The following is a 139,997-nucleotide window of genomic DNA, read 5'->3' on the forward strand; positions in this document are numbered from 1 at the left end:
TTTCAGGAAGAACATCACATCTTCAACTAGAAATCTTCCTCCTTTGCTCTTCAGGTGATGGTTTCCTCACTGGGAAAATAACAGACCTGCTGCAGCTGATTCTCCAGACCTGCTGTGTTTTTCTCCCCCAGCAATTTTCTTTAGACCAGTAACTGATGTTACTGTGGATCGTTTCTGGTTTATGATGCTTAGTGACTGTCAGCTGTCAATCAAGCATGACTTATTGCACAGTAACATAGGAACATAAACAGAACTCACTTAAAATATTATTTTTGTATTACTACTAACAATCAGGACAAGAAGAAGAAGAAGAAAGCTATCTTCATAGATTCATGACAACAAAAATACAAAATCTTAGCAAATATTTTTGTTTTGTTTCTGATGAACATATTTTGGTACACTGAAATAGCAAAATGTAAGAGCTTGTTTAAGTAAATTCTTTCATATTTATGAAACATTACAAGTTCCACTGGCAAATTGATTTTCTTGTTATGAGTGGAAAGAAATCTGCCAGTGCAACCAGCACTTCTTATCAATATTTAATAATTATTGACTTAAACAAGCTCTAATATCTTGATGAAAAGTTACTTATTGGTTAACTTCATCTTATTTGAAGTGTGGAAAAACTCCACTTGCTAAGATGAATGTTTGAACTTAAATTTGACTAAAAATACAGTTTATTTACCAGAAATGTCCGAACTAACAAGAAGAAACGAAGATGGAAGCCATGGTTGGAGAAAGTTCTTGCTGTGGATCTGTGCAGAGGAGAACTGATGTAAAAGGTTTGAGCTTTTTAAAAGCTCGGAAGATTTATGAGGCATGCTCAGACTGAGAAGGAGAGAAAAAAAGTCTTCTACTTTTAAGTTACAAATTACAGATCCTCAACTTTTCAGACTTTCTAAATTTACATCGCTTAATTTTTTGCTCTTTCTAAAAGTTTCTGCACAACTACCTTGACTATAAGCCAAGCTCTGCCTCTCGGGATCCCAGCCAGCGTGTAGGAAGCGGTGCAGAGAGCATGCAATGAAAATGAAGTTGTTTCTGCAGCAGCTTCAGCCCAGAATCGCTGCAGTTTCTCGGTTTCTGGTCCCGGCAGAGCAAGAGGTGCCACTGTTTCCCCTGCCAAGAGCCCCGGAGACCCCAGCTACACGGTAACCGTGTTAACAGATAATCACATAACAGAACACTCCTTCACCACACACACACACACACACACACACACACACACACACACACACACACACACACACACACACACACACACACACACACGCTTTAGCCTTGTCCTATATGAGATAAATGAGCACCATCAGCCCCCTACCTCCCTGCTAACAGATGAATGTCTGAGTACATCCCTGGTTTTTCCCTCCTACACATCATTCTCACTTTTTAACACTCACACGCCCGCGTGCGCGTTCACACGAAGAGCCTTATGTCAGCCCAACAGTGAATTTCCCTCCTCTCTTAGCACAACAGATGATGCAGGCAATCAACACAATGCTCGCTTACGCACATTAGCAATCCACATATGCACAAGCAAAACCACTCACGCTTTCACGCACGGCGTCAGAGGCAGCAGACGAGATATTACAGGAAAGGAGAGCCAATCATCAGGGGACGCATGTCCAAACAGCAGATGCACACCGTGATGAAGGTGCCAGTTACACTCAGAGGATTTGGGCTCCTATAGGAGACGGATCCTGGAGCCAGCTGTGCTCCTCTTTCACAACTAATGACAGCTTATCACCAGTCAGAGTGTTTTAGTTCATTTAGCCAACATAATGTCTAGGGAAACAGATTTTACTCAGTTTCGTTTTTAAAAGTTAAATAAATCTGATCATTTAAATCATGTGAAGTGCAAAATCATAAGTCGGTAATTTGGGGCCTTATTTTAACTCCAAAGGGTTTCCACGTAAAAAAATACAAGCTACTATGTTCTGGATGTAGAGAGATTTGAGCTAAATGAGGATTTTGACGAGGTTTGTGTAAAAAATCGAGCAAATACAATCAAACATGAGAAAACAAAACCACTTCAAGTTTAAATTCAAACTCATGTTAACTTGAAAGAAAACTTTCTCAAATCTTTATCAACAGCTATTTTTTTTATTTCAAACACAACAATCATCATCCTTCTGCAATTTGATGAAGACGTTGTGCATTAATATAATCTAATACAACTACAGCAGAAAATCCAAGAGTGCTTATTTTTTAAAGTTGCACTAAAATCCAAAGGTTTGTGGAAAAGTTGTGTTAGTGAATCCTGAGTGGTGTCAGCGCACACACTCTGGACCTCTGCACACTCTCCACAAGTGCCTGGAAGTATTTTATCTCTGCGAATAAGACGAGGCGGATGCTGTCAAAGCGACAAGCTCCTTATCTTCCCGCTGAGCGTCTTTCAAACAGGCGAGAACGTCGAGCCGCTAAGAGGATTTCTCTTTTGGCTGAAATTAATTTCTAAGTGAACAGATGGATTGTAATTTGCTGTTTTCTGTGTTTGTTTCTGTAATCAAGTTTTGTTTTGGTGGAGAATAATTAGAAACTTGAGTTGTGTTTGGATGTGTGTGTACCTGTGATGCAGAAACCGGTGTTTGTTTATGCCTGCAGGCTGCTGGAGTTCAGCTCCTCTGTGTGCTGATAAGCTCTCATCTTATGCATTGCAGGCCTGACAGACTCATACATCAAACTGTGCAGTTTGGTGGTAATAAAAATATCTGTTCTGAGGTCACATTATCAGAAAACAGTTCAGAAAATCTGCTTCAGCACTCACTCCATCTGAGGTTTTACACCTGGACTTTTTCTGCTTATCCTGTGTGTATATGAGGAGGGACACTGCTGATAAAGCTGAGGGTCGTGTACCTGTAGTGGCGCGTGTCTCTCAGTGCTCGGTCGCTGGGGATGCGTTCGCTCTCTCTCTGGTTGAAGGCGTACAACGTGTACGGATCGTCGCCGGGCTTCCAGCGCCGAGCGTTCAGGTAACTCCGCTCATCAAAGCCCTCCAACATGTCCTCCCACTCCGCATCGGAAATCTGGAAAACAGTCAGCAGGTCAGAGGAAGAACGGATATCAGCATCAGTCCTGGTGGATCTCTTCTCAGGACATTGGTTTAATGATCTGCAGCAGAAAGAAAACACAGTTTGTTTTATATAATTGCATCTAGTCATTCACAAAGTAGATTCTTTAGTTTTCCATCCTCTCTGTGTTTTAAGACTAACTGCTGCACTTTGTCTCTCTGCAGTGTTTGAGTTCAGCCAAAGATTAGAGACACTTTTCCTCAAAGTGGCAGGATTATGTTTGCATGTCTCCACCTATTATTTGTAACAGAGGTACAGTGGTCGCCATTAGAGATCGTAAATCAATTAAATGGTTTTATTGTGCAACATCAGTTTTTTATTTTTTGATCGTATTTGCACGTATCGTTAGGTTAAACTATGCTGCATATGGATGCAGCTTTATTGATTTCAGATTTTGTAAATCACTTTGGTCATCAAAAGTTGTCCAAAAAGAAAGAGTTAAACTTCGACTTGGGTTTATATTAGATTACAAATCTCTTATTTATAATTCAGAGAGGAAAGCAAACGGCCGTAACAGATTTATGGAAAACAGTTTAAACAAAATAATCAAATCCAGATGAAAGCCACGTTGTTGCAGTACATATTTGCAGACTATGTTATCTTTACCACCCATAGATTCAATTAATTAACACTGCACTCGCCCTGAGTAACACTGAATAATTAAACTAGAAAATAAAACAATATTTGTGCAATTTAAAAGGAAGGAAAAGTGTTATTTGGCTGAAATAAGAAGTATTAAGTCTAGAGTGACATTTTCTTTGTATCACTCATCATCACAGTGGATGGAAAATGTGAGATTTAGTCATAAATGTCAGATTCTGAGAGTCAGATAGTGAGTACAGTATTGGTCCATCTGCTGTTGTTCACATTTAAAAGCATGTGAAGCTTTTAGAGGTCATTTCACTAGAGGAAGATTCAGGACGCTCTTTACTGTTTAACAAGATGAATGCAGGACTTTAGGTTTCCATCCTCTCTGTGTTTTAAGACTAACTGCTGCACTTTGTCTCTCTGCAGTGTTTGGGTTCTGCCTAAACAGAAGCTGTGCACAGAATATTCAGTCATCGTTTTCCAATCACATCAAGGTACAAATATGAATTTGGCACATTAACGATTAGGTAGAAATCAGAGTCAAAACGTGATTAAATGTTTGTTTAAATGAGGCCACAAGTTTCAGATATGCTGAGAGACTTTAAAAACATTCATCTGAATAAGGAGTTTGGGTTCAAATTTCTAGCAAGGAAACTTTAAAATATCAAAAATTGAACAAAATAATCATTTTGTTGCAAGTAAGCTAATGATAAATCAGTAAAACTTCCTTTCAGCCTCATTTATCAACAAAGTCTGACATCAGTCCCTTAAATAAGATGAGAGTTTAAAATATTGTAATGTTTTCTTTTAGCCTTCACTCAAAAACCAGGACGGTTTTTACTAGAATTTGCTTTAGAATCAAATGTATTGATTAACCAAAATGGAGAACCACACAATAATCAAACATGAAGCGTTTAAATACTAATACAGCAGCTCTAAAACTCTCATTAAAACCAGTGATCTAAGTTAATTTTCCTGATGTAAAAACCTTTCCAAACAGTGCGAAGCGTCTTCAGACAGCAGCCAATCCATCAAGTTTACTGAAATGTCATCTTTCAAATTCCTGCTGAGATTAACTCTTAACTGCTCTGCAATCACAACATCAGAAAGTAAAGCCTGTGAGCTTCAATTACTTACAGAACAGTTATTTATTGCATTGTAATAACTTTTCCCCCCTCAGGTGACAGAATATCTTTGAACACAATGATATTATTTTCAGCAGTGCCACAAAACAAAACAGTAATTTTTCAAGGCGAAGTGTGTGATGATTCTCAGAGTTCAGATGAGACTGAGTTAGAGCCTGCAAGGCTTGAAATCATCCTGAAAACCTGCACACTGCTACACTTTGGAAAACAGACCTTGGTAATGAAAAACATATGCAGGGTGTAGTTAATAGGCTGGAGCCTGCTTTTAAAATGCTAATCAGGGAAGCTACACTCCAGTTTTAGCAACAGTAGAGTCACTGATTCTGCAGAAGTGCCAGGGAGTTTTTCTTCCTCTTAGAAGAAAATGCAGAAATGAAATGAATCCAGTTCGTCTCCGAACAGCCGGCTCTGAAAACACAAGGTGGCATTAATTAGAAAGCAGAGCTTCAGCTGGACTTTCTCTGCTCTGACTGGAGTGTGTGTGGTTTCAAATATAATCTACAGGATGCTATAGAAATGTGTTTGCATGCAGGACAGGGTGTGTGTTGCTCAGCTGTGTCTTTGCCTGCCTTGATGAGGAGGAAGTGTGTGTTTCGGTGTGTTTTTGTGTAATGCATAAGAGAGAAAAGATGTTTCTTTGAGGGTGAGACATATAAAAAATGTGTTCTCTCCTGCACTTTCCGGATCATAAACATAACACAGGAGCTCCAGCTAAATCCCCTGGAGGCCGTATTTCTCCCCAACGATTACACACTCTGGCATATAAAGGAGATGAATGGGCACACACACACACACACACACACACACACACACACACACACACACACACACACACACACACACACACACACACACACACTCACGCATACACAGAGAGACACAGGGTCAGAGCCGCGATGGTGTGTGTAACAGAACAACATTTACGGTGAAACAGCTGTCTGGATGGAGGGATGCAGCAAACGACTTCTTTATTTTACTATAGTCCTGCTCCTGCTTTCCCTCCATCTTCTCATTATTCAGCCGTACGACTTGCTGATGCGACACATTGTCTAAATGGGGCCATTAGAGGCTGCAAGTCGGAGGCCGTGTGTGTGAAAGTGAAAGTGTTATTCCGTGTTGGCGCTTCTTCCCCTGGTGGCTGTAACAACAAAGCATGAAGAACGAGACGAAGAGGGAGGACAGGAAGAGGAAGACATGGGACGAGACAGCTAATGAGGAAGAGGAGCGGTGACAGAGGGTGACGAAGGAGCCACATGGTGGGGGGTGCAGCGCCTTCCAATCCTGGGCTTCTTCTGCTGATGTGTTTCGGGTTATAGTTTCCTCCTTTCCACTTTTCTCCGTCTGCGATGGAGAAACTCAAAGTCCCTCCATGATTTGTGCAGAATGACGAGAAAAAACCAGACTTTGAGGTCTAATGCAAGTGCAATGTGAGAACAAAACATTCTTCATACCTCTGCTCATCTGAAGTTATTAGTTTGATCTGGCAATTTGATTTGTCAGATAAAAAAAGGCTAAGATTGTATAGATTATGTATACACTGGAGTGTTTGGATCAATGCATATCAATGTAAAAAACTGACCTCCATAGTATAGAAATGTCTAGTTAAAGTTCTCATATTTACGAGACAAACATCTCTGGTGTCAAAGCCGCAAATCTGTCAGAAAAACAGCAAACATGAATATTAAAACTAGGATATTAACTCATATTTACAGTCAGAAATTTGCAACAAAAACTGCCAGAAGTTCCTGAGGTTTAAGTGGTAAATGTAGAAGATATTTTCAGAGTGTGGATCTGAGTTCCTGGATCAGAACATGTTGCAGGTTTTGATCCTTTTGATCCAAACATGCTGGTCACAGAGACGTTTTTATGATCATGTTAGACTTTAGTAATGTCAGAGAATATTTCAGCTCTCATATCATAAACGTCACACTTTAATCATGGAAATTATTCATTTTCTTTTTGCAATTTAACAGCTTTTCCACATCAGAAATATAAAAAACACATTTTTCCTCGTGAAATTAATCGACTTTTTTAGTAGGAATTTTCTCCAGAACAAAAACAATGTTTAGAAAACAGATGAAAAATACTAAAATAAAGAATTAAATAAAAATTAATAAAACTCTATGACAGAATAAAAGCAGCATGCACAGTGAAGACAAAAAAGATAAGTTTAATGTTGAAAGGAAAGTTGAAGTCTTCATGGGAGAAACCACCTAACAGACTGACAGAGACAGATTGGAAGATGAAGAGGATTAATGGGAAGCAGAAAGGATTAAATAAACGGGAGAAACAAACAGAAAAGATAAAGAAACTGCAAAGAGAAAAACTGGATCACAGAAAACCTGTAAAGGAAGAAGAAAGATGAGAGGTAAAAAGAAACCAATAACGGCTATGATGGAGAATTAATTAAACTGAATCCACAAGAGGATTAGGTAACAGGAACAAACAAAATGAAAGAGAAGAGCAAAAACAACTGAAAGAGACTGAAAACGTGGACAAAGAAAGAAACAGAGAAAGAGTTAAAACCAAGGAAGAGGAGGAAGGAAAAGACGGAAAAACAAGAAGAAAGAACGATTAAGCTTCTCTCTGTTTAACACACACCTGCGGCCGCCTCACCACTGCATGATTTGTTTGTGTCTTGTCTCGCTAGGAGCTCAGGAGGAGCTGCGTTCAAGGTCCAATCCTATTTACAAGACACAGACACACACACAGCTTGTCTCCTTAATGCGCCGTGGCATCCTCTCAATGCCTCTCACGGCCGCTAACATGAACACAGACATTCAATTAACAGACCTGAGGCACCGACCGCCGGACAAACGTTCTGGGCCTGTGCAAGCAAGTGTGTGTGTGTGTGTGTGTGTGTGTGTGTGTGTGTGTGTGTGTGTGTGTGTGTGTGTGTGTGTGTGTGTGTGTGTGTGTGTGTGTGTGTGTGTGTGTGTGTGTTTTACCACCAAGGGAGCCCATTAATTCATCCAGACGAGACGGACTGATACATTTAAAATTATAATGAGAAAGTTGAATCCTGCACACCCACACACACAGCCAGGTGTCACGGTCAATGCATACGCTCTGACAGCTCACAGTGGAGAGAGACAGCGGGGAGGAAGACACAGAGAGGATGCAGAACATAGAGAAACCGGCACACTAACACGGGAAGTCAGTGGATTCCTATCTGCTACTCCCAAACATTTCAGTAAGGAGGAATCTGTAAGGTTGCATCTCTGGGTGGCTCACATTCAAGAGCAGGTTTCTGACACGGAAAACGCTCCAGAATATTCCAGTTTCAGCAAATGCTGTATTCACTATTCCTACAACTTGTTACTGAAGCAGTTATTTGTGAGTCGAAGGTGGATTTTTGAAAAGTGAAAGGTACATTACAGGTTCTCTGATCTACTGATTCATTAAAAACGGATTTCTTACAAATTGCTGCAGAAGTTGGGAGAAAATTCCACCTGATTTCATCAGATGAGGATTTATGGTGTTAAGACGGATTATTTATTTGAGTTAGTGCATTAGCAATGGGGGGAGGAAACCTAAATACGGGATCAGTAAACATGATGGATTTCAAAAATCCACAAACTGTTCTGCAGATGTAGAATAAGGTAGTAAATCAGTACAAAGATGAAAAACCTTTGTAAGTCAAACTGGATTATTCAGTGGAAAACATCTGCTTGACATGCAAATGTTGCTTTCAAATGTTGAAAATAGACTTTTTATTGAGTCCTGATGAGAACAGCTGTCAGTCTGAGTCCCACATTAAAATTTCAGCCCATTTCAACAACCTTACACTACTAATAATGACACAAAATATCTTAAAATGTGGTGGCATGTAGAAATCTGAGCAGAGCAGGAAATGCAGCATAAAAGCAGCAACAGCTCGAAAATGATTGTCAGAAAAGTGAGCGTTGTTAAATCTGCCACGCTCCGAAGGTTTCATGGTTCCAATTTGAACGTTGTGTTTCAGTTTACTGGTTTTTAACATCATACCCTATGATATGTGTGTGTTAATCTTACCTTGTTTCAGTTTTTATTTTATCAGTAAGTACAAGGCTTTCTGGATTAAGTGAAGCATTCTTGATTTTTGTGCAGCATTTACTGACTGTAGCGAGGATGGAGAAGGAGCCGGAGAACAGGAAGACATGCAGCAAAGACCTTCAGCTATGGAGCTGAACCTTCTCTACCAAGTGACATCCATCTGGTTTCACTTTCAAACAGAAAATGAGATTCACGTCTGAGACGTGGATCAAGGTCACGGCGATCCCAATCCTCACACCTCCACCCTGATGGCCTTCATAACGTTGTTCCTGCTGAGGGGTTTCACCGCTTGTGATGTTTCGAATTAAAAGCTGGAAATATGGCAGAGCTCACCATGCAAGCTGCGTCTGACGTAAAAGAAAATCAGTTTTCAAATGTTAGGCATTAAAATAATGCCTAACATTAAAACATTTTGGTCTGTATTCAGCAAGTCAGAACAAACCAAATTTAAACAGCTAAATTTCTTTGGAGGAAGAAACACCAATAATGTAGATTTAAAATATATCACTTGTTGTAAATGTGCTGTCATCTTTAGCAAAACAGCAACCAGTGTCATCATTTTGGATGTTGCAGTTACAAGACAGAGGCGCTGGTCGGTAATGTAACTCACACCGTCAATTCTAAGATTTTTGCAAGCTGCTCTTCCCTCTCACCTTACAGAACCGTCAAAAGTGAGTTAAAACTGTTATTCCAGCCTCTGGGAGCTGAAATGTAATTAACACGGCCAGGGGAAACGGGATAAAATAGAAACTTCTTGTGGACACGGTCAGCAGGGTTTCGACTGCCATTATGAGTCTCTTGTTGCTAGAATTGAATAAAAAGGGGACAGAAGATACACCAAGTTACATTTCATAGACATTTCTGTTCTTAATGGTATGTGGTTATAGATTTAGCGAGTCTCCTTTAGAATGACGAGCTGCTTTCCGTTGTCCTCCTGTCGGCATCAGCCGTCTTGTATTTTCAGTGAGACTCTGCGTCACAGCTTGTCACAGCGATTCAAGTGCAAAAGGCAAAGAGCTGAGGAATTAAAGAGGAAGGGCGACCGCTACTAATGAGAAAATTTTCCTTTGAAGACGTGTTTGTGCTTGCTTGTGTGTGGAAGGAGAAGAATTATAGCTCATTGTGCACAATGTGGAACAACCAAATGAAACAGAGCCAGGCACTTTTAATGGAATAAAAATCAGAAAAAAAATCTATTTCTGTAGAATTTCTTCATCACGTTAAAATCGGCGCCAGATGATGGATTACCTATTGCATCCCAGGCACAAGTCCTGTGTGTCTGTGTCTTTATTATCTCCTGTTTGGCTGCACAACATGAACACACAAACACACATGTGTCATCCCCTCTATTATATTGTGATGAATCACCTTTGTAATGACTGTAATAAAGCATCAAAACAAGTCTTATTTCCATTAGTTTGCTTCTGTTCCTCAAAGACAAATTAAAGTCAGAGAGATGGTGGTTATCAGGAGGAGGAGAAATTTCCTCTTAGTCATGCGCTCTGAAATAATCAGACCCTTTTTTTAAGGGCTTTTTAGGGAAAAACCCTTAAAAGAAGCAAATATATCATCATAGATGATTTGAACAAATCAATTTTTTTGCAAAGAAAAAGAAAAACTAAGATATAGCCATTTTAAAATCAAAATGTAGCTTTAGCTCTGTTTTAAAAAAATAATATCATGACACATGGGATCGCTTTAGCAAAGGTTTTCATCCACATGAATCCGCACAAATACTGAGCCTCACTTTAAACATTTAAAAACGTAACAATCTGCCCTCAAACAAGCCACGTTTACAGTAAATCAACAGCTTTTCCATTTCCTGTGGTATATTGTTCAAAAACCAAAAATATTCCAACCTACAATTAGTTTTTGGTTGTTAGAAAGATGCATCATAAACATTTAAAGCAGGATTTTTTTTCTTCCAGTGAATAAATGTTTTCAAATAAAATGTAGATTTTTTGTGTGTGTGAAATCAAGCCACTGCCATCGGGGATTCATTCATTTTCATTTGTTTGGTTTGGCAGTAAATGTACGAGCAAGAAGCTATTAAGGGTTTTATTTCTGTATAGTTTCATGGATTTACTTTTCTGTAACAATATTTTAAAGCCATTTTGACCACAAGAAAGAAAATATTTAAAGGATATTTTGTATAAAAATGGCAAACAAACAAAATCATGCTGAGATGCTAAATATATTTTGAGGCTTTAGTTGTGCGAAATACAAGAGCAACAAGAAAAATGCTCTGCAGAAATGAGGCAAACACATGAATATGGATTTCTAGCAGCGGATTAAGCACTATGTGGCAAAGCTGGAAGTGAAATCCTTAATTCAAAGACCGCACAGAGATAAGCATCCAGAAGACAGATTATACAGGCTGAAGAAACAAACAAAAGAAAACAGAGATGGGTGGGATTAGTCACACTGGGGTCAGATGCTGTACAAAACATCAGAGTTAGACGAACTCACAGCACGACGCGACGAATTCACCCTGATTTCCTTCCTAAACCTGCTCTCTGGAGCTTGCCAATTAATTTCCTTGTTGTTTTATGACAATCTTGTTATCCCAGAAAACAGCAAACTGCTGTGTAAGATAACGTTAGATCTTCAGATCAGTGTCAGAGCGGCGCCATCGCGCTTTGTAGTTCACTGAAGAGACGCAGCAAAGATCCACCGGTGATGCGTTTAATCAGGCAGGGAGAAGCAGAACCAACAAAAGTTTATTTTACAGGGAAACTGTGACTGAAAAACTCTGTTGCTGTTGTTGTGATTAATATGACTACAAAAAAACACCACCGGATAAATTTATTGATAAGAATCCAAGACGACCTGAATGGATTAAAATCAAAAACTCATCTCTTTTACAGCTATTTAATAAAGATTAACACAACATCAAAACAAATTCATGTGATGCTAAAACCAAAGTTAAGCTGAAACAGAAGTCATGATAAACTGGCTCAGATTCAATTTTACCAAATTCTGTCGTTGCATTTTATGCTGACATGCGATTTATGATAAACTTGTCATTTATGAGACAGTTTCTAGCTTCCATTTCAGACATTTTGTGGCTTTTTGCTGTTGTGGTTTTTACATTTTACTGACCCTTCGTGGCCACCATGGACTTGGCATGTAAAAATAATTACATTCCTCAGTCTTATGAGTTCCAAGTGAAAAATATGCTTGTTTTATATTTTAATTTTTTTTAATATTTTTTCGACCCTAAGCCATTGTGATCCAAGCCTCTGAAAGAAGCAATTTGTTCTTCATCAAGTTTCATCTGGATTATAGAAAAAGCCTGAAGAATTTTCCTACAATCTTATTCTAAATTTTACTCTTTTTTTTCAGTGAAAATAATTGTTGCCAACATTCAGACTTTATGGAAGGTAGAGATATGGATCTAGTCATCAACCATTTGCTCTTTTACATTCCTGCAAACCAGGCATGCAAACAGTCTCAGCTCTTTGGAACCACTAAGTCACATAAAACTGGGCCTGTTTGCAGTATTTAAGGGAAATGCCACACTTTTTGGTGAGATGCATACATGCAAACCAATTCCATATAAACAGATTTAATGCATGGTAAAATATTTCACTCAAGTCCTTCAAGTGAACGTGTAGTTTATCTAAATTTTGTGCAGGAAACTGAGGTTTACCTCTACAGCTTAGTGTAGGAGTATTTGGGTGGTTTTGTTTGTTTTTGGCTCGTTTCCATTTTCCCTCAGCTCTGGGTTGAGTTAAGGGAAAAAAATACAGTTTCCTCCTAAATTGCAGCCTGTTTCTCGCCATGCTGGGTTTTTTTCCTTTCACAAACAGAGATTGCAGATATCTGTTGTTTGCTGGAACACTAGTAATTATTTACAGCTCAGTCTAGAAGAGAGGCGTTTCACTCATTCCTTTATATTATTCTAGGAAAATGCTTTAACACAAATTTACAGGTAAAATTATTCCTGGTTAGAGATTAAAAAAAAAATCACTTGTTTGGCTTTGAAAGCTTTTTTTATTTATATTTTAAAACCTCATCTGCAATATAAACCCTGCACTCCAATAAAAAACAATTAAACTGACTCTCCACTTTGTCTCCTCATTACCGAATCATTGCATCATTATTAGCATTTTAGCTCTTGTTCTAACATTTGTGCAGCTGCAGGTAAATAAGAGGAGGATCGGGTTGCTGTTTGGGAACAAGGGGCAGATGATGGATGTAAATATCTATTTTCATCCATCATTGTCATTGTTTTTAAGCCACTGATGCATTTATTTCAGCTCTGCTGTCAGTTAGAATGTGTGCTATTATTTTCTCCTATATTGTTGTGTGCAGGGACATGATGCTCAAGTTGCTCAGGGAAACTTAAAGCGGAAAGTCACACTAATTTGACGGGAAGACGATGTTTCTGATCTAAAAACAGAAATCAAAGCCTTGGTTGCATCAGCAACATGAAATGCAGCATTTTGTTCCCCTTTTATGTTTCTCATCCTGCCATTTGTATCTATTCTTCCATTTAAACTCTTTTCTTCCACCCACATTCATGTTTCTGCTCTTGATCTCTCCCCATCTCTTCTTCTTCTGCTCTGTTATTTTATGCAGCCAGACATCCTTGCTTATTTTCTTGCCCTCTCTCCTTTGTCTTCATTTATTTTTCACCTCTTGGTTCTTTCTGCTCTCCTCCCAGGGTGAAGTGGCTGCTGTTTGTTTGAAGTCAGGGCTTATTGAGCTCAGGTCTGGGGAGAGTACCCCAACATCAATACTACTACACAAAGACAAACACCACCTCATCCATTTTCTCTCTCATCTTCTTTCTTCAACGCCGTTTCACCCAGCAGAAACCAGGAGAACACGCTCCGACGTTCTCAAGCGTCTCTGTCATCAATTTAAGGCTGAGTATAGATCGCTCCCTGAAGCAGCAGCTTGTTTGGTTTCTACATTATTTTCTGGTTCACCACACACACACACACACACACACACACACACACACACACACACACACACCCACACACACACACACACACACACACACACACACACACACACACACACACACACACACACACATGCACACGCATTCATCCAAATATCTGAGCACAGACCTTCAGCCTGAGAGTAACAGCATTTTGATTACGGAGGAACTTCTTTCTCATATCAGGTTCTGATCTGTAAAATGTTCACACTGCCCTTTCCAAACAGAATCAATCATTCTGATCATTAAAAACCTCATTATTATCGCCTTTAGTTTTAAGTGAAATCTGTCTGTTCTCTTTTTCAGCCTTTAGTTTAGAGTTTTAATCACCGATCAGGAGAGGAGGGACAGCAAGGGAAAGATATAAATCATTCTGATTAATTATTGCTCTGATTAAACCAACCATTATGATTATTAAAAAGTCGCCAGGACTGTAATACCTGACTTTATCTTCTAGAAAAGAGCAAACACACCCTTTACAATAACTTCATCTCTAAAAGCAGAACCAAATTCACAGCAGTGAAATAAATCACCAGACAAAATGTTGATGAAAATGTGAAGATCAAGATTAAGATCTTTACATCTAAATGTAAAAGAGTTTTTTTCTGTTAGAAGCTGATAAACTGCATGAATGGAAAACATATATCCAATGCTGAAGTTTTCTATTAACTCTGCAGCTTTTTAGTAGCATCTACAAAATAAATTCAAAGACTTCATTAGATTTTGCTCTCTATTGGATGAGAAAATGAGTAAATATATCATATTTTTAGCTTCTTATCAATTTTACAAACAAACCAAAACAACCAGAAGCAGCCTATTGCTACAAAAGATCAGGTTCAGTCACAAGATAAAGAATAGAAATGAGATTTCAGGAAGTAGATTCTTGCTTCAGGTTTTGTGCACTCTGCAGTCGACCTTTGACCTGGTTGTGTAGGCAGCAGAGCCGAGATGAGGTGGAGAGTCCCAACAGGGATAAACACAGGATCAAATTGCATATTCATGGTCCAGGAAAGTGCCAGACAGTAAAGCATCCAGCACAGCTCATATGAGAAGCAGAGCAGACGACATTCACAGATATCTGCGTTTAGAGGTTTTTTGTCTTTTATTTACAGAATATTTTCTGCATCCATGCAAGATTTTAAATCTCTTTTCAGTTCTGAAAAGACTAATTTTCTCTGCGTGGGTGTGTGTGTGTGCAGGTGTGTGTCTGCATGCATATTTATGAGATAACAGATGGGATGTGATTTAAAAGTTACCTTGTACAGACGCACGCTTTATCCTTCACACATGTATATAAAAAGCCTATGGAGAAAAAACTGCTAAAAATTAATAAACTACATGGAGATGTATTATTTAACCCTATATAGAGTGATGGTTGATTTATCAACATGTTTTCTGATAGATGTTGCATATTTTCGGACCAATCACAGCATTTTCTGCATGCTGCACATTTCTTCTTCAACTCCATTCAGTGAATGCAGAGAGGAGTGAGCAGCAGCTCCTATTAATCAGCACTTTGCACATGTGCAGAGTTGATCTTCTGGGTTTTTTGTCCCAGTGGAGTGTATGCACTATGTGAGCAAAAACATAGCACAAAACATCCTGTCGTTTTCTTTTCTCTGTGTGATTATTTCTCTTGTAAACACAGCCAAACATCACTGCACATCCATTGTCTTTATTTTCTGAGTGTGAGGATTTGAGTCAGGAGACGCTGTGGGTATAAAATAAGCCTCTTAAAAATGTTCATTTTAAACTAAACATGTGTTGCTCCCAAAACTTTCAATGTTTATCTGCTTATGTTCAAAGATGCTGACACGCCGTGCAATAAACATAAAGCACATGATTAAATATTGGCCTACAAGAATCATAAAAGATATACAGAGCTGGCAACATTTACTGCCACCCTGTGTAAGGATTATTAAAGCGCCTGAGAGTAAATTGATATTTTATTGCAGAGGCAGCATAGTCTGAATGTTTGAATTGTTTTTAATAAAGCCACTATTATTAGGAAACCTTTTTTAGAAAACCTGACAGCACTAAGGCTTCTCCTATAATATGGAACAACATCACGAAAAGCTCCAGCAGGATTTTGTTTTTGTTGAACCATTTGTGCAGATTTGGCCTCAAGGCCTCAAGGCGACTGATTGTCTTGGTCACCATATTTTTACGTTTAATGTCTAAAACTTTAAAGGCTGTAAAATGCCACAGGCCTTGGGAGAGAAAACCAACATATTTGCTGGCATCATTTTAAAAAATTAGGGTTTTCTATTGTTTGAGTCATAAACATCCACATCAAACATCTCGGCTAATGCTTCATCCAATGTGGTCTCAAAGGAGGTTTGGGGATAATGTTCAGCCAATCAGCTTCATTTCTTCCTCAATTTCCTCCATCTTCACTTAAAGCTTTGATCTGTAAGTTGTAAATCTTTTCTTTTGGAGAACGCTGACAGAAATCCAAAACTGCTGTTAAATACGAGCACAAACACTCGTTCCACGTCTTCCCTGTTAGTCCTGTGTCACTAAATCTTATCGGTTTCAAGGATTTGATTTCCGCGTTTCAGCCGAGGTTGCATTTACCAAACCAAAACCGATGAACACTTCTATAAATGTAGGAAGCTTTCTTTCTGTTCTGCCTGATAAAACTTCCTCCATCTATAACTCAGGAGACATTCCAGCCCCGCCACGTCTCTCTAATCCACAAACATCCAGGCTGCAGTCTTCAGAAACGCTTATCGAATCATAGCTGTTCGAAATTCCTCACCTGACTCTGAAAAACCTCCCTTCGCTGTGTGTGTATAGAAATGCTCAGAGTGGGTTTGTGTGAGATGAAGAGGGAGGTCAGCAAACACTGCAGAGCAGCTTGCAAGCAGGGCAATAATTAACCCTCAGCGAAAGGCATTAATAAAAAACTTCACAGAAGAGACAAAATACATTGTGTTTTTTTCCTCTCACCCCTTTTTCTTTCACACAGAAACACAAATCCACTCCCTCTCTGCCTCACCTTTAATCTTCATCAAGGCTTTTGCAAAGAGATATGATGATAAATGGCACCCAAATAAAAAAAGAAAACTAATAACAGTCTTTGAGTTGAAGAGACAAGAATGAAACTCATTAAAGGTTTTGACAGCAGGTGTGTGGAGGTTTCTGTCGGTGTGTGGAGCCGTGTTTATCTCTGTGTGGACAAATGGAGACAGAAATGATTCCAGAGGAGAGCTGAGGAATTGTTGGACATATCAGTCCTCCCTGAACCCTTCTGGTTATATTGCTTTCTTCACACTCTTGGCGAAGAGATTAACGGCTAATGGAGCGGATATATCTGCTATTAACTCCAGCAAGCACAACAATAACAACTATGACAACACTGACAGCTTGGAACGTGCTCTGCTTCAGATGACGGCTACAACAACGGCGCTACAAACATCAGAAATGTATCTGCTTCTTTTTCTTCTCTGCCTCGTGTCGGACTGGAAATAAAACCCTGAAAAGGGATTACTATCAGTCACAAAGCAAAAAAAACTAACTTTGGAGACTCTAACAACTCAAATCCTTCAGCTAGACTGTAATGCTAAATGGAATATTGTTTCTGCAATTTGGATTATTAATATGAGACTTTATACATCACAGGAGCCTCATTAGGATTTGAAATGCAAGCATAAATATTCAAATTACTGTATTTACTCCTACATATCTGCATTGGGGCATAATTAAGTTAATTGTTGCATTAACAGAATGATCTTGCAGCCTGGAGCTTTCAGTTCATCTTCACCAAAACAGTCTAAGAGGAAGTCAGGCGATTTTAATGGTCAGCTGATGAATCGGATCCTTTGCCAATTTGGTCTTGATGGAACAGAGTTTGTTTATTTATGTTATAGGCAAATATTCAGAGCAGTGTAAAAATGTAAAGGAGGTTGTGAAGGATAACTTGCACATTCCCATAAACCACTGCTGTGGGTCAACCAGCAGAGACCCAGGACTAGCCAGCAACCCAGCAACCATTTCTAAAGAGAATCGTAGTTTTCATTTTCTTTGCTGTTTGTGTCAGGTAAATTTAGAGAAATAAACATGTAATTGATGCCTTCATTTAGCCACCTGCAGAAAAAATAGGAACAATTTCTGACTGACATCAGACAAATTCAACCTTTGGTGCTTCTATCAGGAGAGACAGAAAGTGCTGGGTTTAAAAGTTGAGAGAGTTTGAGCTGAATTTCTGTGTATAAGTAGAGGTGGGTGACAGGCCTGTCACGATAAACAATAAATCAATTAATCTCACGATAAATTAAAACTATCAATCTTAGAGCCGTCGGCCGATTGTTGGTCCATTTTCAAAACCTGAAAGACACATTAGCTGACAGAAATCCTAGGTAAAATGGTTTGATCGAACCGTGTTGTGTCCAATATTGGGCACAAAATAATAACTCCAGTTAACTCATTTAAAACCAGGCATTAATCAAAGCTTTACTATAATCTACCTGCAATGCATGTGGCTAGTGTCAGTCCTGACTGAAGGAAATCATTGTAACCTATTTAGGTCACTTTAACAGAGAACAGCTGAAAAGTTACTGGGTTTATCAACTGCGGTAGAAATTTCACTCCAACTCCTCCCCTTGTTTATACTATATTTATATTTTCTTTGCACAAAATGTTGAAAAAACATTGATGTTGTTTCCAATGATCATCTCCGATGTCTTCAAACAATATTATCGTTTATCGCAATAATTTTTGAGACAATTAGTCACTCAGCAAAATCTGTTACTGTGACATCTCTAGTGGGTGATCATTATTTTAATTCTTCAGCCCTTCATGTACAGCGTAAGGGACAGAAAGTCAACGCTCTGTCTAGTGTCATGCACACAGAGAGTGGAGCAGCAGCAGAGCAGAAAACTCCTCACACACACTGCTGGTGTTTTACAGGAGCTCTCGTGTCTTTTTCTCTGCACACATTATCTGTTAAGTTAATGCTAAAAAAATGCAATTACACTGGAATGGAGCCGTTTTTGATTGTGGGCGTCAGAGTAGTTTGAATAAGTGGGAAGGATATGATTTGACATTTTAAAACAGCATTTGTATTTCCATACTTGTCAGATGTGTGTGGATCCCAATGGATGTCATTTCCTCTCACTGTCTACATACGACTGCTGTAACATCACAATATTTGAAATATTTCCTTCTGGACATATGGTCAAATTTTTATATTCATATATCCTCTTCCTGAAAGAGAAAAATAGTAATTCAGCTTTTTTTTTCTACTGTGACATGATGACTGAAATGTGTCCTTCACCAGAAAAAGGAATGAAGAAAGAAAATCGAGCTAACGCTTCAATAAACTAATGTCAACTCCACTCAGCACAATACAAGCCAAAAAATGATGAGTTTAAAATATTTATACTGCCAACCTCCACTGAAATGCACCAACATCTCACCTAAACACAACATCTGATGCAACAACACAGAGATTTGGCCCAGGATAAACCTGAGTCAAGACTTTTCAGATGGTTCAAGGTTTTGGATCAAAGGACGTGACATCTAAAACTGGAAAGAAGATTTAAAATCCAAAGCATCAGTCCCCTCCTTAATGCCCAATCCTAAAGTTGTGAATCCAGACTTTAATCCTATAATATTAATCAGAATGCTGCAGGGGCAAATTCATTAACGTCCTTCACATGTTTTCCTTGTTCTTTAAAAGGTGGGAGGATATTAGAAAGCAGGTCCTCCTAAAGATTAGGAGATGATGTGATTATGACAGAATCATTTTGTTGATCCTGTAAATGTTCTTTATATTGAACTGAATCAACATCTCAGTGGAAGAAGAAGAGCAGGATATTTATAAAAATGGAAAAACACTAAATAAATCATTGGAAGAAAACACTTTGTGACGTGAAAACCTTATTTCTCTGCAAACACACTTTGTAAACGGATGTTGACGTTTTAAGATAAGAATGTTCTGGAAAAAGAGAATATAGCCAGGATTACTCACCAAATACAACAACATCAGTCCTTCAAGGTCCAGCAACACAATCAGAATTTGATTCTTTAAACCGAGGAAGTCGGAAATTTTAGTAACGGCAAACTAATCCATATAAAAATTAAGACGGTACAAATATACTTTTCATTTTGAGTTGGTTAAGCTGCGCATGAACTACCAGCTGACCTTTGACTGACATTAATCAAAGCTTTGCAGTCGTAAACAACATCCTGCAGTGATGAGACAAAAAGCGATCGCTCTGTGGAAGATCATCTTAATTTGTGCAAACTGCACACAAAGACAGGCCTGCATGGTCACCCCACTGCTTAGTGATTTCTGACATGTTTTAAACAATAACCTGCCAAAAAATGCTGTGATTGCATTGATGAAAGCTTGGCTTGAAGCAGAAGAAGCTGGCTGTGACCGGCGCTGAATGGAGAAATGACACGTGGAGCACAAATGACTGGCGACAGAGAAAACAGCTTGTTCTCTGTCTGCTCGGAACCAGTTCATTTGCTCCCTGTCGACTCGCTGTTGTTCCTCGAGTTGGAGGTGATTCTGCTTCTTAGCTCTTTATCTCTTCTTAGCTCTTCTCCTCCCGCTCATATATTTCTAAACGATATCATTTTCCCTTCATACTTTTCAGGAATTAAACATTAAAAATGTGGTTTTATCCCTTTGTGTCACTTCTCTCGTTCTCTCTTACAATCCTATCCTGTCCAATTTCCTTTTTACTGAACTCCCTCTCTCTCTCCGACTTTCTGCACAAGTTGTCTTCACATTTTTGCTCCAAATGTCTCTGTTATCCTTCGTTCCAACTCTCTTTACCCTCCTTTTCCACTCCACTCTCTATAGAGTAGATTGATAGCTCAATCCTTCATACATCAAGGTGAGAATTACAATTTTCACACCAGCACACACAAATGTCAGCAGACAATTACCAAGCTATTCATGCAGCCTTTGCACGCACGCACACACACACACACACGCACGCACACCCATCCACACACAGACACACACACTCTACACTTTCCTCTATCAGACCATTTTGACATTTTACAAAGCCGCCCAGATTCAGCTGAAAATGATGTTTAAAGTGGGACATCAGAGGAGACAGGAACATAAAGCTGACCAGTTATCAGGAACCTTTCTTCAAACCACCAAGATTTCAACAAAGCAGACACATTTTAAATGCCACGCTGTTATTTAAACCAGACACGTACATCATACAATACTTTTTTTTACTAATGATTAAATCATAACAACTTCTGCAAGATTTGAGGCCTGCTTGGTTTAATGTAGGGCTCAAATGATTATTTGGATAAATTAGGATGAATTAATATTGAGGGTATTGTGAACCAATTTAGTAATCAATTGTTACAGCAGTAAACACATTAGAGGGGTAACTAAGCCAAAACTGTTCCAAAATATATGCAATATATTCTGCATTTAAGAAAAACCAAAAAAAACCTTCATCTGTAAATATGTTCAAGGCAGAAAGTCACCTGGTTCCAATTCTGTTTAAGAAATTTATTAGACATTTCTTTCTATGCAATTAATAATTAGTAAAGACTAGATGAGCTCTACACTGTACTGATGTTAAGTCAAGCATAAAGGGCTTTTTGATGTTAAAATTATTTTTAGCTGCAGATGCATCCTCTGCTACAAACGATCAAGCATAGATAAAGAAATTCTGTTGATGCATTTTAAGCTGTAAAAAGCTTATTTTTTTATTTGGACTTAGGATTTTATAATCAAGAAACAACTAAACCATTCCATCTCCCAAACAATGACAGACAAAATACTATAAATTTTTGGTTGCACTTATGCTACTTACACTTTTGCATAAAGCACTTTGAATCCCCATGTGTGTTAGCAGGGCTATGCTAGTAAATCTGCTTTACTACTTTTACTGCTCCACAGTTAGTTTGTTGGCAAAAAGTTGAAAAATTTGGGAACGACCAGCTAAAGTCAAGTTTTAAGACCAACATTTTCTAAAAATCACTTTGTTGTTAAAAATAAGTCGGATCAAATTGAGTTTCTGAAGCAGCGTTTAGAAAATCCTCCCTGAAAATAAAGTTTAAAGTTGATTCTTTCCAAGGTTGTATGTTACGGGTCGACAGATTCCTTGTTTATCCCTTCAGTTCTGGAGCTTTTAGTAGATTAGAATCAAATAGCACAAGATTTAAAAAATATAACCTTTAAAAAGTTCTGGTGGATGGTGAATCATTCTTTTAAAAGCAGCCACTATTCAGAAATACCAAAACAAATATTATACAAATAATATTTAATATTGAAATTAATTTGTACATGTTGATTTAGAGATACAGCACAGCTATAACCGAAACCAGGATTATTACTTTTTTCAGTCTGTATTTATCTGAGGATGTTGGAAACAAAGGCAAACACTGTGGACTCGGATAACTCTGCAGTCAAACATGTTTGATTGTGCCGCATCCTCAAAGTTAAAAAAATCCCAATTATAGCGATTCTTACAGTTGTTTCTTTTCTTTTTTTCTTTTTTTTTAAAGAATTGTTTGAATCCTTTATAAAGAATGAAGGAATGAGTCAGGCTAAAAATGCAAAACATCTTTTTCTTGGGTGTTTGTAGGAAGCACGCTCGCTGCTGCAGGAATGGCACAGTGATTGCAAATTGGCTGTCTGTGTAATATACAGACAGCCTGCTCATTTAGCTGAAACCTGCAGGAGCAAAACAAGAAATCAATGCAGTTCTGAAACACCTCACTTACTTATCTGTAATTTTCTCAATGTGCTCCTTTATAGCAGCCCAACGTTTAAGTGTCCATAGTGAGGAAGCATGGAGCCTTTGGGTTTAGCTGGAATATCAGACAACATAAACCTGAGACCATAAAATTACGATGGACTTTGATGAGGGAAATGATGCAATATTTCACATGCTACCAGACTTCCTGCACATTTTTATGTCATACTTTTCCAAACATAATTTTTTTTTCTGGCCCTTTTTTGAAGTAGAAGTACAAAGGTTATTATTTGAACAGTGACCAGCCTTTTGATGTGTATTGCAATATTAACATGAACAGAATCACAAACCAAATGAAGTGCTTTAATCCAATATTTACTAAGGCTTTATATTTCACCTGCCATCAATCAAAAATCACACATATGTATTTGGTCTCTTAATCAGACTTCAATAATTCTCAACGCTGACTTTATGTACAGTTTTATTTGCAGAGATGCTGAATCTCATTCTGGATGATGGGGAGATTATATGAAGGAAAGGGGAAAAAAGTCTGTAAAATATTCAGCAGCATCAAGGTCACAAGTCTTCCTGATATGTTTAGCTGATATATAGACATGCAGGTTAAACAGTGGGAAAGAAAAATTTTCTTCAAATATAGTCAATTTTTCTATTTAATGAAATCAGAATCAACCTTTTTCCTGTTCATCATATTGAACTATGTGGAAAAAACAAATTTGTTAAAAGTGAGAAAAAATACAAAATAATCTCAAGATGAAAGTGAAGAAGAAACATCCAGGAAAACTGAGTGACTCTCTCATATTTGCAATGGACAAACTATTATTTTTTTCTCCAAACTGTAATGTTTGGGTTCAGTAGAGGAGCCAAACTGATTCATCCTGAGAAGCTTTCAAACAACAGCAGGTTGTGATGAGACTTTCCCACAGATAAGGTCCTCAGTGGCAGAGGCCAGTTTAGTTAGCCGACCTGTGAGCCCCCTGCACTACGAGCTTCATATAAAACATTATTACCATTATTCCCACCCTGGGAGCCGGTTATGGCTCCTCTGAAAACTCATTTCCCTCTCTTCTTGTCCATGTGAATACCTCCTGATAGGGAGAGGGAAGGAGAAAGGAACAATAACCGCATTTCATATGGGGAAATGAATAATTTCAACTGCGAATGCGCCTCCAGTTTGTGTATGTGTGTAATTGTGTCATTTACTGTAGTGTAAGGGGGCATTGTGTTTGCGTCTTGTCCTATTGTGGAGCGGCTGGGCGTTGTGATACACAAGGCGAGCACAATGATTGGAGCATCGATCATGTTTTTTTTTTGAGGAACGACAGACAGAAACCTGTCAGAGGCGGACAACATCCTGTTTGCAGAGAGAATTTCAATGAGATCCAACATCTCAAAGTTCAACAGCTGTGATGGTTTCTGACTTAAAAGTGAAGAAACAAACGCAGAAAATGGGATGGAAAGTGTTTTACAGAAGATAATATATAAGGAATAAAACAGCTAAGGAGCTAAACTAGGCTAAGCCTGGAAAAGATGTGCAGGATTAAACGAGCGTATTAAAAATAAAACATGAACGAAAATGTGACTGAACTTCCTGGATTTGGACATTTTTTACTTTCTCAATTTACACTGTCAATAAATCTGATTTAAAATAGTAAAACCCTGTTTTGCAGTGATTCTTCACACACACAGTGTGACGTCACCTCTGCACCAATAATTAGTGACTTATAGTAGAAAAGCTAGATATAAATGTCTGTATCATTCACAGATGTATGTAAATACATCAGACAGTGTCTTTACATACATATGTAAATACTAAAAAAGTACTTTTCCTTTTTGATGATGGTTTTTTGTAAGTAGTAAAATTACAGGACAAAAGTAAACAAATCAGAGACTAAGTTTAACAGAAGTTAAATAAGTGTAGGCAGAAGATTTAACTTATTATGTCTAAACTCTAACAATCATATTAACATAAACAGCAGCAGACTTTTTCAATCAATACAAAAATAATGAAATAACTGTGCAGATCAAATCTCACAGAAACAGAAAACTTCAGTTTGTTTCCTAATTCTTCTTTGCACTTTTTGTATTTTTTATTATAAAGCTTTAATTTTTCATCACAGTTATTCAGCACAATTCCTCTTAGTATTGGTTTTCTATGCATTACCATTTTTGGCTCTATTAGGCAGAAGGATAGAAATGTATGCTGTTGAATATCTTTGGTTTTATATGAATTGCAAATTGTTTTGAACATTTTACTTCTGTTTGCTTGGGACAATTTTTGCTGAGTCAGGAAAAACTGAGTAAACAGCAACATCCTTGCTAACAAGCAAGGCCTGTGGATCGCCGGAGAAGAAGTCACGATGGGTGAGAATCATATAAATAACACACACACTCCTCCTGTGGGATTTATTTAAGGCCCACACACAAACACAGGGTCTAATGTTTATTCAGAGCCACAAACAAGGAGCAGACCGGCTGATTGTTTCTGACCTGCTGTGTGTTTATGCTCCTCTGCACCTTTCCAGCTGATAGTTACCCAACACTAACACTGCCTGCATTTACATATACGCTAATAATGTGATTAACATGTGATTAAGCCAATAAGAGCCTGTGTAAACAACTTCTAATTACATGCAAAACATGGAAATGAATTTAGCAGGAACAGAATTAGGAATTTTAATCCCGAAAGAAAAAACATTTCCACAAAGTTACATTTAAAAGTCTATTGATTCTGAAATTTTATGCTTTATTTCAACTTTATTTCAAGTAAAACTGAATTTATATATGTTCAAATGTCCAAAACATTTCTAGATGAGCTCAAAGGTCCAGAACTTCTAATGATGAGAAAATTCAGGTCAATAATTTTACGATTTTATGTCGATATAATTATTTGTTTGTGACTCTAAGCTGATCTCAATTCTGACAGTAAAGTATAACAAACTCTAATTATTTGAGAAAAAAAATTTATCTGATCAACAATTAAATTTTATGTAATTGTTGATCAGTCTGTTTTTATACAAAAAATTAACTTAACCTGCAACCAGATGAGAAATATCACAACAGCTGTTGGTAAAAGTTACACCCAAAAACAGCTGGTCAAAAATCAGCGATAGAACAGCTGCACCAGATGAAAATCAATGTTCTGGAATGGCCTAGCCAAAGTCCAGAACTTCATCTGACAGGAAGTCATTGAGCTTACTTTATTGAAGATATGCTCATTCTAGATGCTTCACTTTCATTTCCCTGAAAACAACTGAGTTGCATTAAAACTATTGACCACCAACGAAACAGTCAGTCCCAGAAACTTTCGGTTTTGGTCCGAAGTATCTCCAGCTTCAGTTTCTACATGTATTCAGATAAGCCATCACACACTGGATGAATCCCAATTAGCTCCTCTGATTCCTGTAACGGAAGCAGACTGTGTGCACAGTAATGATCGCAGGAAGCCACCTTTACCTGCTGACAAATCCGACAGCCTCACACTGGCTGTGAAATTCTCTGGGATTAAGTTGGCAAGTCTGAATCTGGCAAAGTAGCAGAGATGAGTTAAAGCACATGTGTCATCCATTCTCTTACACACACACACACACACACACACACACACACACACACACACACACACACACACACACACACACACACACACACACACACTCCTGCAGAAAGAGCAGAGATTCACTCATTAGCTCAGAGTTTGCAGAACGAGTCCACACAAGTTTTTTCCTCCCTTTTTTCTGTTCTTGTTGGGCCACTTGGTTTGCATTTGTTTCTATCAGTTTCATTTCACTTTAAGTTTATCCTGAGACTTTTGGAGGAATGTATTCAGGTCAACTTACAGCAACAGAAAATTCAGCTTCAACAGCTGAAAAACAAACCATCTGAAAACACGCTCTGTTCACACAAACCTTAAAATCAACACAAAACTGAGGTTTTCATTCTGAATATTAGCAAAACGTCATGATATTGGTGCAAGTTGTGATGACAAAATTACTTTGTAATACACTGCACACATTACATAAAGTTGATTCTTATTTATGAAGAGGAAGTTGAATGATTCAAACAGATAATGATCTCTTTTATGCTTCAGGCGTTCAGAATCAAAGTTCAGAGCTGTTCTCTTGTCAAGTAGAGACATAAAGCACATCAGGCAGAGCCACACAAATCACACAGTCAGGTTGTGGAGCTGTTTAAAAAGGGATGAAAATAACTTTAAACACTAAAACATGTTTATTTAAGCAGTAAATTATACATTTAAATCCACAGTCACCCAGTAAAGATCCTGATTCGTCACTTAGGAGGAAGAATTTCTCAACGTTGCATTTCATTCAATTCTAAAATATCAAGAAAATATTAAAGCATTGAAACGTGAAAGCATATTACAATTGCATTGTACAAATATTGATATATTTAGAGTAAAATGACACATTTTAATCTGAATGTTACTCTTAAAAATCTGTCAAATTTGTCGAATTGACCTTATAGAATTTCTGAAACAAGAAAAAGTCTCACACATCCAAATATCTAAATAAAGACGTTAGGAGATAATTCAGTGGCCATTAGATGAACCAGCTGGACTTTTATCTCCTTATATTTGTATACTGAACTAACAATCAGCACCATAACGGAGCCAAGCTCAGATGGATTTAATAATCCCTTTCCACTGCAGAACTGTGTGGAAAAAAAATTGGCTTCACAGTTTAAAGCTGCAGCTCAGCTCTTTACAACACAAGATATCAAAACAGATTTCCACCTCAAACAGTTCTCGCTTCATAGCTTCCTCTTCTCTGCATCCGATCATCACAGAAACATAAACAGAGCAGGTGTTCGCACACAAAATATGCCCAGACCTTTATGAAAGTTAGAAAAGCTGAGCTCAGGTGCAGCGACAAACACCTGAGGAACATAATATTTAAATGTTCGCAGAATGATGAAGAGAAAATGCTATAAAAAAAACACGCAGCTGTGCCGCGTTCCTCTTTAAAAGTTCACACTTTACCACAGACAAAGATGGCTGAAACCCAGCAAATGAAGGAGCTCGATACGCAGCATCCCTTCCACAAAAACATCAATGAAAACCTTCATCTCAGAGTGGCAGACAGTCATTAAATTCAAGCCAAACAGAACCGCCGGCCGTCTGGTTCTGATGGACACCTGATACTTTACGTCTCCAGACAAACAGAAACAAATCTTTAAAGCTTCAGTTTCAAGGAAACTAATCTTTAAATTTATACTTTTGTCTAACAGAGTCAGAAATTCAGACATAATGACGCTGCATTTATATCCTGTGCTCCAAATCTTCCTCCAGATTCCTAGAATCACTCCTGATAACTAAAATGTAGGATTTCTACACAAGTTGAGTTCTACACATTGCAGAATAAAGCAGATCCTACAGACACAAAGCCAGGTTGGAAATCAGTCCAGTTATCCTGAAAAGGTTTATAATAAACTTTAACAACAGAAATAACTCCCATGTTAGACAGTGAAACAAGTCAGTGAGCTGAAGAGTCTGAAAATGGAAATAAAGTGGTTTGCAAATCAGCAAAGACAAAAACTGTTTGTGTATTTCTGCTGGAAATTGAATTTTCTGAATTTCCATTTATGTACAAAATGTACATCTTAGGATGTAAAGCTGCTTAAAAAGTAAGAAAACGTTTAAACAGCCTGACTGGGAGCCATCTGAGAGAAAGTGGCACTTTGAAGGATGTTTGGTTACATCAAGCCCTTCAGTTTTATGTCACCAATTAATTTAAGCAGCACACATTAGAGTATTCATTTACTTTACTGAATGTGCAAAGCAATTTGCAGTTAAATCAAGTCCCTAGAAAAATAAAGCATAAAGTAACCAGGAAGTTTAACTTCTTTCAGACTCAACATATGAAGTCTATCATCTTATATTTCAAGTTTTCTTCTTCTAATAATCAAAGTAAATGTCTGATAAATCAGCCCTTTAATCTCTTTTCTTACTTTAAAATCTCAACACTAACAGAGTTGCGTTGTTATGATGTGTAAACGTCATGAAGCGAATAAAAACAAACTTATCAGTGCCGTCATTACCTTTCAGTATCAGTTTCAATCTGCTTAACCACAAAGTGACGTGTGTGTGTGTGTTTCCTTCACCTGGTTAGTGTCTGCGCCTCCGGCTGCTGCTCCAGCTCCGGCGCCGAGCTCCGGTAACTTCCTCCGACTCAGCACCAGCAGGTAAACCAGCGCTCCCAGCCACACCAGCACCGCCACGGTCACCGCCAGCCTCCGACAGAGACGCTTCATTTTCCGGTCAGGAGGAGCCGACGGCGCCCGCAGCTCGGGTTTTGTCAGAATCCCATTTTAGGAACCGGAATTTAAATACACAACAAATAAAAGAAGCGGATAAAAGCAGAGGAAGCTCCTCCAGCTGAGGCGACGCGAGCCCGTCCGGTCCGGTCCCGCTGGCTGTTCGGCACCGTGCGCGCGCGCGCGCTCCTTCACGCGCTCTCAACTCTCACCGGAGCTCGAGCGCTTCTGGAAGCGCCGTGGGTCCACGTGCGGGTGAGGTGGGTGCGCGGGGACGGAGCGCGTTTCTCTGAGGCAGAGCTGGACCTGGACCCTCCTGCAGGTCTGGACGGGATGGCGGAGCTCCACCTGCCGACACCCACCCAGCTGCTCCAGCGCTGGGCGACATGTGAATGTCTGCGGCTGCAGGAGAACCAGGTGTGCCGCTTGCTGTGGGACCGCAGAGCGCAACATTTCCTCACGTTGTATCACAATTTAATTGTATTTTATAAAAATTATGAGCGATAAATCAACAGAAAGCATAAATGTGAAAGATGTACCTGTGTTGGACATTGTTTTGCTATCCAGCACCCTGCAGCAGGGCCGGCCCAAGGTTCTGTGGGGCCTGGAGCAGAATTTGATTTGAACCCCCCCTGTTAGCATATAGGCAGTATGTGACTAGCATATATCCAAAAACTGTCACTATGCTGTGACAGTGAGACAGATGATCTGTGAAAAATATAAAGTTCCTCTGACTCCTCCCAGTGATTCCAGTGGAACCCAGTAAAAGCAATAAGAGCCAGGAGGAGGGTCTTAGCACTGTTTTTTAATGCTTGTGTACGTGCTGCTCACACACTCCTCATTGTTCTCTGCTGTGCTACAACTGGTTCACCGTAATAGAGGCTGTCATGAACGCTTTGGCTCGTTTCATTACCACTGATGATGGCGGATAAACCGTTTTTCTTGGTAAGTTGTTTCTCTATAGCACATTTAGCAGTGCACGCACAAGCTTGATTGACAACGCTAAGCCCCTCCTCCTGGCGCTGATTGGTCGGTTTTTCCAGAAGTTGTGTATTTTTTCAGAGGCTCAGGGAGGAAGCAGAGGAGCAAATAACTTCCGCAAAAAGATAAAAACAGAAGCAGAAACCCAAACTCTAGGACTTATTTATATGCATGAATCTATATTTTATGGAAGCATCATCAGTTTATCTTTCTCAGATGAGACACACATGCAGCACATCTGTGTAGTGACCAGTCAGCAGCGACTGTGATGCATTTCTGAAGTTTAAAATAGATTCCAGTGCTGAGTCTCAGGTCAGAATGTAACAGCAGAACATGGCTGACATGAGGTCAAAGAGTCTGAACTCTGATCACAGAAATGTACCCAGCTCCTACTGAGAAATAAAAAACATGTTTCCATCTCCAACAAAACAGCTGGAAGGATGGGAAAAGAAAGAGAAAGTAGAGAACAAAAATACAAATGGAAAACATGATATAAACACAGTCAAAAGTGGTAAAAAGAGGCAGGAAAGAGCACCAAAGCTTTCTGTTTTGGTAGCTGCAGTCCCATTAATATAGATTTGGAAAAAAGAGAGTCAGTGATCCCACGTTTTATTTCAATAAATTATCAGACATCCCACTGAGGATAAAGCTCTGTCTTAGAGCTCATGAATAAAACATGTGGAGCAAAACATAAAAAATGATCCTATTTATGTCAGGAAAGAGCTCCGAAAGAAAAACGCTTCAACTGCGCCATCTAGTGGTGAGGTAACACAATTGCAGAGTGAAACTAAGTTTTCCAGTGAAGCTTGGAAAAAATGCAGATTTGTCTTCAAAAATTGACATTGTGCAAACATAAATGTTTCAGCAGCTTCATGTTCCCTTTATAATGATAATTAAAATCAATAATTCTGATATTTCCACACCAAATGTAGCATTTTAGGCACAAGTAGACAGCTAAAGTTGCATTTGCAGGTACTGTTGTATTTATGAAGACCTTGAAGAACAACGAAGCAGCTTTCTCACACATTTGTACTTTCCAGGGAATTAACCTTTGGATATCCCAGTGTGTGTCACACCGCGTCCTACAGGTGATGAGTGGGCATTAATCTCACAGGACAGCTCAAATTCATCACTCCTCTCCTTTTTTGAATTGTTCCTGCCCTTTTTAAGACCTTATTTTATTTTTATAAAAAGTTAGCAGTGCCCACTCCTTTAGGAAAGTTATCCAAGAAATGTATTGCATAGCTAAATGCAGATTTAGAACTTTTTGCATTCCATGACTGAGCAGTTTTAATACAATTCAGGTAAGAATCTGCATCAAACTGTCTCATTTTTTTATCTGCTTTTTAGAAAATTTGCTGAACAAACATAATATGTTCTTGTTTTAGTTAAAACTTTTCAAAATGTAAAGATTTTTAGCTTCAAATAACTTGAATTTAATACATTTAGTACATCTAGCTTCAGACATAAAGCTAATGCTGCAGTGAAGCTTCACTACTTGTCACTAAATGCTGCCTGCTAAACATAGCAACACAAGACAAGCACCACATTTAAGTAAATGTTCATTTAGTTAAAGAAGGATGAGAAGAAACTACAAAACATTTTACTGACAGTCATTGTGTTATTTAGCACCAGTCAGACTCAGCCTTTGGTCTGAATGTTATTCCAAATTACAAGTCACAAAAAGAAATGCGTATTTTAAAAAACAATCAATAAATCAGTTTGGAAATCAGTGAAAAACTTCTCAGCAGCTTCCTGTTCTCTTTCGATCTGGGAATAATTTAAGAACCGGAGCGGGGTTTATGCTAATCACTGGGTGTCGTTTTTTTAAAATATTGTCATTGTTTTATGCTGTAGAGTTTAGGGAAACATTTCATCTTTCTGCAGTCCTGCTACATTTCCATGTTTGACCCTGAACCACATTGGCAGTGGTGCAGCAGGAGTCACCTTCCTGCTGGTGATGACCTCATTCCTGCAGTGGTTTGGGTCATGCTTTATCTTTACATCCCAACTGGTGTATGCGCTGCTACATTTAAAATATCTGATAAATAAATGCTTACATGCACAGTGAGTCAGTGTGTGGAAAGCTGGGTTTAGTAGAAACTTTCCTACTTTGTTATAATGCATAGCTGAGGCAACAAAGTGACTTTACAACCAGGAGCAGCAGGTTAGCATCTCAAAAGCTCAAATGGTACCAAACTTTGACCCCAAAGGAGTTGAACAAGAGGCTTTATGGATGCAGAGCAGAACCAGAGAATGGAGAGAAGCAGGAAGTTCAAGCCGTCTCTGAGCTTTCTAACCGGTCGGCCAAACGGACTGCGAGAGAAACGGCAAAAGCAAAAGAGGCAGATTAGCAGCTAGCTAACAACTGATGATGTCATCCAGATCATGTCATTGTGAAATATCTCTGCTGTCTGGAAATGGGGCTATTAGCATGTCATAACAGTCATACAGCAACAGCCTTCAGTCAGAGGCCTCTTCAGATTCACTGCAAGACTGACTGCTACTGGAGGTCCTTTCAACCCACTGGATTACCATCGACACTAAAGATACTAGCATGATGAGTTACATTTCATTTCCCTTTGGGATTAAAAAAAAAAAGTCTGTCTTCAAAACACCAAGTGTTTTTTTAGTTTATTTTTTTGTCACAGAATTACTGAAAGATTCTAGTTTTGGTTCTCACTTTTCAATATACCAGTACAGGTTCGGTTTGTATTGACAAACATATGGAAATAAATTGACACCAACACAAAAGCAACATCCTCTAATCCAGTTTAATTTCCTCAGCAGAAAAACAAAAGTGGAACATGATCAAATTAAAAAAGGGAAACAAAATAGGACAGAATTATGTTCTTGCTTTATACATTTAACTAAATATGCCACTCTATGCTAGGGTGTAAGTAACTCAAACTGATATAAGGTTAAATAATTTTCTTCTTTGAAAAGGTACAGAAAGATAATCTTTTTTTTTTTTCCATTTCTTATCAACACTCAAAGAAAAGCGTGGAAATGAGAACCAGTCAGAACTTCTCCAGAACCCTCTGGGAGACGCAGAGGCGAAGGAGGGAAGAAATAATCCGGTTGTGCTGAGGGTTAGCATAGTAAAGAGGTGATGGACAGGTTTTCAACCCGCCACGCTGCAGAAGCTCCAGTTCTGCTTCTCAGTTAATCCTACAACAAAACGTACAGTCCAGCATTACCCATGATGCATTGTGGGTAGCGCGCGATTATTCCGAGCCTGTTTTCAACAGATTGCAATTTCAAACCTTTGGACGCACTCTGGTGCTGAATGCCCAAATTAAGAACGAAGGAGGAAGAAACCGTCTGAAGTGCCACAAACGGATACATGTTAGACGAGTCTCAGAAGAACAGAAGGAAAAAAACTGAACAATATGCACAGCACAAAGTCCGAACAGGCAGGCTGCAGAGGCCCAGTCAGAACCAACCACCAAACTCAACAATTCACCTCGTTTCTGCAGCCAACACCACCTGAAGCATCATTGAAACACAGAATCAGTTTAAATCTGAAACAGCCAATCACAGCTGGTTGCCATGACAACTGAGGCAGACATCCCAGGTTTAAACTGAATTTTTTGATCCTGGTTTTCTCTGATGAAAAGAAAGCTCAGAAGCAGAAAAGGTGACTTATGCTAAAAAAACAAAACAATAATAATATAAACATGAAATAAGATGCTAATTGTTACATTCCAAACAGCTTCCTGCAGACCCAACACAGAACGAATGAACTGCAGAATGATTTCAGCTCAATTAAGCACTAATGAACTTCAGATGCCGTTTTGGTGTCGAACACTTTCAGTGAAAACCAAATGAAGTCGCGTCGCCGTCTGTGTACCACTCAGCGGGAGAAGAGGATCTGCTACAGGGTTGATCTGTCGGACTCCGTCCTTTAGTGTTTTTTTTCCTCGTTAATATTAATATTTATGATTTAGTCCATGTGAGCCGAGGCAGGGACTGGCTGGGAAAAACAGAACGGATCACCGTCACGGCACCCAACGCCGTGCGGTGGCGCTGTGACGCTGCGCGTGGACCGAAACGTCATGGAAGGAACAGAAGAAGAAGAAATGAGGACGAGGAAGGTGGGTTACAGGTTTTACACTCCAACCCCCTGATGGCGACCTGAGGAGCGGCCGCGGGGCGGAGCCTAACCCCCCGCTGCGGCCGAGTCATGGAGGACAGGAAGAAGAGATGAAAGCGGGCCGAGCGGCGGAACCGTTCGACCGGACTTCCTGTGATGGAGAGAGAAACGGAGAGAAGAGGAGGAAATGGTGACGAGTCTGACGGATCCATCCTCTCCAGGAGGGGAGGGTGGGGTTAAGGCTGTGTGTGTGTGTGTGTGTGTGTGTGTGTGTGTGTGTGTGTGTGTGTGTGTGTGTGTGTGTGTGTGTGTGAGAACATGCTGAGCGGGGCCTGGAACAGAGTAAACGCTCCAGCATCGAGCTTAGATCCACGTTTATTGGGTCAGATGCAGGACGCCCCAAACCACCCGCTCCCTCCCCTCCCCACCCGGTCTTCCTCCTCCTCTTCCTCCTCTGTAAGTGCCTGGTCTGTGGAGCGGGTCGGCCGATCAGGAGCACTCCTCCCCGATGCGTTGGCATGAGCGGCCCACCTTGCGGTCCAGCTTCACCATCTTGAGCACGGCCTCCTCGCGCCCTCGGCCCAGATGGTCGAACAGGCAGTCGTGCTGCTCAGGTAGACGGTGCAGCATGCAGAACACGTAGCCTGGAGGGAAAACAGAACGTAGGAAACGCTCAGAACGTTCCAAGACTCACAGTTCTGCATGTTTAGTTTTTAAAGATGAAAACTGTATGATGGTTACATCCTCGACTGCATCATTGTGACAATTCAGCAAATTTTACACAATATTAGGAACATATGAGAAAATGCAAATATATAAATTTTATTCTATTTTTAAATGACAATAAAAATTGTCTGACCTCAATAACATAATTGGTAGCAAAGGATGAATCTGCAGCTAAAACATTAACATGCGAAAAGCTCAACCTTTAATCAAAAATGTTTAGGCTGATCTGCTGACTGGTCAATTAAACGACTAATCATTTATGACTAATAATTTTATACCAAAATGAGCTTAGCAGGACATTTTTCCCCACAGACTTTAAACCAGGTGAAGTTAAAACTGAGGCCATTTTTTTACTGCATTTTGGGCAATAAAACGTTTTTCTTATTTTAGAAAAAGAAGTAAATTATTTTTCCTTTGCATCTTCTAATTTATTTCTAGTCCTGCTTAAAAAAGGCTTCACTGGGTAAATAAAAAATCAGCAGGTTGTGCTGTTTTAGTCGGATTACTCGATGCATCTTAAGAATAATGAAATGAATGAATTTCTTGCTGCGGTCCTGTGTAACGTTCAGGGCTTCGTTTGCGTTGGGGTTCTGCAGCACTCACCACAGCGACATGAGCCCAGCTCCTGCTGCACCAGCTCTAGTTTGGTTTGGCAGCGGTAGCAGCGCCGGCGGTTCTTCTGTTTGGGCGTCCCGCGGCTCTCCTCGCCGTTCCCCTCCTTCTCTTCTGTGCGCGGCCGTTTCTCCGGCGTGGCCTCGCTCTCTGAGCCGGAGGCTGCGAACACAACCGGCGGGGTTACGTGTGTGGAGCTGGAAGTGGGGCAGCTCATGCAGGGCGGCGGGTGGGGAGGGGGCGGACGCCTACCTGATTCACGCGGGCGTTTTGTGGGTGTGCAGAGTGTGCCTTGGGCCGTTTCTGTGGATGTCACGCCTGCAGATGGACAGTCACAGGATGAGAGATGCATACAGAGAAATGACCTGCTTCCACTGCCAACAGCCTGCTGGAGGGAAAACCTTGGAAACAACAACATAATGATGAAAACACGAGATTTAACTGTTATGAAGGCAGAAGATGCTACCTTCAGAGGTTTGGACACACACCGAGTGTTTTCTGAATGATTTTCTGAAGTGATGATCTGACTGTTCTCTCAACAGGCAAATGCAACTAAAATTCATTTCTTTTGTCCATATGTGACTTTTTTATGGCCATCTGAACAGCTCAATTTTGATCTTTTCATCCCTGAGAAATCTGATTTGAGCCACTTCTATATGTGGTATTAAACCAGATATGCAGCTGATTATCTGCAAAAAATATTACATTTCAGCAAAAAATCTGCGTAGCGACTTCTTCCTGTGATTTCTACGGACAGTTTTACATTCTAGAGCAGCGAGGCTCTGTATCTCTGCACTGTTCCACTGGACACAGACATCATCAGGTCCATCTTCCTTCATCATCAAAGACTCTCACTAAGCCGTCAGCTTCATATTAGACACACATTTCGTTCACCTCTGCAGTACACGCTTTGCAGTTTTAGGACTTGCAGGTGAACAGGGTAACCGTGACGTCGTTTACCTTCTGTCCGGCTGGAGAACATGGCCGCCGACTCTGCGGCTGACGGCGGCTCTGAGACGGGCGGCAGCGACAACGATAGGGACTGGCTACTGCTACTGCTGCTGTCGCTGCTGAACACGGATGATTGGCTACTCCCGGGACTTTGGATTGGCTTGGAGGCGAGGTCGTCCTCCGGCTGCTTCTTCTGGACATCTGGACGCAGAGACGGAGGAGAAAAGCGTCAGCACACCGCAATCTCAACTCTTAATGAGCTGCAGTTATCCTGCCATAAAAAATTATTTCTGCAGTAATAAAAAAAAAAAAACAAAAATTGTAAGAAGAAATTTGCACGACCGTTCATGCAGGTCGCATGCCTTTACTTCTTTCTGCTGGAGAGAAAGGATTAAATCTTCAGATCATTTGCTCTCAAGTCAAAGGTGACTTTCCTCATGCTGACCTTTGACCCAGAAGACTTACTGAATCAGCAGCATCTGAAGATCTTGTACTAGATTCTTAAAATCAGAACCTTAAAAAAGATTAAATCAAAGCTAATTACCTAAACTAAACAAACATTCCTGATACTTTAATGATTCATTAACTGACTGATATGCAGCAGAAAAAAACAGTCATGTTTTAATATTTCTAGATAATTTTACAAGTTTTAGGTTGTTGACAAATTTGTTAAAAACAACTTTTAACGTTAGTCAACACACAATTTTCAGTTCACACATTTGCCACTAAATATTTATTTTGTTCACTTTTTAATTTACCAGCTTCTTGTCTTTTAGGACCCTTAGTGTAAACATTAACCTCTTGGTAAAGACCAGTAAAAACCAGTTAACTACAGGTAAACAGAGACAGTCATCAGATTTAGATGTTCTTCAGTTTCATTGGAAAGTTGAAAACTCAAAAACCTGATATTTTACCGGTCAGTGAATGCCTCGTATTCATTTCGGTGACAGGAACAGTGCAGATGCTAAAAGTTTGAGGTGTTCAGTACAAGGTTTAAAGTTTTGTTCTGAAAAATCTTCCATCTGAGAAAGTTGGGAATGAGTTAAGACCAGGAATATCCATAAAGACTGTTTTAATAATGCTACCCAAGCTAACAGTGATGGTGCTGCTGGTTTAACAAGCTAATGAATGTTTAAAATGTCATAACTCTGTTTTCATCATATGTCATCAATTCAAACATGACATAACTCACTGAAACTGATCAGTGCATCTCTACACTTCAGTTTAGATTTTCAAGTGGAAAACAATCGTTTCTTATTTCCAAGAAACTCCCAGGCTGGTAGAAAACCCTGTGGTCAGGTTGGACACCAGAGCTTGGGCTCTGCAGGTATTGTTCCCAGCCTGGTTACTGAAGCTCACAGTGGATGCTGCTCTGCAACAACCCACTTCTGCTCGGCTCCACTCTGCTGTGTGTTGGGTCTATTCTGAGCAGCGGCGCTGTCTCTGGTGGGAGCCTCAGAGTCGGGCCCTTCGGTCCTCCGTCTGCAGTACCCGCTGGTTGCCATGGACACAGACAGGGCTGCAGTGCATCCTCCATCCATCCACCACAACCTGACTACAGAAAACTTCATGCATTTCTTAGCATGTTTAAACTTTAACTGGGGCTTTTCTCTGTCCGGGAAATGAAAGGAAATCTAAAAACAACTTTATTACCGGAGAAACCCAGAAACCACAGGAGTCTGGTACTTTTCAAACTACTTATAAATAATCTACATGAGTCACATTTCATCATCAAGGAAATATTTTCAGCTTTTCTTCAATCATCTGATCTATGACTCAACATCTTCCTTCAGCTGGAATGTTTGGAGTTAGGATGACAGAGAAACATTTTGAAAACAGGAATCTGTCGTTTGATCAGCTCTGCTGAGGCCGTCACAGGGGACCTGAACGCACCGCCGCAAAGCAACGATGCAACTTACCCAACATGCTCTCACCCACCACATTCAGGGATTTGAATCTCTGCAGTATATTGTGACAACTGTAGTTAAGCAACAACTGTTCTTGCAAACCACTGGAGAGAAACTAAACTCCAAACAGAAACATGTCCAAGGAGGAACTAACTAGTTCTGTTTTAGATATTAAATTATTCTGCATATTTAAGTTAACTCTTACACTTGAGAAAGTTTTAAAGCAAATATTAGTACTCAGCAGAAATATCTTAATGTAATCAACATGCAAAAAGCAGGAGAAAGCTTGACAGGATCATTTACATGCCGGTTATTTTTATCTCAACGGTTTTTACTCATTTCAGTTTGAACAGAAAGATCAAATATAACGAAGGTTTGAGGAAGAGAAACCAAAATTTTCTGTGTAGCTTGATGGCTGTAACATCGACTGATTCATTCAAGAACTGCTTCATATCAGTAAAACATCATTAAAGCCCCACCCAGATGGAATTGCATGCTTTTACTAATAATAAAACAGGCTTTAGGCCAGTCTTCATTTGGAAGCACTTGCTGTTTTTAGATAAGTACCAGATACTGAAATTAAAAGCGGAACTTTTAATTTCCAGTGAAAAGTGGAAATGAAGACACAGAGCTTAGAGAACATGCTCTGTGCCAAGTATAGCTAACTTTGTGTTAGCTAACATTTTTATAAGTAGATTCTAAAAGTAATAGTTTTGTTCTAATTTATTTAAACATTCTTGAATTGTGATTGACAGGTCAGACAAGATCAGTGAAGGGCCTACAAATGGCCCCCGAGCCTCACTTTGAACACCCTTGGGTAACTAAACTTTGTTGTCTAAATATATTAAAAGTTCTCATGTGGTGAAACCTGTAGAACAAGACAACCTTACTAAAAGGAAGGAGAAAATATAAGATACTCATTATTTTTTGATGAGAATTTGTTTTTTCCAGTCTGCAAACTGTACTTCTTAGATCTGCTTTACAGTTTCCTGCCACCTGCTGTTCTCATTACTGTACTGAAACAGTGAACAGTAATAAAATGCAAGAACAATCTGGAACAAATAAAGCTGTTAGAAAAACTCACCAGCAAAACATTTGGAGCATAAGTTCATGGTTTTACTGGACCTGTAAGAGCAGATAAAACGGTAACAGTTATTCAACAGCTCAGACATCCAGAGTCTGTTTCAGAATGTGGAGAAGCTAAATTATACGCTAGATAAAACACAAAGTTATGGTCTTTTTTAATATGTTCATTCACAACAGGATAATAAATGGGACTAAAAAACTCCCTTCCTCTCATAAAGTCAGTAATTTGAAGCCCATTTTCAACATCTCAGATGACAGTTATCTCACATCCTGAGTGAACAATAACAGCTTTCATAACCTCTATAGGAAGCTTCATTGACATTAACATTATTTTGAAAACTGCTCCTTTACGTCCCAGACGAGCAAAGACAAACAGAAACAGAAAGCTGCTGTTGTACCAGATATCCATATGGCTGGATTCAACCAATCATGTTGCTTCATTTCAATCCACTGGCTTTAATGAACAGTGTGTGAAAACAGATGTAAGTGTCCACCTTTTAAATCTGCGATCTACGTGTTTTCAGTTATCCTGATGTCCCAACTGAACTATGAATCAAAAGCTCTGATGTTAAGATGATGGCTATTCTTAGCAGAACATCTGCTCTGTTCTGGTTTTCCTCCAATGTTGAACCTTCATCTGCGTCCGTCCCGATCTGGACCCCTCGTTAGTCTCCATGACAAAACTGAGGCGTTTCTGTCGCTCTCGTCAAACTAAACTAAAACTTCATGGGATTTTCCCATCATTGTTCTTCCTACAGGAGTTATGGCTCTAATGCTGCAGGACGAGTAGGAATACATTTCTGCTCTTTAACATGGTGATAATCGTTTTATTTCAATATTTGTTTAATCAAGATTAAAATCTCATCCAAACTTGGCCTGAGAGGCTTCGCCAGTAAAGTTCAGGCTGGAATGAAACTATTTAAAACACTCAGACTCGTTGTTGTCACACCTTGGAGTTCCCATTTAGAGACAACATAATTAAAGTTCTTACACATAAATTTATTTGATTTATTTGTTGAAATTAAACCAAAGTTCACACAAAAACATTTTGTTTCAACAGAAATACTGGAATCAGAAGCTCACTTGAAATGAAAGGTGAAATTTAATTCAGGATTTGTGAATTCTTATACTTTACTGAAATAAGATTTTTTTTTCCAATTTTATTTAGACCTAGTTATGAGAAAAAAAATGCAAAAAGAATTTTAAAAAATCCCAGCTACACTTTCAATAAAATTAGGCAGATTTAAGTTACCAAAATGGATCAATAGGACTGACATAACATTGGTCACAGTGATCACACAGATCATCTTTACTTGGATTCAACAATAGTAAAATATTCTACTTATCTGGTACATGCTCAAACTGTCCAAAAGATGATAGGGACAATATTCAAAAACACTTTTTTAAAATCAAGATAAAAGATTGTAAATTGATAAGGAAACCTACACTTGCGTTTATGGTAAATAAAGCAATGACTGAGAATGACAGTTTAAAAAATTATCTCAAAATGTAATTTTCATGAGCTACATGAGGAAGAAGGGCCTATTACAGGGAGAAATTGGTCCATTTAGAAGCTGAAAGCTGCTCAACAGGATCTAAAATTAAACAGGGACAACGTTAAAGGTTAACATCCATTCCTGTAAGGAAGGTCCTGTTCGGAGCCGAGTGCAGCCAGAAGGTTAGGTGGGTCAGGCCGGCCTGCGGCTCCAGGCAGGTGTTATTCTGAGTGGAGGCAGCCAGAGTCATTAACACTCAACGGTACCATTTGGGTCACCTGACATTGACAGGTGGGCTCTGGTTTGCCAACTACACCCAGAATACTGGAGCAAATGGGTGAGGGGTGGCTGCTTCCCAAATGACAAGTCATGTGACAGAACATGGGAGTATCTTCCTGTCTGGAGGTGGCCTCCATTAATCAGGGATAAAACGGTGTGTGTCTAGTAATGAAACAGAGATAAGCTGAGAACACTCTGTTTCTATCTAGTGTTACAGTGAGTTGCATAATGGTGGAGAGAAACAAACTGACAGTCGTTTGTGTCGCTGTTGAATAGATTAGAGATCATGTGAAGTCATTTCTCCTATGGGGCAACACAGCAGACATGAGTGAATCACATCCGGTATTCAACACTCATCCACTAGTTTGACAAAAACCGACTGTAAAAACGGCTGAATAAGCTTCAAAGCTTGTTTGAATGACGGAGTTCTTTACAATATATGCAAAATCACCTGTTTGTAGTTATTATTTGTGTTTCTTTTCAAGGATTAAGGACAAAATGGCACGTTTAGAAGAAACCTGCTGGCAATAAATCATTTTCTCTCTCGGGTACGTCATCTCCTGGCTTCACGAACGGATTTAAAACACCATCTTTTTCCAGCGAAAACCGAAACCCACCACCGGAATTACATTCATCCATCATGTATTCATACATGTGATTAAATTGAGTTGTTTTAGAAGCGATAAGGTGTATTTATTAGCCCACTTCCCAACCCCCCACCCTCGGCCTGCTCGGCAGAACAACAACAATGGGTTTGAACATTTCATCCGGATTTACTTTTCGGTTACAGATAGAGGGTTTAATCTAGTTTATACCGGCTCAAACACTTACCCCCAAAACCCGCAGGGACACCGGGGAGGTAGAGAGGAAGCTTTGCTCCGTTCACTTGTGTCTCCCATGACTTCCAACAACCCCCCAAAAAGCCCCAGTATGGAAACGCAAGGCCGAGGATGAGTCCGGGGCCTGGTCCTTGAACGAGGAAAACGGTCCAACAACCAACAGAAACAAAACAAAACAAAGGAAGAGAGTTAGCTTCCGTTAAAGTCCACAGTCCGAGGAGGAAGGGCGGTGGAGGTGGTCCGTTTCGGCCGTTGGGAAGAACAAACGGCTCGGTTTGAAGTGGAATAATTGAACGGTACTCAAAGCAATCAGCTGGACATTCGGACGTTTCGATCGGCGAGCGGGAGGAGAAACGGGGGGGTTCCGGTGCCTCACGACACACCGAGAAACGGGAAATGACCACCAGCCGTCCGGGGAAACAGATAAAACACAATTATGGCGACGTTAAATAGGTGGGAGGGTGAGATAAAAGGAAGAAAAAATAAATAGACCAAGGCCTTCCCCTCACGGCGGCGCAGGACCACCCCCATCCACACGGCGCTGGTGCGTCGCGTCAGGCCGGAAACGCGTCCATCAAACCAGAAATGTCAATATTGACCGACGAGACAAGCGCAGAATGAAGCAAGAAACTAACAATTACACGATTAAACCGAACTGAGCTGGAAATAATTGAAAATATTTGACTTTTTTATGCAGCTGACATTAAAATGAGGCGAGACTGTGAACATGTCGGCCTAGTGGCGATTATTGGCTTTGCTGTAATCTGTTTACCTGAGTAAAGCTCACACACAGTTTAAACTACTAAATCAAACAAATTGAACGTTTTAAAAATAAGAGTTTGATGTATTTTGTGTGGTTAAATAGGTTCAACTATATGTTTAAAAAAGTTTTTAAAAAGTTTGAAAAAACATTTTAAAATTTCTTCTGCAAAAACTAAGAAAGATCCAAAATATAGTGGAATATCAAACTATCAATCAATATGAAACTACTCCAATGAATTAGGTGGAAATATAGAAGATGTTAAACCTTCATGTTGCCAAAGATAGTAAGAAATGGTAGATAATACATTTACTTACTGCTATTTGTAAATGTGTTATTAACTCCACTTTGCATAAGTAATATTTCAGGATTGTTGCTACATCCAAAACTTTCACCCATTTTATCAGTTACCTTCATCCAACACTTACAACACAGGACCCATGGAAGAAGGGGATGGGCACACATCTGGAGATTTCACTATGGTCCACGTTAGTTACTGTAGAGTGGGACCCATGCGGGTTGCACAATTTAAAAAAAGAAATAAAAAACTGTTCCATTTTAAAGAAAATGCCACAGGGAGCCATTCAAGTTTCAAAATCAAAGATTATTAAAAGTTTAATGACAACAACAACCTCTCATTAGGTAGCATCAATGTTGTCTAATGAGCTAACAGAGCATTAGTGCCTAAAGCAAGATGAACACAGTTACTAATCAATCAGCACAGCTTGTTCTGTAACAGAAGCTTTGAGGACTCAGGAGATCGAGGTCACTGCATCGCCTGTATGAAAGACGTCACCTACAGCAGCTAACGGCTAACAGCAGCTTTCCACACGGGCACATCAGTGGGAGCCCTTCACAGAAATCACAACCAGCATTGTTAGTTGATCTCCAAAACTTAAAAATTACATTACTGAGAAGCAGTTTGTAGAACAATGAGTGCAGAAACACAACCAGCATCACTGATCAAAAGTAATGTATGCAAAAAGCTAAACTAGGAAAATTTATAAATCTATGGGATATCATCTCTACCATAACATAAACAGCCCTATTTCATTTAGGAACTTTAACTTTCATTTAGGAAGACTTTAACCAGCTAATCAATCTCATACACTGCAAAGAGGAGGTGGAAAGAGAGAAAACAATTGAGCTAATTATCTTATTTCTCACAATACAACACTGAACAAATCTAATAACATTTCTTTCAACTCAAAAGTGCAAAACTTCAATGCACACAAGAAAAAAATGAACACAGAACAGCTTATTTAAATAAAAAGAACAAAAACTCAAACAGAACATCTTACTACATCCCCCAGAAACCACTAGGAGTTTAAATGAATTGTTCTTGCAAATAGAAAGACTCCCAATCAGAACTCATGAGCTGTGATTCAGTCAGAAAATCCAATCTGCAAACTTTATTTATGTGTCCTAAAATAAAGTGCAAACAGCAGCTGCTTGTATTTCCAACTCTTCACATCAGACAGTCCTAGTGCATGTTAATTTGGTCCGAGCTTCTGAGCCCTGATTTATGTCTTTATGCAAACTTAACCCCCAATTATTTATATTAAGCAACTTAAACGCTTAGAACATTCATCTATGGTGTGAATTCTTATCAAAAGTGGCACCAGATATCAGCATCTGCTTCGTTTAGCGTACGAAAGCCTGATATTCAAATTCTCAGTTATTACTCAATATGTAAATGCATAACATGATTAACTTTTATTTGCACCTAAAAAGTAACAAGATGCTTTTACTTCCCTGCTGGGTTTATTTAAGAATGAGCTTTTAAACTTTAAAAAATATATGATTGCAACTCTGCTATGTTTATGGTAAGAAAAGTCAGTTGGATCTGTTTTTTTTAAGACAAATTCCTAAAAAATAGCTTGATAAGGATCAAATCCCTTTTGTTCTTCAGTTATTAGTATGAATTTATCAAATTCACATAGCTGTTCCCTTCTCTACCTGGTCTGACTGCTTTTTTTAGTAGTACGGCATAATCATGTCAGTGTCTGCCTCGTCGTTAAAGAAAAATAATAATAAATCGGACTTCAAGATTCTGAAATGATAAAAAGTACCTTCATAAAATGTACATGTCAGTACATTTAAACCATATTTCAGTCAGAAAACCAGGAAGACAGGAGATATAAATAAAGTATGCTGCCACAGATACACAGATTTCTACTGCTGCACACATGACAGAGGGACGGTGGGCTGGAACAACGAGACAATGGACCTTAGCAGCATCAGAGCAGTGCAGTCTGGATGGTGAAAGCTGTGCAAAATGGCATTTGGAGGTCTGAGAGCTTTTAATGGTGGAACTGTGAGGAAGAGGGTGGAGGTGGGGAGGAAGGCTGGTTGGGCATCAGGCTATGTGTGCGTGAAGGTCGTTGGAGTCGCTGCTGCTGGTTGGCGACACCAGAATCAAACAAATCCGAAAGCGGACTGCCCTCGGCGACCTTCATGTCCAGCTGGGCGGGACACTCGAAGTGGACGCAGTGGAACACCTGCAGAGATGTTCAGACAGAGGTCAAAACACAACAAACATCCTGAGATTGAGTTCAGATTTAAAAGATCAGCAGTGGCAGCAGGGACACCAGACACAGGAAGAACAGAATAATTCTCTAGAATGAAAAAGAAAGCAGATTTTCAGCTGCTCTGTACCTCATTAGCAGTGTTATTGGTCCCAACGATACGGACAAAGGAAGCAGGCTGATTCTCAAACTTCAAAGTCTGCCATGATCTGTAACAAATATTAAAATAAGTTTTAAACTGTCCAACTTCAGGATTGAGTCAACAGATCACAATTATCATTACTTCCATTTATATTTGCAGAAAATCATCCAGTTAAAAAAAAATCCAGAAAAAACTTTGATTGCTGCTCTGTATAACCAAGTCTCACAGCATATTTGACTTCAAAAAGGTGATGGCAGATGATAGTTGAGATGTTTCTAATTTTCTGTTTTAGCGACTTCAAAACAGACGATCATCCAGCTATGGAAATATTCAGAACATTTATTATTTTCTGCTGTGTTTAAAACTTTTAGCCTGTCGTGCCTGACCACAGGAGTGATGTGTGTGACCAGAAAACCTCTAATGGTTGCAGATTGGGAGGAAATGACATCACTACAACCTTCTACTGAGGAACCCTGTTTGCTAGGTTCAGTATGATTCTAGTTTGTCATTTAGGAAAAAAAAAGAATTTAACGGGGTTGGCCACCAAGCATGGCACAATCCTGTGGAGACGCCCTCTACTGGCGGTACTATAGAGGTGCTGTGTTGCTGTGAATCTTAGGTCTAGATTGCCCGAGGTCTCTGGCCCAATTTCAATTCATTAAATTACAAAGTCATTTTTTAGGTCATATTTGATGTGTTTGCAACAACTGAAGGTAACATAGTTACATGCTTGTTCTATAAAACTGCACTGAGTGCCTGAAAAATACATAATGCCACCCCTTTAAATAACTTCAACGAGAAAAAAAAAATTCTAGCAAATAACTTTAGACAGTATTTATCTGCATTCTAGAATAAAACTCTGAGCCATTTTGACAAACTAAATTTTTATGCAGCAATTAAATCTATATTCTTACGTTTACTCACTCTTTGTTAAATTATTAGGATTTAACTTTACATTAAAAACTTAAATTCATCACAGCTTCAGATAAAACTGATCCCTGCTGCTGCTCAGCAGGAGTTGGAGCATCAGGAATGAGAGGTTCCTCACTGGCAGTCCACTCTGGTGCAATCCACCACTTTCGTCCACTGCTGCTGATTGGTGGAAATTTCAATGTAGTAACTATAGGAACGCTCGTCACAGTCCCAGAGGAGCAGCCTGGATTAACACAGGGAAACATAATCTGTAAAGTTAGATTTACTTTGCCGTACAGAATGAAACTCAGCTCAAAGCCTGGAAGGCAGATTTTACTCTACATTAACGTCACTCACTTTTCAATTTACACCACTGACATTAAAATGAGGCACTGAAACAAGAGGAATGAGTGAAAAAAGCCCAGTTTCAGGAATCACTTGCATTTCCTCAAAATCTTAAAAAGAACAAACTTGACCTGATTACTTCAGTTAAAAAGCAATGTTCACTCCTAAAGTAGGAACAGTAGAATAAAGTGTCTCTGACTATAAAACTGTTTAACACGGTGGTGGAACTGGACACGGTACCCGACCCATTACAGACCTTAAGGATCCGATGGAGTAGGGCTGGGCCAGCTGGATGACGATGGCTCCGGAGCCCAGCTGATGACACGTGTAGCCCGAGTCCCAGTCGTAGTTCTGAGTGTCGCCGTTCAGCAGAGCGTTTCTGCTGCGGCTCACTCCCTCGATCACACTGGCGCAGGCTGCGATGGTGGCAACGTTCTCTCTGGGAACTGGGAACAGTGGCAGCAGATCAGAGGCAGGATGTGACATTTGAGTCCAGTGATTTCACAGATTAACATTAAGGTCATAATGCATGAAAGGTATAAATATAAAGCAAGTTTTCAGCCATAAACTTACCCACAAGGCCGTTCTCCAGCGTAAATGGACGGTTGGTGAACATGCATTCAAAAGCTACGAGGTGAAACACCTTGTTGACCGTGTTGTGTGTTCCAACGATGCGAACATATCTGTAGTTTTAGAACACAGAATGAGCAACATTTGTTAATTTTCTAAGCTTGTTGAGAGGATGTAAACCACTTTAAGTTTCTAAAGATTTTAGTTTGAGTGGAATAAACAGCTGTCAACAAAAAATTAGACAACCGAAATTCCAAATTATGAAAATGTTCTTGTTTTGTTTTTTTATTTCTCTAAATATTTAACATTTTTACACATTTAATCTAAACTGTGAATCTGGATACATCTCATAATAAAATGAGCATCTTTTTCAATGTAGAAATATGAACACAATGAACAAAATCATGTTGAACAGAGATCTTTAACTCTGCATCACTTTGTAAAGTTTTCAAACAGAAAGAGAAAAGTCAAATGAAACGGATCTGAATGGTATTTTAACCTAAAGGTTTGAGTTGAGGTCTAACCACAGAGAGCAGGAACTGGACCAGGAGAAAATAAAAGTTTAATTTACCTGCAAACTCGTGGAGTGAAGTACAGATTCTGCCACGATCTGCAGAGGTACTTGGAGTGGTCGATGACCCGCACCCAGTCCAGCTCATCCATGGAAACCTCGATGTAGTACGAATACGACCTGAAACAATATCATATCCTACTGGTTAGATTTACTGGAGACTGGTTTAAATGCCTTTAGAACAAGGATATAATCAGCTAGATCAGTCATTGCCTTCAACTCAACAATGTTCTAGATAAACTACATCATGTGACATTTATAAAGCAACAGTTATCAGCCAGAGTTTAATTTCTGTTGGTGATGCAGGCCGTCTCACCGGCTGTCTCTGTCCCACAGCAGCAGTCGGATGTGGTTGATGATGGACGGCTGGCCCAGTTTGACCTGGATGCCGGAGCGACCGTCCTCCTCGATGGGGTGTCTGGAGAACCCGTGGTCCAGGTCGTAGTTCTGGGTGTCTCCGTCCAGCAAAGCAGACTTCAGCTCTCCTTTGACCACCTGCGCTCCGTGCTTCATGGTGGCGAGGTTCTCCTCTGGGACTGGGATCAGACACAGAGACCGTGATGTAGAAACGCTGAACCCGCTCTGCAGATCCGGACAGAGCAGAACTCACTGAGCATTCCCCGGTAGTTCAGGTCCATGTTGCGGCTTTCTGAGCGGCTCTTTATGGCGTCCAGCAGGTCGTCGGGGCTCACCAGGCCGGATGGCCGCACAACGTTCAGCATCTCAGTCAGAGTCATGAGCGGCAGCCGCACCGCTGACATCACTTCCTGTGTGTCCACCCCGTCCTCGTGCTGCTGGCACCACCGACACAGAGCCTGGAAGATCTCCTTCTCACTGGCAGCAAAAGAGTCCCGACGAACCACAGTCAGCAGCGCCATCTGGAGGAAGATGTTCACATAAAACAAGGGTAGGATTTAAAAAGCCAAAACTGAAAAGCTGAAAGAATTAATAGGATGGATCAATGATTGAAATAATCAACAATAAATTTAGGAATTGATTAAGGCCTTTTAATCAATTCAGTCAGAGTCCGAGCAGCAGAAAACCAAAGCTATACAAAAAATATACTAATTTGTATTTATCATCAATCAGTTTCTATGTGTCCTACCCAGAATTCCTCAGGTGGCAGTCTAAGCTTCACCTGGTTCAAATTCACTGAAAAAAAAATCTCTTATTAAAAACCTTTTTCATCTAGTTATTAATTGATTATTCTAGAAATATAAATAATCATTTTAACCCTAAACTGTACTGATGCAAAGTCAAAAAGCACTTTTTACATTAGTAATTTTTTAGTTATGTCCTTTGCCTCAAGTGATTTATGATTTATTTACATTTTTAAATGTATTTCAAATATTGCATGAAATGCTTGTAAGTGGTTAAATGAAGAATCTGCAGAATATGCCATTTTTTGACCTATTAATCAATTAATGATTTTTGGAATAATAAATTACTTAATCACCAGCTGCAACCCCATAACATTGCACTTAATATTACCTCAAACTGTACTTTTGTGTTTTTATAGGGCATGAATATAACTTAAAAATACAAGCAAATCATAGAGATAACCTGTCAAGTTAGAGCTTTTCCAATCAATACATAAAGAGCAATCAGAGCAGTTCATTAGAGATAAAATACAAACAAAAATGTTAAATATGTCTTGACAGCTTGTATGGATGTTTTCTCCAGAGTGCAGCAGGATGTAATGAGCTCCATCATGTTACCTTGGAGAGTGACAGAAAGCTGTCAGAGTTGAGAACCTCTGGAGCGTGTCTGTCCATGTACGCGCAGCAGGCCTCACTGAGCACGCTCAGACAGTACAGGCAGGCCACGTCGAACACCAGGCACACGTTGTTGATATGCAGGATGGTGCGCAGGAACTCGGAGGTGGAATCCTCCAGAGGCTGCAGGCCGTAGCGGTGAGCCAAACCCAGGAAGTCCAGCAGCACCTCTTCCCGGGCAGAACTGAGGCTGGCCCGGCCCGTGTACAGGTAGTTCAGCAGCATGGAGAACGCTTCAGCCCGGGTCTCCTCCAAACGAACCTCAGCCTGGGGCTGGGACTCCTTCATCCCACCATACAGCAAGGCCCTGAAGCAGGCACAGAGATCAGAGTGATTTGGACTTCAGATGGTTACAGAGTCAGAGGGAAATTAATTCTTAAAATCAGACGGAAGAACACTTAGAAGAGCAGCATGGTGTCATGTGATCGTCTATTCCTCAGTTTACTCTTCAGGAATAGACAATTACATTTGATAAACTGCAGCTATATTTACAACATTTACGTATGAAATCAAAACTGGAGCCACACTAGTTTTCTAAATGATCTAGCTGCGCACCAACTGCTGTGAAAAGTAAGTATTCATAATAGGAAAGTATCTCTCATGGTGGCAGCATGTTGGGACTTCATAAGGTACATTAATAAATTAGGTTGATTTCAATATTTTTTGACAATTATTCCCTAAAATTTTTCATGCTGTGTAGCTGGAAGGATTTTAGCTTTTGCTGTTTCTTTTACTTAAAACCTGTTGTGAAGCACAACCATCACAACAAAGTGTTATTTTAATAACTTCCATCTATCATGATGGATAATGGGGTCATATCCCTGACCCCAACGTCTCTCTGCCCGCCTTTCTAATCAAACAGCCAGACAGAGATTTAGAATTAAATTTTAAACAATTTAACTTAAACTGGTGGATAATGACAATACAGCAACAATGTGGTAAGAAGGGACAATAAACAACACTGATTATTTCAAAACAAATATATTTAGTTTTTATAAAACACTACTAGTTCATATATGGCTAAATATTTTAGAAGTTTAAATAAAGCCTATCGATTGCATTGATCCTTAGACCACAAAAAAACAGCAGGACCGATGAACCCGAACTTGCAGCGGTACCTGAAGTAGTGGCATCGAGCCGCCAAGATGACCCGGTGCGCCGGGAACCGCTTCCCCTCCACGACGAAGGTGACGTCGCTGTACTCCTCTCCCAGCACCAGCACTCCGAGCTGCTCCGACAGCAGGTGGATGTGGTCGATCTCCGACACGGAGGCCAGAGGCCGCAGAGGATGACTGTTGCTCATGGTCTAAGGTTTCCCCAGACACATCTAACGCACAGAGCAGACAAACCCAGTGACTGAAACCTGAAGCAGGCTGGACGCTTTCTGGAACCTCCCACCGTTAGCATGCTACATGCTAACACTGAACTCGGCGGCTCAGCAAGAAATATGTGACTAAACAACATATTTTTACCTGACACTGCATACATGTTAACAAACGTAAAGAATAAAAATAATAACGAGCAAGTTCATAGACTACACCGTTTGTAACTGCTAACAAACGGCTAACTGATCACCAGGATCGTTTATTAACGTCATTCTGCGTTTAAAACTTACCGAACTACTAACAACTACTTCCGGTTGAATTTTCAGCTGTTTTGATAAATAAAGACGGAGTTAATTGTTCGCGATTTGAAAGAAAAATAAAACCCAGCAACAAATTCAAGGTTCGGCCGACATCACAACACTGGAAATTGATACTGTTACCAGGGAGGATAACTTCCGGTTCCTGCCTCAGTTTGAACATAAACCGCAGCGCCACCTCCAGGTTTGGAGTCGGGTTTACACATTAAATGTGAAAAGGACAGGAGGTCTGATTGATTCATCTTTTCTAATCCCTTTTTAGTTGAATTAAAAATAAATTTTAAAATTAAACTGTTCTTTAGCGTCTATGAGAGCAGATTATATGTTGTATTAAAACTTTTCTTCATTGCATTTTATGGTTTATATATCTTTTATACATTCTCCAGTCATACATATTAGTCAACAAAATTTTGTTGCATTCTTTATTCTTATACAAATAAAATAAACATGAATAGCTTAATTTTACCTTGAATTTTATGGACAATAACAATATGTAATGTAAATCGCAAGGCATTAACACAAAGCCCTTCACATACAGTATAAACTTTATTCACATTTCACCAGCAGGTGGCATCACACAAACACGATGTGAGAAATGAGCTTTATTATCTGGAAACTTGTAATCATTCCATCAAAAAATGAAAGGACTTTTCAAAAACTTATAACAATCATCAGGATTGTTACAAGCATTATCAATACATGATTAAATAATTCCACATGAGGTCCTGTGCAAACTGTGGCTCTCAAAACGTCTCTTTCCAGTTGTCACACATCCACTTCTCTAAATTGGTGGTTTCTTTCAAGAAGTAAGACCACAAGAAAACAAAACTTGAGGGTTGGAGAGCTGTTCTCCTTTTTCGTCCAGTTTCAAAGTCTCCTGCTGAAGACTTTTACAGTTTCACATCTCAGTCACTCTGCTGGACGGAGTCATTTATGATACTAAAATACTAAAAATAGCACATCCATTTCTTCAGTCTCAGATAAATACTCAGATAAAAATGAGAAACTTAAATATCAAACGCTGAAATAAAATTTCTGATTTTCAGTTGGAAATTGGAATTTAAAATAAAAAAAACATACATTGCAAAGCTCGGTTAATAAGTTATAGTAATTAACCATAGCAAAGCTAAACAAGTGCAATATACATTACTTTCCTTCTTTTATGCAGTTATCTATAATGAGGCATTTCACTTTTTTTCAACTAATCACACCTGTAACAGTAAATCTAGCATTTGGCTCCTTCCTGGGACTCAAACTGCTTGTCTGGTTATTTGATGGAAGCGTAGAGGCTGCTGGGATCTACGGCGGGAGATTTCACCGTGCTGTATGTCACAGTTTCACCTTCATCATCATCTTTAGCCTGCAGAAACAGAAAACAAGCAGCAGCTCTGGTCAGACGTTTGCACACAATCATTTAAATATATCCAGATTTTGTGTTTACGTTTAGTTTAAGTTGCATCTTGCTGAGTATTTGATCACTTTTCTTGGCAGAAATGAAAGATTTTCTTAAAAAGTTGGTTGTTTTTCTGCTTCAGACTTAACTTTTAAGCTCAGTTCTTTACTTTCAGAAGAGTTTAACTTGGGAAGGCCTTTCCAGGAGTATTAAATTGGTCTGATTTAACTATCCCAATACCAATTCAGTGAATATTTTTGTTTGCAATGGAGATCTCAGAACCTGTAGATCACAATAGTCCAACAGACTTTCTCAAATTGTGTAAATCCACTTTTTCCTTCTCATATTTTCACTGGTTTACCAGGATTTTTCCTCATTCTGGGTAAAAGTCAATTTGACAAATGAAGCTTTTTACACTGTTTGAGGAACTACTAGTTTTGCTCAACCTGACAAGTTAAAAACAAGAATAGAGACAGGTTACCCTGCTGCTGCTGGACTTCTTGGTGTAGCTGATGGAGGCGTAGGAGACGCCATTTTCTGGGTCAACCTGCAGAGTGAGAACCGTTCAGACACAAGTGATGCATGCAGACACACAACTTCTTCAAACAGTGTGACTCATGTCTCAACCTAGCTCTCTTTTCACTTCTCGTTTCACATTTTCCTTTTTCTGTTGCACAGCAGCTCACGGAAACTTCAGCTTTATTTTTAAATACTTTTCTAAAATGAGCAGCATTTACATTTCAGGGATACTAGAGAGGCTGTTATTTACCTGCTGCTGAGTTTCAGATGCAGACTGAGTCAAAGTTACACCCTGTAGAAACAGTCAGATTAATCTGGGTCAGTTATTGCACATGTTGTTTGAGATATTTGGCTGCTGCTTTAATTCAGTCACACATTTGGATAAACAAAATAATAATCAGCTTCATATTTGTTTATCTGCTACAAACTTCCTATAATTGCCTCTTTCTTTACATTTTGTAAAGTAAAACACATTTACAACAAGAACATCCTTTAAACTCACGTCATTGGAAATTTGTTTAGCTTTGTGGCCTAAAAAATGAAAAAGATTTCAGATTAGCCCCTTAAGTTTCTCCAGAAGTTAAATTCTGGTTAACTGAATGTCTTGGACTTAAAAATATTCACCTCTTGCTCTCTTTAACACAATGAACAGAGTTGTTATCAAGGCCACCAGAAGCAGAGGTAGAGTGATATACAACCAGAGAAAACCTTGACAAGAAAAGTGAAATGTCAGTAAAGAAGCATTTAAAGAATCATTATGATGTTAACTTGTGATTAAAAGCAACACTGAATGTGAAAAAGAAAAACTTACTTTGTTCCACAGCTGGAGCAGATGTTGAAGTGTTTGTACTTGTCATTCTGTTGCCTGATGTTTCATCTGGTTTAGTTGTAGCTGGCGATGTGGTCGCTGTTTCGTCTTTCTCTGAAAATGGAGCATAAGTCAACAATTATTCTTAGAAAAACAGTTTTATGTGATTTAATATATATTAACAAGAGACTTTTAACTGTCATAATTTCTCACCTGATGGACGAGAGCTGAAGGTAAAAAACTGAACTTTATTTCCTGTCTTTACTTCACACTTTAACGTGTCAAACCTTGACTGGTAAAGGAAATGAGACGTCTGGAAGGTGACAGCAGCAGAGCAGGAAGACCATGATTCTGTTATTTCCTTGTTGTCTTTCTCTATATATTTACCCTGAATCAACCACTTCACTGAGTGTTTACATGTTTCATTTGTCTCCACAGAGCAGTTTAATGTCACCATGTTCTGGTTCTCATGTTTTGACACTAAAGAGGATTTGAAAGATAAAGCAGAGTAACTATGGTTACTTCAGTTTATGAAATCATTATGATTCTGCTGTCAGAAGATGAAAATATTGTATAATACTCACAGTGAATGAGAGAAAGACGAGCCACAGCATCTGGACCTGACTGACCTCCTCCTTGTTTAAGATACTGTCTGCAGATGTACTGACCAACATCATCAGCCGTGACTTTCTTCACAACCAGAGAACAGTTTGGAGAAACACTCAGTCTGTCTGATCTGCTATCCATAACCTGCCCATGACCAACTAACTGTACAGATGTTTCTCCTGGTTTACTGTAGATCCAGACTGTTGTGTCACAGTTACTGTGACCATCGATCACATTTTCACAGGACAAAGTGACGTCATCTCCAGCTCTGACGGTGTAGAAGAGAGACAGATCTCTGCTCTGAGCTCCTGATGACACAAAACCAGAAATATTCACATAAGAATCATAAATAAATAATAACTGCAGAGACTTTTTATATCTTCTACAACCAGATTATCAACATGAAGCTGAACTCAGGTTCTGCTTTATGAAACTACCAACATGATGCATCGATGAAACATTGATGTTAACGTTGAAATGAAGAGAATTTAATGAACAGAAGCTGTTCAGAGTCTCACCTGTAAACTGCAGGATGAAAAACAGAAACATTTTCCTCCACATCGGCTCCTCCATGGCTCCTCTCTGCTGCATCGTCTCTCTGCTTCCTGAACCTCTGAGAGCTTGAACTCTTAAGTCTCTATGTTTCTACTTCCTCTAATTATTTGGGTTTTAAGTTTGTCATGCAACCACCATGCTTCACACCACAGCTGCTGGTTTTCAGCAGAAATGTTTGGTCAGTTTCTGTCGTCTGCATTTTGAAACCATTATGAGCTGCTGTGTTTCAAACACTGACATGCTGCAAACTTACAACAAAATTAGATTATGAGACTCATGTAATGTAACAGGATCTTATAGTAGATTAATGACAAAAATAATTGATTTAGAAAACTTTGATCAAAATGTCTAAATTAAGATATTAATAATTATAGAAAGGTTTAAGAAAGGAGTCATGAAAAAGTGTTTTAATACTAAAATATACGTCACAGAATCATGCTGACAACCAAAGCAGCTGGCGCCCCCTTGTGTTCAATATGAGAAAGTGCTATATAATAAGGAGCATTTACATTTTAAACTTTCATGAAAAATATTTGGCAGATTGTAAAAAGTGTAATGCAAATAAATAAAACTGTTACATAAAGAGAGAAAACATCAATAAGTAAATACTGATAAAATATTAGTCTTCAAATTATTAATATAAAACCCATTGATTCTCATTTTGTAACATATTGTATTGAAGATTGAAGCTGATTCAGTTATTGATGGACAAGCAATCACTCCAGGGTGTCGGGTTAGGACAGTTAATGTATATGTTCAGGTGAGTTTGTGATTGATGTAAGAAGAGGATGTCCAACTCCAGGATTTATCTTCAAACGACTTTAATGAATTCTTGCTGTTCTCCATACATATAGTCACATGCAGTTGGGACTATGGATGGGTGCGTATGTGTATGTGTGGTTTCTACAAAGATAAACAAATACAAATTATAAGAACTTGCAGGTAAATGCACAATAAACCAAATGTCTGCAAAGTGTATAAACTTATTTATGTTTAAATATTACTATAAACTTCTTAATAGTTATGAGAATGTAAATAATAATCAAATCTGTTAATTATAGCATCACACAATAACATATACAAGAGAAATAAGGCATTTTGGCAGCAAATAGTGACAAGAGTAACAGCTGCATCTAATCAACCGAGCTTAATAGCGTAGTGCTAACGGCTAACTTTTAGCTCTCAACAAATTAAACAAACCGCAGCAAACGACAATAATATTAAACGTGACAGGATACGATACAGCTCTTAGACATTTATAACCTGAACTAAACCGACAACAGTATTACTTACATTCAATGGACGCACACGATAGAAAGGGACAACAGCGAAGCCTGCTTTTAGCCACACCACTTAATACACTCAGCTCTATAAACATGCAGCAAACACGAACGTGAAACCACCTAGTGGCTGAAACAAATACTACATTTAACATCCTGATAAAGAACAAAACCAGAGGGCTGAAAATAAATAATTAACTGTCTTTTGTACACATATGATGAAGTAGTGGAGCCATTTTTTGAAAACAGGAAGAGGAACACAAATGTGTGTAACAACTTATTGCATTTTATCTGAGTTTGTTGAGTGTCAAAATTAAAATAACATTTATGTTCATTTTCTCAATTTGCTGCTCTGCTACATTTTGAGTTGATGCAGAAAGTTGATAGGAAATATTCTGTTGTGAAAACTCAGGGTGGATTAATGCAGATAGGAAGAAGTTTTCTGCCCTCCTTCGGTTTATGATCATTAAAACAGGAAGTGTTTTCATGTGAACGTGGTTATAGAAGCAGCAAAGGTCTGAATGTGGAACAATGACTTCACTCTCTGTGGGTAACAGCAGCAGCATGCATTCATTTAGTGCATCTAAAGCACCAAACATTTTAACAAATTATCTGTAAATTAATGATGAGGAGTTCTGTTTAACTCCCAACAGGCTAAGATTTGATCTGATGTCACAACTAATGAAGAATCAATACTACAAATTAAAGACTCGTCCATCTTGAATCAGCTCATTTTATTAACAAAATGTAATTGCAGCTGCTTCACACATCAAGAAAAAATAATCCAAAAATAATCAAAGTTTGTTTTGAACCTCAGGAAAAGTTGCATTTGTCTTCATTTTTCAGCAGAAATATGCAAACAAAACACCAAGCAGATAAAAACAGAACATATCTGGTTAAGTGTGCATGGTAGTGGCAGCATCATGCGTCATTTTGAGAAATAAAAGCAAAGCAAATGTATCTAAAACAACCTTCACATAACATATTACATAATGCACCAAATGCTGACAATTCAAGAAAATTAAAAGGACAAATGTTTATAGTCAACATTCTGTGGGAATCTATAACGGATCTATAACGATCCCTCATGGAGCTGAAGGAAACGGTTCTGATCACTGGATAATAAATAAACTAACAGATAAACCTGCTGATGCTGAGCAAAACTCATAAGCCTGATGCAGAGCAATGATGTAAATCTGACACTAGGTGGCAGTAAATATGTTGTTGAACATAAATAATTCAGTGTTTTTCTTCTATCTCTTTCAGATAGCTGCAAAGCTAAAGCTAAAGGATCCTTGGAAACGCCCTCTTTAGGGCGTAGCTAAGATAAAAGCTAACAAAGAGAATGAAAAACTTTTATTTGATGGCATTTTGTTCTGATAAACCTTAAGGATGGCTTGAGAAGCAGACCAGCTGTATTTTGTCATTAATAAATGGATTTCATGAATTCAACTCACTGACTTTTATTCATCCTCAAAGATGAAGAAGTCAGGATGGAGACGGATATTTCTCCACACTATTCAGTTCCTGCTTTACTCATCAGGACGACAATCAATTCATGAAGCCCTGCAGCACAAACCAGGAAATAATTCATTTCTGAACAACCTATTAACAAAATTGATATTCTATCTGAAAAGTAACAATCTGCTCATTAAACTCTCCTTATTTTAAGATGTTATTTTAACATTTTATTCATTGACATATTTAAAATGAAGCAGTTTTTTTTATTGCAACAGATAACATTAAAACTGATAAACCTGCTGATGTTGAACTTCTGGATCTGCTGAGAAAAGCAGGAGGATCAAACTGAAGAAGTTCTGATGTTTTCATAGTTCAGAGCAGCTTCATCTTCATCACAACACACCTGAGAGGATCACAAACAATTTATTCCCACATTTAAAAGAAGAAAATATATATATTTAGAGTAATTGCCAACAGCCAACTTTACAGATTATCACTTAAACCAGAATTTATCTCTGAAATTATGGCTAAATCCAGCAGCAGGTGTTTTTATTCAGGTAGTTTCTAAAAACTGCAGATCTTCACATTGTTCTGGCAGATACATTTACTCAGATCATTTCCTTTACTCAGATATAAACTGAAAACAAATTATTCATATTTGTTTTAAAAACTCACAGTGTTTTCATCCAGATGTGTTTTCATCCCTGAAACAGAAGAACAAAGCTTCAGCTTTTCTAAACACTCTTCATGTTCATCCAGTTTTCACAGCGATCTGTTGATGCTCTGACCTTTGGTTCTGGTCCAGATGTTGATGATCACAACAGCTGCTATCAGAGCAGCTAAACCCAGAGAACCAGCGAGGAACCTCCACCAGCCTGCTGCAGGTTCTGTTCAGAGACAAACCACAGAAACTGGAACAACAACTTTGATTAGTGGAGCATCAGTTCATGTAAAAGCCACATGAATCAAACTCATTTTTTCCATATTTTCAGCAAATGTTGGTTTATTCGTACCTCCATCTATAAGAAATGTTGCTTCATCTGGTTTAGTTGTAGCTGGCGATGTGGTCGCTGTTTCATCTTTCTCTAAAAATGGAGCATAAGTCAACAATACTTCTTGGAAAAAACAGTTTTATGTGATTTAATATATATTAACAAGAGACTTTTAACTGTCATAATTTCTCACCTGATGGACGAGAGCTGAAGGTAAAAAGCTGAACTTTATTTCCTGTCTTTACTTCACACTTTAACGTGTCAAACCTTGACTGGTAAAGGAAATGAGACGTCTGGAAGGTGACAGCAGCAGAGCAGGAAGACGATGATTCTGTTATTTCTTTCTGATCTTTCTCTATATAGTTACCCTGAATCAACCACTTCACTGAGTGTTTACATGGTTCATTTGTCTCCACAGAGCAGTTTAATGTCACCATGTTCTGGTTCTCATGTTTTGACACTAAAGAGGATTTGAAAGATAAAGCAGAGTAACTATGGTTACTTCAGTTTATGAAATCATTATGATTCTGCTGTCAGAAGATGAAAATATTGTATAATACTCACAGTGAACGAGAGAAAGACGAGCCACAGCATCTGGACCTGACTGACCTCCTCCTTCTTTAGGAAACTGTCTGCAGATGTACTGACCAACATCATCAGCCGTGACTTTCTTCACAACCAGAGAACAGTTTGGAGAAACACTCAGTCTGTCTGATCTGCTAACCTTAACCTGCCCATGAGCAACTAACTCTACAGATGTTTCTCCTGGTTTACTGTAGGTCCATGTTGTTGTGTCACATTTACTGTGACCTTCGATCACATTTTCACAGGACAAAGTGACGTCATCTCCAGCTCTGACGGTGTAGAAGAGAGACAGATCTCTGCTCTGAGCTCCTGATGACACAAAACCAGAAATATTCACATAAGAATCATAAATAAATAATAACTGCAGAGACTTTTTATATCTTCTACAACCAGATTATCAACATGAAGCTGAACTCAGGTTCTGCTTTATGAAACTACCAACATGATGCATCGATGAAACATTGATGTTAATGTTGAAATGAAGAGAATTTAATGAACAGAAGCTGTTCAGAGTCTCACCTGTAAACTGCAGGATGAAAAACAGAAACATTTTCCTCCACATCGGCTCCTCCATGGCTCCTCTCTGCTGCATCGTCTCTCTGCTTCCTGAACCTCTGAGAGCTTGAACTCTTAAGCCTCTATGTTTCTACTTCCTCTAATTATTTGGGTTTTAACTTTGTCATGCAAGAAGGAAGAAGATGGCGGTCCTGTGACGTCCTGTGCTGTGCTCTCAGTGCAAGAACTCTTATTGCAATTTTCCTAAGTATAAGTACTTTTTAAATCTACTTTACTGTCGGGAAGATGCCTAAAACAGCCCAAAGAGAGCCAGTGACCACAACAAAATGGAAAAAACCTGCTCTGGCGATGCTGAAATGGAACACGACTATGTCGGTCCCGGTGTTATGCCGAGAAATGCATGCCTGCCGAGAATTGCATCCCCTGTCGCGGGAGCGCGCATCGCTCTAAACTCTCGCATATTGATGAGTAAACGGGCTGAAATCCGACCGAAGAGGAAACTTTTAAAGATAGATTATCACATTATCACGTTTATTAATCATGTAAGCGCTAAAATTGTGGGTTTTATTTCGCAAATTAATTGAAATAAACACTGATTTTTTTCACATTTATTGAGCCATATTTGTCGAACGTTCTTCAGTGTCTGATGAACAAGTTCTCCGCAGCTGCTTTGAAATTCCAAGATTTTTCTTTTAACACCATAATAGCTTAAAACTTTACAAAACCGAGGCCCAATCCCAATTACGTAGAACATTTATATTACGCTTAGCTGTCTAGTGTATTAATGTAGGGGAGATGCATTTTAATTTCTGAGCCTGCTAATATTTGCATCCCCTGTCTATTGTCCTGTTCATATGAAACTTATAGTGGTAACTCAGGGAACAAGTGTCATTATGTAGAAAAAATGTAATTTCCAAGTTAGCAGGGGATGCAATTTTTGGCAATATGGATTTTTAGCTTGCCAAAAATTGCATCCCCCCTGAGTTCATCAAATATGATCCAATTGAGGTGAAACTAATACCAGCAGTTCTTACAACTACTCTGGTCAAGTAGGACAAGTTATTTCACTCTTAACTCTTTATTTCTCAGAGTTAGCAGGGGGTGCAACCTTTGGCAATATGGATTTCTAGCTTGCCAAAATTTGCATCCCCCCTGTTTTCATGAAATATTTTCGAAATGATATTAAATTAATTCCAGTAGTTCATAGAACTACTCTGGTCATGTAGAAAAGGTTATTTCACTCTTAACTCGTTATTTATCCAAGTTAGCAGGGGATGCAATTTTTGGCAATATGGATTTTCAGCTTGCCAAAAATTGCATCCCCCCTGTTTTCATCAAATATTTTTGAAATGATATTAAACTAATACCTGTAGTTCAAAGAACTACTCTGGTCATGTAGAAAAACATATTTCACTCTTAACTCATTATTTTTCAGAGTTAGCAGGGGGTGCAATTTTTGGCAATATGGATTTTCAGCTTGCCAAAAATTGCATCCCCCCTGTTTTCATCAAATATTTTTGAAATGATATTAAACTAATACCTGTAGTTCAAAGAACTACTCTGGTCATGTAGAAAAACATATTTCACTCTTAACTCATTATTTTTCAGAGTTAGCAGGGGATGCAATTTTTGGCAATATGGATTTTCAGGTTGCCAAAAATTGCATCCCCCCTGTTTTCCTCAAATATGATCCAATTGAGATGAAACTCATACCAGCAGTTCTTAGAGCTACTCTGGTGATGTAGAAAAAGTTATTTCACTCTCAACTCTGTGTTTCTCCAAGTTAACAGGGGATGCATTTTCCGGCAATGTGGAATTTTCAGGTTGCCAAAAATTGCATCCCCTCTACTTTCATCAAATATGATCCAATTGAGATGAAACTCATACCAGCAGTTCTTAGAGCTACTCTGGTGATGTAGAAAAAGTTATTTCACTCTCAACTCTGTGTTTCTCCAAGTTAACAGGGGGATGCATTTTCCGGCAATGTGGAATTTTCAGGTTGCCAAAAATTGCATCCCCTCTACTTTCATCAAATGATCCAATTGAGATGAAACTCATACCAGCAGTTCTTAGAGCTACTCTGGTGATGTAGAAAAAGTTATTTCACTCTCAACTCTGTGTTTCTCCAAGTTAACAGGGGGATGCATTTTCCGGCAATGTGGAATTTTCAGGTTGCCAAAAATTGCATCCCCTCTACTTTCATCAAATATGATCCAATTGAGATGAAACTCATACCAGCAGTTCTTAGAGCTACTCTGGTGATGTAGAAAAAGTTATTTCACTCTCAACTCTGTGTTTCTCCAAGTTAACAGGGGGATGCATTTTCCGGCAATGTGGAATTTCAGGTTGCCAAAATCTGCATCCCCGCTATTGTCATCAAATATTATTGAATGCATCTGAGAATGTGCTCAAAATGAAAATTGTCAGAAAATGCATGTCCTGCAATTTGGAGAATTAGGATAGTAATGTGTTATATGAAATGTTCTAGACAATGACACGTATGCTCTGAGCTACTAGAGTGACTTTCAAATCTGTATGACACTTTTGAGCTGAAAAAAAGGGCATGCAAAATCGGCAGCTCATAATTTGCTATGCCAAAAAATGCATCCCCCCAAGCTTAAAAAAACAAACAGTTATGAGTGAAATAGCTTTTCTATATAATCACATTTGTTCCCTCAATTGCTGGTATGAGTTTCATATCAATAGGATAACATTTGAGGAAAAAGGAGAGGGAAAGCATATTTTGGCAGGTTGATAATAGGCTGTGCCATAAAACGCATCCCCCTGCTAACGTGTACAAATAAAAAATTAAGAGTGGAATAACATCTTCTGCATAAGAAGAATAGTTGTGTGAGCTTCTGCTATGAGTTCCATGTTATTAGCATAACATTTGAGAAAAATAGAGAGGACATGCAAATTTTGGCAGGAGCAAAATCCATATTGCCGGAAAATGCATCCCCCTGCTAACTTGGAGAAACACAGAGTTGAGAGTGAAATAACTTTTTCTACATCACCAGAGTAGCTCTAAGAACTGCTGGTATGAGTTTAATCTCAAATGGATCATATTTGATGAAAACAGGGGGGATGCAATTTTTGGCAAGCTGAAAATCCATATTGCCAAAAATTGCATCCCCTGCTAACTTGGATAAATAACGAGTTAAGAGTGAAATAACCTTTTCTACATGACCAGAGTAGTTCTATGAACTGGAATTAATTTAATATCATTTCGAAAATATTTCATGAAAACAGGGGGATGCAAATTTTGGCAAGCTGAAAATTCATATTGCCAAAAATTGCATCCCCTGCTAACTCTGAAAAATAAAGAGTTAAGAGTGAAATAACTTGTCCTACATGACCAGAGTAGTTGTAAGAACTGCTGGTATGAGTTTCACCTCAATTGGATCATATTTGATGAAAACAGGGGGGATGCAAATTTTGGCAAGCTAGAAATCCATATTGCCAAAAATTGCATCCCCTGCTAACTTGGAAATTACATTTTTTCTACATAATGACACTTGTTCCCTGAGTTACCACTATAAGTTTCATATGAACAGGACAATAGACAGGGGATGCAAATATTAGCAGGCTCAGAAATTAAAATGCATCTCCCCTACATTAATACACTAGACAGCTAAGCGTGATATAAAATGTTCTACGTAATTGGGATTGGGCCTCGGTTTTGTAAAGTTTTAAGCTATTATGGTGTTAAAAGAAAAATCTTGGAATTTCAAAGCAGCTGCGGAGAACTTGTTCATCAGACACTGAAGAACGTTTGACAAATATGGCTCAATAAACGTGAAAAAAAATCAGTGTTTATTTCAATTAATTTGCGAAATAAAACCCACAATTTTAGCGCTTACATGATTAATAAACGTTATAATGTTACCAATATTTTAAAAAGTTTCCTCTTCGGTCGGATTTCAGCCCGTTTACTCATCAATATGCGAGAGTTTAGAGCGATGCGCGCTCCCGCGACAGGGGATGCAATTCTCGGCAGGCATGCATTTCTCGGCATAACACCGGTCTTGTGCGAAATTCGGTTCCCCTGTGAAAATCTGTTCCTACTGCGTCGGGAGCGCGCATTACAGCCAGAGAGGCGAAAGAAAGTGGATCTGGTCATTTTCACGTCGCTTCTGATCTATTTCTCGGTAAAAACAACTTATATAATCACGTCAAGGTTGTAACATTCAGTTTAATTGGCAGCTGTTGTTTAAAAAATTGTAAAATAAATAAATAAACGAGGTCTTCTGACACTGTTTTGTGTTATTTTAAACGCCAAGAGAATCCAACTTTTCTCACTTAAGCCTGGCAGAAATAAAAGTCAGTCACCAAACACAGTTTTCCCATGGAAAGGTTTTTGAGAATTTGGAAACAGTTGTTCTTTATTCCCCAAGGTCATGGGGTAAGGAGAGGAAAGAATGGATGATTCAGCAGCCTGAAATAATCTGTTCCCCCTCCATAATATGGAGGGGGAACAACAATAGGTGTCACTGTTGGACCAATGAACAAAAGGAGAATTTTACCACTTAGTAGTTATTTACAGAAACGTTTGGTCATTGTTTGCAGTCTCCCTGCTGTGTTCAACACTAAACTATTGTTAAATCTTATTTAAAAATGGGCACTGTTCACTTTATCTACTTTAATCCTGTATCAGATTTGATCAACACTTTATGTATCAATTTTGAATTTGTAAATAAAATAAAGTGTCTTATTATAACAGCTATGGTATATTCATTAGTACGCTTGCATGTTATGTGTTTATTTAAAATGGGATGTCTCATATTTTTATGTTAATATACACCACAGTTGAATTGCAAAATTAATGATAAAAAAAATATTTCTGAAGGTAACCAAAGTGGGCAGCGCCCCCTTGTGTTCAACATGAATATTTTTGAAACATAAAAAACTGAGCAGTTTTACAGCAACTGCGAAAATACAGAAAAGAAATTGTAGAAAAGTGATCTTAGCCTATTCAGCGTATGTGAAAAGTCATTTGCTCAGTATAGTAAAGTATAACATATTCATCATTTTAAATGATTTGAGAACCAGACGTTCCTCATTCCAGCTTTGTAAGTTTTTTTCCTTCTGGGTTCAAATCCCAGTCTGGGATTTTTCTGCATGTTCTCACTGTTTATGTGTGGATTTTCTCCAGGTACTCCGACTTCCTCTCACAGTCCACAAACAGTCTGAGATGTTAATCGACTGTAATCTGCCTGTTCTGTGTGTTTTCATGTTGCCCTGTGATGGACTGGTGGGGGTCAGTCCAGGATGTGACCCGTGCAGTGAAAACAACCTAAACTAAAAGATAGAACAAACTCATCAAACTGTGGTTGATGTTGAACCAACTCCATATTATGGTCATCAATCTTTATTTACTGGTAAATGACAGGAAAAATCTGACAGAAGCAAATATTTATCTTACAAAGGTTAAAAAAATCACGAGCAGTGACAAAATGCACCTCATTCAAGATCCACCAAGGGGCGCCATCTGCACTGCTATTTACAATAACCTAATTAGCCTCCCAGTACTGCCCCAGTGTCCCCAGTAAAACTGTATCAGACTAAATACTGTTGACCACAACCAAGGAAGCAGTTTAGCATTGTAATGAAATGCTAATAGATGACCAAATTAACAAGCAATTAGTCATTACAATTAATAATACCTGTTATAAAATAGACATACCATCATCAAGTCAGTGATAAATGAATTATAAAAACAATGCAGTAACAGTAAATTATGATAAAGTTAATCATATGTATTAAAATCCTGTAAATAAATCTGTAAATGATGAGGAAGCAATAAGATAAATAGCATTTCTTATGATGGAGAAGAATAAAGAATTAATTATTAGAAATATTTGAAAGAAAGTTGAATGAAAAAGACAAACGTCTCAATTTGTGCTCAACATGAAAAGCAAGAAGAACAGAAATATCACAGAACGTCTCCTGAAAACGTCTTGAATAAAGAACAAGAATATTTACCAAAAGTCCAAATCAGCTCTCAGGCCTTTTGCCTTAAAATGATTCAAGTCTCTAATGACTTCAATATTTTCTCCTCAAATGTGTATTATGTAATCTGTTCCTGATAATAAATAGATGTAGAGGAATCCTCATCCTGTTTATCTTTAGGACTAAATCAACATGTGAACATTATCTTAATATCTTTAGCATGAACCTGCATTTCATAATTAAGCATCAAAAATACAATTTTGAGCAGTTTTGAAATTTGATAAAACTCATAAATGCAACCTGTTAGTGATATATATGTTATTTTATAGTCAAAGAAAATTATTCTTTCAGCTGCTGATGTTGAATTCCTGAATAAATCAAACCATTGACCTTTGACCTTTTGACACATTTAACACGTTTTATTCTTTGTGTTGATATTGCATAAGGATGAAGCTCAGGTTCAATCAGTTACAACATGGAGATAATCTCTAACCCTGCAGATTTACAATTTATAAATATCACTTATTTTATATATAAAAGGTGGGAAAACATAAAAACTGGAATCTTTTCCCAACACCGCCCTCTTCTGGAGGGTTAAAGTACTGTCAAAGTAAAAATTTAAATATGGGTTAAAGGTTTTATTAAACTCATTTAAATTCCATTTGGGATCATTTGGAATCTAAATTATTGACTTTTTTAAATTAACCGTAACTATCTCCAACAGTCAGGTCATGAAGCGTCTCAGTGTTTGGGTTTGTTGACGACAGCGTACAGTTTGCTGGGATCATCAGAGGATGAAGGTTTAGAAAGATTCACTTTGCTGTAGGTCACTGAGCCATCATCGTCATCATCATCTTCATCGTTTTTACCCCGGACCTGAGCGTTAACAGGAAAGTCATAAAACCAGTAATTAATGATCAAGTGAAATCAGTTTATTGCATTTGGTGAAACTCCTTTAAAAACAGGTTTTCATAATTTATCTGGATTTTTGGTCACGTAAAAAGTCAGAGTTCTTACTTTGGTGTTGCTGCTGGACTTCTTGGTGTAGCTGATGGAGGCGTAGGCGACGTCACCTTCAGGATCATTCTTGGCAGTGAGGTCAGCACCATCAGAGTGAGCTAATGTTAGAAATGATGATTCTACAGAAAACGGAGCGGCTGAGAGTTTAAACTCACCGAGTTGTGACTGGATCCTCCTGCAGCCTGAGATCCTGCAGAGACCAAAGTCTGTCCCTGAAATAATAAAACCACCAGAAACGACAAAACTAAAGGTCAGATTTGTTTACAAGCTCAACTCCTATCATCTACAGAGTTAAAGATGCTAAAATTTAGCTTTTAGTTAATGTAACATAAATGAATGTAATGGATGTTATTTAAGGTTTTCCACCATGATGGGAGATAAAGATGATTAAAACCTCAAGCAAAGGGAGAAAGAGAGATGTTGTCTAGTTTAAGTTAATACATATTGGTCCTTAGAAAGACTCTGAGAGGTAAAATTGAAGAAAAAACCCACAAACTGCTGACATTTGTTGTAATTTTCTTTCAAACTAAAAGCCCTCGGTTAATTTTCAAAATAAAAGTAAGACCAAAGTTTGGCTATTGAACTTACAGGGCTTTTGTTCATCCATGTCTTATTTTCTGAAAAGTAAAAAAAAAAACTATTTTGTTTGCAAAAGATAAATGAATTAATCTTGTTTCTAAATATTAATCTTTAAAATTCTCTCACCTTTAGTTTTTCTCCATCTGATTGCTGCAGCAACAATTGTTAGAAGCAGAAGTGAAGCAACAGCTGCAGCAATGATGATCCATTCCTTTTTCAAACCTGAAAACATTGAAGGTAAAGATTGAACATGAAACAAACTGACTTAAATTGTTGTGCTTGAGAAGACATGTGGACAGCCAAGTAAATCTTGAAATGACATTTAAAGACAAAGACAATCATTACCGTGATTTGATGGTTCGGCATTAATTGTTGATTTGGCTGACAGTAAATTGCCAGGTGTTGTTGTTTGTCCTGCGTTTCCTTCTGTCTTCACTAAAGTCAAAAACACAAATAGAAAAACACAACGTAAATGTTTTTATGTTAGTATCTGAAGCCTTCATTGAATCTTTAGCAAATTAAAATCTGGGGATTTTCATTGTGAATTAAAATACATAATTTTATCAGTGAATTAAAAACCCAAATGTCTTCACATCTTCAAATATCAGTGATGCTAAACCCCTAAAAAGCAACAAACTGAAGAAAATTTAAATCAATCAGAGTGAAAACATCTTATTATATTTAGGATATTAATAAAAATCATTACCTCCAGAGGATTTTGAATCATTGTGTGTTTTTTGTTTGGTTTTCTCTGACTTTGTGTTTCCAGGTTTTGTTGTTGGTTTAAATGTTCCTGCTGAAAACAGAAAAAAACAAAACAAAATACTTTATTTTTATCTTTAAACTCTTCCAAATTGAAAACACACAAAAATGAGACTCAAGATCTCAGAATCCCTGAAAACAAAATCATATTTATAGCTCCCCCTGCTGGAGACACCAGTAAATGTTAAGTGAAGGAATTCATCATCATCATCATCATCATCATCATCATCATCATCATCATCATCATCATCATCATCATCATCCATGTTTGATCAATAAGAACATAAATGACGTTTATATTATCAGTTTCTTTCTGATTATTAATCTATTTGTTTTTGTCACTAATGAAAAGTTACAATAGTTGAGTTTTGGTTTAACAGAAGAAATATGTTCACTGCAGAACTAACAGGGAATTATGGGGATTTTCTGTGTAAATTAAAATACATAATTTTTCAGTGAAAACACAAATGTCATCAAATCTTTATATAATATCAGTGATGCTAAACCTCCAAAACTGAAGAAAGTGAAAAACTGTAATATTATATTTAGGATATTGATAAAATTTGTTACCTTTAGAGGTTTTTGAATCATTACGTGTTTTTTGTTTGGTTGTCTCTGACTTTGTGTTTCCAGGTTTTGTTGTTGGTTTAAATGTTCCTGCTGAAAACAGAAAAAACAAAACAAAATACTTTATTTTTTTCTTTAAACTCTTCCAAATTGAAAACACACAAAAATCAGACTCAAGATCTCAGAATCCCTGAAAACAAAATCATATTTATAGCTCCCCTGCTGGAGACACCAGTAAATGTTAAGTGAAGGAATTCATCATCATCATCATCATCATCATCATCATCATCATCATCATCATCATCATCATCATCATCATCATCATTATCATCATCATCATCATCATCATTCATGTTTGATCAATAAGAACATAAATGATGTTTATGTTCTCTGTTTTTTTCTGATTATTAATCTATTTGTTTTTGTCACTAATGAAAAGTTACAATAGTTGAGTTTTGGTTTAACAGAAGAAATATGTTCACTGCAGAACTAACAGGGAATTATGGGGATTTTCTGTGTAAATTAAAATACATAATTTTATCAGTGAAAACACAAATGTCATCAAATCTTTATATAATATCAGTGATGCTAAACCTCCAAAACTGAAGAAAGTGAAAAACTGTAATATTATATTTAGGATATTAATAAAATCCGTTACCTTTAGAGGTTTTTGAATCATTATGTGTTTTTTGTTTGGTTGTCTCTGACTTTGTGTTTCCAGGTTTTGTTGTTGGTTTAAATGTTCCTGCTGAAAACAGAAAAAACAAAACAAAATACTTTATTTTTGTCTTTAAACTCTTCCAAATTGAAAACACACAAAAATCAGACTCAAGATCTCAGAATCCCTGAAAACAAAATCATATTTATAGCTCCCCCTGCTGGAGACACCAGTAAATGTTAAGTGAAGGAATTCATCATCATCATCATCATCATCATCATCATCATCATCATGTTTGATCAATAAGAACATAAATGATGTTTATGTTCTCTGTTTCTTTCTGATTATTAATCTATTTGTTTTTGTCACTAATGAAAAGTTACAATAGTTGAGTTTTGGTTTAACAGAAGAAATATGTTCACTGCAGAACTAACAGGGAATTATGGGGATTTTCTGTGTAAATTAAAATACATAATTTTATCAGTGAAAACACAAATGTCATCAAATCTTCATATAATATCAGTGATGCTAAACCTCCAAAACTGAAGAAAGTGAAAAAACTGTAATATTATATTTAGGATATTAATAAAATTCGTTACCTTTAGAGGTTTTTGAATCATTACGTGTTTTTTGTTTGGTTGTCTCTGACTTTGTGTTTCCAGGTTTTGTTGTTGGTTGAATTTTTCCTGCTGAAAACAGAAAAACTATTTAGATGAATCCACATCATGAACCAGTGAGAGTTTTATGATCTCATGAGTTTCTCATCTTCTCACCTGACGGCTGCAGACTGAACCTAAACTCTTCATCAGTTCCAGTTTGAGTCACTTTACACTGAGCAAACCTAAACCCTGATGATAAAGTGACAGTAGCAGAGCAGCCAGGACCTGATGATGATTCTTTGTTGTTCATATCCTGATAAAACCACTGGACTTTGTATCGACAGGGGTCAGAGGTCACCACAGAGCAGCTTAATGTCGCCCTCTGATTCTCCGTCTGTTCAGTCACTGATGAAGACAGAAATATTTAAACACCACCAGACCAATAATCATTGTCATTAATTACTGAAACAAAATGCTGTGATATGAACAGACATTAAAAATAATGAGCAAACATTAATACTCACAGTGAACAACAGACAGATATACAGTAGATCTATGAACCAGAGTGTCTTTGTCTCTTTCTGTGTCCCATTGCTGACATTCATACTGTCCAGCATCTTCCTCTCTGACCTTCTTTATAACCAGAGAACAGTCTGATGTCAGACTCAGTCTGTCTGCATTATAACTGTTAATCTGACCCAGTGTAACCAGTTCTACTGATGAACTGGTTTTTGAATGAGCAAAGATCCATGTTGTATTTCTGCACTTCCTCTGACCATCGATCAGTTTTGGACATGACAACATGACTTCATCTCCTTCTCTCTTTATAACAGATGTTTCATCTGCAGCGACTGAAGATAAAACAGGAGCATAAATATGAAATCACAGTGAATGAAGCAGATCTATGATCTGTAGCTCTATAGAAATGTTTAGTGTCTTCCTACCTGTGAGGTGCAGGATGATGAATAAAAAGCCTTGAATCCATGAGAGTTGAGCCATTGTGTGTCTGTTGCTCTCACAGTCAGAACTGACTGAACCCAGACGGAGCTTCAGCTTCCTGATACTCACCACTTCCTCTCTCTGACTGATGAGGCTCATCGCTTTATTTGGTCAATAAAGCATCTAGTTGGTTTCAGCTAAGCATTTATAAATAACTTATTACTTATTATTTCTCAGAAACTGGAGAATCCAGCAGATTGTATTGGTGGTGATGAAGATTCAATATTTACAGATTAAATATTCACCATATAAAAAGTTCAGCCTTTCAGATCAGATCCTTTAACTTTTTAAAACCTGCTGATGAGGAAGTGTTTGCTGCAGTGGACAGCAGCAGAGCTCTGAGGTTTTAATCCACAATATCTACATAAATACACGCGGTTAAAACATTTTATTCACTAATCAACGCAGTTTATTTGAAACCTGCAGCCACAGAGTGTTAGCATCAATAATAAAACATTTTAATCCAGCTTATTTCTGACCAGCAGCAGGCGAAGAGTCTAATCCCAGGACAGGAGAGTCGAACTCAGAGGGGATCCCACTGGGAAACTGGGAACTCCTCGTCTGTTTAAAGGGAAAATATTGATTAATAAACGTTCAGCGTGAACAGCATCATTTGCCCTCTGTCCCTTTAAGAGCAAAGGCTGAGATCAGTATGTTTTCCGACAGTGAGGTGTGAACCAGTTAAAGATGAACGTGTGAAAACTACAGTGAGATATGTGTGAATGATCAGGCCAGTTTCTCACTTCCCTGATGAGTTTAAGACGTGGAGCTGACCTCTGACCCTTTACTGGTTCATGGTTCCTCTGAACGATTTATTTTTGAGAAAAGAGGAAGTTTGCTGTGAGAATGTGTCTAAAGAGCTCTGAAGGTTTTAACACTTCACATGGAGCCATTTTGAAGAAGCTGCATTTAATAAAGAACTGAATGAAACCGCGTATTTGAACATGTCTGTTTATGACGGGGGGCCACAGCGGGTCCTGGAGGGCCCACATCCTGCATGTTTTAGTCTCTCCCTGCTGGTAATAACAACCTTTTCAGCAGGTCAATGTTCTTCTCAGGCCTCTAAGGAGCCATGATTGGATCCATGAACCAGGAAGAGACTAAAACATGCAGGACGCCGGCCCTCCAGAACCCACTTTGGGCCCCGCTGGTTTATGACATGATAAACCAGCGGGGCCCAAACTGGCCAACAGTGAAAGTTTTAACCCAAGAAAACAAAACAAATCCACCTGAAGCCGGCGTTACATTTAAGTTCTGGTCCTCAATCAGCGTGTCTCAGTCAAGTCAAGCAAATTATCAAGATTCTTAAACAATTATCAAGATGACTAAAACAAGGAAGAAAAATCAAGATGTGAATATGTTTAGATTGATGTTGCACAGATGCATTTTCTGTTTTGTTGGGGTCTATTAGAGACTCGGATCATTGAGCTGGAGAATCCAGCAGATCTGATTGGAGTCAGTGGTGAAAAGTCCAGTTTATAGATCCATCAGTTCCCATTTCCTTTTACTTTTTAAGACATGCTGGTTTCCAGTTTGATCTCTGAACTGTTTTTCTGTTAGATGATGAGGAAATGTTTAATTAGTTTAAAATGAAACGTGGAACTGGTGTAATGACTTTTATTTTATTCTATTTTAGCTCTTATTTAAACTTATAGATGCACAAAAATAAAAATTTCAGACTTTTTTGTTTACAAGATTGAAACATTTATTCAGAACCAAACACTGTGATTTATGAGAATAATATTTTTATACTATGGATTTTTACATGCATGTATTTACATTTATACAAATACAAAACAGAAATTAACATTTATAAACAAACATAAAAATGTGTGCAATACTTAAAAATGAACTAAATGTGGAAATCTTGTTTTAATTCCTTTATAACTATAGTCCTTTATTGTTTATGTCACAATAATCTCAACATGTGATATTATTATATTAAATGAAATTACACAGCAGTGACTGTTTTTCTGAGTTGATGTTGAGAAAAGTTTGATGGAAACAAAATCCTCACATGTTTTCATAGTTCACTGCACCGTCATCTTCTTTATGCTCTTTGTGACAAAAGAAACATAGAAATAAAAATATATCATTAATTTTAGAGACAAATAAATAAAAAACTGACTGTTAGCTGAAATCATAAAATGACTATTCAGCATTTTTCTCTAAATAGTTTAGTAAATTTAATATAAAACATCAGAGGAGTCTGAAAATACAGATGTTAAAATCTTGAAACATTTGTAATGAAACTTACATCACCAACTGGTGTTAGGAGTTAACAGAACAAACTTCTTTTCACTTCACATTAATAAATAATATGTTTCGGTTTTTTACCACTTACTTCTATTTATCAAAAATTAAATATTTTCATTTGCCAGATTATCAAACTGATGCATTTCTCTCCACTTTACCTTTAGTTCTTGTCCAGATGTTGACGCTCACAGCGGTTATTGAAAGAGCTGCTAAACCCACAGAGACAATGATGATACGCAACAGACCTGAAACAGAATAAAATATGATTTCTACGTTTTTATGTGTATAAATAAAGCAATCCTAACATCATAACAGGTTCCTGACTTTTCCCTTCCTTTACTGTTTCCAGGTTGATCAGTGACTCTCTGATAGTTTTCCTGTTTCAACAACTGGAGCCCAGAAAGGAGCCCAGATCGTCTCTCCAGGACCTGATGGATGGATTATTATCCTCGCACAGTTTTAGTTCTGAATAGAGCTAAATCTGTCTCATCATTCACTAACACAGAGTTTTAGCTCTATAGAGGAAACCATGAAATGTAAAAAAAATAATAATAATAATAAAAAAAGTCAAAGTAGCTAAAGAAAAAATACAATTAACCATTACAGAATAAATAAAATCAGAACTCAAAATGACAATTAAAATAATTTGATCATGTTTAGACAGAAAGAAAAGCATCACCTTGAATTGATGGTGAGTTTCTGTCGTCAGGTTCTGCTGTTGGTCTTGCGTTTCCTCCTGTCTCCACTGAAGACAAAAACACAAACAGAAAAACGCTTTGCAAATGTTTTCATGTTTGTATCTCATGCTGTCATCTAATCTTTATCAAAGGAAAGATTGAGGATTTCCAGTGTAAATTAAAATACATAATTTAATCGGTGAAATGTCTTCAAATCTTCATATAATAACAGTGATGCTAAACCTCCAAAACTGAAGAAAGTGAAAACTGTAATATTATATTCAGAATATTGATAAAATTTGTTACCTTTAGAGGTTTTTGAATCATTATGTGTTTTTTGTTTGGTTGTCTCTGACTTTGTGTTTCCAGGTTTTGTTGTTGGTTGAATTTTTCCTGCTGAAAACAGAAAAAAACAAAACAAAATACTTTATTTTTATCTTTAAACTCTTCCAAATTGAAAACACACAAAAATGAGACTCAAGATCTCAGAATCCCTGAAAACAAAATCATATTTATAGCTCCCCCTGCTGGAGACACCAGTAAATGTTAAGTGAAGGAACTCATCATCATCATCATCATCATCATCATCATCATCATCATCATCATCATCCATGTTTGATCAATAAGAACATAAATGATGTTTATGTTCTCTGTTTCTTTCTGATTATTAATCTATTTGTTTTTGTCACTAATGAAAAGTTACAATAGTTGAGTTTTGGTTTAACAGAAGAAATATGTTCACTGCAGAACTAACAGGGAATTATGGGGATTTTCTGTGTAAATTAAAATACATAATTTTATCAGTGAAAACACAAATGTCATCAAATCTTTATATAATATCAGTGATGCTAAACCTCCAAAAGTGAAGAAAGTGAAAAAACTGTAATATTATATTTAGGATATTAATAAAATTCGTTACCTTTAGAGGTTTTTGAATCATTATGTGTTTTTTGTTTGGTTTTCTCTGACATTGTGTTTCCAGGTTTTGTTGTTGGTTAAATTTTTCCTGCTGAAAACAGAAAAACTGTTTAGATGAATCCACATCATGAACCAGTGAGAGTTTCATGATCTCATGAGTTTCTCATCTTCTCACCTGACGGCTGCAGACTGAACCTAAACTCTTCATCAGTTCCAGTTTGAGTCACTTTACACTGAGCAAACCTAAACCTTGATGATAAAGTGACAGTAGCAGAGCAGCCAGGACCTGATGATGATTCTTTGTTGTTCATTTCCTGATAAAACCACTGGACTTTGTATCCACAGGGGTCAGAGGTCATCACAGAGCAGTTTAATGTCAGCCTCTGATTCTCCGTCTGTTCAGTCACTGATGAAGACAGAAATATTAAACACCACCAGACCAATAATCATTGTCATTAATTACTGAAACAAAATGCTGTGATATGAACAGACATTAAAAATAATGAGCAAACATTAATACTCACAGTGAACAACAGACAGATATACAGTAGATCTATGAACCGGAGTGTCTTTGTCTCTTTCTGTGTCCCATTGCTGACATTCATACTGTCCAGCATCTTCCTCTCTGACCTTCTTTATAACCAGAGAACAGTCTGATGTCAGACTCAGTCTGTCTGGTTTATAGCTTTTAATCTGACCCAGTGAAACCAGTTCTTCTACATGTCTCTTTCTTGAACCAACAAAGATCCATATTGTATTTCTGCACTTCCTCTGACCATCGATCAGTTTTGGACATGACAACATGACTTCATCTCCTTCTCTCTTTATAACAGATGTTTCATCTGCAGCGACTGAAGATAAAACAGGAGCATAAATATGAAATCACAGTGAATGAAGCAGATCTATGATCTGTAGCTCTATAGAAATGTTTAGTGTCTTCCTACCTGTGAGCTGCAGGATGATGAATAAAAAGCCTTGAATCCATGAGAGTTGAGCCATTGTGTGTCTGTTGCTCTCACAGTCAGAACTGACTGAACCCAGACGGAGCTTCAGCTTCCTGATACTCACCACTTCCTCTCTCTGACTGATGAGGCTCATCGCTTTATTTGGTCAATAGAGCATCTAGTTCATCTTAAGTCACAGTCATCTTATCAACATATCAGGATTAAAGAAATATAACTTTTTAAAATAACGTCTCATCTTTTTAAGAAGAAAATATCTGATCCTTTAACGTTCAGAGAGAAAAGCAGCAGGATGAGATCATCATGGTTTCTAACAGAGAGGAAGATGATGAAGGTGTCAAGATTTTAAATATAAATATATGAATTTTCTGTTCTTGTTTCTGACTTTTTAATATTTAAAGAGGATGTGGCTAAAGATCTCGGAAGGTTGAAATGATGCAGATGGTCAATGCGCTTATGAGAGAATGGAAACTATTTACATGGTTAAAGGAGCTGCACTTAAATTAGAGCTGCAAAAACTGTAAACTTACACAAAAAGTCTGCAAACACTTGACCTAATGCAAGACATTAAAATACGAACTGTGACTTGAGATGGAGGCAACTTTTTTAAAAATAAAAGTGACTTCTGTTCAGCATCTTTGAAGGCTTAAAAAGAAGATGGCAGATGTGTGAAGATTAGAAATATAGATAAATGCGAGTTCGTTTTTCTCAGACATGTCTCATTAATCAATCAATCAATCAAATTTTATTTGTATAGCACATTTCAGCAAGGCATTTCAAAGTGCTTTACATCATAAACACAAGAACACAAAGTCATGCATCATGGAATAAACAATACACTGTTACATATTACATTTCAAAAACAATTCTAAACAGGTGTGTTTTTAATTGCGATTTAAAAGAAGTCAGGGTTTCTGCTGTTTTACAGTTGTCTGGAAGTTTGTTCCAAAGTTTTGGTGCATAGATGCTGAAAGCTGCTTCTAATGCCGTCATTTAACTCAGTTTTTTTTTTAGACAATTGAAGACGTGTTTGGTGAGAACGTGTCTGGTTTTACCCCCTGCTATAATCAGATAAACTCTGATGACGGCCTCTGGTCTCCTGTTAGCTGAACACATGCAGTATTGTGAATAAAACGCCAGAAACATTTTAAAAAGTTAAGACTAATGAAATCTTGACTGAAAGTGTTTTAAAGTTGTTGAACCTGGAAAGATATGGACAACTTTAAACTGTTGCAACTCATCACCTTCTTCCTGTTGTAAATAAGCAACACTGATCATGTTTGTTCACACTGACGACCCGCCTCTGTCTGCATACTCACATAATGTTTTGACAGTAAGAAATTCCCAATTACAAGTGTAATGCAAAAAACTTTATTTTCAGATAGTGAGACAATTTATTGAAATGATCACAGGTTACATAGTTTAAACTAACATAATAAAAACCAACAGACAGGAAATGTTTAACTCGGTAATTGATAACGTTGCGATTGCAGCTTCTACAGTTAATGCTGATGATGCTTCATTCACTGTGTCACTAATATCACTGATATATGTGTGTTTATTCATGTTGCCTTAAGCTTCTGATCTTAGGATTTTGATATGAAAGGATTATAATGGTATCAATGCTTCCCCAGCACACTGGATGACGGTCAAGACTCCAGGTTGCAGGGCATAAACAAAGGAAACAAAAGGTAGGCTGCAGGGTCAACAGCAAAAGAGGAAAACATTAAATTCACTGCTTTCTAGTCTATCCTATCCAAAGCAGCTCCATTCCATAGCTGATAACCTATAAGCTATGGAAAACCTGCATGCTAAGGTTACAGATTTCATCCAAGAAGTGCTTCTGAAACTGTTGCATTGTGTTTATAGCAGAAACTTGGCATCAACTATCAGAACCAGACTCAGCGAGCAAGTTAGAGTCCTGCATGGGTCGCTGCCATGATGTCAACAGAGCAAAGCTGGGGAGTGATGCATCTTCATCAGAGATAGTTGGTGCAAAAAAGAGCAGACAGGTAATATTTCCCAGAGTTGGTATATTTAACTGTCAAATAGAGATCTATGTACATATTGTAAGAATTTAACCGTTACAGGGGCCACACACATGCCACCCAATGCCAGTGTTAGCTTAGCCACAGGTAAATTGTACGAAGCAATAAAAAAAACCATCAGAAAAAGATCCACCACTCATTCCTCTCTGCCTCTCTTTGCTCTCTGTTATTCAGCCAATCATTATTTTGGTTCAATAAATAAGTTATCCCATACATTGCTTCCTTTCAGTCAGGCTGTAATTACTTGGGGGTCATCCAGGGGTCAGATGAGTCATCTGCAGCTCATCGGCATCAACACTGAACCTGTTCAGAGGGTATTCAGCTTCAGGTTTCTGGAGCTGCACATGAATGCAAACATACAATGAAAACAACACCTTGAGGATTTTGAATATCACCCAAAAGTCACTTCTTCAACATGTTTTGGAGGCCAACTCCAGTGCTGCCCAAAGTGGGTCCTGGACGGCCTGCATCCTGCATGTTTTCGTTCTCTCCCTGGTTTAATGCACCTGATCCAATGATGTCTCCTTAGAAGACATAAGAAGAACATTGAGATGCTGCAGAGGTTGTTATTACCGACAGAGAGAGACTAAAACATGCAGGATGCCGGACCTTGACCTCTTTTGTTTGGCATGATCTTTTAAAGTGGACTTGAGCATTTACTCGTCAGGTTTTATGGAGAATCAATTAAAGAATTTTGGTAAAAAATGGTCCAAATGGGGAATCATGCTGAAGAACATGATTATCCTAATGCAAAAAATCTTATTATTTCCTCTTTTGAGACCAAAGTTGTGAGCTTTGATTGGCAAAATAAAAAATGAAATTGTCATGTTACCATCATGAGTTCGGTCTTATTTGCTGTTTTAGTTGATTGAGCTTATTAAACTGTAGATCTTGTTGGGATCATCAGAGGCTGCAGCAGAGGAGGAACAGGCTTCCACGGTGCTGCAGCTCACTGCATCATGTTTAACAAACTGGAAACAGAAACACAATGCTACAGTTTTAAAAAAGGCAGGTTTACATCATGCAAACTTAATGGTCCAAATGTATTCATCCATATGTCTGAATCCTAACAGAGCTAGGATAAAACCCTGAACCTGTTTGCTGGATAAGCAAACAGGTTCAGGGTTTCATCACAATCATTCTTTCTATAGGAACACTTTCTAGGGTCATGTTTTAACCCTAATCCGATTTTACCTGATTAGATAGAATTGAAATTAACATAAAAAAAGAATGCACCCAGAAAACAATTATTTCATCGAATAAAACATTTCCTGAACTGGAAATGTGTTTCAAGATAAACATTTCAAGACTCCAATATTATTTAATTCTGTGTAAAGTATCTGAAACAATTATTAGAAGATCAAAATATAGATTTTAATTTTTCCACAAAAAGACCTGTCAAAATCAGTCAAACAAATATCCTACCTGAGCATTTCCTTTAGTTTCCTCTGCGTTTCTGATGGTGGAGTAATAAACGTCATCTTCAAGTTCAACCTGCGAAGAAGAAAGAAACAAATGAGTTTTTCTGAGATTATTTACCTTTGAGTAAACAAACACCACTGTGTTTAATTCTGCTCCTAAAATACTCATATTTGTGGAGTCAAGTTGTGAAATATTACTTTACAACATTTCAACAGTCACTTTCTTTCTTATAATCAATTTATGTTTAAGCTTTGAGGCTCCAAAGTTTCAGGAACAATGAGTGTGATCACTTTGCTCTGAGCTCAGACTCAGCTGTCGGTGAATGTTAATTAAAATCTTGAGAACAAAACGTATCAAACGGATGTAAACTTACATCTTTTTCACCAGGCTTTGTTTTCTTTCCTGAAAAGGTCAGTGAGTCAGATATATGCTAATCCAGAAAGGTGAGAGATATATACCTGTAGTCAGTTTTCTCACCTGTAGCTCTCCATATAATGATCACCACAGCAGTTATCAGGACAATGAGTGAAACCACAGCTACAGAAATCACTGCAGCAAAAGACACAATTCTGCATATGAATTTACTGCAAGTCGTAATAAATTATGTCTTCATCAGTTATATATCCTGAATGTATCATAATGATTACATTTTTATTCTACATCCTTGGGAAAATAATAATAATAAAAAAAAGGTGAGTTCTGAATTTGCAAATATAAACATAGAGCTAACAGAGCTGTTAATTACTGGAGGGTGATGAGCATCTTTGCCTGTTGTGTTTAAAATTCCTTATGTATTGTTTAAAGAAAAAAATATTTAAGGAAAAGTCAACAGTCATTCAAACTTTTGATAATCTAATTTAATAAAAACGCATAATTACCTGGACTGATTGAAGCGTTTTCTGGTTTCTTCTGGGTTGTGTTTGAAGTTGGTGGAAAGCTGCTTGCATGTTCGACTTCATTTGTTGTTGGATTCACAATGAGAAAAAAAAACAAAAATCACACACTTATGACAGATATTGTTAAATTTTATGCTAGCAGTTCCACGTTTTACATAGATCAAACTGGTTTAAGGTGATTATTTTAACAAAAGTTTAAGCAAAATCTTCAAATAATATTTCAACACAGAGGATTAAATCCATTCCTTTAACTGGAGGTAAAAGGATTTTTTCAGATGTGACTTGCACTGGACTTTTGGGTTTTAATTTTTGTAACAAAGTTAATCAATAGGTTCCATGTGTTGTATTTAATCTCATATATTTTTTACAATCTCTTTAATTCCCAGATCAGACACCACAAAAATATGCATATCTTCAACTAAAGATATGCAAACTGATTCAAATGCATATTTATTTATTAACATTGTGTTTTAGAAATTAATAATTCTCTTGTTCCAGAGGCGGATGGAAGTTTGTCTGAGATTTTTTGATTCCAGGTTTTCTTGTGGCTTGAAAAAGTTCTCTTGATTTTTTAGTAAGCAGAAAACAAAACTCACATGCAATTACTTTTTTAATCTAAATACATCAAAACATTAAAAGGAAACATTTTGTGGTTAAATTTATAAACTAATACATCAGTAATTAGTTCAGAAGACTCCACATCATGAACCAGTGAGAGTTTCATAATCTCATGAGTTTCTCATCTTCTCACCTGACGGCTGCAGACTGAAGCTCAACTCTTCATCAGTTCCAGTTTGAGTCACTTTACACTGAGCAAACCTAAACCCTGATGATAAAGTGACAGTAGCAGAGCAGCCACGACCTGATGATGATTCTTTGTTGTTCATTTCCTGATAAAACCACTGGACTTTGTATCCACAGGGGTTAAAGGTCACCACAGAGCAGCTTAATGTCGCCCTCTGATTCTCCGTCTGTTCAGTCACTGATGAAGACAGAAATATTAAAACACGATGTTGGAAAATTACCTTCATTATAGTAATGCTAGACATTAATTATTGAATCAAATATTTCAATCACAAACATTAATACTCACAGTGAACAACAGACAGATTTACAGTAGACTGACGAAACGCAGAGCCCCATTGTTGGCAATGATATTGTCCAGCATCTTCCTCTCTGACCTTCTTTATAACCAGAGAACAGTCTGATGTCAGACTCAGTCTGTCTGGTTTATAGTTGTTAATCTGACCCAGTAAAACCAGTTCTACTGATGAACTGGTTTTTGAATGAGCAAAGCTCCATGTTGTATTTCTGCACTTCCTCTGACCATCGATCAGTTTTGGACATGACAACATGACTTCATCTCCTTCTCTCTTTATAACAGATGTTTCATCTGCAGTGACTGAAGATAAAACAGGAGCATAAATATGAAATCACAGTGAATGAAGCAGATCTATGATCTGTAGCTCTATAGAAATGTTTAGTGTCTTCCTACCTGTGAGCTGCAGGATGATGAATAAAAAGCCTTGAATCCATGAGAGTTGAGCCATTGTGTGTCTGTTGCTCTCACAGTCAGAACTGACTGAACCGAGACGGAGCTTCAGCTTCCTGATACTCACCACTTCCTCTGACTGGTGGGTGGTCTGGTTCACTGGTTAAATTAGTTACATTAACTGACTATTGAGGACAAAATGATCATTTGCTTCAGAATCTTTGTTAAAATAGGTCATGTGGTTTGACCACAACAAAACAAGTTGATATTCAATGTTCCTCTTTATGCGTTCAGTTCTATTATTTAAATGTTTGACGTCTCCAGAAGAAGAAAAGGAAACATGTGAAGATCAATGTATTATTAGAAATGCAATTCTTTTGTTTTGATAGTATTTAGAAACCTAATGAGTACAGACACTCGTTATTAAGAGCTGCAGATCAACATCGTAATTTTAGTGATGAGAAAGTTTGATGAGAAAATGTTGAACTTCAGCAGAGCTCTGGGGCTGTTAACCCCCGATGGTCAGGCTTAAAGAAGCATGCGACTCAATTTTTGTGTTTTTTTTAATGCTCATTCTACATTGACATTCCAGACATAATATATGAAGAAGCAGATGACCTGCATGCTCCAGGACATTCTTTGCAAAAAGATCATCCTAACTGTATGATTGACTATCTGTTCAAAGTAGCCAAGTTGCATCATGAAAAGCTTTTGGAATGAGAGTTACAACCTCAGATTGTGAATACTTAAACATGTCTGTGTGAATATGTGTGAGGGTTGAAGTGTGTTTCTAGAGTACGTGTGTGTGTGTGTGTGTGTGTGTGTGTGTGTGTGGGGGGGGGGTGTGTGTGTGTGTGTGTGTGTGTGTGTGTGTGTGTGTGTGTGTGTGTGTGTGTGGTGTGTGTGTGTGTGTGTGTGTGTGCACAGTGGAGGCATGTGCTAGTTAAATGTGAAAGTTACATGTGAATTGTATAAACCTCTCACCATGAAGAAGAGCAGTGGGGAGAGTTGAACAGGAAATGTTTGATGAGCATCAGGATCAGTTGAGCTCTGGAGGTTTTAACCACAAAGACCAAATCATGTGTGGTTTGGTTTGTTCTTTGTCAGGTGTGGTTAACAACCACATCAACAGAAGTTATTTCAAAGCTGCAGCTGTAACACATATGCAGACAAATGTCCATTAATTGTTGTAGTTTATAGACTTATAATCACACCAGGCTGAAAAACTGATATCATTCTTAATTCCCCAAGGTGAACCAACAAGATTCATTGATTCTCGTTGGATGTTTGATGGCATCAGAGTGAGGAAAAGGTTTTCAGGTCAATAACTGGTTTGTCTCTGAAATGTTCCAGCTCTTTCTGCAGGATCCTCTGACGTTTCCCAGCCACAACAGAGATGTTCACTGTGATATTTTCTGTTTGGCAGAAAATGGCCAAAGAAAGGTGGCCATCTTGTCATTTTTGTTCCTTCCCCTGATCTTGCTTGAACTGCCTCAGAGAAGATCTTCTGCCCTCTGGTGGACGATATGCTGTTATTAAGCAGTGCTGCGTTTCAAAATGTTTCAACTGTTCACTTTTCGGATCATGGCACAGTGAAGTCGGCCCAGACATTGATAACCCAACAACAACGATCAGGTTCTGGAGCTGCCTCATGTCTTACAGCTGTGAGGTTTTCAGTGTTTGGTTTTTGATCCAAACCAACAATAAAACATTGAATATTTCACCATCATTTGGTCCGATAGTTATAGTTTATAGAGAGTAGAGGCTGTTGGGGTCAATAGAGACTGTTGGGGTCAGTAGAGGTTGTTGGGGTCAGTAGAGGCTGTTGGGGTCAATAGAGACTGTTGGGGTCAGTAGAGGCTGTTGGGGTCGGTAGAGGCTGTTGGGGTCAGTAGAGACTGTTGGGGTCAGTAGAGGTTGTTGGGGTCAGTAGAGGCTGTTGGGATCAGTAGAGGCTGTTGGGGTCAATAGAGGCTGTTGGGGTCAGTAGAGGTTGTTGGGGTCAATAGAGACTGTTGGGGTCAGTAGAGACTGTTGGGGTCAGTAGAGGCTGTTGGGGTCAGTAGAGACTGTTGGGGTCAGTAGAGACTGTTGGGGTCAGTAGAGGCTGTTGGGGTCGGTAGAGACTGTTGGGGTCAGTAGAGACTGTTGGGGTCAATAGAGGCTGTTGGGGTCGGTAGAGGTTGTTGGGGTCAATAGAGACTGTTGGGGTCAGTAGAGACTGTTGGGGTCAGTAGAGGCTGTTGGGGTCAGTAGAGGCTGTTGGGGTCAATAGAGACTGTTGGGGTCAGTAGAGACTGTTGGGGTCAGTAGAGACTGTTGGGGTCAGTAGAGGCTGTTGGGGTCGGTAGAGACTGTTGGGGTCAGTAGAGACTGTTGGGGTCAATAGAGGCTGTTGGGGTCAGTAGAGGTTGTTGGGGTCAATAGAGACTGTTGGGGTCAGTAGAGGCTGTTGGGGTCAATAGAGACTGTTGGGGTCAGTAGAGACTGTTGGGGTCAGTAGAGACTGTTGGGGTCAGTAGAGGCTGTTGGGGTCAATAGAGACTGTTGGGGTCAGTATAGACTGTTGGGGTCAGTAGAGGCTGTTGGGGTCAATAGAGGCTGTTGGGGTCGGTAGAGGTTGTTGGGGTCAATAGAGACTGTTGGGGTCAGTAGAGACTGTTGGGGTCAGTAGAGACTGTTGGGGTCAGTAGAGGTTGTTGGGGTCAGTAGAGGTTGTTGGGGTCAGTAGAGGCTGTTGGGGTCAGTAGAGGCTGTTGGGGTCAGTAGAGGTTGTCCGGGTCAGTAGAGGCTGTTGGGGTCAGTAGAGGCTGTTGGGGTCAGTAGAGGTTGTTGGGGTCAGTAGAGGCTGTTGGGGTCAGTAGAGGCTGTTGGGGTCGGTAGAGGCTGTTGGGGTCAGTAGAGGTTGTCCGGGTCAGTAGAGGCTGTTGGGGTCAGTAGAGGCTGTTGGGGTCAGTAGAGGCTGTTGGGGTCAGTAGAGGTTGTTGGGGTCAGTAGAGGCTGTTGGGGTCAGTAGAGGTTGTTGGGGTCAATAGAGACTGTTGGGGTCAGTAGAGGCTGTTGGGGTCAGTAGAGGCTGTTGGGGTCAGTAGAGGTTGTTGGGGTCAGTAGAGACTGTTGGGGTCAGTAGAGGTTGTTGGGGTCAGTAGAGGTTGTTGGGGTCAGTAGAGGCTGTTGGGGTCAGTAGAGGCTGTTGGGGTCAGTAGAGGTTGTTGGGGTCAATAGAGACTGTTGGGGTCAATAGAGGCTGTTGGGGTCAGTAGAGGCTGTTGGGGTCAGTAGAGGTTGTTGGGGTCAATAGAGACTGTTGGGGTCAATAGAGGCTGTTGGGGTCAGTAGAGGTTGTTGGGGTCAGTAGAGGTTGTTGGGGTCAGTAGAGGCTGTTGGGGTCAGTAGAGGCTGTTGGGGTCAGTAGAGGTTGTTGGGGTCAGTAGAGGTTGTTGGGGTCAGTAGAGGCTGTTGGGATCAGTAGAGGTTGTTGGGGTCAGTAGAGGCTGTTGGGGTCAATAGAGACTGTTGGGGTCAGTAGAGGTTGTTGGGGTTAGTAGAGGTTGTTGGGGTCAGTAGAGGTTGTTGGGGTCAGTAGAGGTTGTTGGGGTCAGTAGAGGTTGTTGGGGTTAGTAGAGGTTGTTGGGGTCAGTAGAGGCTGTTGGGGTCAGTAGAGGTTGTTGGGGTCAGTAGAGGTTGTTGGGGTCAGTAGAGGTTGTTGGGGTCAGTAGAGGTTGTTGGGGTCAGTAGAGGCTGTTGGGGTCAGTAGAGGTTGTTGGGGTCAGTAGAGGCTGTTGGGGTCAGTAGAGGTTGTTGGGGTCAGTAGAGGCTGTTGGGGTCAGTAGAGGTTGTTGGGGTCAGTAGAGGCTGTTGGGGTCAATAGAGGCTGCAGCAGATGAAGAATGACTTCTCACTGTGCTGTAGGTCACTGCGTCAAGATCACCATGAACCTGGAAAATGACACAATATTCCAGCATTATCAACATAATGGAACAGCCAAAAAGACATTTGAATATACCTTTTGAAATGAATGTTTTTACTGCTGTTTCGATGGTTACAGTACGACAGAATCTCGTCAGAAAAAAGCTAATTTCATCCACCTTCATCCAGAATTGTATTTATTCACTGGCTTGTAGGCATCATGGTTGAGTTAGCATTTGCTGCTGTGCACTTCCATCCCTCATGTTGCATTTAGAGCACAAAACGAAACCCAGAGCACACAACCTGAATGTTAACTTCATAACCTGTCATTCATATCTGCTGTATTTCACTAAACTCTTTTTAATTATCCTATCAACCAAACTCATAAAGTCAAGATGGACCCTCCCTGTTTCTCTGAATGTTTTTAACCAATTAATGCTAAAAGAAAAAACAACCATCTTACCAAAACTTCGCCGCTGCTGGTTTTGGGATGTCTGATGGAGGCATAAGAAACGCCGGCGTCTGCATCAACCTGAACATGGAGGAAAACAACATCGATCATTTCTGGTTTCAGTGGAAATATTTCTCACATTTCTTCATGTAGACGAGTTTTAGTTTCTAAATATTAACTCAAAAAGACGCTTTATGGGATATTTTAGTACTTTAACTTGGATCTATAAACACAATAAGTTTTATTTATAGACAATACATTGTGTCCTAAGTTGAACTGCATTATTTATTATTTGTAAGTTGTATAAAAGCTTTTCCTAAATGCATAAACATGAGACTCCAGCTTCTTATTGAGTTCAGATTTCAGAAAAGCTTTTTTTCTCACACAGGAAATATTTTCTTATTTTCACTCACAGCGTTTTCATTCCGTCGTTTTTCATTTCCTAAGAAAGAAAGTTAAGAAGTCAGCAGATTTAATGGATAGGATGAAAACAGCTGTTTGTAAAAGTTCAGAGTTTCTCACGTTTCGCTCTCCATCCGATGCCAACCATGACGATTATCACCATCACAACCAACGCCACACCGACACCAATGTATGGAGAACCTGACGAGAAGAACGACGCATAAATAAAATGCCACTAGAGCCTCTTTTCATTTTTCTGACGAGAAGAACGACGCATAAATAAAATGCCACTAGAGCCTCTTTTCATTTTTAAAGTTAATTTCAGAAATTGGAAGCAGATTAAACATCCTTACAAAGGATTTTGTTTTAAATTAGTTTATAAAAGGATAAAGTTTAGGAATTTTTGGGAAATCAACTGATGACCAAAGTAAATATAATTAGTATTGTTGTTTAATGACTTTATATTCAGTTATATTATTAATAAACTGTCTTTTTTCCAAGTATTATCAGTTTGTTTATTGTGGAGATTTCCTGTAATATCTTGAATATGAAAATAACTCAAAAGCTTTTTTTTTTGCAAATAGGGTCTGAAGGTATGTGAAAGGATGAATTAAAAAAATAAAAGCACAAACAGAACAAAGCATTCTAGATAAAGATCTACATAAAAGCCTCGGTTTAATGAGATGCTCACTTCCTGTTGGGGTCTTCATTGTGTTTCCGTCTTCAGTTGTTGGTTTTTGTGTTGCTGCTTCTGCACCTAAAGGCAAATAAAAGCCTCTAAACTCAAACGCTGTCATGTTTTCTGTCTGTTGTGTTATTTTTGTTAGAAGATAAAATAACCAATTAACCAGAAACCATCAGTTATTTGGCTGCACATCATACACAAATCATCATAAGAGTGAATTTTGCATTGAAAAAAGATCGACTGAATTACTTTTGTCGAGTTTTCTCACCTGATGAGTTTTGACTGAAGGAAAACAGTTGAACATTTCTATGAGTTCCAGTCACTTCACACTGAAACAGCTGATCCATCGATGATGAATTATCAGAGTTAGACTCCAGATAGACCACAGTAGCAGAACATTTGTTATCAGACGGCTTTACTTTGAACTTTTCCATTTCTTGATGACTAAAAAGCCACTTCACTTTGTGTTTGCAGGAGACAGATTTGGTAACAGAGCAGCTCAACGTGACCGTTTGGTTCTCCACATGTTTAATCACTGGAGGAAAAATATTCACAGAATTATCTCCATTGTTATCTATGATGAAGTTTCAGAAAAAAGATTGAAATGTCATGAAATTACTCACTGGTGATAACAGACAGATCAATCACAGACCGATGAGGCAAACTGTTTGAGCCTCCAGATTTATCTTGTTGACACTCATACTGTCCAGCATCCTCAGCTGTGATGTTCTTTATAATTAGAGAACAGTTTGCAGTTACACTGGTTCTGGTTCTGGTTTCCCTCTCAATCTGTCCAAACGTAACCAGAGCTAAGATCTCGTTGCTTTTGGACCCTCCAAAGAGCCACGATGTACCGTTACAGTTCTGTTGGCCTTCCACCACATTCTGACACGACAACATGGCGTCGTCTCCAGCTCTCTTTAAAACAGACGCACTGTTTGCAACGGCTGCTGAAAAGATAGAATAGATCCAGTAGCTTTACATAAAGCCATGTGCATCAGGATCTGGAAGCATTTCAGTCATTAACTCAACAAACCAGAACAAATGTTTCAAGTTTTTGTTTCACAGTTTATCAGATATATCTCATTCTCTTACCTGTAACCTGGAGCTCCAGGACCAGAAATAAAAACGTTTTAATCCATCTGAGTTCAGTCATCCTGTTGCACTCAGATCTGTCTGAGTCTGAGAACAGAGGAGTAGCAGCGACTTCCTGACACTCACCGCTTCCTTAAATCGACTGCGAATCTTTTATCATTTCATTTTAGGCAGAAAAATAAAATAGAATTTTAGTTAAATAAAATAGATTTATTAATATAGATGCACATGATAAATTTTCTATATTAATCATTCAAATTTCACTTTAAGTTATTAGGAGATTATAAAATACTAAAAGTATTTTGGTAAGAAATGAAAAGGCAGGGAGACATTTAATAAAAATAAATTGTAGCAGATTGTGTTCAGCAGTGCAAATCAACATCTGGTGTGTTTGATGTTTATTTAAAAAAAGAGGAACTGAATAAATATGTAAAGACTGAGCAGATAAATATCAGATAGTTCTTCTTTTCTGAGTTTGGATTTAATAGAGCAAAAATAGAGGATCAAACTTCTGATCACACGATTATTTTCTTATTTAATTTCATTCATCTTGGGCCTTTAACTGCTTTTGCAAACCTGAATTTTCTGCAAACTGAAAATCAAGTTACTAATGAAAACACAGAGAAGGAAGATTGTTAATGCTTGTATTCTGCTTTTATTTTGGTGCAGTTTATTATCAAAACAAGAGTTTGTGCTGCAGAGCAGAAACTCTCGCTGATCAACATCCTGCTGATCACATTATGCGTGACGAGTCAAGTGTCTTATCACGCCTCCAAAAGGTTGTTTTCTTGATAGCTGTACAGGAAGTGAATAGATAAGCGTCGACTATTAGATGCAGCACCGTTCTTTTCTTCTTCTGTGTTTATGATGATTTAAAAACACAGAATTTGTGTTTTAGATTAAACAAAATCCAAACAGTAACCAAACACGTCACAAATAATAAAAGTTTATTTCTGAGAAAACTATTCTTATTTAATCTGAAACATTTTGATCAGTAAACAGGAAGCATTTGAAACAAGCGCTGAGATAATAACACAGGAAGTTAGCGCCTATTAGCTTAGCGTGTCTTAAACCTACAGCAGGAAATCAAACCGATTATTTTCATAAATAAGAACCATAACAGCAGAATCTTCTGTAAACATGATGACTGTTTCCTTGTGTGCAGTTGCACCGTTCTGTGTTAGAAACAGCAACAGACCAAATCAACAGCCATGAGGTGCCCCACTGCTCACTGTCATGGTTTTGGAAAACTTTTCTTTACTCAAAGCAGACTGACGCATGAAGATCCTGTGATTGAGCCAAAGAAGAGAAGACTCTCTATTGAAGCTCTTTTCACTATATTCTCATAAAATCTGTTTATTAACAGAAAGAATTTGTTCTTGTAAAGTGATTTTCTTATTCTGAAATAAACAGGGAATCATAAAACTGTTCTCAAAGGTTTTCCTCTGAACTGAAGCAGAAGTGATTGATGTGGTTCTAATGATGTGACAAACTGAGTAGAGTTAGCCAACACTTTAAAACAAACAAACAAAAACAAACATGTACTAATAGATATACCTGCAATGAAAAATGAATGTAAAATAAACTCCAGACTCCATTTGCCCAAGATGTTTGTGTTGACTGTAAAACTCAGTGGATCTTTGTAACACTTTTCTAGTTGCATTTCTGACCAGAATCTTCAAGGAGAATAAATTACTCAACTACTTCGATCATATGAACACAGAACAGCTCTACTTAGTTTCTCTACTTAGTTTCTCTTTATTTTCTTTGCTTGGATTATGAGCATAAAATTAGCAGCTATAAACAATTAGCATAAAATGAATTCAATGTCTTGCTTTGGCAAGTAAATTTTACTAAAAAACAACTAAATGTACGGTTTTTAATACATCTTATAGCAAATATTTACACAAGCAACATTTTAGAAGAAATAAAATGTAAAAAAATAAATAAATCCACATTAATCTCAAAGAATTAGCAAAAAATACATATTGATAGCATCTCTGGTTACAAACTGATGCAAAACGAAAGTTAACAAGTTTCTGTCTGACATCAATTAAACCTTTAGCTGAAAACAAGGCGCCAAGATTCACCACTTCTGGCTCTATGCTGCCCTCTGGTGTGCAAATAATCTATCAAATAAAATAGACTAACAGACTGGATAATATTCATGAATGTTTTCTGACAGATATATATATATTATTGACAGATAATTAAAAAACTGGAGCAATATGAACGTTGAAACTTGAAGCTATACAGATTTATATTAGACATCCTAATATAAATGAATCTAATTCAAAGCAAATTTAACAATTTGTCAAGTTAAAATGTTGAGAAATGTAAAAATGTATATCTATGTGGTCAATTAAACATATTGCTTCAGTTTTTACTCTGTTTTTTTTATGAAAGCTAATTTCTGCCACTCAAAAAATATAAAAAATTCTCATTATGAGATTTTTATATCTGTTGTCATCTAAAAGGTACATTAATATGTGACTCAACAGTGCCTCCTACTGGATGAATTATTATTGAAAATGTGACTGACTATAGGTTCAGGAATTAATGCATTCATTTCAAAATAGAGCAATTAAAATTATGACTAAATAGAAATTGATAAGTTGGATTGTGGTTGTGTGGCAGAGTTGTCGTCTTGCAATCGGAAGGTTGTAGGTTCGATTCCAGCTTCGCCCTGCCATATGTCGATGTGCTTCTGGGCAAGGCACTTAACCCCAAATTGCCTACCGGTCTGCGTATCGGTGTATGAATGTGTGTGTGAATGGGTGAATGTGACTCTAGTGTAAAGCGCTTTGAGTGGTCAAAATGACTGGAAAAGCGCTATATAAGTTCAGTCCATTTAAAATTTCATGTGTTTTCAATCACAGTAAATAAGTTTGTTTCTCAGAAATGTGTTAAATTGCAAATTCTTATGATTTCTCTCATTTCAGTAACTTCTAAATAGAGAAGTAATTGAATTACATAAAATTAAGCTGAGCATTATCATATGGTGCAAAAAAAGAAAAGAATAAAAAAAGACATTAGTACTTCTGGTAACTCCAGGGGGCGATGATGGCTGCTAAACAGAAAGTAGTAAATGTGTTATCAAAAACAAATGAGTGTTGTAATCGAGTGCTTCTCTTTAGTTTCTATTTTATATAATCAGCCCTCAGATAAATACAAAACTACAGAACTATGTATTAGTGACTGTAATACAATAAACTATTTTATTGATGCAGTCGATAAAAATACAGGAAACTGATAAAAGCAAATGTCATACAAAGTTTTCCAGTGCATTTTAAAACAAAGCGAGATATAAGAGTCACTAACATGTTACTAACTTAACGGAAAAGTATAATTAAAGTCTCATTCCAACCTATTTTCCCGGAGCGGTGAGAAGAAAGTAGATGCCGCTGGGATCAGCAGGGGGTCTGGGAGATCCCACAGTGCTGTAGGTCATGTCATCACTTTCACCAACAACCTGGAAAATATATATATATATATATAAAAATATAAATAAATCTACAGATATATAAGTAGTTTTAGCATCGAGTTACAGCTTCCTGTTTAGAGCTGCTTCAAGTTTTTATTATTATCATCCAATTTAGCTCCAACTTATCAATTTCTTTTTGTTTTTCCAGACAAAATCACATCATTTGACACACCAACATGTGGAATAAACACAAGTTTGCACAAATAAAGATTTCATTACTTTGCTAATATTAACTCTTCTTCAGTTATCTGCATATTTTTTGGCCTGCAGTCCCAGGAGTCTCTGGTGTAAAAGCTGAAGCATCCAGTACTTTGAAAGAGTTAAGAATATTTAGCTTTCAGGTGAAATTTATGAAAAACGTGAAATTACAATATTATATTATATAAATAAGGGATATTATTTCCTTGTCTCAATGCACTGAAACAAACTCCAAGCAGTGGTGGGTTTGAAACATCTGCAGTTTGAATTGAAGTCTGATAAGTGAATACTTTCAGTCAGATTGAGTCGAGGAATAAAGAAAGTCTTTCTGACTAACTTTACACTTACATTAAACCTGACTGGAGCTTCTCTGATGGTGGAGTAATAGACACCATCTTCAGGCTCCACCTGCAGAAGAAACATTTAGTTTAACATCTATGAGATGTAGAGCAACTTTGACAAGTTTATCTCTTCGAATTTAGCAGCTTATTTTAAAAGCTGTGCACATCAAACTCGATGCTTTATGAGTTTTTGAACAGTGATCTTAATATCTGTCATCACACGAAGCTCATGCGTCTGGTTTGCATGATTAGCAGGTTATTTTGCTCACGTTCTCCTTGCTGGTTTCCTGGGTCGTGGTCGATTCTGGAACAGTTGGATTCACTTCCTGAACCATGAAAAGAAACGGCCTGATTACTGCTTTCGAAAAGAGGAACAGTGCAATGAAGCAGTGATACTCACATCATAGACATGCACCTGCTTCGTGTTTCCTGCAAAGTCATCAGGCTCGACTTTAACATCCAGTTAAAACAAAAGGTGATTTTAATGTTTAAAGTTTTATGTTCTCACGTTTATTTCTCCATCTGATGACGAACACAGCAACTGCTGTCAAGAGCGCGACTGAGAAAACAGCTGCAGCGACGTAAGGAGCTCCTGACCAGAAACCTTTGAAAAAGTTACTGTAGATCAGCTTTTCATTTTTACTCTTTCCTTATAATTGAAAGCATAATTAATGAAACAAACATTGAATTGTTCTGTTGGTGAAATGGTCAAAAAATATTTTAATAATTTTCCCTCTGCATGCTTTTAGTTGGTCATTAGTGCAGGATGTTGACATGCCTGACCTGATTTATGTTCTGTGGACTGATGGTTGAAGTTGAAGATCTGTTTGGTTTCAGCGTTTGTGACTTCACACTGGAACTCACAGCTCTGTGTGAGGGAACGCTCTATGAAACAAACTGCAGCAGAGCAGCCAGAGTGTCGTACTGTACAATTGATCTCATTCCCAGTAGAACAGTCATGCTGCCATGTCACTCTGGATCCACATGCACCGCGCGTCTCCACAGAGCAGGTTAATGTCACCGTATCTGTCTCCTTCTGCTCAGTCACTGGACAAGAAATAAGATATTGGAAGAGACATTTTACACAAAAGGACATTTTTGTGTAGAAGTTTGACTTCTATTGAGCTCAATCTTTAAAATGGATACAACAGTGATAAAGTGTAGAAAAGAAAAATGACTTCATATTCATACTCACTGTGAACAACAGACAGAGAAACTAAAGACTGATGAACCAGAATGTGTTTACTGGGGTCAGCTTCAGATTTATATTGTTGGCATTGATAATAACCAGCATCCTCCACTGTGATGCTCCTCATCACCAGAGAACAATTTGCTGCAACACTCAGTCTGTCAGAGTTTCTCTGCACTTGGTCAACCTGTCCCAGTGTAACCAGTTCTACTGAGCCACTGGTTCTACTATAGACCCATGTGGTACCATTACACTTTATCTGACCACTGATCACATTTTGGCAAGACAAAACCATGTCATCCCCGGATCTCATGAAAACAGACGATCTAGTTATTGTGCAACCTGTTGGGTAAAAAAAAAAAAAACTTTAAAAATGTGTAAATCTAAACATTTCAAAATGATTCAGGTTAATCAATTGATGACTTGATCAATTCTCATGTTTAAAAACAGAAAACAGCTCATTTATAAGACATAAAAGTGTAAATACAGCATCAGTTTACTGAGTTTAGCTCTGATACCCAACTATAGTTTCTGAGATACTAAATATTTTTATTAGTTCTTACCAGTAAACTGAAGCCCCAGGATCAGAAATAAATGAACTTTAATCCGTTTTAGTTCAGCCATTGTTCATCGACGCCTCTGACTAAATAAAGCGTCTGATACAAGCAGCTTTTTGAAGGTCATCTGTACTTCCTGTTAGAGAGGTGACACTTCCTCATCGCTTCTGTTTATTTAGACTTCATTTCGTTTCTCTCAGTTACAAATTGTTTAAAGAACAGATTAACCTGCATTAAGTGTCGATGTATTTTAACATGACCAAGGAGCTTCATGTGTAATAAAATCACATTTAAACCATTTGGTGAACATTGTTTTCAGCCACGAAGCAATGAGAGACAGAGGCGTTTCTCACAGCTGGAAACAAAAAGTGAACTGAAAGCAAAGGAAAAGTTTTCAAATGAACAAGTTTTCCAAAGAATCTGTGTAGATTTAGCATCGAGTAAAACTTGCACAATGCTGCAACAACTGCAGGTGAAACACAGAAAAAAGGTTGAAAAGCTTTAATGCAACTAGATTCTCATTTTAACTCGGCCTTCATGAGAAGTGAAGGGGGAAGTGTTTGATGAAAACATGAGCTGCATCAAGATCCGTTTTCACAGCAAGACCACAACTGCTCACAACGACGAAACAAACGTCTTTGCTTAACATCTCAATCCGTTTAATATCTTTCACTTCTGTTTTGGTCATTTTTTATGCTCTAAACATTCACAAAGTCCATTAGCCAGCAGTTTACTGTTAAAAAGGCATTCACCTTTATTGCAGCTTAAGGGGAAAAAGCAGCGATGAACTTTATTTGATATGTAACAACATTTCACTCTTAAGTCTCTAAAGGTCAGAGTTAAATAAAAGTTAGGCAGCCATATTGGTTCCTTTTATAGCAGCCTTCACAAACTTCTTACTGAAATATCACCAACTAAACTGACTTTGAAGAAAATCTTTTAATTTATTGTTTCATTTGCAGTTGCTTTGTTGATCTCAATACCAGCCATTATAAAATCTTGTTAGTATCATCATTATTCATGGAAGTTATGGGAAATGTTTATACCTCAACATTTAAATGAAACGTTTTTCACAAACATTTGACCAAACAGTTGGTAACATGACTCTGGATGAACCTGTCCCGACTTTAAATCAGGTAGAAACACTATTAAGCCGTTTTAAAGGTTGAACATGTCTCCTACATTCAGTAAAAACCCAAAAATTATTTTCAGACAGGCCAGATTGGACATTATTGTGGAATTTAAGAACTGGACAAAATTTCCAAATTATCTCATTAAGCTGGTCTGTCCAGCTTTTAAAACAAAAGAGAGTTTGTTTGTTTTTGGAGACTCGTGCTGCGTTCCAGTTGCATTAGGAAAATCCAACATCCCAGTTGGTAAAATCCTCACATGCTGGATTTCCCACTGGTAACTGGGAGCAACAACCAACTTGCCCCAGTTACAACTTGTAAGGCTGACTCTGCGTTTCAATATGGCCGCTTCTTGAAGTAGGTTTTGGTGGAAACATGTTTATTTTATGAGACATGTAAGAGTGTGTCTGAAACCAACATTAGAGTAGAACCAGCAGCTAATCTGAATAAACTGAAATGGTGTTTGGTTGTGGAGTGTAAAGTTTAAAATGATGTCACTATGTTGACTCCGCCTCCCGAGGTAACTGGACCACAGCTTCATTCCTCTGACTGTCGCTCCAAAATAATATAAGTTTATCATTTCTGTCTGGATCAGCAACAACAAATCCAACGCAAGTTCAATTTGAAAAAATTAACATTGCATTGATTGCTGTGGGAATAACCACATTACCTCCATATGCTCACTTTTTTTGTTTTTCAATCATATAAAGATAAAATATAAACCTATAGCGTTTTTAAAAAACACCTGAAACTGTTTATTAAAACTTCCCAGTCATGTCATCATTTTAACTAACTTTTTATTGTGTTTTTTGTGAATGTTTGTTAAATGTTTGTTAATTCTTGATTGTATGTTTATAATGTCTTTTTGTTGTTTGGGTCTCCTTGTCTAGGACTACAGATGGAAATTAGCAATTATGCTATAATCTGGCTCATTTACAGTCTATACAGTAGTGTTGATTGTTCATTAATGTGCATTGTCCTTAATAAAGATTAAAGATTAAAGATCAGCAAAAAAGAACAAGAAGAAAAAACATACCATATTTTTGAAATGCAACGCTCCAGAAAAAGAGCCTGGAGAATCCCAGTGAACATCTGTCAACATAATCCAGGTCAAAAAGCAGTTTCTGTTGGTTCACCCTCTGCTCCTTGTTTTTCCACAAGTATGGAAGCACAAAGCTGCCAAAAATAAAAAGTGAAAAGTCACCAAGTCAAAGCACCAAGTGCCATAACATTTAGATCAACATGAACCTTTATGTGTAGCAACACTGAAACACGTCAGCTTTCTGGAAAATCTTTAAAATAGATGCAACAAATTCTGCTTAAGAGTTAATTTTATGCCTACGAAGAGGAACAGAGGTGAATCAGTGATCCTTTATTAGTGTTTCCCATTTTGAGAATGAAAACACATACAGAAACTGTTCCCTGTGTTTGCATGAACGTACTTTGTAAAATCTGGGCGTATAAACCGGCTGGTTCAGGAGGATGATTCTCTGCAGAGTCCTGAGGGTCACATCTACAGAAATTTAACCCGGTGGCTCAAACGCTCCTCGGCCCGTACCTGGCAGAACCGCATCTCCGCCCCAGTCCAGCAGAGAGCAGCTTAATTCCCAGACTCCCTGCATGATTTCAGCTCAGATGGAGCTTCTGGAAACAGCTGGAGGTCAGAGACACACAGCCTCTCTGAATGTTCAGAGAACCTGACAGAGAAAGGTTCAAATATATCCTGTGGTTTACAATCGAGAGGAAAAATGTTTACATCCATAAATATTTTCATTAAAACATTCCACATCAGAAATTAAAAAAAAGAGGAACAATGAAATGTGTTCTGAGCTCAGAGTCTTTAGTTTTACAAAAGGACTTTGATTCAATCCATTTCTATTCATTTGCAGGATTATTGAGATATTAAGAGAATATTTTCTAATTTAATACATTTGGGAGATTCTTGGATTATCTTTTATTCTCCACCAGAGTTAAAGGTCCAGTAGGAAGGAAAACCACAAACAAACCTAAAAGGAAAGTGTTCAGTTTGATCCTTTTTGTGCGATTAGAGTCGGTTTTTCCACCTGTCCTGCTGATCAGCAGACTTCAACCGTTGCTGCTGGGGTTCTGGCTGCCGGGTTTCTGGCTGCCGGGCTCCATTGTGGGTTCAGTGATGCTTCCTGCTGCTTTCCTGCTGACTGCAGGGCGACCACAGACTTCCTCCATTTCATTTCCCCTCTGCTGGGCTTTATTGTACTTTGGCTTAGTTAAAAACCGTTGAACATGAACTCTGAGCTCGACGCTGGCGTGCAGCGTCCACAGAAGACTGAGGAAATGATTCTGCTGTGAAAGCACCACACTGCCGCAAGCAGGGACATTTAAATGACAGACTGAAGGCTGAAAATTAAAAATAGAGCAATGTGACAGAAATTCAATGTTTGGAATATCTACAAAATGATTAAACTCCTTATGAAACATGCAAATGACTTGATTTTATATTTCTCTTTCTATAAAGAATAGATTACCTTAATCATAACAAGCATAAGAATCAATAAAAAGGGAAAAATGCTGAATCTTATTGTACTTCTCTGAACATGGAGCTGAGATGTTTCTCTGATGCAGAAACATTTGAGCTTCGCTGTTCGATTCTGCAAAAACATTTTGCTTCAGAGTGGGCAGGTTGCCAAAGCTGCCGTGTCACGTTGAATTAAGTCGGGTCCAAAGTCTGATCCAATACAGGCCGAGAAAAAAAACCCTGTTCAACTTTCTGTTCCAGCGATAACAGAACCGTCAGCACCGAAAAGAAAACAGAGACTGAAACGCCACAGAGACTCACTGCATGAGATCAGATTGTTTACAGATGTTATGACAGTTTCATACAAGATCCCATTTCAGAAAAGTTTATTTGTTGCCATTTTGTCCTTCAGCAAAATGTACAAATTTATGAGAACATTAAACTTTCCTGCTGTTGGTGTTTCTGGAGCATATTTAGAAATATTCTGATAAGAAACTTTTGTCTGAAACTGCTACAGGAAGAAACTCGAGACTAAAGACAAAATGCATTTGTTTTGACTTTTAAATGTTCTGAATCATTTATTGATCTCTCAGAGAGACAAATCATTCAGCATCCTGATTATTGAGAGATTCTATCTCATCAGAAATCATTTTTACCTAAATGCATCTTTACAAGTGGAGAACACAACCTGACAAAACAAGCAGGACGATGAGAAAAGTTCACCCATTTGGAATGAATATCAAGGCCATACGAAATTACAATAAACAAAAGCAGCAAAAATCAACAAAATAAATAATCACCATGATAAAGGATGTTAAAGATATTGAATGTCTGAGGGGTTAAAATCTGTTTCCTGTCATCCTGAGAGGATTTAGATTTCAACCATTAACATTTGACCTCATAATTTACAAAGCTTATCTTTTCATGGATACCAGGATGTTTACGACTTTTAGGAGGAGAAGCAGAAACTTCTTCAAGTTTTGATCAGCAGAGAGAAAATCTGGACATTTTCACTGATGAAATATGTTTCTGATGTTTATGTATCTGCAGCAAAACACAGACCTTTAATATATAAATGTTCTTATAACCTGCATACAAAGTGTAAAGTTTCATCAAACAAAGCAGGTAAAAAGCTTCTCAAGTGAACCTCAGGCTGCAGGTGTTTCTAATGAAAGCAGTTCAAGTTTTGATGAGCGTTACTGCCATCTACTGGCATGGAGTGGGAATCGAATTGCTAAATAAATGTTAGATTTTAAAACTAAATGAATCAATAAAACTACTGGCCACAATCAGTCCGCCTGGCCCAGTTACTTTTCTATTTCTGCATGAAATATAAAACTAAACCCAAAACATATTGAGCCAATAAATTGTAGATAAAAGACAAAAAATATTAAAGATCATTAAACATTGGCTCAAGCTCATTCCTATTTAAATGGAGTGAAGGAAACATAAAAGATGTTAAAATATGTTTGAAAGATTTTTGTTTGATTATTCCAAAATAAATTCTCTGTCCTTTTCCAATCCAGTTATTTTAAGAAAAAAAAGTTTTCAATTGTTAAAGGCAAAAATTTTGTTGCAATTGGACAAAAATGTAAGCAGTAAAAAAAAATACACATTAAAATAGATCATAAATTATAGGCCAGTATTTTTGAATTTCCTGCTAACTCAGTCAGTAAAGGAGGAATTAGTTTGATTTGAAAACGTTTTCTGATTATTTGATGTAAGATCCGTTTCCCGTTTGCAGCAGATTTCAAACTAATAACTTTAACATTGTAGCAGCAACTTAAAATAAGGAAATACCAAGATAAAAACCAACAATGCTCCAACCGCTGATGGATAAACTTTCTACCCATTCTTAAAATAAAAGCTTATGAATCCCAGAACTGAGGACAGATTGTTCATTATACTCAACAAAATACAAAAATAATCTTTATTATTTGACAATATAATTTTCATATTATTATTAATACAGATTTGAAGATGGATGAACCCGGAAAGGTGATGCTGTTCAGCATTCTGTCCACTAGATGATGCTAACAGCTTTAATACAACTTGAAACTGGACTGCTGAAGGTTTCATTTCCTGTTTCAGTGAAACCTTTTTCCATCATTTCATAATCAAACCAATCATGCCAACAGTTAGCTCTATGATTATATTTAATGCAGAAAAATCTCCAATAAAACAAATTTGAGATAATTTTGCTATTTTTTTATCTTAAACTCAAAGGTCTTCTGATTCAGGTCTTGTAATGATCACAGACGCATCATAGGGGTAGCCAATTTTTAATCTCATTTCAATTTAAAAATTCATTTTTAATTTCTTTAAAACATTTGTTTTTTCCTAATTGTGCCAATGAGAATATTACTGGAAGAAAATGATTGTGAAACACTGCAATAAAATGTAAAGTTTGCTACATTAATACAATTTCCCATCAGACTGATGACATCACAGAGGTCAGAAACAGAACCGGCAGCCGCCTGCGTCCACCATCAAAACCGCCACGGGAAAAAAAAAAATCAGAAAATACTCACTGGAAAGAAGACAGACTGTAAAACAAGAAGTCCTCAGTAAACATAAATGGAAATCATAACGGAGAACAAACAGGACAGGAGGAGGAGAGTGAAATGAAGTACACGTGAAACTAAATCCCCTCTCAGAGTCAGACGGTCAACATGAAGCTGGAATAGAGCGTCATGATATCTGGGATTCAACATCCACTACTTTTTAACTCTAATAAAACAAAAAAGTGTGCGTCAATTTTTCCAAACATGAGCCGCAGAGAAGCTTTTGTCATTCTGATGGTGACCAACACTTGAATGTTTAATTTTGCTTAGTAATCTTAAAAAAATGCCATTTAATAAACTAAATTTAAATGTGTAAAAAATGATTTTGCTAATTTACAGCTCACTGTGGAATCAATTTGAAAATGTAACAATCTGATGCATCACTTTCTGAACTTAAAGCAGGAGAAAATGATGTGGCATAAAAACATCTTTCATTAATGAAGGAGCCAAAACGTTCATCTATCCAAGCTTCATGTGAACACACCCTGAATTCAGTGCAAAACCCGTTAAACAAGCACTTTGTGTGGCCGGAGCGTTCTGCAACTGCAGTGAGATTGTTTTACATGATGGCCTCAGGTCAGAGGTCACGCCAGTCCCTGATTAGACTCTTCATTGTTTGGACCCCAGTTCACAGAAAGGAGAAGAAGAAGAAATGTCGGCCGGCGGCTCGGATCTTGGCTATGGCTTTTTGTGGAGTGTCGTTCCTGCAGCAGCCAGTCAGGAGGTGGAAGTGGGCTGGTGAGAACGTCAGAGTGTCCGGTCGAGCTTTGGGACGTCAGAGTTAGCTTTCCTCTTCATCGTTTTCAGTGCAAATCCATCAGAAAAGTCTTTCCGTCTCTCACTGAAGGAGCTGGAACAAAGTGCTTCAGTTTGCAGGGGACAAGGTTTTTTTTTGTCTGTTTTCAGAAAGTCCTCAGTAATAAAACTAAAATCTCAGTAACAACAGGAAATATACACAATCATACGTTTATAATATATTATGTACATTTTACATAAGCTTAAAAAAGAAAACATGGCTGCCTTTTCAAGGTGGAGAACAAAGTGCCATCACTTTGCATAATGTAAACATGAAACAGTGGCTGTGTTTCTGCTGCTGCTCAAACAAAAACACACTTTCACTAACAAAATCACACAATTCTCGCTTCCATGTGCAAATCTGACATACACAGCATGTCAGGAAGAGCAAACAGCAACACAACGCGGCTGAGGTGTTCACACACGCAGGCAGAGCGTTTCAATGGAAAACTGGATCAGAGGAAAACTCCCCACATCTTACTGCAGTGCTAACGGTCAAACTGGGTTCATCTCTTCAGAGGAAACCGCCTCGCTTACTCAGTCCTGAACCTTCAGCAGAGACTTGAGGTGAACGCTCATCTGCTCCCGGCTCTCACTGTTCTGCTCCGGCCCGTCCTCTCCGACCCAGTGGCTGGGCGGTTTGGGTAAGACGCTGGGCGACGGCGGCTCGCTGAACTTCGCCCCGGCGTAAATTTTTTCACAATCTTTGAGGTATTCGGCTTCGGCGGAGCTGACGGTTGGGATGGGGACGTTGTTTGAGGCGTTCAGGGGTTTCTTGGGTTCGACGGAAGACGAAGGCTTCTTGGGAGTGCGGTTGTCGTTCCTTTTAGCGGCGGGGGAAGCGGCAGGCGACTGGCTCTGTTTGGGTTTGTGGCTCCTGGTGTTCACATTGTGGGCGAGTTGATCGTGTCGTGGGAGGTGACGGGGCGCCTGGACACCTTTGGGCTTCAGCACCTAAAAATAAAGAAGTTATTAAAATGATGCATGACAAACATTTTTTCTCTTTTCCAAAACCATATTAAAATATTAACTTTTAAAACTGTTTGTCGTTAAAATGAGAACGAAAAGTGACAATGAAGAATCATAATCTTTCTACACACCTGAGAGCAATTTAGAGTTTGGATATTTTTAAAAATAAAGTAAAACTAAACAAAAAGTAAAGACGTAGCTCTCAGCTTTCAGTTGAGAATAATTGCAGAGAGCTGCTGGTATACACACTGCAGAAACAGAAGATATCAGCCAATCAGCAACTAATTTAATAATTGACTAATTATTAAGTTAATTATCCCTGAAGACCCATTCTTTGTTAATTAAGATCAGTCACTCACAATTTCACCTTGAAACAAATCCGCAGGATAAAAAGTCATTAGGATTTCTGGTTACATTTTATATCTAATTTAAACATTTTTTGCCTGATTGATGCTAAAATATTCCTTTTGTTTAGCTCTATGAACATAAAAACAATATTTATCCATTTTCTATTCACTTCAAATGTCTACCAATCCATCCACGCATCAGATGTGAAGAGGTAAATAAATTTCCTTTCGTTTCAAACACAAACTGAAGCATGGCTTCAACAGCAGCTGGGATCAGGTTTCATTCTCTATCAGTGTTGATGTTCAGAACAAACGGCTGCCACCCACAGACAGTCATGTTCAAGTACGATCCGTCACGTACGCCTGGTTCTGTGAGTCACGCTGCTGGTTGCAAAGGCTTGCAGTGACTTTGGAAATTATTGTTGCTGTTTTTACTTTTTTATCCAAGCTTTTCTCTGGAAGCAGGTTTGGAAATTCATGCCGGAGAAAAAACTTCAAGCAACAGGATTCAGTTCAAGCACATGAATCCCACCAATTTCTTTAGCCTCAAGCAGTTTTTATTTTTGTGTAGGATTGATTTGTGTTGTGTTGCCTGCAGCCCAGCCTGTCCTTCATTCATTACTCTTATGCATGCCCAAAGGAAACTCAGTCTAGAATTTAGCAGCTTTTAAATAAACTGTGTTTTCAGGTTAGGACATGCAAGTAAATACCTCGGTGTGTGTTCACAGAACAGCCGTGCAGAGCTGCCGAACAGGACTGGAGGGTGTGTGTGTGGTTGAAGGAGGATGATACTTTTATTTTCATGTCAACACAGGTTTGCAATCTACTTTTGAGGAGCATATTAACTGTTATTTAGGCTTGAGCCAATTTTTCAAGATTTAATCATGTTAAGAACATCTAATAGCTAAGATGTTTTACATGATTAAATGAAATAAAGTTAGCAGTTGGCTGGCTTGAAACAGTCATTAGTAAAACTACTTGCAAAAATGTTAACTTTTTACCCATTTTCCTTTAACCAGCTCTCTTTGTTTATGGTGTTCTGAATTATGTCACGAAGTTTTTCTGAGTAAAGTGCAGCTGCAGCTTTAAACTGTTATGCACTTTGATCTGGATGTGGTAAAGTTTGGTTCTTCCTCCTTTTGTCCCAGAGAAACCTGTTGTGGTAACAGCTGCATCTTTGTGCGCTGATCAGCAAGTGAAAACAGGAAGTGAAGCTGGTTTTTCACTTATTTGTTCACAACAGACTGCAAGTGCGTCACTAGAAAAGCCTGACGCTCAAAATGCACTTTAAAAATGACTGAATTTGCCTTGAAACTGGATCAGTGTGTCGTAAATGAATATAAACACACGGAACTCACTATAAAGTTGTTTGGATGTGACCAATTGGTTAAAAGAGACACATTATTGTTTCAGTTCTACTTCAGAGAAATCAGGAATATATATAGAGCTGTCATTTATATTATACTTGTGTTATAAACACTAAATTGATTAAATATTGTTTCTTGTTGGATCTGATGCCACTGAGGCCTAAAAGTGCACAAACTTCCGCAAACTGACCTCTTTCTTAGCGCCTTGTTTGACATGATGGAGGGTCAGAACCGTCTGGGTCCCAGAGGGCAGGTGAGACGCGGACTGGGCCGGGTGTCTGAGCCCCGCTGAGGCCGTCAGGGTGGCGGTGTTGTTGTGGTCTGACAGCCGGATGTTCGGGCAGTGTCTCGGGGGTTTCTGGTGCTGCAGCAGCGGCTTCCTGCTTCCCCTCTTCGGCAGCGCTTGCTTGGCTTTACAGCTCGGTATCGGGTTGTTGTTTTCCACGTTGCCGATATTGGCTTCGTCACCGTTCGCAGGAGATCCGTCCAACATTTTCTTGGAGAAAACATAAATCAGCTGCGGCGAAGTTGTTTCAACGAACAACGTCACAGGCTAACAGTGAGCTAACAACCTGTCAAGTAGCTAACTACACTTTCCGAAATGCCCTAAAACAGGAAGCAGGAATCACAAAAACAACTTAGGTTTGTGTTTTTGTAAGTTCAAGAGATGAAATATGTTTGTTTCTGGTAACAGTCGCCGATAAAACACCGAGAAACAGATACTTTCTTTGTGGCGAATCGCTCCTAGTCTGACCTAATCAACCAGGAGAAGCTTTATATAGTTTATAGTAGTCACGTGATTTCCTGTAGTAACCTTTCAAAATAAAGAGGGGTGTGAATCAGGATGAATGTCAAAATTCAGAAATTGCATCACAAAGTCTAAAATGTGTACGCGATAGTCAGTAAGCACTATTAAACATATCTATATGCATATATAGATATGATTATCTATCTATCTATCTATCTATCTATCTATCTATCTATCTATCTATCTATCTATCTATCTATCTATCTATCTATCTATCTATCTATCTATCTATCTATCTATCTATCTATCTATCTATCTATCTATCTATCTATCTATCTATCTATATATTACATATGCATATATAAGCTAGACCTATGATGATGTGAAACAAATATGTAAAACATATTAGCATAAACTAATAAGTTAATAGCTTTTACATGATTGTCTTTTTCGTGAAACAATTTACACATTTTCTATTTTAAAATATTTGCAAATCAAATGAAGTTTCTATGGGCTTTTTTAACAGGCAACCAGCTTAGTTGATTCTTTTCAATTGGACAGTCCTGTGAAAAAGCATCTGCGCTTGTCTACATTTAGATTTTTTGCTTCTGTTACATTTAAATGTGTCAGATCATCAAACAAATTTTGGTTAATTTTAGTAGTTGCAATGACAAACAAGGAGAGATTTAGACATATATCATTGCATGATTGTATCAATTCAGCCAAATGGAAGATTTTTTAAACATCAATTATCTGCTTAAGATTAAGCCAGCAGTTCACTAAATTTGAATCCACTTTGACTAGGCCACTCCAGAACCTATTTATTTATGTCATTCATCTGTAATCCTGCAGACTATACCTCAGTACAGTCTGCAGGAAGAAACAGCATCACACACAGGAAACATAAATTAATACCCCACAGTTTTATTGTATAAAACATTACCTGCAGCTGACCAGCATTCGTAACATTCAATAAAATGTGTGTGTTAATTCTCACTACACTATTTTTCTGTCAAAACCAGGTGTCTAAAAACACTGACAATAAAAAGGTGGGCTGGTACTTTGTTGTTTTACAGTACATATCATTAGTGCACAAATGTTTCAAAACCAACTAATCAAGAAGGAGAAACACAGGAGCTTTAATCTACTACAATAATAGGTTAATAGCAACTATTTGGCAAAGAGAACAAATAAACCTAGATGTTAATTTCAATCTCACTTGGGAGGACATATTAAAGGTTTGCTTCAGTACAAAAAATAGATAATATAAACAATATACAAATACAACATAAATAACTAGGTAATCCATCCCTGTGATGGTAGTACATATCATTTGTCACAATGACCATTGAAGGCAAATCAACGAGACAACGAGGCTCCTGGAGGTGTTTGTCTGTCCACGTGTTGGAAGCAGCGGCTGATTTAAGGCTGAGCTTCGGCTTCAGGCTCGTCGTAGATGTAGCTGCCGACGCCTCCGGTGTTCACACCTGAGGAGAAAGAAACACGGCATCAAAGGTGTTCATCAGCTTTTCTGGTTACATTGAACTGCAGCATGAGGTGTGATCACGTTTTTGTCATAGATCAATATTTCTGGACACTATTTTTCAGTGAATTGTAAATTGTTTAAGAGTTTGTGTTGTGATAGTATAATTATAATGAATAACAATAAAAGGGTAATTGTCGTAACATGTCAGCTGACTTACTGAACCGCGACATTAAAATTGCGCAAATTGGAATTACAAAAATAAATTTGATTAATGAAAGCACGGGAATAAAAATAAAATAAAATTATATACCAGTAAAGTTTTTGCGGTAGGATGAGGTGGTTTGTTAGCTCTGTCAAAGTTAGTGTATTTTGCAAAATTGCGATGGAAAAACTTTTTTCACATCACACAAGTAAGGTGATCAACAACTGGATGTTGCCACTGGTGTAAACCACAAAGAAGAAGACGACAGGAAGTAGTTAGAGGATCATGGCACAAGTCATTTAATGATTTATTGCATGAACAAACTAATTCATGTGTGATTTTTATTTGCATTTATTATGTCATGGAAGCACCGCAATTGTGAATTTGTGTTTTTTCAACATTAGCGGAATATTAAGAAAGTTTTAATGCCTGGCAAAGAGAACAAATCAATTATCATGATTGGTGCTGAAGCTGCACAGCAAATAGGCTTTTTGGAGGCAAAATAAAGTTTCGGAGCTGTTGCAAATATTTTATCTCTTCCGAGTCGACATCACAAGTCAGGATGAGTAAACTGGGGAATTATCAAGGTGAAGACATTCAGCAGGACTTTAGTGATTCAACATGACATCATGTCCATGTCAGCTCATAAAACTTTAAACCAGGCCAGCCTCTGTCTTACATCCTGAAGGGGTTTATTCTTGTGAAATCCACTTACACAACAAACTAAAACTAAACGGTTGTCTGCTTCTTCACTGATCACACCAATTCATTTTCCATATTAATATTTAATATTGGAGTCGTTCCATTAATAATCGTAATATTTTACGATGCATAAAATATTCAGTATCCTAATCACTCCTAATTTGGGCTGCATTTCCTCCTTGGGATCTATCATGGGTATAGTACATTGATTAAAACATAAATTTCATTTCCAATCATAAGTCGATTATCTTTCTTGCTTTCTTTGTAGCCATGGTTACCCCCATTGATTGCCCTTTAAGATTGCTCATTGCAACCACCTTATTCATGCTTTATGCAGGATTTATATTAGTTTAAATCATAGTAAATGCCCCTCTAACATCAATGATGACTATGTTTTACTTCTTGATCTGTTTGTTCCTCCTGTTAACATTTCATATTGATTCCAGTCTCTCTCCAAAGCCCAGTAATCAGCTTATTCTTCCCATAAATACTTAACAAAACTACCATTATCAAATACCTGCTTCTAATAAACGTTCAAAGTTCTAAATAGAGAACTGAAAACTGTATTTTAGACTCCTGAGGGTTTGAGCTTCTGTTTTAAATCCATATTTCCACCAGGATTAGTTGGATCAACATCTTCATACCTTTGGGTCCAAACAGCACAGCGTAGCAGGGTTTGTGGCAGTAAGGCTGTCCGTCATGCTGCAACAAGAAAAAATATACAATTTCAAACATTTCTCTTTTCATCTTTTCAACTTGTGTACATTTCATAACTTTTACGATGCTTCCAGTACTACTAGCACAACCAGTACTACTACAACTGAACTACTGGTGATATTATAGTAGAATACAGATTCCTGTGTTTATTGTGCACAAAACTTTTACTAAAAGAAGAAAAAGATGCTGCTTTAAAATTTGTCTAAAACATCTGACTCTTTATTTTGACTAATCTATGCCTTAACACTATTAAAACACTTCTAATTTACTTTTTGGAAACAATAAATACATAATGCAACATTAGCTTTGTATGCAGATGTTGTAATCAGTAAAACAAATCTATCCTGCAAGTTTTTACCTGGATAGGCTACATTTTATAAATCCTCATTTTTACTTTTTAAGCTTCACAATAAAATTTTCTACATAAAAATGGGGATAATTAAAACTTACTCTGGTTGATCAATCTAATTTGGTATATTTGATTAGAAAGACATGTTTAACATCAAACAAAAACATGCTTTGCAAAGTTTTGGTCTATTTAGCTAAAATGCTCCTCAGCTGCTCTTAAAATCCTCAATAATGAAATTATGGCCTGTTAATATACTAAAACACAAAATCTGGAGGCAAACATAAGAAGATTTTGAGACAAACCAGCCTCTTTATGTCATATTTGGATTTAGATTTGAAACAGAAGAAAACCAGGACACAACAACAACTGCATATCAGAGGTGATCTCATTACAATTTTCTGCACTGGTTGCCAGTCTGCACTGGTTGCACTGGTTGCCTGTCTGCACTGGTTGCACGTCTGCACTGGTTGCACTGGTTGCCTGTCTGCACTGGTTGTCAGTCTGCACTGGTTGCACTGGTTGCCAGTCTGCACTGGTTGTCAGTCTGCACTGGTTGCCTGTCTGCACTGGTTGCACTGGTTATCAGTCTGCACTGGTTATCAGTCTGCACTGGTTGTCAGTCTGCACTGGTTGCCCGTCTGCACTGGTTGCACTGGTTGCCCGTCTGCACTGGTTGCCCGTCTGCACTGGTTGCACTGGTTGCCCGTCTGCACTGGTTGCCTGTCTGCACTGGTTATCAGTCTGCACTGGTTATCAGTCTGCACTGGTTGCCCGTCTGCACTGGTTGCACTGGTTGCCTGTCTGCACTGGTTGCACTGGTTGCCTGTCTGCACTGGTTGCACTGGTTGCCTGTCTGCACTGGTTGCACTGGTTGCCTGTCTGCACTGGTTGCACTGGTTGTCAGTCTGTACTGGTTGCACTGGTTGTCAGTCTGCACTGGTTGACCTCCTGCACTGGTTTCCAGCCTGCAGCGCCTCACCTCTGCATGGCTGCCTGGAGCCAGAGTCTTACTGCACCTCTCGCAGCGAAGGCAGGGTCGGTGCCAGTTCTTCCCCAGAGACGACACCTTCTCAGCTGCACAGAGAGACCACCATGGAGACAGTCACCACAGCAACCATCCGACTGAGTCAGAGTCAGATCTGAATCTGCATCAGATGTCAGACGTGGGAAATAACGACAGACATGCTCACCGAAGTACACCGTCTTGTTGCACCGGGGGCAGATGTTTGGTCCGCCGGAGAAAGAGGAAAAGCTCGCAGCTGCAAAATGTCAGTCAGCTGGGTCATTTCTTACATTTGCATGAAATAAATTAGAGTTTAGTTTGAGGTAAATAAAAGCTGCTACTTTATTTATTTTGTGTTTTTAAAAAAACCATCCCTGTAGAGGAACAGCTCTTTTTTCCGACACGTGACGGGTTTTCCATTTCTGCTCCTCATATTTCTCACCCTTCACTGGCCCCCGTGTGGCTCTTTTCTCCTCCTCGGGTTTGCCAAGTGTTGCCATGGAAACGGCTGCCGGGGCCTCGTTGACCGGAGCGTCGTACGTGTAGGAGCCAGCGCCGCCGATGTTCACACCTGCAAAGAGAACCCGGGGAAAAGAAACAGAAATGGTGCTTCATGCAAACTTTAATGAGAGAAAATCTGGTTAATAAGATGAAATAGCACCTTTTGGTCCAAAGAGGGCAGCGTAGCAGGGCTTGTGGCAGTATGGTTTCCCATCATGCTGCATTATGTGACAGAATAATTAAAATAACATTTTTTTATTCAAAAAAGTTGAGTTACAAAATTTATCTAACTTCAAATCCACATAACAATTTCACATGAGCTTGTTTTAGGAATTAATACAAACAGTTTTCTCTTTATGCTTTTCATTTTGAAGCTATTTATACCACAGGAGAAAAAAGGAAAACTGCTCTATGAACCAGAAATATGACATTTCAAGCTGCTAGATGCAAGTTATGGATTGTTTTCAGCAAAATGAACACTTGAGTCTGTTTTCGCTACATGTGTTTAGCGGGAATTTTATAGAAAAAGTTGAAATCAGACATCAGAGGAATTTGTCCAACAGCTCGATGAAGGAAAGTCAGAAACCCTGAAGCACAAAAGAAGTTTTTAAGTCGAGTTTTTCCATGTTTCTAACTCAACATTAGTCTTTATATGAGCACATAATTAATCCTAAATTGCCTAGTCTGCATAATTTCTATCACTCGCCACATTACTATGAAACAAGGACGTTCACTACTGAGAACGCCGTTACCAGCTCAGCGTGATTCATTGTGTTACTTCCCTGTTGGAAGTCTAACAAAAACAGTGAAAGTTGCTGAAACAACAGCCAGACAGTCTGATAACTCTCCTGCTGAGCTGTTAGCACACGCTGCTGCTTTTATATGTTGCTTTTCAGATGAACTGAGAAGAAAAACCTGTAGAAGATAAAAACTGACATGAAGCCAATTTTAACCTGAACTGAGCATCAAAGTATGAAACTGAACACAAATAACACTTTAAGACATATATGCTCGGTCTCACTGACTCTTCCTTCAGTTGTTTTAAATATTACGTCATGAGAAAAAAGAAATGTCCCAATTTCACAAAAACGTTTGCGGCGTTCCCCTGGAGCCAGTCTTTGGACCTCTTGGTTTATTTATCTTCCCTCTTGGTTTTGGCATCTGTTGCCATGTAATATAAGGTTCATGACATTCAACTATGTTTGATTTAGTTCATCAATCAGTTTTAGTAAAAAACAAAAATTGTTTCCTCCACAGAATAAATGTTGCATTATGGGAATTGAGTCTTCTCCTGACCTTTTAACTCCCATCTACAGAAGGAAATAAACATGATATCTGTCTATTTAACACAATTTAAAGCATTAATTTTGCAGAATCCGAAAATCTGAGTTCATTTGTAAGTTATTTTTATTTGACTTCTCTCATCATAATTAGATCCTAAAGCGATCAGATTTCCTGCTGCAGATCCTCTTACCTCAGCATGGCCGCCGGGGTTCAGCGTCTTGTTGCAGCGCTCACATTTCAGGCAGAATTTATGCCAGTCTTTTCCCAACGAGGAAACCTTCTCCGCTGTGCAACCAGAAAACAAACAACTCCGCTTACAAGTCTGGAATTATTCTCTGAAGTACAGTAAAGTTTGACAGAAAACATTGTTAATTAGATTTAGGATTCCAAATTACTTTTTCATACTGAACAAGAAATGATAGTTTTGATCGTTTAGGAATGTAATCCAGCTTTAATGAAAGTTTTATTTTATAAGCAAAAACAAAAAAGAAGGAGTGAAAAATGAACCTGTCCTAATGGTTCATTACTGGCACAGTGAAACGCAGGAAACCTGTTATTAGTGAGAAAAAAAAGTGTTTTTACAGCAGGCACTCCTCCGCACTCGTCTCTGAAAAGCCTCCATCATTTCTCTTTTTTCCATTCTTTCATTCGGGCATTCATCCTGTCTGCTGCTTTTGTTTCGGTGCATTTCCAATCCCACATCACTTCATTCATTCCTTAAACTGTGAATCTCATCAGGCAGATGAGACGTTCATCATTCTGCTAAATTGTTTCCTCTCCGTCTGTTATGCAAAGACTCATTCCTCTTCAGCTGTCACTGAGAATATTCCAATCATTTAAACATTTCAGTCCAGATAAATACCTTTGGAAGACAGAGACAATGAGAAGGACACAAGAAGGAAGGAAAAGACAGTAGAGACAGGTCTGCATCCTTGAATCTCATCACTGGAGGAAAGTAAATGTAGAGCACTCAGAGAAATGAGAAGAGGGATAAATTATTATTTCTGACCTTTTCTCCTCCACCTACATGTCTCTTGTCGCTACTTATGACCATTTCCTCCTCTTAAAAAGCCAATTCCTCCAGCAGAACCTTTAAAATTAAGACTTTCTGTCATTATTTAGCTCTGGAGAACAGTACCTGTTTTGTTTTAATGAGACATGGAAGTCTATCACCAGAAAAACCCCAAACATGAAACATGAGCATCAGTCTGCTGTGAATAAGAGCAGAGCAGTTGTGTCACCATGTCGACTGTCTGAGTGACAGAAAACACTTAAAGGCCACTTACTGTAGAGTCTATATCGGTCTAAAGCACATTCTTTCCACTGAGATCTAAAGGTCAACGTCATGAGTCACAGATTTTTCATTTTCATAACATTTTTAGTCCATTTCTGTTTCTACATTTAACTTTACTGAAGTGAAATATCGTCCTGAGCCTGACTCCCTCAGGGAACCTTCATCCTAATTAACTTCATCCTGCCTTCGTGCTTCTACAAACTGGCTACTTCATAATTAACACATGTTGGCTGACAAAATGTCTCCCTAAGGATGATCCTTCACTGAATCTGCACAGAGGCCCAAACAAAACGTACTGTCTGACAGTACCGACCTGATTCCTGATCTGGATCAAGAATCAGGGACCACAGGAAGTCCCATTTAAGACATATCTACAGAGACGGGTATTTGTGTTACCTGTAGCATCATCAGTCAGACATTAGATAAGAATGTCACTTCACTGCATCATGACTGCAAAAATATCTAACCTTCAATCATTTCTGTGTATTTTTCATCCAAGCAGTCAGACTTTATTGTAATCTTTAAAGTTGATTCTTGAGGGACATTTTTGGATATTTGCTACTTTTTAATCATTTTCAGTGTAATTCTCATACCTAATTATGAGGGACCTCAACATAAATGCAAATACTTGGCGAATAATCCCGATTCTGATTCTGAATGAAGAATTTACAGGAAAAACTTTGATTAGACGAAAGAGAGAAAAGTGACATAGCTACAAGCGTTCAGAGTTGAGTGGAAACTGAAATAGCAGTGAACTGTTACACATGACATGCTATTGGCTGGTGTTTGTAAAGCATCATTCATTGTCCTTGATGCTGATTGGCTGGACCTTAAATATCAGCTTCTGTGGTAGCGATAACATGGTCAAATTGATTAAAAAGTTTTACATCTAAGGAAACTTATCAGATTGAATCAATTCACTGACAAAACGTTTTCCTGGATCAGGATGCAGCAACAGTGACTTGAAATTTAAGAAATTCCTTATTCCAGCGAACTGGAAAACTCAACTTCATTCATTTTAATAGATCAGAGAAAAGAAGCTCAGAAAACAAAATATTCAAGTAAATCTGTTCCTGTTGTAACATAAGTTATGAAGAAAACCTCTTCATAAAAAAGCAGAAATATTAATCACTTTAAATGATAATAAGAAAACTGCAAAATTGGGAAAAGTATTTCCACAGAACTGAGCATAAAAATATTGTCCCAGTTGGTTGAATTAATAATCGTAGCCAAAAATCTGTTGTTTTCCAGTTCTTACATAACTTCACCTTTGACCTCTCTCTAGATAAACAGAGCAAATTCCTCAAAATAAAAACCTTTGTTCAAGCTCAACACTTCCTGTCAGGAGGAGTTTGGTGAGAAAGGCTTGACGGATGGACGAAGGGAGTGAGAAGTTCCCCAACAATCATTTATCTGTTTCTTCTCCTCCTGAAATATCCCAACAGATAAACTGAGGCTGATACAACATGACACTTCCTGTTTAGTTTCAGAGGCCGGCCCGCCTGTCAGGGCGATATGTGACAGAGACGACTGGCACACAGAGAGCTGCGAGCGGCGGAGCATGACGTTTCACAAATTCATGTTTCATTAAGGTAAAATATATCTGCATGTTGCTGAAATCTACATTAAAAGGTTTTATTTTTGTCCAATTCATCTTTTTAACTGTGAAAAATAATTTTTTGATTGTTATTTTGGAAGTCTTGGGAATCGTAAGATAAATTATATTTGTTCTCTTAATAAATACTTAGTGTAAAAAATAAAACTAAAAGTGATGTTAAGGTCTTGGTAACACAGAGGTGGGACACCTTGTGTTACCCTTTAGTGATGCTGAGGTAACATTGTTTTGAAGCCGCCTGAATGAAGCAGATCATCTTTCTCATGACATCCAGAGCATTTAGCATAATTATTTACTGCAAATGTTTAATTATTTAAAAAAAAAAACTGGCATCAGATTTCTTCCATTCAGGCTGCAGGGAGGAGTTTGGCTGAGATCCTCCTGGGAATTCATGGAGAGAGAACAAAAGGGCGATCGATCCACACGAAACAACGCGCTAATACTTAATAATTAACCGAGCCGTCGGGTGTGGCTCAAAGTCTCCACTCAAATTGTAATTTATTGTAAACTAAAACACAAACTGATCATCCAGCACTGGAACCAAAGGCCTGCAGCAGCGCAGCTTTAATAAACAAATTCTGTTGGAAGTTAATGAGACCTCAGGGATTGTTTATGAGCTTCTGGTGTCTTTAAGCACACAGGCCAGTGAATGAGCTGCTCAATGTAACCTTATCCTCAGACAGTGGAGCCATTACTGCTGGAGCTGGAGCCGAGGCAGAACAAATCATCTGTCAGAGTCTGGGACTCTGCAGCGGAGACGTTCTGGATCAGTTTTGGAGAGAAACTGTCACTTTCACTTCACATCAGACGCATGTTTCTGTAAACTTCACAGAAAGTATCCAACTATACCAGCATTTAATGCTGCAGTCAGGCTGAAAAGGTGAAAAAAATAATAATTCAGGATGAAGAACGTTTATAAAATAGGTTTAAGAAGATTAATATATAATAGGATTTTCAGACAGCAGTGCAGCAGACAACATGACTACGCACATAAATATCCTTGAAATGGATATTCTGTGGGAGGAGTGATTAAAGTCTGAGTGGGGCTGTGAAGTGACATGTCTGACTGGCTGAACAGCAAAAATATTTAACACAGAGCAAAGTCAAAGTCATAAATAAAAGACTGGAATCCGACTCTTTGCAAAGTAGATTCCAGCTCTAAATGTAAAATTTCTCTACAAGCATTCAGAGTCCTATAATTTAAATAATAATGAAATTTTCCCCCCAGGTATCATTACCTTTGGATCAAAAATATCAGAATTCAACCTAAAATCATTTTGAAAATGTAAATTGATGTGACTCAATGTTAAGTCCTGCAGTATAATTAACCCAATGATGTGTTTTAGTTGCGTCTCTTTTGAGACACAATGAGAGATAAAATATGCAAAAAATAAAAAAATAAAGAAAATCCAAGGATGATTGAGTTTAAATCACCACAGATCACTAGAATCACTTCCTATCGATAAGAACGAGAAAATAGCTTATTACTATTTGCATTGATAAATGTGAGCAGAGGCCAGCCCTCACCCACCAGTCAACGCCCCCGGTCGGAACCACGGTACCGGTGGCCTCTGCAGCGGCTGCACAGCAAACACTCACTCACCGAAATAAACCGTCTTGTCGCATTTTGGACACTTTGACGCCATGATGAGATCGGAGCGGACAGGATGGATGGAGCGGGTTCAGTCTGGAGAGTCTCTCTGTCTGCAGCTCCGGTGGACCGGACACACACACCACACACTCCTCTGGATGCTGCTGCTGCTGCTTTAATGACGATGAGGAGGAGACTCACATCCAGCCACTGGCGCTGCTGCGCTGTCATAGCCCCGCCCCGATTGTGACGTCACCGTGCTCTCATCCACAGATGAGATCAAAGCCAAGAAAATCTATGAATTTAGTACATTTCTGTCAGTTTGAGGATTTTCGGTCAATTTTGTTCCATTATATGAATCTGAAATGAAAGTTTTGAAGTTATGCATGCAAATCTATATTCAATTATTTTGCAAAGACAAATTATAAATTTGCATTCAAAATTTTAATTGTAAAATTAAAAGAAATATTAAATGTTGCAACAAAAACTGACAAATATGTAACTAAAGATTTCAGATATAAAAAGCAAGTGAATAAATAACATATGCATTCAAAATTATGAGTTTGATACTTCAGATTCAATTGTAATTTCGGATTGATTTCCAAAAGTAGCCGTTCATTTTGATTTGTCATTATTTCAAAACAATAAACAGGATTCATGTTGAATTCCAGACATGTTTGTTGTTGTGCATTAATCATCGTCGGCCTTCAGCTCTTTGTTTCCTCTGTGGTTGTTAGGTTACCTTTCCTGAACCACGGGGAATGTTAAGTGAGGCTCTGCAGCTCCCAGAATTATTACGCTCCACATTCCTGGCCCTGCAGGACAGCAGGACGACTCACACATGGACAGGTTTTTGAGCTGAACTGAGAAAAATGACTGTGAAATTTAACTGTGGTATAAACAAAAATCACCAGAAGTTAGCTATTTACCCTACAACATCACAAATTAAAAAGGATCCACAGAGAATAAAAACTGACACTGTTCATTACCCAGTGATGCACGGTTATGACGGGATCATGCTGGGGGAATCTCTTTTTTATTTCTTTTCTGGCAGGAACTGAGAAGCTGTTGATGTAAAGTTAGATGAACCTTTCTGAGAAAATAAATGTTTAAATGATCCCCAAACCAAAAGCTCCCGTTTTATAAAAAAAAAAGAATAATGAGAACTGAACAAACTATTTAGTTTTGTTTAATTTGATGAAATCTTAGTTGTTTCTGTGACACAGATTTTGCCTTTGATTGATGCGGTTCAGATGGCTTTAACTGTGAGAAATATATTAAGTAAAATTGAAGCATCAAACAAAAAAGCAGTTTTTAATTGGACGTGCAGTAAACTGTCGCATGTGAATTTTGCAGATGCTACATCTTGTTTTGCTGCAGATGCCTTCAGGGAGGATTTTGCTAAATCTTCCAGTGAGACAAGTCCCTCCTGTACTTCCAGTGAGATAAACACACATCCAGCTTCTGCCCACTGGGTCTTCTATGACCTTCATGAGGACTCGTCTTAAAATAAACACTCCAGATTGTGTTTGTAAGTTTTGGCACAGGAACAACAGGATGTCAAGGCTGCGGAGGCGGCTTGACACCCAAGAAGCTTCTGGTTCATATCTGCAAAAAGGGAAGAAGCATTTCTCTAGACAGTCTGCAGTCAGACCGAAAATTAATAGTGTTGCCTGTTATTATATTTACTCATTGTTTCCCTACCAACACCAGAGTCTAATTTTAACCTGTTTTACTGACAGAAACAAGACTTCTGTTGGATCCCTGGGAGGAAGTTTGATTATCACGATGCTGGTCATGTTAGTAGGCTCAACTTCACTAAAATGTATAAATTCAAACATCTAAAAGCATAAAAACAACAGAAAAAAAGATGCACCCAGAGAAAAGGAACTAGAATAAGTCATACTTAAGAAGTCACAGCAAAATGATTTCACATTTGAGCAGCTGTGACAGGATTATAAATGTAACACAGATTAGAGCATTCTGGTGGATCAAACTGATTTTATTCCAGATTAAAATACTTCAGTTTACATGTAAGGAATCTACTCACAAATATTTAGTGCAAACGTTACAAAGCTTCATTGATGCTTCTTGAATTTAACAAAGGATCTTTTGCAGACATCCAACATGAAGCAAACTGAGAAACAACAAATAAAACCAAACCTGCAGACTAACCTGAACGTTAGAGCGACACAAGGTTGTGAATGGTGATTTTCTCTGAATGAAATTTTTGTTAATTCCAGGGATTTTTTTTAATCTTTGGGTTTAGGATAAGATTGAACCACATAGTCAGACTCCACATCTGTCTGCACTGCAGTTTTAATGTATTTTTGTATTTCTCTTGATCTAATTCAGATTTTATAAATCTAAGATGACTGTTAAATAATTTCATACAGCACTTTGCGATGACTGGATCGACTCAGTCCAGTTAAAATCTTGCTAAATATTAGAATAAAATTTACAATCAAAACTGTGTTTAAAAACTCAGGCAGGTAATTTACAATTAAACACAATCTACAGGTAAAGTCTAAATGTTTCCAGTTGCCTTGAGTTTAATCCACAACTATCAGCTTTTTCTGTGGTCAGAATGAGTCTTGGCAAGCAGGAGGTGCAGCGCCACCACCTGGTTTGGTTAGAAACTGCATCTAATTTAAATGGCTTTTAAGACAAAACAGCAGGTTAACAGTAACTGTAGATAAAAGCGATGAGAATCACGTCACCGTTTTATACTTCTTTTTATTTATTTAGTTGTTTGAATTGTTCTCTTTAACAACAAAGGCCTCAAGCTGCTTTTCATCCAGAGCTGGACTAAATTTCTTGCACAGAGACGAATAAATGAAACATAGATTATAAACAACCAGAACTACAGTTGAGGGAGAATAGAAAAGCAGAGAGGAGGCGGGGCTTTGACCGCCGCTCTGACGTTTAAAAACGCTGCTATCCTTTAGAATCTGGATTCTAACGCAAAATGAAGCAATTTGAGGAAATGACATCAACAGACGGGTTTAGGTGAAGCTGAATTAGAGTCCCAGTCATTTGTGAATGTGACAAGCTGGCAGAAGCACAATGAACACATTCAGATGGATGAATCTGTCTTTACTCCACATACTGATGCTTCAGTTTACAGGTAAGAATAAATCCACCAGAACATTTTGACTCTGCAATAACGCAACTATGTTATTTTAACTGCAAGTTTCTGCTTGCAGTTAAAATAACTTTGCTCTATTATTCGTCTGACAGTTTGCTCTTCCTCTGTGGTTTTTGTAGTCGCTGCTGGGCATCGTCGCGCGTTCTTCACTGTTAAAGTTGGTGATGAAGTCACTTTGCCCTGCGTAAATGAGAACAACTGCGACAGAACCACTTGGGAGGTCCGTCGCTCAAAAACCAGAAAAATATGGTTCCAAAACGAACATTTTACACCAGAAGCCGCGGCTACATTGGATAGACTGAGCGTTACAGCAAATTGCTCTCTGCTCATAAAGGACGTCACAGTGAAAGATTTTGGTCAATACTACTACAGCCGGAACCCAGCAGGACAAAATCTCATCATGAAGGTCGATCTGTCTGTTCTCACCAGTGAGCATCTAAATCCTATTTCTTTTTAAACGGTTTAGCAATCTTTGTTCTTCTCTTTTTAAAACAATATTTCTATTTCCACCAGTGACTGAACAGAAGGGCGATGATAAGGTCAACCTAACCTGCTCTGTGACAGAATATCTCTACTGCAGACACAGTGGTGTGGGTGTATGAGGGCAAAGAGAAAATATCTTCTTCACACATGAATGTTTCACGGCCCTGTTCTGCAACTGTGACTTTCCCAACATCAACACAACTCCAAGTTTTGTGAGCAATTAAAGTGCAAAGTTAAAGATGGTTATGATAAAGAAGACCGGCTGTTCACCTACAACTCACATTGTCCAGGTGTAGAAACAGGTGAGAACTCTTAAAATCACTTTAAATTCAAAATACCCAGCCAGCACGCATGAGTGGGCCCCACTTGTGTTTGATGTGGGCTACATGGGTAATGAGTGGGCATGGGTTTTATCTGGGCGAACTGCATGGGACACATATGGTTAACCTAAAATGAGACCCATATGGGCTGGCCCATATGGGCTAAATGCATGGGCCCTATTCAGCAACTAGGTGGGCTATCTGGGAATGGGATAGTACTGGGCAACACTATATGGGGCCCATGTGGTTTCAGTATCATGGGCCCAACATGGGAAGCCCATGTGGGCTGACCACATTGAACCCACATGACATCAGCATGGGCTGACCATATATGGGTTAGACCTGGGTGTGGATATGTGGGCCCCAGTCCTTTTTTAAGTGGCTATCTGGGAATGGGATAGTACTGGGCAACACTATATGGGGCCCATGTGGTTTCAGTATCATGGGCCCAACATGGGAAGCCCATGTGGGCTGACCACATTGAACCCACATGACATCAGCATGGGCTGACCATATATGGGTTAGACCTGGGTGTGGATATGTGGGCCCCAGTCCTTTTTTAAGTGGGCTATCTGGGAATGGGATAGTACTGGGCAACAGTATATGGGGCCCATGTGGTTTCAGTATCATGGCCCAACATGGGAAGCCCATGTGGGCTGACCACATTGAACCCACATGACATCAGCATGGGCTGACCATATATGGGTTAGACCTGGGTGTGGATATGTAGGCCCCAGTCCTTTTTTAAGTGGGCTATCTGGGAATGGGATAGTACTGGGCAACAGTATGTGGGGCCCATGTGGTTCTAGTATCATGGCCCAACATGGGAAGCCCATGTGGGCTGACCACATTGAACCCACATGACATCAGCATGGGCTGACCATATATGGGTTAGACCTGGGTGTGGATATGTGGGCCCCAGTCCTTTTTTAAGTGGGCTATCTGGGAATGGGATAGTACTGGGCAACAGTATGTGGGGCCCATGTGGTTCTAGTATCATGGGCCCAACATGGGAAGCCCATGTGGGCTGACCACATTGAACCCACATGACATCAGCATGGGCTGACCATATATGGGTTAGACCTGGGTGTGGATATGTGGGCCCCAGTCCTTTTTTAAGTGGGCTATCTGGGAATGGGATAGTACTGGGCAACAGTATGTGGGGCCCATGTGGTTCTAGTATCATGGGCCCAACATGGGAAGCCCATGTGGGCTGACCACATTGAACCCACATGACATCAGCATGGGCTGACCATATATGGGTTAGACCTGGGTGTGGATATGTGGGCCCCAGTCCTTTTTTAAGTGGGCTATCTGGGAATGGGATAGTACTGGGCAACAGTATGTGGGGCCCATGCGGTTCTAGTATCATGGGCCCAACATGGGAAGCCCATGTGGGCTGACCACATTGAACCCACGTGACATCAGCATGGGCTGACCATATATGGGTTAGACCTGGGTGTGGATATGTGGGCCCCAGTCCTTTTTTAAGTGGGCTATCTGGGAATGGGATAGTACTGGGCAACAGTATGTGGGGCCCATGTGGTTCTAGTATCATGGGCCCAACATGGGAAGCCCATGTGGGCTGACCACATTGAACCCACATGACATCAGCATGGGCTGACCATATATGGGTTAGACCTGGGTGTGGATATGTAGGCCCCAGTCCTTTTTTAAGTGGGCTATCTGGGAATGGGATAGTACTGGGCAACAGTATATGGGGGCCATGTGGTTTCAGTATCATGGGCCCAACATGGGAAGCCCATGTGGGCAGACCACATTGAACCCACATGACATCAGCATGGGCTGACCATCTATGGGTTAGACCTGGGTGTGGATATGTAGGCCCCAGTCCTTTTTTAAGTGGGCTAACTGGGAATGGGATAGAACTGGGCAAAACTATGTGGGGCCCATGTGGTTTCAGTATAATGTTCCCAACATGGGGAGACCATGTGGGCAGACCACATTGAACCCACATGACATCAGCATGGGCTGACCATATATGGGTTAGACCTGGGTGTGGATATGTGGGCCCCAGTCCTTTTTTAAGTGGGCTATCTGGGAATGGATAGTACTGGGCAACAGTATGTGGGGCCCATGTGGTTCTAGTATCATGGGCCCAACATGGGAAGCCCATGTGGGCTGACCACATTGAACCCACATGACATCAGCATGGGCTGACCATATATGGGTTAGACCTGGGTGTGGATATGTGGGCCCCAGTCCTTTTTTAAGTGGGCTATCTGGGAATGGGATAGTACTGGGCAACAGTATGTGGGGCCCATGTGGTTCTAGTATCATGGGCCCAACATGGGAAGCCCATGTGGGCTGACCACATTGAACCCACATGACATCAGCATGGGCTGACCATATATGGGTTAGACCTGGGTGTGGATATGTGGGCCCCAGTCCTTTTTTAAGTGGGCTATCTGGGAATGGGATAGTACTGGGCAACAGTATGTGGGGCCCATGTGGTTCTAGTATCATGGGCCCAACATGGGAAGCCCATGTGGGCTGACCACATTGAACCCACGTGACATCAGCATGGGCTGACCATATATGGGTTAGACCTGGGTGTGGATATGTAGGCCCAGTCCTTTTTTAAGTGGGCTATCTGGGAATGGGATAGAACTGGGCACAACTATGTGGGGCCCATGTGGTTTCAGTATCATGGGCCCAACATGGGGAGACCATGTGGGCAGACCACACTGAACCCACATGACATCAGCATGGGCTCATGTCATGGGCCCAACATGGGGAGACCATGTGGGCTGACCACACTGAACCCACTGTGGGTTCAGTGTGGTCAGTACATATCCACGCCCAGGTTGGACCTGGGTGTGGATATGTAGACCCCAGTCCTTTTTTAAGTGGGCTAAATGAGACAAAATTGTAGAACAATGTACAGGGGTTGGACAATGAAACTGAAACACCTCTCATTTTAGTGTCGGAGGTTTCATGCCTGAATTGGACTAGCCTGGTGGCCAATCTTCATGAATTGCACATTGCAACAGTAGAGCAGAGTGTGAAGGTCCAATTAGCAGGGTAAGAGCACAGTTTTGCTCAAAATATTGCAATGCACATAACATTATTTGGGACATACTGGAGTTCAAAAGAGGGCAAATTGTTCACCAAGACAGCAAGTCTTTGTGATTATCAAGAGCCACAGTATCCAGGGTAATGTCAGCATACCACCAAGAATGACGAACCACATCTAACAGGATTAACTGTGGATGCAAGATGAAGCTGTCTTAAAGAGATGTTTGGGTGCTAACCTGGATTGTATCCCAAAAACATAAAACCACGGTGCCCAAATCACGGTAGAATTAAATGTGCACCTCAACTCTCCTGTTTCCACCAAAACTGTCCGTCGGGAGCTCCACATGGTCAATATACACAGCCGGGCTGCTATAGCCAAACTTTTGGTCACTCGTATCAATGCCAAACGTCGGTTTCAATGGTGCAAGGAGCGAAATCTTGTGCTGTGGACAATGTGAAACATGTATTGTTCTCTGATGAGTCTACCTTTACTGTTTTCCCCACATCCGGGAGAGTTACGGTGTGGAGAAGCCCCAAAGATGCATTCCAGCCAGAGTGTTGTATGCCAGAGTGAAGCATGGGGGTGGATCATTGATGGTGTGGGCTGCCATATCATGGCATTCCCTTGGCCCCATACTTGTCCAAGACGAATTGATGCTGTATTGGCCTCAAAGGAGGCCCTACACCACGCTAATAAGTTATTGTGGTCTAAAACCAGGTGTTTCAGTTTCATTGTCCAACCCCTGTAGTTAACCTGTCACTTTCAAAATTTTGACTGTATGTCAAAGCAAAAGCTGCAAGAGCAAGATTCTCAAAACTTGGAAAGAATTACCCGAGATGTCAGCTTTATAGTCTTTGCCAAGGCAATTGTTACTCAGCTGGCCTCTAATGGAGTTGATGTAAGGTAAATTGTAGAATTTAATTTTTTCCTTGTAGGAAACCTCGACGATAGTAAAGGTTGGTGACCTTGACCATTGTCGAGGTCTCCAGGACGAAGGTGACCTCGTCTTGGAGATCACCCAAGGATATATTTTGCTGATAGAACAGAACATCCATGTCTTCCTAATGTTTGAACCTAAAACATGTTCACTGTGTGATATCTATGCCTGGCTCATTTACAAACAATAGGCTTCCAGAGGACCAGGATATTAAAACATTAAAAATAATTCTACAATGCTTTATTTTTTTAAACCAGTTCAGTATTGCTCTAGCCACACTTTGAACCCTTAACATTTTTTCATGTTATTATTTTATGCTAGAACAGTCCAGTCCAGTCTCCAAGCCAGTACGCATGAGTGGGCCCCCCTTGGGTTTGTAGTAGGCCATATGGGTAATGAGTGGTCATGGGTTTTATCTGGGCAAACCTCATGGGACACATAAGGTTAACTAAAATGGGACCCCTATGGGCTGGCCCATTTGGGCTAAATGTATGGGCCCTATTCAGCAACAATGTGGGCTAACTGGAAATGGGACAGAAATGGGCAACACTATTTGGGGCCCATGTGGTTTCAGTATCATGGGCCCCACATGAGAAGCCCAATGTGGGCTGTCCACATTAAACTAACATGACATGAGCATGGCTAACCATACATGGGTTGGACCTGGGCAGGAAAATGTAGCCCCTAGTACTTTTTTCATGGTCTAAATGGGACAAAATTGTAGAACATTTTAATCGACAATGTGGTTACCCTGTCACTTTCAAACTTTTCACTGTATGTCAAAGCAAAAGCCAGTTCAGTATTGCTCTTGCTACACTTTGAACCCCTAACTTTTTTTTCATTTTATTATTGCAGTCTGAATGTCTTAAAACATTTTTTTGAAATAATCTGTTTGAAATATATACGTAAACTCATATTCTGGTGCTTACTCAAAATTAAGCACAGAGTGGTCATGGTTGAGCTTTAGTCCTTGTTTTATTTTTAATAATAATAACTTTTTATTTTATTTTTATTATTATTTTTTATCAATTGGATGTTTAGACATCCATAGAGTTTACTGCAGCCTGTTCGCAGCAAGATTTAAATTTTTATTTGGACAAATAGTTCAGATCAGACCATTGTGAAAAATATCACAAAATGTTTAGAAAATAAACAAAACTCATTAGCAAGTGAGAGACAAGAGTAAAATTTTGAGCATCTGTTTTTTCATATATTTGCAAACATTTTCCAAGTCATCAGTATAAATAAAAATAAAAAATAAAAAAACGTAACATTTCTGTTAATGATTCATTTGGTTCCAATTACCTTTTTGTTCATTGTTTGCTCTGAGGCACCGTTGCCAATAAAGGTTGGTGAATTGAAGTACCGGTAGGCACTTTACACATCCACTGAAGAAAATAGTTCCAAAACATATTTGAATAAGGAGGACAACGAAATGTATTTATTTACATTGAGAACTTTTGCTACATCGGTTTTACATTTGTTAAACCGATGTAGCACTCTCAAAATTAATCTTGTGTTTCTTGGAAAACGTAAAATGACCCGCGGATGGATATGCGGTTTCAAAATCAAGCCTGTTCTCTTCATCAGTCCGTTGGCGCGGAGTCTGCCTGTTGGCTGATCTACGAAAGAATCTGTAAGTACATTTCTTCTGTTTTACCTAGTACCAAATTTTAGGGAGAGATTTTAAATCGCTTGTTAAAAAAATTGTTGCTCGTAACAAATCGGACGACAGTATCCCAAAAGAGACTTAATTGTTATTGTTATTTTTGCTTTTCTTTAGGGTGATACTTTTTCTGATATTGCTAACACACACAGCTACACACAATAAGCAGATTTTAGTGCAGACCGATTTCAAACGCAGCGTTGTGGGCCAAACCATTTTCAAATACCGCCGCCATTCTATTTGTTGAGCTGCCATTGGTTCATTTGAGCGCCAACGAGGCAGAATGAAATCGGTTCACTGAAGAATCTATGTTGCTAGCAGAGGTTGTTACAAAGTGTCTGGACACAATAAAACCATTTGTATGATTTAAAAAGAGTAACTATTGTGCTTTCATTCTATGTACTTGGGCTTTTAATAATCTTTCTCACAGTCACATCAGCATGCATGGGTGGGTCTCATGTATGGATTCAGGCTGGTTTGGCTGGGACCCATGCAAGATTATTATTGTCGTTTTTTTCAATAAAACTGCATTGAATCGTTTAGCTTTGGGCTATATAGGTAATGATAAGAGGGCATGGGTTTTATCTGGGCCAACTGCGTGAGGCTCAAAAGGTTAACCGAAATGGGACTCATATTGTTGGCTCAATTGGGTTAAATGTATGGGCCCAATTCAGCATTAACGTGGGCTAACCGGGCATGGGACAGAAATGGGAACACTATATGGGGCCCATGTGGTTTCAGTATATTGGGCCTAAAAGGTTTTTTGTAAATAGGATGAAGGCATTGTAGTTCATATTTTTAAATTCTTTTTTTAATTGTTGTGTGACACTTTAAAGCGTTTTGTTATGTCATAGTTTATTTCAATCTGCCGCTATTGTGTTGGTCGAGAGTAGTCATCAGTGTCAGGGTTCCTGTGTGTGTATGTGAGTGTTGCATCTTATTTCAGCGAGGAGCCCGTGGAGCTTGGCACAGGTGGAGGAGCAGCAGAATCTTCAGTCTACGCTAGATTGACTGAAGATTCTACTGTGTATGCTAGATGGTTGCATACACCGGTAGTCACTCTGGCCTCTCCTGTTGTGAACAGTTTTCTGAGAACGTTTCTGTGTCTACTAGAAGTCACCTGGTCTCTGTGTTTGTTCGATCCTAGGGGTTTTGTCGCCTCATTCGAGAACTCACCAGTGAATACCTGCCTGCTCGCTCCGCCGATTCCACTGCCTCCACTCCACCCTTCGAGTTTCCAGCTCTCTTCCATTCCCACCTCGCATTTACCTTCGGAACCGCTGCACACCCTCTCTCAGGAACCTGGCATCTCACACCCACGCCTCGAAAGACCCGCACCGAAGTAAGCCTGTTCCTGTTTCCCCTCCGATCACTCATTCTAAGCCCGTCATAACTAAGTTCTCGTTTCAGGCCAACCTGGTCGAGTGGTCCTCACCCTTCCGCTGATGTCCGGGAAATAGATTTTATTTTGTCCTGTTGTAAATAAATCACTCACTCATCCCTATCCAACGTGTGGTTACTGCATGTGGGTCCGTAAATTGAAACCCATCATGTCAATCAGTGGCCAAGCCTGAAACAAATATTGAAAGATGAAGAAATTCTTTTTGATATTTTTGCAATATTTAGCTAGCAGTTATGTGAAATGTACTTATATTTAATTGTAGCTCTAATTTTTTTATATGTGCAATGTTTTAGGCTTTATTAGTTACATTTATAGTGATTTTCTAAACTGTTCTTAGGATTAATACTACTGTTTTAGTCCTGTCACAGTACCATATAAATGAGTATAATTGCATTAATGAAACTGTTCAGTGTTTACAATATAAGGCTTCAGTAGTTAATCTATACAAAGGCTGTTTTGCCTTAATTTTTTTATTTTTTTGAAAAGTCTAAATGTTATATTGCACTAATAAAATATATATTTTTGCAGGCTTCAAGAGGATCAGCGTGTGAAGATCACTTTATAATGATTTGAAAAAGGTAGATTAATATGTTAGTGAAATTAAGCACATAAGAGTGATATAACAAACTGATGAACAAAAACAAAATGTTGTCCTGTTATTGTCATTGTACTTAAGGTTGCCATGGCTACAGAAATTGGAGGAGCATCCTTAGATGACACAATACAACCAGCTGTGCGATTCCTCATGTCCCATGAACTGGAAGTCCAGTTCAACCTTTTTGGCCAACATTGGAAACAAGCTCTTGGACCTGCGTCTCTTTGATGTTTTGTATGGTAAATATCAGTTTTTATTGTCAGAGTAACTTTTTTTTTTCACTTTTCTTTCTGAAACATATGTTAATTTATTTTGGTTGTTTGTTATTTTTAGTAATGTTTTTAGTTAAAAATTGAGTCTTCAATTTTTGGTTTTATTTGAACAGTATTCTTTCACTGTTGTTAAGAACTTAAAAATTTGAAGGTAATATTGTTTGCATTTCAAACAATATTAAAATAACCACAAAACCACGATAGAACCTAGTAGTTGATTTATATAGATGGATATATTTTAAATTTACAGTAAGAATATAGTTTCTGTACATAATAATGATGACTCAAGAGTCCTTTTGATTATGGCATATCTCTGCAAGCATTTTTGCCCCATGAAGGGGGAGATGCAAATCTCATGAATGTTACATTGTGCTAAAATGAAACACTAATACAATTTCTACCTTTGCTTGTTATTTCAGGGGACTTAAAAGAAATTATCCATCTACAGAATCACACAAGCATACAGCAAAGACTCTCGAAGTGGTTTACTGGAGCCCGAGTGAAGTGGAAATAGACTAGAGAGACTGCCAGTTCAAACTCAGGTTGGGGAGGTCTTTCAAGATGGACAGTTTCAGTAAAGTATGAGAGATTTCAAATTTAAGCATGCATATGGCATGTAGGTTATTTTTAAAAATGTTTAACAAAAATGTATTGTGAAAGATCTATATAGGTGTGTATATTCACATTGTGTGTATCAATGTGAATATACGTGTATAAGTTATATAGATAGTATTTAGATGTATACATTTATAGACCTGTAGGAAAATATGTAGGTGTCTTTATTTGTGTGCATCTATAGATATATATTTATAGATCTGTTTATAAGTTTGTTATAGTAAACTAGCTTCTGTTATTTTCAAAGATGTCGTGAATAATTGCAGATTTCTTTTTGTGGCACCATTCCCTGAGTATTAATGAAGTTCTAATAATTGCTGTAGTGAGGTAAAAAATAACTCCTGACAATATTTTAAATTACTAAATAAAAGCCTTGAGCAAAATAAATTTTTCATCTCTTTTTTTTTTTTTTTTTTATTTGAACACGTTTTAAGCTAGACTTTGGATTGTTGATCAAGATTGCATATCTATGAATGTAATTCACATCCAGGTTAGATGAGAATTGTTCCTACAGGATTAAGGCATCTGGGTCCCACTGAAAGCCCAGTTAGCACCCATTGAAATCAACCTGGGCAAACCCCTGTGGGGCCACCATGGAAACCGTGGACAAACCCACTTGGTACCCATATTCTAGCCCAGTTCAGACCCAATTGGGACCCAGGTAAATATTCCTGACAGCACCCTAGTGGGCCACAGATGGGCCCACTAGGGTGGGCCCATGTGGGGCCACCATGTGAGTTAACCACATGGGCCCTACTGAAAGCCCAGTTAGCACCCATTGAAATCAACCTGGGCAAACCCATGTGGGGCCACCATGGAAACCGTGGACAAACCCACTTGTTACCCATATTCTAGCCCAGTTCAGACCCAATTGGGACCCAGGTAAATATTCCTGACAGCACCCTAGTGGGCCACAGATGAGCCTCATGTAAGTTAACCACATGGGCCCCACTGAAAACCCAGTTAGCACCCATAAAAATTTACTTGGGCAAACCCATGTGGGGCCACCATGGAAACCGTGGACAAACCCACTTGTTACCCATATTCTAGCCCAGTTCAGACCCAATTGGGACCCAGGTAAATATTCCTGACAGCACCCTAGTGGGCCACAGATGAGCCTCATGTAAGTTAACCACATGGGCCCCACTGAAAACCCAGTCAGCACCCATAAAAATTTACTTGGGCAAACCCATGTGGGGCCACCATGGAAACCGTGGACAAACCCACTTGTTACCCATATTCTAGCCCAGTTCAGACCCAATTGGGACCCACGTAAATATTCTTGACAGCACCCTAGTGGGCCACAGATGGGCCTCATGTGAGTTAACCACATGGGCCCCACTGAAAACCCAGTTAGTACCCATAAAATTTACTTGGGCAAACCCATGTGGGGCCACCATGGAAACCGTGGACAAACCACTTGGTACCCATATTCTAGCCCAGTTCAGACCCAATTGGGACCCACGTAAATATTCTTGACAGCACCCTAGTGGGCCACAGATGAGCCTCATGTAAGGTTAACCACATGGGCCCCACTGAAAACCCAGTCAGCACCCATAAAAATTTACTTGGGCAAACCCATGTGGGGCCACATGGAAACCGTGGACAAACCCACTTGTTACCCATATTCTAGCCCAGTTCAGACCCATTGGGACCCACGTAAATATTCTTGACAGCACCCTAGTTGGCCACAGATGGGCCTCATGTGAGTTAACCACATGGGCCCCACTGAAAACCCAGTTAGTACCCATAAAAATTTACTTGGGCAAACCCATGTGGGGCCACCATGGAAACCGTGGACAACCCACTTGGTACCCATATTCTAGCCCAGTTCAGACCCAATTGGGACCCACGTAAATATTCTTGACAGCACCTAGTGGGCCACAGATGGGCCTCATGTGAGTTAACCATGTGGGACCCACTGAAAACCCAGTTAGCACCCATTAAAATCTACTTGGGCAAACCCATGTGGGGCCACCATGGAAACCGTGGACAAACCCTTTTGGGACCCATATTGCCTGCCCACTTATATCCCATATGGGGCCCACCTAGGTGTGCTGGCTGGGATATTTGTTCATTTTAAAGAATTAAAAATGTGAATATTCCACCAGTTTTGACTGAAACATCTTCATATTGAGTCATGTTTAAATGTTCTGGCTTATCAGACATTCATTACTTTCCAGATTTTTTAAAGTCATTGATATCCATCCTGGTCCTGTTGGGTCTGAAGATAACATCATTCTGTATTGTAATCCTGCTGTGGAGAAAGACTGAAGGTGGAAACATTTTCTGTTCTAATGAGATGTGTTAGTTTTTATTAACCGAATAAATGAAAAAATGGAAGATAAATCTACATTCCTGTAGGATGAACATGAGTCTCATATCCATATGTGATGTTTTGTTTTCAGCATGAGTGTGGCAAGGTGACCTTGTTTTTCCTTTTGAGTTAGATTTTGATATTGTTTTGGATTGTATATTTTGAAGTTATTTTCTTAGTTTATTTTGGATTAAATGTTTTGTTTTTGCATGTTTTGATTGGTTGTTGGTCACGTGCCGCATGCGCCCCACGGCAGCAACACAGCTGATCCGCATCTTCATCAAGTTGTTTACAGATCAGGAGGAGTAAAAAGGCCATTGGGACTGTGACGGCGTGAAGGAGCGGCAGACGGCTCGGACTGGCTTCAGGCGTTGGCTACAGGAGGGACCGGCCCTGAGGACTGCTAATCTGGTCGCGGCAGAGGAGCGGGCGGCCGGCTAAGGAAGTGGAACTGCTGGGCTGAGAACCGGAGATCAAGCTGGACGTACAGAAGCAGTAAGGACCGTGTTCCCCTGAACGGAGCCGTTGGCTAGCGCTCACTGAGGTTCGTGTGGACTGGAGGATTGTTTGGACCGGGCTGGACGTGTGAGCAGCAGCGGACCGCGCCCCTTCCTTTTCCCCCTGTTGTGGGCCAGTTAAGACTTTTTTTTTAATGGACTTGTATAATGATCCTTCTTCAGCAAATGTTTCCTTTTTAACTAGTTGTTTTTAAAATAAATTATTGTATCCCTTTTATCAGTTTGTTGCGCCTCTGTCCACAATCCTGCAGGTTATTTTGTATACAGAAAAATTGAGCCTCTCGGCCTTCACAACTTGGCGCTGTGAGCAGGGCCTGCGGGATTGTGAACAGTGTTTTTATTAGACATTTTTTTAAAAAAAGGAAAAGATGATGATGCCCATTTATCCTGGTGCCCCATGGATTCCTAAATTTGAAGGGCAAAATGATGATGTTAAATATAACGAATGGAAGGAGCAAATACAAGGTCTTTTAGATGCAAACGATTTGCCTGAATCGCATAAGGTAAAAATTTTGATTGGTGCCTTGTCTGGGTTGCCCAGACGCCAAATTAATGTGCTCTGTGATGATGAACGTGATAGGGTGACAAAAATATTTTCAGTTTTGGATGACTTGTATACAAAGAAGGTTCCTGTGTCTGCTTTACGGTCACAATTTTTTGGTTGTGTGCAGAACCAGGTGAGTCCGTTCAGGCATACGGACTCCGGTTGAGAGAGCTGTATCGTAAACTACAGAAACACAATGCGACTGAAGCACCCACTGATATTCACCTTAGGGACCAATTCCTGCTTGGCCTGGAGGATGGCGCCATGCTTCAGCTGCTAAAGCGAGTTGTGCGCCTAGACCCTGATGCGACCTTCAGCGCTGTTCAACAAGAGGCTCTTCTATTAGAAGAGGAACAAAGTCCAAGATGGCCTGAAGCGACATGTGCCGCGGTAAGGGACCCTAACACTGTTCGATCTCAACAGAGTGATGTGTGGAAACAGGAGCTGAAAAAGGAACTTATGGAGGAGGTAAAGGCCCAGATGAAGGACCTGGCCTGTGAACTGATGAAGGACCAGAGGACAAAGGGTCCCATGCCAACATCAGCGTACCCCAGGATTGTTCCCCCACGTCGCCGAGGGAAATGGCACCCGGACCGTGACACCAGTTACCAATGGGATGAGGATGGTAGGCCTATTTGTAGAGTGTGCAAAAATCTGGACATATAGCCAGATTTTGCAGAGAATCCTCTGTAAATCAGCCAGCTTTAAACTAGCACACCCTACTGTAGCGGCCTATACAGTGGGGTCAGGTCAGCGAGACCAAAAGGCCACGACCGATTTAGTGGGGCAACTGCCCCTATGTGGAGGTGTTTGTGGGAGGAGTCAGGTTGGAGGGACTTTTGGACACTGGCTCACAAGTGACACTTATGCAGCAGAGCCTGTTCCTCGAACATTTCCCTGACTGTGATGTTAGTAATGCGCCTACCTACATCCAGCTTAAGGCGGCAAATGGCCTTAAGATCCCTGTATAGGCTACGCCCTAATGGACTTTAAGATTGAGGGTGTTGATATTAACCAGAAGGGTGTTTTTGTAGTGACTGATGAATGTTCTACTAACCCCTTTGTCATTGGCATGAATGTAATTAGACCCTGTTGGGATGTAGTCTTCTGCAACCCGGGGAAGCCTTTGTCTTTTTGCTGCCAGAGCCCGAGGTTCCAACGGGCATGGCGGGAGGCTTTTTCTCTTTGCCGGAGGATAACTGTTGCCACAGAGGACGACTTCAAAGGATATGTCTGGCCAGCTCAGCGACGAGGGGTTAAGATCCCGGCAAGAAGCGAGGTGGTGATCTGGGGACGAGCTCGAGCAGGACCAGCTGGGAGAGACTATTGTGGCCTGGTGGAAGCCTTAGAGGAGCCCGACACTGTTTCAGTGGCCCGCACCCTCGCTGTCGTCAGAAATGGTAGGCTCCCTGTTCGGCTGAAAATTTGAATAACTTTCCAGTTACTTTAGGGCGCTACCGGAAAATTGGCCGCCTCTATCAGGTTGATGACGTGGATGTCCATGGAGGTCGTGATGTCGGCCTCACTGTTGATGACGGCGGTGTGGTGCAGGTTGGACTGGTGGAAGCTGTGGATTCCTTGGAGGAGAGCCGAAGCTTCAGCCTACAGAGACTGGTGGAACAACCAGTTTTAACGCCTGCTGAGGCCAGTAAGTTGGCCACCTTATTACAAAAATGGGAGAAAGTGTTTTCTAAACATGATGAGGACTTCGGTCGGACGGATGCCGTCAAGCACACCATTCCGACGGGAGATGCATGCCCCACAAGGGAGAGATTCAGACCACTGCCACCACTCATGTATAAAGAAATGAGGTCATTATTAGCGGACATGTTGGACAAAGGTGTGATAACTGAAAGTTCCAGCCCCTGGGCCGCACCTATTGTCATGGTCAAGAAAAAAGATGGGAGCTGGAGGTTCTGTGTCGATTACAGAAAACTGAACTCTGTTACTCATAAAGATGCCTTCCCTCTCCCTAGGATTGAAGAGACTCTGACCTCCCTCTCCAAGGCAGAGTGGTTTTCCACCTTAGATTTGGCCAGTGGATATTGGCAAGTCGAGGTTGATCCTAAGGATAGAGAAAAGACTGCCTTTACTACACCTTTGGGCCTTTTTGAATTTCAGCGCATGCCATTCGGCCTCTGCAATGCACCTGCAACATTTCAGAGATTGATGCAACAATGCTTAAGTGGTCAGATCGCTGAGTCTCTGCTTGTATACTTGGATGATATAATTGTATATTCACCTGATTTTGATACCCACCTACAGCACTTGGAAGAAGTCTTCATGTGTTTGTGGAAGCATGGCCTGAAGTTGAGACCTGACAAGTGTAACCTGCTTCAGAAAGAGGTGAGATTCCTGGGTCATGTGGTCAATCAGAGGGGAGTTATGCCTGATCCAGAGAAGGTGACTGCAGTTACAGAGTGGAATGCCCCAAAGACTGTTAAGGAAGTACGGGCGTTTTTGGGCCTGGCAGGCTACTATAGACGTTTCATCCAGGGGTTCTCTAAGATCGCATACCCACTTAATTCTCTGTTAACAGGCATCCCTACTGACAAGAAGCATGGTGCAAAATTAATTGATTGGACATTAGAATGTCAAATTGCATTTGACAAACTGAAGGAGGCGTTAACTCAAGCACCAATATTGGCCTATGCAGACTACACCCAGCCCTTTAGGTTGTACACTGATGCCAGCAATTATGGATTGGGTGCAGTACTGGCACAAAATCAAGAAGGAGAAGAGCGAGTAATCGCTTATGCTAGTCGTAGTTTACACCCTACCGAGAGAAATGATGCAAACTATAGCTCATTTAAATTGGAGCTTTTGGCACTGAAATGGGCAATTACTGAAAAATTTAAGGACTATTTGACTGGTGCCAAGTTCACAGTATTTACGGACAATAACCCAGTTGCCCACCTTCAAACTGCCAAACTAGGGGCAGTGGAACAAAGATGGGTTGCTCAGCTGGCCTCATTTGATTTTGAGGTAAAGTACCGAGCGGGAAAAGAGAATGTTAACGCAGATGCATTGTCTAGATTCCCCAAAACTTCCATCAACAGTGGCTGTGCTGTGGCGACTTTAACAGAGGCGGATACAGAAGACGTGGCTTTACTGGAGTGGGGTGAAGATTGGCAGGCTCTACAGTCGGCAGACCCAGACATACATCAGGTACGAGTGTATGTGGAAGAAGGGAGAACCCCAAATACGACTGAGCAGGCAACTCTAAGTGAACCAGCAAAAAAGTTGTTAAAACACTGGAAAAGACTCTGTATACACAAAAGGATTCTCTGTAGACGTGTGTTTGACTCATATGTATGTGAGCCCCGTTTTCAGATTGTGTGCCCAGATCTTAAGCGTCAGGAGGTCTGGGAGAAATGTCATGAAGCTACAGCCCACGCAGGAGTGGAGAAGACCCTCGCTCACCTAAGGCGCCATTTCTTTTGGCCAAGCATGGAAAAGGGGGTACAGTGTTTCCAGAATGGGTGTGTGTCTGTAGTTTACAAAAAGACCGTGTAGAACCTCGAGCACCTCTTAAGCCCATAGAAGTGTCCTACCCGTTAGAGGTAGTAGCTCTTGATTTCCTTTCCTTGCGTCGGCCGAGCGACACTTATCAAAGTATTCTAGTAATGACTGATATGTTCACTCGTTATTCATGGGCTGTTCCTACACGGGATCAAACTGCGCAAACTACTGTTCGTGCAATTTGGTCTCATGTTATCCAACAATTTGGTTGCCCAGTGCGTTTCCATTCGGATCAGGGACCAAATTTTGAATCGGAACTTATGAAAGAGCTATGCAGTTTGTATGGCATTTCTAAAAGTCGCACTACCCCCTATCATCCAGCAGGTAATGGGAGAGTAGAAAGGATGAACCAGACGTTATTAAATATGCTTCGCACACTTGAGGTTGAAAAACAGAGTAGGTGGCCAGAGCATTTGCCAGAGTTATTACATGCTTATAACAATGTTATCCATAGCGCTACAGGGTTTACGCCATCTTACCTTATGTTTGGGCGTCATCTGAGGCTCCTGGTCGACTTGAGTTTGGGGGTGTTAGACACACAACCCCGTAGAGATTTGCAAGGATGGGTCTTAGAACACCACCAGAAGTTATCTTATGCTTATGAGGTAGCTTGGAATAGGATGAGTAGTGCTGCAAATAACGAAAAACGGCGTTATGACAAAAAAGCCAAGGCCAGTGCGCTTCTCCCGGGGGAACGCGTGTGGGTCCGTGATAGGAACCGACAAGGACAAGGGAAACTACATAGTTGGTGGGATCCAGAGCCATATGTGGTTGTGGGGGTTGTTGGAGATACAGGGCTGGTTTATCGGGTTAGGCCAGAGAAAGGTGGGAAGGAGCGAACTTTGCATAGAAATGCTTTGAAGATTTGTATTGCTCCTTCCATTGATGTGTTGAGAGAACAACCTTCTGTTGAGACACCTGAACTGCCGTTAATGCTCTATTACCCTGTGGTTAATGAAGAACCGGAACAAGGATTGCCGTTCAACACGCGCTACGAGAGGACAATGTCCTTCTCGTTATAGAGACTAAACATCGGCCGGGACGGGCCTCATTAAAGTGTGGGGGGGTGTGGCAAGGTGACCTTGTTTTTCCTTTTGAGTTAGATTTTGATATTGTTTTGGATTGTATATTTTGAAGTTATTTTCTTAGTTTATTTTGGATTAAATGTTTTGTTTTTGCATGTTTTGATTGGTTGTTGGTCACGTGCCGCATGCGCCCCACGGCAGCAACACAGCTGATCCGCATCTTCATCAAGTTGTTTACAGATCAGGAGGAGTAAAAAGGCCATTGGGACTGTGACGGCGTGAAGGAGCGGCAGACGGCTCGGACTGGCTTCAGGCGTTGGCTACAGGAGGGACCGGCCCTGAGGACTGCTAATCTGGTCGCGGCAGAGGAGCGGGCGGCCGGCTAAGGAAGTGGAACTGCTGGGCTGAGAACCGGAGATCAAGCTGGACGTACAGAAGCAGTAAGGACCGTGTTCCCCTGAACGGAGCCGTTGGCTAGCGCTCACTGAGGTCCGTGTGGACTGGAGGATTGTTTGGACCCGGCTGGACGTGTGAGCAGCAGCGGACCGCGCCCCTTCCTCTTCCCCCTGTTGTGGGCCAGTTAAGACTTTTTTTTAATGGACTTGTATAATGATCCTTCTTCAGCAAATGTTTCCTTTTTAACTAGTTGTTTTTAAAATAAATTATTGTATCCCTTTTATCAGTTTGTTGCGCCTCTGTCCACAATCCTGCAGGTTATTTTGTATACAGAAAAATTGAGCCTCTCGGCCTTCACATGAGGCCCACTGATGAAGATGATGCTACAGCAACGTACAAAAACATTGGAGAGCTTTTTATTTGTGCCATAATTCTGTGTCGTAACCTTCAACATCTTTTCAGCACTGAAATTAGTTTTTGAAAGTTCTGTTTCCAAAACAAAACATGAGTCTTCTACATTAAAAAGATACCACCTACTGTGCAGTGAGACAAGTTGGACTCATATAGTTTTTGTTAACTCTATGCTTTATCTTTAATAAATGCTTCTTTTATGCATCTTGCATCATTGTATCCAGTTTGTGTTGTGGGCCTGAGCCGGTCATAAAAATTGGGGGCTTGTCCGGGATTTGAATCCGGGACCATCAAGTTGAATAAGCAAATTTAACATGGTTAAAGTTTAATCAACATGAGCCATATGAACCCAAAGAAGAGACCAGAAAGAAGGACGAGTATGAAAAGAGACGATGACTGAAAGGGAAACTTGGTCGTCAATCAGGATGAAAATCAGGGGAAAAGGATTGTTAATCGGAACGAGTGAGAAAAAAAGAAAGAAGGCCTGAACACTGGAGTAAAAACCTTTAATCTTGCAAAGAGTAAATGTTAACAATGAAGAGGGATGGGCAAGATGAGGACTACAAAAAAGTGTTGCAAAAGTCAATGAGTTGCATCAAAATTGGACTTTTAAAGACAGATAAAGACACAAATAGAAGCTGTAAAGGGCAATGAGAAGGGTGTTGTGTCCCAGACTGAGAATGTTATCTATTATTGTTGTTTTTTCTCATTATGAAACTGTTTTTAACCTCAAGTTAGTCATTGAGACTAAATATAAAAAATGAGACTGATATGCTATGGCATCTAAATAAACCAGGTTTGCAATAATCTTCTTCTACAGAATCCTTTTAAGGTCATATTTAATTGTTCTCAGAAATGTACATGTTTGGACAATAAGACGTCTCACAGTCCAGCCAACTCTGATTAGTCAACTGGTGCATCAAGCAACGAAACACTTTAAACCTGTGGGATGGTTGTTGAAAGATGTGATATGAAAACATAGACGTCATTATGCCGGTAGTGACAGCATGTTAGGTGAGATCTATAAATATTTATAGACTCAGTCCACATCCTTTTTTACTTTGTATGGAGAGATCATATGTACTTAGAAAGAAACCATTCTGTGGTTTCAGGTGCAAAATTTGGTTGTAGCTAACAGAACAAACTTTTGGTTCACATTGTTAAATATAAAACCTCCACAAAAAGTCCCTTTGTGGAGGTTTAAAAAAACCTCCGCAAACAGATGCATGTTTTTTTAAAAACATGCATCTGTTTGATGGAGGGATTGTGAGGATGTTGAGCTTTTATCTGATCACTTTGCTTCCAAGAAGTCTGTCTCAGTTTGAGAATCAAATTACCTTTGATCCAAAACCTGAAGATATCAAAATATGTGAAAAACAAAGTTTTAATTGTTAAAATGAACTATAACTGTGAGTTGATGAGGGGAAGGATGGTGTTTGTAGTTACTGTGAGGAAGTGAAACCTCTGACACCCACACGGCCTGCTTAATGGTTTCATGTTAGAATTGGAACCATTTTACAGAGAAAGACGGAAATATCATCTTTTATTCAGATGTAATATTGTACTGGCGTATGAATTGTTGTTATTTTATCTTGAGCTTAATCTCACTCTGTCTGTGAGTTGCTTGTCCCACAGTAGATTTTTACACTTTTTTTGCACTTGCTGCTGCAGTAGTTGTGCACCAAGTAGTTTTTTTTTTAAACTACTTCCTGATGAGAAAGTCACACCTCGAAACCCACTCAGACTAGACAATGTTTCCTGCCTCAGAAGAGGTTGCTTTACGGACTGAGTCAGTTGTGCGTGTGTAAAGAGTCAGAAGCACGATGTTTTCCTTCCAACGGATTTTAATGTCTTTATTTCTGACACTTCAGATCACAGGTAAGGAACTATCTAATATCTAATTGTTGAAGGTCCATCTCTTGAGATGTGAGATGAGTTTTTTGCGACATTGTTTCCCATTTTTGCTGCAGCAACAGCTGGACAGCAGCGAGCTTTCTTCACTGTTAAAACTGGTGATGGAGTCACTTTACCCTGTGGAAATGTGGGACAGGAGAAACACAACTGTGACAGAATCACATGGACGCTCAGTCGGCCAGGAAACAGAAACGTATCATTGTTTGAACGAAGCCGTTTCACAGAAGAGGCTAACGCTAAGTCAGGCAGACTGAGTGTCGCAGCAGACTGTTCTCTGGTCATCAAGAGCGTCACAGTGGAGGATTCTGGTCAATACAGATGCAGACAAAATAACTTCATCATGGTGGATCTGTCTGTTGTTACCAGTGAGTATTTATATCACATTTGTATTTAGCCATTTTGTCTTAGTGACCCTAACCCTAATGAAGCTGAATTTACTGATGTTGTCTTTTCCAAATATCTCCATCTTCCCCAGTGACTGAACAAAGAAACAATGGAAAAGTCGCCTTCACCTGCTCTGTGTCTCAACTCACATACTGCAGACACTCAGTGATGTTGCTGTATGAGGGCAAAGAGGAAATATCACCAGATATGAATGTATCATCCTGCTCTGCTGCTGTCACAATCCCAGCATCTCATCTGCATCACAACTCAAAGTTTTACGAGTTATTAAAGTGTAAAGTACAGGATGGATATGATGCCAAAAAAGAGCTGCTGTTCACCTTCAGCCATCAGTCATCAGGTGAGAACAAATTTCAAACCATTTGCATCTTAAGGATTTGAAATTGTAATATCACACCTGCTATTCTTAATGTAGCTTTTGGTAATGTAGCTCAGTTTTTTTTTTGGGTAAAATATTTGATGTAATTCTTTAAATTTATTTGAAAGGAGAAACTCCAAAGTCATCAGTAATAACAACTCGACATATATCCACAACAAGAAACAGGGACACAACACAAGGTATTAAATTTTCTTCATCTTTAAAGTATAAATGTCTGAATATGAGAGTGGCCACTAGTGGTGACATCCTGTAATTATGTCTTTGTTTCTTCTATTTGATTAACTTTTTAGGGTACAAAGCAACAACAATGAATAATCCAACAGACCAACATGGCAATAGATATTTTTCTTTCTAAATCTAATATTTGAATATCTGAATATTAATATTACAGGTGGCTGTCTTCAGGTTCTCCCACATTAAGTCTAATTAAAGTCTTTTTTTCATCACTTCCAGGTGATTTGTCCTTCTTTAGATGCATCATTGTGTCTGTGGGTGTTACCATACTCTTAATGTGTGTAGTCATAGTTACCATATGGGAGAAAATTCAATGTAAGAAAGCCCCTAAAAGTAATTATTTACCTAAATTTTAACTACTGAAGCTGAAATCAAGCTGAGGTCGTCTGGTTCTCTTTTCAGATAACAAAGCAGCAGCGAAAAGAGACACAGTAAGTTTATATTGAACATACAAATGATGCATTGGAAAATATATCATGTGCTGCCCGTTATATAAGGAAAATAAATGCTGCTCTGTTTTGTCCTGCAGGGAAACCGTGATCAGCATGGAGATGCTGTGGTTTATGAAAACATCCCAGAGTCCTCTGCTTCCATCTGATTCCACAGATCAATATTCTGGAGACCCAATATAAAGCAATCAGTTCATTGGCAAATATGAAATATGACTTTATGCGTCACAAACTGTTTTAGTTTGAAACACGAGGAAGCTGTAAAGCACTTATATGTTTCAAACAAAAAGAAATTGTTTTCTTTAGAACGATGTACAAATTTATAAGTTGTTCATATTCTTTTAGATAAAAGCGTTTTAAAAACCCACAAATATTAAATGCTATTATAAGTCAAGTGCATTGAAAATCAGTCACCTTTGAGAGAAAATATTGTTTTC

The 139,997-nt window shown here is 39.0% G+C and overlaps 12 protein-coding genes and 1 long non-coding RNA gene across 20 annotated transcripts in view; 2 read left to right on the plus strand and 11 right to left on the minus strand.

The window, feature by feature from the left end:
- Positions 1-2,856: 2,856 nt before the first annotated feature.
- Positions 2,857-29,357, minus strand: LOC129356473 (polypeptide N-acetylgalactosaminyltransferase 14-like; the record flags this gene model as incomplete). Its single annotated transcript, XM_055026067.1, has 3 exons — positions 29,305-29,357; positions 28,613-29,194; positions 2,857-3,026 (listed from the first exon to the last, which is right to left on the minus strand). Coding segments are annotated over exons 2-3 (320 nt in total), but the record flags the coding sequence as incomplete, so codon positions are not given.
- A 3,144-nt stretch (positions 29,358-32,501) lies between these two features.
- Positions 32,502-42,288, minus strand: LOC129356480 (AN1-type zinc finger protein 3-like). 2 transcript variants are annotated; one of them, XM_055026076.1, is made up of 6 exons: positions 41,731-42,288; positions 39,123-39,163; positions 36,141-36,332; positions 35,433-35,498; positions 35,172-35,342; positions 32,502-34,486 (listed from the first exon to the last, which is right to left on the minus strand). In XM_055026076.1, exons 1-6 carry the CDS (start codon positions 41,796-41,798, stop codon positions 34,332-34,334), a joined length of 693 nt encoding a protein of 230 aa, XP_054882051.1. In that variant the 5' UTR covers positions 41,799-42,288; the 3' UTR covers positions 32,502-34,331. The 2 variants fall into 2 exon arrangements, with proteins under 2 accessions (XP_054882051.1, XP_054882052.1); XM_055026077.1 differs by lacking the exon at positions 41,731-42,288 and adding an exon at positions 36,474-36,508 and having other exon boundaries at positions 39,123-39,153.
- Positions 42,289-43,081: 793 nt separating this feature from the next.
- Positions 43,082-51,119, minus strand: btbd9 (BTB (POZ) domain containing 9). The gene is made up of 11 exons (XM_055026075.1): positions 50,957-51,119; positions 50,460-50,668; positions 49,285-49,648; positions 48,177-48,444; positions 47,883-48,102; positions 47,567-47,686; positions 46,999-47,108; positions 46,682-46,871; positions 46,217-46,324; positions 45,157-45,235; positions 43,082-44,999 (listed from the first exon to the last, which is right to left on the minus strand). The coding sequence occupies exons 2-11, from the start codon at positions 50,642-50,644 to the stop codon at positions 44,802-44,804; spliced, it is 1,842 nt and encodes a 613-aa protein (XP_054882050.1). The 5' UTR covers positions 50,645-50,668; positions 50,957-51,119; the 3' UTR covers positions 43,082-44,801.
- Positions 51,120-51,427: 308 nt separating this feature from the next.
- Positions 51,428-54,177, minus strand: LOC129356483 (uncharacterized). The gene is made up of 7 exons (XM_055026081.1): positions 53,917-54,177; positions 53,707-53,817; positions 53,520-53,603; positions 53,398-53,426; positions 53,146-53,187; positions 52,858-52,923; positions 51,428-52,343 (listed from the first exon to the last, which is right to left on the minus strand). Exons 1-7 carry the CDS (start codon positions 54,158-54,160, stop codon positions 52,251-52,253), a joined length of 669 nt encoding a protein of 222 aa, XP_054882056.1. The 5' UTR covers positions 54,161-54,177; the 3' UTR covers positions 51,428-52,250.
- A 1,491-nt stretch (positions 54,178-55,668) lies between these two features.
- LOC129356472 (uncharacterized) lies at positions 55,669-60,186 on the minus strand. Of its 4 annotated transcripts, none has more exons than XR_008605410.1 (9): positions 59,702-60,186; positions 59,162-59,491; positions 58,791-59,057; positions 58,619-58,690; positions 58,394-58,492; positions 58,281-58,309; positions 57,902-58,008; positions 56,158-57,710; positions 55,669-55,767 (listed from the first exon to the last, which is right to left on the minus strand). XR_008605410.1 is itself a non-coding variant. In XM_055026065.1 (9 exons), exons 1-8 carry the CDS (start codon positions 59,772-59,774, stop codon positions 57,946-57,948), a joined length of 852 nt encoding a protein of 283 aa, XP_054882040.1. In that variant the 5' UTR covers positions 59,775-60,186; the 3' UTR covers positions 55,669-57,710; positions 57,902-57,945. The 4 variants fall into 4 exon arrangements, 3 of the variants coding, with proteins under 3 accessions (XP_054882040.1, XP_054882039.1, XP_054882041.1); XM_055026065.1 differs by having other exon boundaries at positions 55,669-57,710; positions 59,162-59,240; positions 59,322-59,491; XM_055026064.1 differs by having other exon boundaries at positions 55,669-57,710.
- A 6,202-nt stretch (positions 60,187-66,388) lies between these two features.
- Positions 66,389-70,930, minus strand: LOC129356484 (uncharacterized). The gene is made up of 7 exons (XM_055026082.1): positions 70,777-70,930; positions 70,357-70,683; positions 70,007-70,237; positions 69,833-69,922; positions 69,234-69,323; positions 66,665-66,786; positions 66,389-66,523 (listed from the first exon to the last, which is right to left on the minus strand). Exons 1-7 carry the CDS (start codon positions 70,928-70,930, stop codon positions 66,389-66,391), a joined length of 1,149 nt encoding a protein of 382 aa, XP_054882057.1.
- A 5,454-nt stretch (positions 70,931-76,384) lies between these two features.
- LOC129356471 (uncharacterized) lies at positions 76,385-83,417 on the minus strand. Of its 2 annotated transcripts, XM_055026061.1 has the most exons (10): positions 82,487-83,417; positions 81,506-81,661; positions 81,104-81,412; positions 80,762-80,992; positions 79,993-80,067; positions 79,592-79,663; positions 79,488-79,516; positions 79,118-79,186; positions 78,525-78,663; positions 76,385-78,030 (listed from the first exon to the last, which is right to left on the minus strand). In XM_055026061.1, exons 2-9 carry the CDS (start codon positions 81,558-81,560, stop codon positions 78,553-78,555), a joined length of 951 nt encoding a protein of 316 aa, XP_054882036.1. In that variant the 5' UTR covers positions 81,561-81,661; positions 82,487-83,417; the 3' UTR covers positions 76,385-78,030; positions 78,525-78,552. The 2 variants fall into 2 exon arrangements, with proteins under 2 accessions (XP_054882036.1, XP_054882037.1); XM_055026062.1 differs by lacking the exon at positions 82,487-83,417 and having other exon boundaries at positions 76,385-77,995; positions 81,506-82,328.
- Positions 83,418-86,512: 3,095 nt separating this feature from the next.
- LOC129356485 (uncharacterized) lies at positions 86,513-87,849 on the minus strand. Its single transcript, XM_055026083.1, has 4 exons — positions 87,573-87,849; positions 87,218-87,484; positions 86,956-87,021; positions 86,513-86,520 (listed from the first exon to the last, which is right to left on the minus strand). Exons 1-4 carry the CDS (start codon positions 87,847-87,849, stop codon positions 86,513-86,515), a joined length of 618 nt encoding a protein of 205 aa, XP_054882058.1.
- A 2,558-nt stretch (positions 87,850-90,407) lies between these two features.
- Positions 90,408-93,883, minus strand: LOC129356481 (uncharacterized). The gene is made up of 8 exons (XM_055026078.1): positions 93,820-93,883; positions 93,263-93,598; positions 92,851-93,114; positions 92,576-92,671; positions 92,468-92,496; positions 92,337-92,393; positions 92,075-92,134; positions 90,408-91,516 (listed from the first exon to the last, which is right to left on the minus strand). The coding sequence occupies exons 1-8, from the start codon at positions 93,878-93,880 to the stop codon at positions 91,412-91,414; spliced, it is 1,008 nt and encodes a 335-aa protein (XP_054882053.1). The 5' UTR covers positions 93,881-93,883; the 3' UTR covers positions 90,408-91,411.
- Positions 93,884-99,387: 5,504 nt separating this feature from the next.
- pnrc1 (proline-rich nuclear receptor coactivator 1) lies at positions 99,388-104,227 on the minus strand. Its single transcript, XM_055026084.1, has 2 exons — positions 103,670-104,227; positions 99,388-101,750 (listed from the first exon to the last, which is right to left on the minus strand). Exons 1-2 carry the CDS (start codon positions 103,970-103,972, stop codon positions 101,334-101,336), a joined length of 720 nt encoding a protein of 239 aa, XP_054882059.1. The 5' UTR covers positions 103,973-104,227; the 3' UTR covers positions 99,388-101,333.
- A 904-nt stretch (positions 104,228-105,131) lies between these two features.
- LOC129356477 (cysteine-rich protein 2-like) lies at positions 105,132-115,157 on the minus strand. Its single transcript, XM_055026073.1, has 8 exons — positions 114,984-115,157; positions 110,662-110,756; positions 109,348-109,405; positions 109,129-109,257; positions 108,874-108,942; positions 108,663-108,757; positions 107,262-107,319; positions 105,132-105,714 (listed from the first exon to the last, which is right to left on the minus strand). The coding sequence occupies exons 1-8, from the start codon at positions 115,024-115,026 to the stop codon at positions 105,650-105,652; spliced, it is 612 nt and encodes a 203-aa protein (XP_054882048.1). The 5' UTR covers positions 115,027-115,157; the 3' UTR covers positions 105,132-105,649.
- A 10,444-nt stretch (positions 115,158-125,601) lies between these two features.
- Positions 125,602-127,336, plus strand: LOC129356478 (uncharacterized). Of its 2 annotated transcripts, XR_008605412.1 has the most exons (4): positions 125,602-125,907; positions 126,496-126,545; positions 126,644-126,801; positions 127,254-127,336. It is a non-coding gene; the product is annotated as an uncharacterized LOC129356478 (long non-coding RNA). The 2 variants fall into 2 exon arrangements; XR_008605411.1 differs by lacking the exon at positions 125,602-125,907 and having other exon boundaries at positions 126,387-126,545.
- A 10,619-nt stretch (positions 127,337-137,955) lies between these two features.
- The window catches only part of LOC129356475 (uncharacterized), a 2,051-nt gene continuing 9 nt past the window's right edge, over positions 137,956-139,997 (plus strand). The window contains exons 1-7 of one of the 2 annotated variants that reach the window (XM_055026071.1): positions 137,956-138,060; positions 138,153-138,461; positions 138,572-138,838; positions 138,985-139,056; positions 139,331-139,426; positions 139,514-139,542; positions 139,641-139,997. The exon at positions 139,641-139,997 is cut by the window's right edge and continues 9 nt beyond it. In XM_055026071.1, the coding sequence (XP_054882046.1) occupies positions 138,006-138,060; positions 138,153-138,461; positions 138,572-138,838; positions 138,985-139,056; positions 139,331-139,426; positions 139,514-139,542; positions 139,641-139,709 (897 nt within the window). In that variant the 5' untranslated portion in view covers positions 137,956-138,005 and the 3' untranslated portion in view covers positions 139,710-139,997. Of the gene's footprint in view, positions 138,061-138,152; positions 138,462-138,571; positions 138,839-138,984; positions 139,057-139,167; positions 139,427-139,513; positions 139,543-139,640 lie in introns of those variants that run through there. The other variant, XM_055026072.1, reaches the window with a different exon arrangement.

Source organism: Poeciliopsis prolifica, unplaced genomic scaffold (assembly GCF_027474105.1).
Source record: "Poeciliopsis prolifica strain line A6 unplaced genomic scaffold, Auburn_PproV2 SCAFFOLD173, whole genome shotgun sequence".
Lineage (NCBI taxonomy): Eukaryota > Metazoa > Chordata > Actinopteri > Cyprinodontiformes > Poeciliidae > Poeciliopsis > Poeciliopsis prolifica.

What these genes read in the sequence shown, in the direction of transcription:
- LOC129356480 (XM_055026076.1), bottom strand. Translation starts at nt 41,798, where the DNA reads ATGGGAGACACAAGTGAACGGAGCAAAGCTTCCTCTCTACCTCCCCGG. An exon ending in AAAACGCCCGCGTGAATCAG is followed by an intron (nt 35,343 to 35,432) that starts GTAGGCGTCCGC and finishes TTGTGTTCGCAG; the next exon opens with CCTCCGGCTCAGAGAGCGAG. An exon ending in GCTGGGCTCATGTCGCTGTG is followed by an intron (nt 34,487 to 35,171) that starts GTGAGTGCTGCA and finishes TTTTCCCTCCAG; the next exon opens with GCTACGTGTTCTGCATGCTG.
- btbd9 (XM_055026075.1), bottom strand. Translation starts at nt 50,644, where the DNA reads ATGAGCAACAGTCATCCTCTGCGGCCTCTGGCCTCCGTGTCGGAGATC. An exon ending in GCTTTCTGTCACTCTCCAAG is followed by an intron (nt 48,445 to 49,284) that starts GTAACATGATGG and finishes ATCTTCCTCCAG; the next exon opens with ATGGCGCTGCTGACTGTGGT. An exon ending in GAACTACCGGGGAATGCTCA is followed by an intron (nt 48,103 to 48,176) that starts GTGAGTTCTGCT and finishes GTCTGATCCCAG; the next exon opens with TCCCAGAGGAGAACCTCGCC.
- LOC129356483 (XM_055026081.1), bottom strand. Translation starts at nt 54,160, where the DNA reads ATGGTGACATTAAACTGCTCTGTGGAGACAAATGAAACATGTAAACAC. An exon ending in TGTGTTAAAGAGAGCAAGAG is followed by an intron (nt 53,427 to 53,519) that starts GTGAATATTTTT and finishes TTCATTTTTTAG; the next exon opens with GCCACAAAGCTAAACAAATT. An exon ending in CTAAACAAATTTCCAATGAC is followed by an intron (nt 53,188 to 53,397) that starts GTGAGTTTAAAG and finishes CTGTTTCTACAG; the next exon opens with GGTGTAACTTTGACTCAGTC.
- LOC129356472 (XM_055026064.1), bottom strand. Translation starts at nt 59,774, where the DNA reads ATGCAGCAGAGAGGAGCCATGGAGGAGCCGATGTGGAGGAAAATGTTT. An exon ending in TCGTCTTTCTCTCGTTCACT is followed by an intron (nt 59,058 to 59,161) that starts GTGAGTATTATA and finishes AATCCTCTTTAG; the next exon opens with TGTCAAAACATGAGAACCAG. An exon ending in AACATTTCTTATAGATGGAG is followed by an intron (nt 58,493 to 58,618) that starts GTACGAATAAAC and finishes GTCTCTGAACAG; the next exon opens with AACCTGCAGCAGGCTGGTGG.
- LOC129356484 (XM_055026082.1), bottom strand. Translation starts at nt 70,930, where the DNA reads ATGAGCCTCATCAGTCAGAGAGAGGAAGTGGTGAGTATCAGGAAGCTG. An exon ending in TGATTCAAAAACCTCTAAAG is followed by an intron (nt 69,324 to 69,832) that starts GTAACGAATTTT and finishes TTCTGTTTTCAG; the next exon opens with CAGGAACATTTAAACCAACA. An exon ending in AGTCCAGCAGCAACACCAAA is followed by an intron (nt 66,524 to 66,664) that starts GTAAGAACTCTG and finishes GTTAACGCTCAG; the next exon opens with GTCCGGGGTAAAAACGATGA.
- LOC129356471 (XM_055026061.1), bottom strand. Translation starts at nt 81,560, where the DNA reads ATGGCTCAACTCTCATGGATTCAAGGCTTTTTATTCATCATCCTGCAG. An exon ending in CAAAGCCTGGTGAAAAAGAT is followed by an intron (nt 79,187 to 79,487) that starts GTAAGTTTACAT and finishes TCTTCTTCGCAG; the next exon opens with GTTGAACTTGAAGATGACGT. An exon ending in AAACTAAAGGAAATGCTCAG is followed by an intron (nt 78,664 to 79,117) that starts GTAGGATATTTG and finishes TTCTGTTTCCAG; the next exon opens with TTTGTTAAACATGATGCAGT.
- LOC129356485 (XM_055026083.1), bottom strand. Translation starts at nt 87,849, where the DNA reads ATGTTGTCGTGTCAGAATGTGGTGGAAGGCCAACAGAACTGTAACGGT. An exon ending in TGATCTGTCTGTTATCACCA is followed by an intron (nt 87,485 to 87,572) that starts GTGAGTAATTTC and finishes TTTTTCCTCCAG; the next exon opens with TGATTAAACATGTGGAGAAC. An exon ending in CTTCAGTCAAAACTCATCAG is followed by an intron (nt 87,022 to 87,217) that starts GTGAGAAAACTC and finishes ATTTGCCTTTAG; the next exon opens with GTGCAGAAGCAGCAACACAA.
- LOC129356481 (XM_055026078.1), bottom strand. Translation starts at nt 93,880, where the DNA reads ATGGCTGAACTAAAACGGATTAAAGTTCATTTATTTCTGATCCTGGGG. An exon ending in GTCCACAGAACATAAATCAG is followed by an intron (nt 92,672 to 92,850) that starts GTCAGGCATGTC and finishes ACTTTTTCAAAG; the next exon opens with GTTTCTGGTCAGGAGCTCCT. An exon ending in AGCAGGTGCATGTCTATGAT is followed by an intron (nt 92,394 to 92,467) that starts GTGAGTATCACT and finishes TTCATGGTTCAG; the next exon opens with GAAGTGAATCCAACTGTTCC.
- pnrc1 (XM_055026084.1), bottom strand. Translation starts at nt 103,972, where the DNA reads ATGTTGGACGGATCTCCTGCGAACGGTGACGAAGCCAATATCGGCAAC. An exon ending in AACAAGGCGCTAAGAAAGAG is followed by an intron (nt 101,751 to 103,669) that starts GTCAGTTTGCGG and finishes CTTTATTTTTAG; the next exon opens with GTGCTGAAGCCCAAAGGTGT.
- LOC129356477 (XM_055026073.1), bottom strand. Translation starts at nt 115,026, where the DNA reads ATGGCGTCAAAGTGTCCAAAATGCGACAAGACGGTTTATTTCG. An exon ending in CAACAAGACGGTGTACTTCG is followed by an intron (nt 108,758 to 108,873) that starts GTGAGCATGTCT and finishes CTCTCTGTGCAG; the next exon opens with CTGAGAAGGTGTCGTCTCTG. An exon ending in TGTGCTGTTTGGACCCAAAG is followed by an intron (nt 105,715 to 107,261) that starts GTATGAAGATGT and finishes CTTTCTCCTCAG; the next exon opens with GTGTGAACACCGGAGGCGTC.